This window comes from Pygocentrus nattereri, chromosome 15 (genome assembly GCF_015220715.1).
Source record: "Pygocentrus nattereri isolate fPygNat1 chromosome 15, fPygNat1.pri, whole genome shotgun sequence".
In the NCBI taxonomy this organism is placed as follows: Eukaryota; Metazoa; Chordata; class Actinopteri; order Characiformes; family Serrasalmidae; genus Pygocentrus; species Pygocentrus nattereri.
Genome location: NC_051225.1, coordinates 6486756 through 6626755, shown reverse-complemented (window position 1 = coordinate 6626755; position 140000 = coordinate 6486756). Strand labels below are relative to the sequence as shown.

General features: G+C 40.2%; 6 protein-coding genes and 2 long non-coding RNA genes across 16 annotated transcripts in view; 4 read left to right on the top strand and 4 right to left on the bottom strand.

Annotated features, from left to right (window-relative positions):
• Positions 1–31523: 31523 nt before the first annotated feature.
• On the bottom strand, positions 31524–33643 carry LOC119265276. Its single transcript, XR_005131552.1, has 3 exons — positions 33585–33643; positions 32666–32997; positions 31524–31582 (listed from the first exon to the last, which is right to left on the bottom strand). It is a non-coding gene; the product is annotated as an uncharacterized LOC119265276 (long non-coding RNA).
• Positions 33644–33741: 98 nt separating this feature from the next.
• s1pr1 (sphingosine-1-phosphate receptor 1) lies at positions 33742–35914 on the top strand. Its single transcript, XM_017701261.2, has one exon. The coding sequence runs from the start codon at positions 33805–33807 to the stop codon at positions 34909–34911; it is 1107 nt and encodes a 368-aa protein (XP_017556750.1). The 5' UTR covers positions 33742–33804; the 3' UTR covers positions 34912–35914.
• Positions 35915–40097: 4183 nt separating this feature from the next.
• Positions 40098–48227, top strand: zbtb37 (zinc finger and BTB domain containing 37). Of its 2 annotated transcripts, none has more exons than XM_017701232.2 (4): positions 40098–40867; positions 41565–42561; positions 43075–43174; positions 47700–48227. In XM_017701232.2, exons 2-4 carry the CDS (start codon positions 41594–41596, stop codon positions 48225–48227), a joined length of 1596 nt encoding a protein of 531 aa, XP_017556721.1. In that variant the 5' UTR covers positions 40098–40867; positions 41565–41593. The 2 variants fall into 2 exon arrangements, with proteins under 2 accessions (XP_017556721.1, XP_037401107.1); XM_037545210.1 differs by having other exon boundaries at positions 41539–42561.
• A 7515-nt stretch (positions 48228–55742) lies between these two features.
• On the bottom strand, positions 55743–70749 carry serpinc1 (serpin peptidase inhibitor, clade C (antithrombin), member 1). The gene is made up of 8 exons (XM_017701260.2): positions 70593–70749; positions 65758–66135; positions 63733–63948; positions 63512–63649; positions 58953–59171; positions 57678–57852; positions 57518–57582; positions 55743–56087 (listed from the first exon to the last, which is right to left on the bottom strand). Exons 2-8 carry the CDS (start codon positions 66127–66129, stop codon positions 55908–55910), a joined length of 1365 nt encoding a protein of 454 aa, XP_017556749.1. The 5' UTR covers positions 66130–66135; positions 70593–70749; the 3' UTR covers positions 55743–55907.
• Positions 70750–79011: 8262 nt separating this feature from the next.
• On the bottom strand, positions 79012–102806 carry rc3h1a (ring finger and CCCH-type domains 1a). 4 transcript variants are annotated; one of them, XM_037545631.1, is made up of 20 exons: positions 102705–102806; positions 94414–94853; positions 92008–92128; positions 91334–91573; positions 90482–90657; positions 89968–90168; positions 89269–89401; positions 88168–88286; positions 87811–87923; positions 87438–87725; positions 86958–87163; positions 86448–86827; positions 85581–85754; positions 85161–85316; positions 84555–84756; positions 83980–84070; positions 83396–83486; positions 82962–83123; positions 82684–82787; positions 79012–81344 (listed from the first exon to the last, which is right to left on the bottom strand). In XM_037545631.1, exons 2-20 carry the CDS (start codon positions 94642–94644, stop codon positions 81182–81184), a joined length of 3351 nt encoding a protein of 1116 aa, XP_037401528.1. In that variant the 5' UTR covers positions 94645–94853; positions 102705–102806; the 3' UTR covers positions 79012–81181. The 4 variants fall into 4 exon arrangements, with proteins under 4 accessions (XP_037401528.1, XP_037401531.1, XP_037401530.1 ...); XM_037545634.1 differs by having other exon boundaries at positions 84555–84753; XM_037545633.1 differs by having other exon boundaries at positions 85161–85313.
• Positions 102807–106894: 4088 nt separating this feature from the next.
• On the bottom strand, positions 106895–122223 carry stil (STIL centriolar assembly protein). Its single transcript, XM_017701258.1, has 17 exons — positions 121912–122223; positions 121154–121240; positions 120925–121032; positions 120718–120833; positions 120448–120629; positions 118869–119122; positions 118617–118700; positions 116747–116833; positions 116294–116441; positions 115913–116022; positions 115564–115690; positions 113815–114879; positions 113029–113170; positions 111839–112043; positions 111394–111541; positions 108956–109230; positions 106895–108099 (listed from the first exon to the last, which is right to left on the bottom strand). Exons 2-17 carry the CDS (start codon positions 121237–121239, stop codon positions 107370–107372), a joined length of 3867 nt encoding a protein of 1288 aa, XP_017556747.1. The 5' UTR covers position 121240; positions 121912–122223; the 3' UTR covers positions 106895–107369.
• LOC119265222 lies at positions 107859–112485 on the top strand. The gene is made up of 3 exons (XR_005131492.1): positions 107859–107966; positions 108970–109155; positions 112128–112485. It is a non-coding gene; the product is annotated as an uncharacterized LOC119265222 (long non-coding RNA).
• A 1229-nt stretch (positions 122224–123452) lies between the features above and the next one.
• The window catches only part of eps15l1a (epidermal growth factor receptor pathway substrate 15-like 1a), a 48034-nt gene continuing 31486 nt past the window's right edge, over positions 123453–140000 (top strand). For 4 of the 5 annotated variants that reach the window (XM_017701254.2, XM_017701255.2, XM_017701253.2 and 1 more), the window contains exons 1-15: positions 123453–123527; positions 125685–125726; positions 127632–127721; positions 127891–127938; positions 128282–128377; positions 128497–128559; positions 129016–129141; positions 129269–129328; positions 130071–130313; positions 132072–132229; positions 133405–133555; positions 134919–134981; positions 136721–136806; positions 139484–139516; positions 139676–139748. In XM_017701254.2, the coding sequence (XP_017556743.1) occupies positions 123501–123527; positions 125685–125726; positions 127632–127721; positions 127891–127938; positions 128282–128377; positions 128497–128559; positions 129016–129141; positions 129269–129328; positions 130071–130313; positions 132072–132229; positions 133405–133555; positions 134919–134981; positions 136721–136806; positions 139484–139516; positions 139676–139748 (1359 nt within the window). In that variant the 5' untranslated portion in view covers positions 123453–123500. The remainder of the gene's footprint in view (positions 123528–125684; positions 125727–127631; positions 127722–127890; positions 127939–128281; positions 128378–128496; positions 128560–129015; positions 129142–129268; positions 129329–130070; positions 130314–132071; positions 132230–133404; positions 133556–134918; positions 134982–136720; positions 136807–139483; positions 139517–139675; positions 139749–140000) is intronic. The other variant, XM_017701256.2, reaches the window with a different exon arrangement.

The following is a 140000-nucleotide window of genomic DNA, read 5'->3' as shown; positions in this document are numbered from 1 at the left end:
TTTGCGCTTGTAAAAGAGAATTTTAATCTCAGTGACCCTGATAAAAGAAAGGTATCATAAAATTAAAAAATTAAATAAAAATTCACATGAAACCAAACCACTCTGAAAGACTTTGTATGAATCACAATGATAGCCAGAAATTTTGAAAAATAAAATGGTGCAATTCCCTTAACTTACAGTCAACTTACAGGCCTCTTGGGTCCATCTACATCACAGTCAATACAATAAAAACACGTTTCTTATTCTCTTCATTATAATTATTTGGTTTTAACACTGAGGCCACTCGCCTCAAGTGGTGACGGACTATAGTAATATTCTGGAAGCAGTGGGCCGCACAGGCTGTAGTGAGTTACTGCAATAAATCAAAAGAATGACACACTGTAAAGCATTCAGTGGTGCTCGTGGCATGTATGTTCTTTGTGTCTGGTTACTGTAGTTATTTAGGTTAGTGCTGATGGAGGAGAAATAAAGCAATGGGCAGAATTATCTTCTTTTGCCCAGGGCAGTGTCTGGAATGGCTGCTCTATTACTGTAATGGAAGCTGACGCTGTCTTCTCCCACCAACCCCTCCTCTCCACACACACACACACACACACACACACACACACACAGACACACACACACATACACACAGCTGATTGCTCCTTCAGCTGCCACAAGCTCACCATGTCTACCAACTTTGCACACAGACAAAAGAAATCTCACTGAAGGAGGATTCCCCCACACTGTTACACTAACACAGACAGATTTGTTTTGTCTAGAATGATTGTTTTGTCTTTAATGGTTACTGATCTGCTTCCTTTGATGAAGTCTATAGAAATACACTCTACACTCCTTGTTTACTTTATTAGAAACCCCTCCCTTAGAGCTCCATCTTGCTGGGGCACATTTAGAGCCAGTAGGCCATCTTGACAGCTGAGTACTGGTTAAGCTGCTGCAGGCTGAGTGGCTTGTGTCAAAATGTGCTGCTTTTGCAGCTTAAGTCCTATTCAAGCTGGATTAGTTTCACCTAGGGAGGTAACAAGTTCTGTGATCTGACCATCAATCGCTGGTGTTACACCATATTCATAGAACTGTGGCCGTAAAATATGTTTGGAATTAAGCTCTCCCTTCTGCATATATGATAATAGGAGATGTTAATGGATATATTAAGATTATTTAGTTTTGGGGTGAAAGAAATTGATTTTTGAAAAATGTATCCGCCTGAATTCCCACTCCAAATGGAGAATGACCCACATACTGCGTGCATTGATGCTTTGAGCTATTTTGGACTATTTGGGGTAATTTAAGGAAATTACACAGGTCCTTTATCCTGTACGATTTGGCCAGTCAAATCACACACGAGTTACATTACCGGGCCAGCTTAAGTTTTCGTATTATAACTTTGGGCAGTGCACTGTACTTTACAAAGTACATCAAGCTAGTTAGCAATAGCTTCTGGCTAGCATAAGTCACTAAGTATAAACAAAGCCTATCAAATTCAAACTACACAGAAAAAGTTCTGCTTTCTTTTTAAAATATGAAAAAATCACTGGCATACAAAAAGAGAGAGACTGCTTCATGTGAGGAAGCTGAAACAGCTGTAAAAAGGCCTATGCTACAAATACAGCATGTTAATTTCTCTGTTATATCAGTGCTTTGGCTAGCACAATTCCACTTATTAGTCTCCCTATTTGTCTCACGATAATTAAAAAATCTAAAATACGGCTGTTGTAGCTTAGTGTTTGATCACTGTGATACACTACAGTAACATTTTGGTATCACTTCTGCAGTATTTACACGGAAGTGAGCTTTACCCTGCTAAGAGCTAACGCTTAACTAGAAGGAAGTTCTCATAAATCACTCTGGATTAAAAGTGTATGTCAAAATAATAAATGTAAGCATAAACATACATATGAATAATGGGAAAATCTTGGAGAAGTTTCAGCGGAAAGGGGAATTCCACCATTATTCGAAATTTCTACATACTTAAATAGTTAAGACGTAAACAAAGTCATTCAGATTGGCTTGATGTGAAATGTTCCGATCTAAAGAAGCTTACAGTCAGAACTGTTCACAGTGGTGGTGATAGGAATCAGATATCTGAAGAGTTTAACTGGTCTAAAAGCTCCCTCGCTGAAAGGTGTTGCATAAAATGGTCATGAACAATGTGACATTGTTTTATGACACTTTTGAGAAGGTTTTAGCCTAATATATATATATATATATATATATATATATATATATATATATATATATATATATATAAAAAATATACATATACTTGAATATACTTTCATGGTAGGAAGGTGCATGTGGCATAGCGTAAGGCAAAATAGTCCCCAAATAAGATGTATTTTTTAGATTTACTGCTATTTCACAATTGCCAGTATTACATATTAAATCTCAGACGATACGTGTAGGTTCACAATAAATAAAGTGGCAATGTTTGCACTGTAGACATTGTGACTGAAAAGTTTTAGAGGGCCCCCAACACTCCAACAATCACACGTAATATATAAAAGTAATCTAATAATTAAAAACAAAGACCTGGAAAGAGAGATTAAACAATATTTGAAGTTAATGTTCATTTCCACATTAAGCAATGCTGGACATTTGCTTACATTTTGCTGTACCTAATGCTTGTGTCTTCACTGGACTGTTGCAAGTATTTGACCTAACTTAAGGCTTGTGGTCCCTGAGTCCCCTGGCAATAAGAGGCCCCTGGGCACTGGCCGCACTGGCCCCACTGGCCCAGTCAGTGATCATTCCCTGCCACCACTGTAAAGAAATCAGAGTTGATAAGTTTGTCTACAAAGTACCACGTCAAACCACTTGGAAAGATTTTGTTTCTATCTGAGCCATTTAATTTTGCTGACATTAAAATAAACTGGTGGATTCTCCTCAGTGTGAGCAGGGACTGTACACTGTTGTGCTAGGAGAAAGATCAGCCTGTGAGAAAATGTTACTGTATCTGCTATTTATAAACATCAGAAACTAGTGGTTTGGTTTTGTGCTGCTTTGACAGTTTCACAGATAAAATCAAAGGAATTTCACATATGAGGGAGCTAAAAGTAAAAAAAAAGCTTTTTAATTTATTGCTTAATTATGTATATACACTATATTGCTGAAAGTATTAGCTTCTCTGGAAGCTTGTCTTTTGTCCTTTTTCTCCTGCTGTTGTTGTGAAACTTCAGGGCAGTTCAGGAGAATCTGCGTGTCTGTACAGATTAGCCTTCTTCTTGTTTGTTTTGCACACTGTAGGCTTGAGGGGTTAATAATCGTCCCAGCAGACAGGGGCCATCCCGACCTGATGGTCTGATAGAAGATGACAGTAGGAAAGGAGCAGACAACCCAAACATTTTCATTTAAAATAAACCTCAAAAACACTGCCACTGTAATGCAATTTAGTGCAATGTTTTACATCATCATAGGTCTGTGTCTACATCTTTGATCTTTACAGTGTTTGATCTTCATTCAGTTGTAGCTCACATGGAAGATCCTGATCAGGATCTAAATTGTTTGAGCAGTCCAGGTGTTTATTTGTTGTTTTGCCAGATTGGACTGATTAAGAAATGTAATATTAAAAAAAAAAAAAAAAAAAAAAAATATATATATATATATATATATATATATATATATATATATATATAGTGAAAATGCTTCTGTTCCTGAAATGATATTATCAGCATTACAATTTGAGTTAGAGTAGATCTGCTTCTGACTGTAAATATACCCCTCAATGTACATTTGCTGTCTGTCCCAATATGTAATCCAATACAGCCTGTGCAAAAGTTGGCACATTTTAAATTTCTAAGTAATAAACTGTGGCATGCAGTCTACAGAAAAATGCCTTTTTTACTCTATGGATACCTAGATATCTTCTATTCACTTAGAAAATCAACAAAACTTGTAATTTAACAAGGACAGTTCAAACTTGCAGATATATTTACTGTCAGGGTTGGGTCTTTCTTCTCTAATGATGAAGAAGGTCAGTGAAGGTCTGCTGTATACAGTAATGTCATGACTACATATGATATCTATTGCAGGCTGATTTGTAGATATGTTGCCTGCCCTGATGGAGAGTGAGGGTCAATAGTAAGCTGGTTTTACCCCAACAGTGGATTATGCCAGCAGTTTGTTGAATCAACACTGGACTGCAGCCGAAGTAGTGGACAGACAGAATGTGTCTCCGCTCACAGGCGATTTCTTTAAAACCCCAAACATGCTGCAGGAGTGAATAAAAATAGGTTTCCGTGTGCACTCACGGAATTTCATTTACATAAATTCTCCTTAAAATGTTCCTGTTTTTACCCAAAACAATGAGAATCAGACATTAGTGTATAAAATGTAGCCTCAGGATCATTCTTAGTGAGGCCGGTGGGACTAGGTTAAGCTTAAATGAAGGGTAAGAATCTATTATAGGGTCATCGTCAATGCCACATTTACAGTAGTATGCAAAAGTATGAGGGCCAGTCAAGTTCTTCAACACCAAACTCACCCAACCATGTCTTTATGGACCTTGCTTTGTGCACTGGAGCTCAGTCACAAATCTGGAAGCATACAATTGTCCAAAATGTCTTGGTTTGCTGAAGAATTGAGATTTCCCTTCACTGGAACTAAGAGGTCTAGACTAACCCCTGAAAAACAACCCCATATCATTATCCCTCCTCCACCAAACTTTACAGTTGGCACAATGCAGTCAGACAAGCAGTTCTCCTGGCATTCGCCAGATCCAGGCTCATCCATCAGTCTTCCAGATAGAGTCTTCCACAGAATACGTTTCCACTACTCCAGAGTCCAGTGGCGGCAGGAAAATTAAAACAGAAGAACACCACACTACTTCTCAAAAAATTAAAATGACTGGTTTTAATATAAAACAATGCTTCAGACAAATTTGTGAAATGATTGTAATATGTTGCCCCTGAGTGACTTCAAATAATTAGTAGAAATATGTAAAACAAAGAAATATTAGCTGTGTACATAATGATGAACAGAGCTGTACAAACCTGTATAACAGAAAGTATTAATAAAATGAGCCTTCAGAATTCATCATATTTCAAATGGGAAGATCAAAACTTGATGTAAACAACTTGACAAAGAAGTAAAAAGTACAATTATATATATATATATATATATATATATATATATATATATATATATATATACCTCAGAATCCTTGGAATCTTAAATAAAAGGCCCACTGTTGAGCTTCTAGATTATAATATTCATGTCTACTTTCTGTAAGTTATTATTGTATATAATACAACAAAAATGATTACTATTACAAATAATTCCAAACTTTTGAATGATTATGTACTGATTTGTATTCATCACACCGTGTGCAAGACAAATCTAAAAAATTATTGTTCATTCTGTGACTCTAGTTTGATATACTTCATTTTAGGATGATAAGGATATATGTTACAGAATAAAACTGTCCTGCATGTTTTAGATATGCTAATGAATGCTTTTTAGCCTATCTGAGTAAATTAGCATGCACAATTGAATCTGATTTTAGGCAGAAAATAACATCGACATAGTGACCGCCTATATAAATAAAACAAATGAAAAACTACTGAAAGTTAAAGTGTTAAACTAATTACTGTGTTGTATGTATTAAAAAGTATTAAACTTTCCATCCATGGTGGATCTCTGGACCATTCAGCGCTCAACTTTATCAGAACAGCTCACTAGAGGAATGTCCAGCACAGGAAGCAGATGCAAGGCACATCTTGACCTCCTGACCTTTGTTATCTGATCCACAGTGAGTTGCTCTGATCTGTAAGCACCCATCCGACCGCAGGCGTTTCTCAGGACCCTTGTTCTGTCACAACAAACACTGTGGTGGACCACCTTCAACCAAGCCGAAACAATGGGGTAAAAATAATTCACTACCTAAATAATATCTGCTTAATGGCAGTGTGGGGTCAGAAACTGAGCTCTCATTAATGAGGTAGAGGGGTGGCTGACAAACAGATAGGCTACAGTTTGTAACTGCACACCTACAGCGCTGTGCAAAAGTCAGAGACCGCCCTTCATTTATTGAAATTCCAGTCAAAACAGAAAATAATACATTTTTCAACAATAATTCATTTTCAACAATTATTCATTGGACTGACCACCCTAGTCCAGACCTCAACATGACTGAATGTGTTTGGGATTACTTGGGTTGTGAAAAACAGAAAGTGCAAGCAACTTCTAAGACTGAACGTTGGAAGTGTGGCTTCAGATTTCTTTGACAAACTGACAGCAAGTCTCCTGAAGACAAATGAATCAGTAATAAAGGTAAAGACTGGATACATTAAATATAGAGAAAATATGTTTAGTTCAGATCGAGATGTCTGACTAATGTTCTGTTAAATATAAGTTTGTTTGTTTTTCTGACTCTGGAAAATATATAATTAGTACCTAATGAGTGAAAATTTAATACATGAAGGGTGGGCTCTCACTTCTGAGCAATATTGTACATAGTGGACTGAGGGAAGGATTGTTTTGTTGTTAAAAGCATGATAAATAAACATGTTTACGTATTATTCTGCTATCACTCATTATACGTTTTTGGTATCACTTTAACTGGAGTGGTCGTTCATAGACGATAAATAAAGTCTTAACAGAGTATCAGTAACATGTCAACAACATATCAGTGAAGTAGCAGTACTGAAGCTTTTAAATATCTTGTAGATGCTCTGTTGATACATTACTTACATTAAATTGATGTACTATGTACATGTGATATGTAATATGTTACTTCCATTACACAAAACCTAACCTTACCAACTTCACCCAAAACCTAATCCTGACCCTGGCCCAAGTCCGAACCCTAACCCTCATGTTTTTGACATGTTTCTGAGAGTCCGTTGAGTGTTTCTTTAATCTAAAAAGTTTCACCCAAAATAAAGTGTCACTACTTTTCTCCATCAGTATGTTTGTTTATCTGCACTCTTTAAAATGGAGTGGAGATTGAAAGCCTCTACAAACCATTAAGACCATTTCAAATGATCAGGCTCATCCTGTATAGATGTAGAGTAAGTGCTCAGTAGTGTATCCTCATCTTTGAGTGTCTACACTCTGCACAAGTATATCAATAACTCAGTGTAAGCATCTACACCAGTGGTTTATAACATGCGTCCTATAGTACAGGATTGAACCAAGAATCATGGAACTCAAATTTCTGTGCAAATAAATGGTTAAGATGTTAATGAAGTCCTTTGGAGTGGTTTGATATCAAATGCTGTTCTGAGAAACTTACAGAGTCAGAATTGTTTACAGTGGTAGTGATAGGAATCAGATGTCTGAAGAGTTAAGTGCCTCTAAAAGCTACATCACGGATTAAATAAAATGGTTATAAATGCATTGCTTGATGCCTGATACATTGTTGTAGATCTGAGATGTTTGTGCTGAAAGCATATATTGCAAAAATCAATTCATGGCTGAGGAGTACATGCAGGGCCTTTAATAGAATCCAAAGAAAACTTTACCATCATCAACATTACACATATAAATTCAGAAGACACGTGTAGGCTCTGGTAGTTCTGGATAGTAAATAAAATAACTATATTTGTGCTGCAGACATGGTGACCCCTGGTTCCTATCACCACCACTGTAAAGAGATCAGAGCCTGTGAGTTTCTCTACAGTGAACCATTTCACACAAATCAAAATGCAACTCATTCATTTTCAGGGTGAGAAAAAAAGCAGAAGGCATACATTTCACAGAAAGTCACACAAAAACACCAACAACTAAATACAATGTCAAATGTTTTGCTCTTGAATGTGTTCACTCTTTGCCTTTATTACAGCTTCCAGACTCCCTTTTAAGTTTTTCAGAGAAATCTGCAGACACCTCCAAAGTTCAGTCTTAGAAGTTGGTTGAATTCTCTGCTTCCCACAATCCCAGTGGATTCAGTGATGTTGAGGCCTGGACTCTGGGATGGTCAGTCCAATGTTCAGCTTCTTTGTTTGATGTGTCCGTCTCCTTTTCTCAGTGAGGCTCTTCTTGATCAGCTACACATCCTTTCAGATCCACAGCACTGAGTGGTCTTCTCACAGTGGAAGGGTGGACAGAAACACTTGTGGATGTTTTCAGATCTGAAGCAGCTTGATTTTCTCCCCTCTCTGTTTATCTGATTTGGCCTGTTTTCTATTTTCACTGTATTACTTAATCATTTCCAGTCTTGGAAACTATCGTTTTTTCACCTTTGGCTTTCCCTTTCCTTAAGTGGATTATGTTCTATCTCACCTTCTCGGAAATTTCTCCTTGACAATTAATAACTTGCTCTTAACGGGTGTTTGACTGGAAGTAAATAAACGAGGTGGTTTCTGATTTTAGCTCTGTATATGTGACAGTGAGAATGCTTTATCTGGGTATGAATGCACACACGGCTACACACACAGAAGCACACACACGTCACTCTCTCCGTATTCAAGCTGGCTTGCGACCCTTAGGGTCATTAGCACATTCTTTTTACTGGGGATTTCACACAGCTTGAAGTTTTTCCTTCCTTTTTCATTCTTTCACAGGCTCTCTTTCCCAGCAGCGGCCTGGCAGCGTCTGGACGGGGATACCATGCTGGCCGAGAGCTCCGGAGCTGCTCTGTTCCAGGGTTTCCCCCCCTAGTCTCTCTCTCCCTCTCTCTCTCTCCCTCTCTCTTTCTCTCTCTCTCTCTCTCTCTCTCTCTCTAACTCTCCCTCACCCTTCACATCTCTACCTCGCTCTCTCATTCTTCCTGATGATCACCAGAAATGCACTGCACTATCTTTGCTTTCGTTTCTCCCCACTGCTACACCTCTTCTTGGAAATCGATTGAATGTTTGGACTGCTAAAATTTTGAGTATTCAAGACATCTTGTTTTTTTTTTGCATTTTAACTAATAAAGAATATTTCTTTAAGTACATTAACACAGGCTACTTATTACACCTACATTTGCTACAGAGCTCTATTACACTATATATAGAGGCATTAGTGTAGATGTGCAAAAGCCAGAGATTTATTTCCAGTCAAAATGGCCAACAAGTACAAATTATTGATATTTTAAAGATATTTTTAAAGAGATTAAATATTAGATAGTTCCCTTGCATGAAGACAGGAAAACTAATGTACAAATATTTTAACTTTTTATGTGCCCCTCCTGGACATATCCCGTATAAATAAAAGTACTCATATTAACATATTAAATTTTATGACCTTGCATTAGTCCACAACTTAGTAAGGCATGGGAATGAGATAATTAAGCCGTAGACACAACTTAATAAGATGTGGGAATGAAATCATGCTTTATAATGCTGTGGTCAAGGCTTTCGTATCTCATTCCCGCACCTTGCTAAGTTGCAGCCATGCATTAGTATCTCATTCCCATGTTTTACTAAGTCGTGGCCACAACTCAATTATCTTGTTCTCATGTCTTACTAAGTCCTGACCACGAATTACCTTTATTTGTAGGGTACGTCACCAGCAGGGCTTTGTAGGAATTTCCAAAACTGAATTAAAAATTTTTTTTTAAAAGCTACAGAGAAAATGGGACTCCAAACAACCACCTGGAAGACCTGGTAAACAACAAAACTGACCCCCTCAGATAAACAGCACTGAAAGCTTTCATTTTTGAGAGATGGAAACAATGGACTGACCACCCCAAAGTGTTGACCTCAATGACATTAAATGTGTTTGTGATCACTTAGATTGTGAGAAGCAGAAAATGAAACTTCTGAACTTTGTGGAAAAACATCCCTGCAGATTTGAATGGAAGCAGTAACAAAGGCCAAAGATAAATAGAAAAAATAAATACTGAAAATTAGGTATTATATTTAGTTGCTTCTGCTTAATTTTACATATTTTTTTCCTGACACTGGAAAACAAATAATTAGTACTTAATGCCCATTTTGACTAAAAGTTAAATTAACAATGGAAGGTCTTTTTTATTTTCCTTATAAGAACAAAAGGCACAAATAAAATATGATAAGATCTCTTCCGCAGGGCCAAATGACTAGACTTACATCCCCTAATTGTTTCCCCTTTCACCGTTCAGCCCCTGCGACTCCTTGTTTGGTTACATGTAAGTTCGAGCCGGGCCTGGGCTTTTGTTTTTATTATTAGATAGGTGAAGGCCAAGGATAGGTGCAGGACAGAATTCCGCAGTATTCTTTTCAGGATTCATTCGCACGTAGCAGTATAGACTGTGAATGTAAATAAATAGACTGCATGCTTCAATGCCACTATTGTCCTTAAGTTTCTTTCATGTTTCCGAATGAAGTGTCGCCCATTCATACTTGCCTGTGCACACAATAGAAACTGTGAGTCATCATCCCTAAATGACATAGTGCTTTTCTGAAGTGGCGTTTTTGGCGTCGTGATTGGTCAAAATGACATCATCAGAGGAGCATTGATATGAGATTGGAAAAGGCGTTCATGCCTTCCAGCTGAGAGTGACACGATATCTGCCATAACAACATACTGCTCTCTCTATCTATCTCTCTATCTCTCTTTTCCTTTTAGCCACTGCTTTTCCAGATCTCACGCCCTCACCACCCCCTGCACATGAGGCCTCCAGGAAATGGTCATTTGGAGACGTAATTACACCCGGAACGCTCTTCCTCTCCAAGCTCCATGTATCCAAGGCCACAACGGCCAGTCTTACTCAGCCACAACACATCACTTCTGTTTTGAATGTTAATGTTTGATCGTCTGAAACGCACATACCACGTATTCCTCACAGAGGAAATGAGGCAGTCATCATTTCTGAAATACTCCAACCATGACTCAAACATGTTATAGAAGCATGCTGGGATATACCATAGCCTTAAGCCCTTAAGGTTTAGGGGCAAGTTCCCTCGACCCAGATTAAGCCTAAGCATAGACTGAATGGGGGTTCTGATAGTAAAACACAATGTCCACGAAGCCCTAGGACTTGAGATCCACTTAACCCAGATGTAATCAATCATCCAAGACATTTTTGGGGTCCAAATATTTCTTTTTTTAGTTTAGCACTGGCGCTACAAGGCTAATGCTGCTAAAAACACTAGAAATCAGTAGTCACCCAAATCTTTTGCATAAATAATCCTCCACATTCCCCAAAAATTGAACCCAAGTCTTCATTAAAGTCACACAGTCTTATTGACGTGGGTTAGCACTCAGAAGGTCTTGTGAAATTGGAAGCATGTAGCTGCAGCATTAAGCTACAGATAGAAGTATTGTTCTTTTTTTATAGCTCACAGTAAGTGTCATGAACTGCACTGACAAGTCTGCGCAGCCTTAATGAAGACCTAGATGTGGTTTGAGAGGGTTGAAATAAGTGGGATGTATTTACAGAAAAGATTTGAGTGACAATTAACTTCTACTTTTGTTAGCAATGTTAGCCTCTTCGCTCCAGCGCTATCAAGCTGATGGTCCATCATGGTCTGATGATGACTGACTAGAGTAAGTGGAATTGTCTGTATTGTCAGTTCATTTTTGCCTAATAATAACTTTAAAGCTTACTTATTTGGTGACAATTATCAAGTGACCCATCAAAGCTTCACCCACAAACCTATTCCTTCCTAGGAACTGTTGCTAGGTTGGACAAGCTTTAGAGAATGTGGGCAAAGACTCCATACAGCCTAATGAGAATTGTAGTGCTCCAACTTTAAATTTAGAGAGTTTTATCATTTTGCAGTGATATTTATTTTGCTTGCATAATCCGTGGATGGCGACAGTGTCAGCCAGATGAAGAGATTTTGTCCTTTATTTGAGATAATGCTAGCCTCGTTGCAGATTCACAATTTCACAAATAGCTTTAATGAGCTACAGTAACATTGTCCAGTTCATAGCATTTGAAACTCCAAGTTTTAAACATTAAACTAATGTACTTACAATTTCTTATTAGGTTTAATGTGATTTTCACAAGCATGCTATAAAGCTTGTGCAGCTTCCCAACAGTTGCTACAAAAGGCAACATTTTTCTGGGTTGAGCCTGGTCAGGTCAGTTATTCCACAACTCCTACACATTATTCAGTGACTAATATGCAACCTATGTAGTCTCTGCAGTGAAGAATTGAAGTCTGAACCTGCTGACAGGTCTTTAGCATTGAAGGGGTTAAAGAACGGCCGGTAAATGTCCCCAGGTCTCCTGTGGGTTCCTGCTCATATACCCTCCGGACAGCTCATTAGCAAACGGCCCAGCATGGTTCAGAGGGAGCAGGGAGGCTCCTCCTGTTGGGTGCGCTCTGTCTGCTCCATTGGCCCGCTGCACTTCACTGAAGTTCCCATTTACATTCCCTTAGCATGCTTGACTGGCTCCTTTAATATGCCGCCCGGGTCCAGGCCGCTCTTCGCCCTTCAACCCCCCCCCCATGAGCCCCTTCTCCAGCGCTATCATCACTAACAGCCCGTCATCAACCACCCACACCCTCAAAGCCTCCGAAACTCTCAGAACACACACACACACACACACAGGCTGACACACTGGAGGGTCCTGAACTCCAGTCTTCGTCTGTCTGCTTCTCACATTTCCCTCTTTCTCGTCTTTTTCCTCATCCTTGTTCCTCCTCCCTGGAGAGCGTGTATTAATAGACTCAGTGGCATTTGGATGCAACATCTGCTAGAATAATCATGTAAATATTTTAAAATGAAATAAAAACTACCTGAATTTTTATTCCTGGGGTATCTCGGTAGATCCAGCCAAGCTCTCCTATTGGTTAGTACATTTTACAGTTTTCAGTTTCCATGATATTTACCAACATAATTTAGTAGTGACAGAGGAATCAACCAATCACTTTTTGATTTGCAAAACACAGGACCATTGTCACTCTAGGCCTTCTGGAAGTTCTAGATACTGTGAGTATGAGTCACAGTCTAATCAAGTGTCCGTAAGTGGTTAGAAATGGAAAACAGCAGCAGCTCCTTTTCAGAACTTTATATTTAAAGAGTCACTGTATAACTGCTACATACAAGGTCAAGTATATCGTCACTGTCAGAAAAAAACATTGTGTCTTCATTTTGTAGTTTTTCATTTTTAAACCTATTTTAAAAGTACCAGGTGTCCTTTACACTATGTAAAACCATGATGAATGGACCAGTAGAAATAGTCTAAAAAGACTTGTTACTTATTGTCTTGTTACAGTCACGTACATTGGAAGTTAAGCATGTTACTTTTTGTTTAGGAAGTAATGAAACTTTAATATTTCTGTTACAAGCTTCAAATATCTGTGTATTCTATTCTGTGTAATCTAGAACAGCCAAAACACGTGCAAAAGCATTAGATAGCACTAAAATGAGACATTCCAGTTTTTTTTTCACATTTTTGTCATTTATTTCTAACAGTTATGGTTCAGCACTGTTATTATTATTTTTTTATTATTATTGTTGCTGTTGTTGTTGTTGGTTACAAATGCACGTGCTCATTTCTGGACAAAATACTGTGTGCATTGTTGTTATTGTCTGTATAACACTAAAAGTGATTGTTTTGTAATGAATTGTAATGGAATTGAGTTGCTCTGAGGTCAGAATATATGTTGTTCTATCACCAGCAAATGTACTATCCCCAGTTTAACAGATCCAATAACATTAATGAAAGCAGCTTCACTTCAAGGTCATTTGTGATAAACATACTGACCTTTTGTCTCATGTGAGGAGTTAATGTGGACAGTGGAGGCCACCTTGCATCGTACCCTCGGCCTTCTCCCTGCTAAAGACTGGCTGATTTAATTTGCCTATTGTTGATTATTCTGTGATTTTTCATTTAAATGCATAATGAATCCAAATGCCGCTGCAAGGAGCTGCCTGTCGGAGATAAAGGACTAATTACACAGCCGAGACCAGGAGGATTCAGCATTCCCAGGCACTGAAATCAAGGGTTTTACTTGAACGATGCTGTCACAGCATTGTAATTTTTCAAATATGTCACTGATTTACAGAAGCCACGAACAGAAAAAAGGGAAGAATTAGTGGTCAAACTGATTTTTACAGTGGAACAGGCCTGAATCCTTTATATCATAAGGTCATTGAGTTTGTTGGCAGACAGTTAGTGGGCGATAGATTCCCCCATACTCTCCCCACAGAGCTGACCTCGAGCGCCTTTCAGTAAACGATTTCAGCTCTTTGCATGTTAGACCCCCTAGCACTGGACTGGAGTGAGACATTGATGCTTGCATGGATGATTTATGTCTATTAACACAGAGCATATGTGGTTCTTTGGAGTTTGCTGACATTTTTAGCTCATAGCGAAGATCGAGATGATTGGAAACACAGCCTGTGTTGTGTTTGGCCTTTCATATTTTAATAAGGCCCTTTTAATAAGGCCCCCTTCAAAACAAATGTCAGAAATATGCAAATCGCTACATTCATGCATAAACATGATTGGGTTTAGGAAGTGGCATCTAATTAATTAACCAGACATTTATCAAAACATATCTCACTTGTTATTAATGGCCTTGAGGTTGTATTTCTGTATGTGTTTATGGCTGGATTTGCTTAGTTTTATTTATTCACTACATTGAACATGCATTATGTATTGCTGGTCTCAGTCAGTATGCCATTAATACTGAAGTCATTGATGCTTTGGGCAAGGACAGGCACCAACAGTGGTTTTATATACCAGCTGGGATGACAAACCGGACTGGTATTTCCACACACTCCCATTGTCTTGGGCCTGACATCAGCTGCCAGCCAGTCCTTCATAACATTGAGGTTCTTTCCTGCACTGGAACATTTGCACCCGCCGCCCACTCTTCAGGAGTGGGCGTCTGCGCTGGGACGCCATTCAATTTGGAACAGCAGGCCTCGTCATGTCTAACACCTGAGCCAATGCTAAAATAGGGCAATACTTTATCATTTTATATTCATTCATTTTGTCAGATTGACCATGAAATCACGGTCGAGCCGACTTTTTTCTGGAAGCATCTCAAGAGACTGGTCACCACATCCTCAGCTTAGTTTCCAACCCTTCCTATGATGTGTCAGTTCAGGGATGTGTCTGGCATGTGAACCCCCTTCCTCCAGAGGGGATGCCATGGGACAGGAGAGTTTCGGCATAAATCAGTTCATGGGCACAAGCCAGACTGTTGTGGCACTGTCTGTCTGGATAGCGTGTACCAAGAGACCAACCATAAGGATCTGGGCTGGAAAATAAGACACAAGCCTTCCGCAAGATAGTCATCCCTTCCATGAGTAATAAGAGTTCATGGACAATCACTTGTTTACGTCGTCCAGTCATGGGAAACACTTCATTAGTGGAGCTCAAGCTTTCACTAAACATTATGAGGAAAAATCTTTTGGTTTTAAACAGTGAGTAAAGCAGCGGCTGTGGTTTGGGAAGCTCCAACTGATTGTGAACTCTTGGTTCCCTGACATAGAACTCTTACATGGTGAGGGGCGGCAGTTCTAAAACTGGGTGCTGTGGCCCCCAGGGTGGCTGCAGATGTGCACTAAAAAACTTTATAACTTCTATCTCTACTTAGCAAATTTCAGTTATGTCAGTTTATTGAACATGCTTTGGCTGTATCTAAAAAAGAGGTACTTGTTTCAAATGGCAGATATTATTATACGTTAATAAAATTTAAAATTACGAGTCATCTGTATTGTGAGCAGTTTCATGTCAAGTCAACTGCAGAGAATGCTAACAAAATAGACAAGGTTACGGTACAACAAGGCCCTCGTTTCTTAAGCAAAATTATTGACCAGGGGACAGGGCACTTTCTATCCACAAAGGGGGCCTTACAGGGCAGAAAAAGAGCTGCATGCAGCTCCGGAGCCGATTGTTGCTGACCCCTGTCCTAGAACCACACATTTAAGCCAACAACTTCTATTGTTAAGAGTGGTAATGTGGGTAGACAAGAACATGCTTGGGCCCCTGCCTTACAGTTTTCATTAAGTCTGAAACGAAACAGGGTGACTTTGGGGTGCTGGAGGTGAGACAGGAGAGTAGGTAGCACTATAATATGTGGGAAACTTTTGAGAAAATGTAGCCTTGATGCAGAGACTGGGTGATTATCAAGGCGATAAATCTGCAAGAGGAAATCAGACAATTGGTGGAGCACAGCATGTTCAAGGATCCCTTAAAAACATGCTTGGTTTAGGGTCTTACTGTGAGGGTCTTTTAGTTTCTAGATGGTTCTTGGTTTTTGAAGTTTTATGTTGAATTATGCAGGTTGTTTAAAAATCTAAAAGGTTCTCATTTGCAAAATAAGTTCTTCAAAGAACCATTGAAAGATTCTTTAAGACTGTGGCATGGAGGAAATGAGGGGGAAAGCAACGCCCTTGGTCATCTGGACTCTTACCAGTTTCCAAGCTGTTCCTTTCTGTGTTGTTTTTCATCCTGACAAAATGCTGTACAGCATGAACGTATGTAGTTTGACTGTAGATGGATATAAAATGTATAGTTAGACCGGAGAGGACAAAACAGACCAAAGATACCTGGGAATGTCATTTCAAATCTAAGAAAGTGATGTGATTGGTTTCTGTGAATATGTAATTGCTCCACCTGGGTTTACATATTCTCATGTTACATGATTCATATGCAGCTTCTGAATGAGGTTCTGTGCAGGTACGTTTTTCATTCATGAAGGTACAAACAATGTAAATGTTCCCTCAAAAGCACAACAGTGGTTTTAAGACCCAGTTGTGAACCTTAAATAAATTTTTCCAGATGAAAAGTTCTGGAGATGAGACGGGGTGTGTGGAGTTAATACAACTTAAAAAAATATAATTTCAGTGGATTATGCTACAGTTATGTTCTCTGAATAAAGGTACTGAGATGTACCCTTGAGGGTACCACCCCAGTGACAAAAGGGGCACTGCCCCAGTGACAGTTTACTGCATTATTTCTGTATGTGCAGATGTGTTTTCAACTATACAAGAGAGCAGTATATGGACTGGAGGACCCAGGAATGCATGTTCAGGTGCCCTGTGTGGGTGCATGTGTTCATATGTGTGGTTGGTGTAATGTAGTGGGTAACACCTCTGCATTCTACACTGTAGACTAGGATTCAATCCCCCACCAGGGCAAGCACCCTACACTATATCAATAAGAGTCCTTGGGCAAGACACCTAACACAACCTTGGCCTACCTGTGTAAAATCATCAAAAATTGTAAGTTGCTCTGTATAAGAGCGTCTACCACATGCCATAAATGTAAAATATGTCTATATGCCTTTGCCATGGTGTACCATGTATGTTATTCCATTTCTAAGGACACTCATACATTCAAAATAAGTATGCATTTTACTTTGAGGGTCTTAATGCTGTGTGTGTAGACAGTGGACCTACAGAAAGGTGTTAAAGAAACACTAAAGTGGAGCCCTTTGTATTCACCCACAACCCAAGCCACAGTATTAAATCATTGGCCACAGCAACTGGGGGAGATTTAGAATGGGAGGAATGGAGGAGAAGAAAAAGGAGGGAGAAGAGTGTTAAGAGGGGGGTTGTTTCCTCCAACAAAAGCCTCGTTCCTCTCAGCGCTGCTCCGTCTTTTCACAACTCTACATAGCTCACCTCGCTCCATGGAGACCGGCCTTTGGACAGATTCTCTGAGAATGGCCAGCCCCAGCCTGCGCTTCAGGAGCTTGGAAAAGGTGCCCGGTATGATGTGTACATCTCTAACTCACTTAAATTAGTAATCTTTAGGAAATGGTTCAATTACATTTCACCAGAATTAGCTTCATCTTGATTATTGTGATGCGATTCGGTGAGGGCATATTTGGTTTTTCAGAAATGGGGGCACTACAAAGGCCAGCATAATATGGTAATTAATGGTATTAAATTATTAAAAGCACAGTAAGTGCATTTACATGCACTTAATAATTGGATAACTACAGAAAATCAGATGTTGTCAGTAATCTGATCAACGCATTTAAATGCACTTGAGTAATCAGACAATGGGAAAACTCTTGGTCTATATGAGTCAGACAGTAATTGAATTTATGCTTTGCAACTGGCCAAAAAACTCACAAAAGAAGACATGATGTAAACATAATATAAAACTCAAACTTTGTGCTGTGGCTTTTTAAAAAACATTGCGCCACTTTACCTGAAAATATGAACATACATCATCGAGAAGATGAAGAATATTTAAATCCTTAATTTTGTCAGGCATGTATTTGGTTTTAGCGCTGCTCTAAAAGTGTTTTGCTGTCATCTTGCAGCAGCGTAGCTTGGTTATTTCCATTATCGCGGTCTGTCTCGCACACGTGCAGGCTGAGAAATATGAAATATGAGTCCACCTGCACTGAGAAATCTGATTACTGAGCTAAAATCCAGCTCTCTTTATCGTTTTTCTAGACCTTACTCTAATCTAAGAATCAGAGTATGCTGTTAACATGACCATTTGAATAACCAGATAGCTGATCAGATTATTGAATGCATGTAAACGCATTCACTGTTAATACATAGTACTAGTTTGATCCTTTAAAGTATCCATAGTAGTGCCTACTGAAGCCCAGCTGCTGCTATGACAGAATCGCCAACTGTAGCCCTATCATTCAAACTTTTAAATGCCTTTGAAAGCGACACCTTCGGCAGACTATGCTGGACAGTGCTTGTGGGAGAGCTTTGGATAAATAAGCAGCAAACAAACAAAAGCAAGAGCAAAGTGGAAAACTCCAGTTCGCTTGAGATCCTGCACTGTGCCAAGAATCCATGAGCTGTATGAATGAGAATGAGAGTATATAGCACCAAAAATGGCTCTTTTACTGTTACGATGTCAAACCTGTAACGATAGAATAACCCTTTTCAAAAATGTTCTACATAGAACCATGTAAAACACACTTTACATCAGTCTGAAGAACCTTTTAATGATGCAAAAAACCCTTTAATCATGCAAAGGGTTCTTTGAGTGTTCATGGTTCTACATAAAGCCATTTTCTTTTCTAAAGAACCCCTGAAGAACCATCTTTTTTAAGTGTATAGAGTAAACAGTAACGTCATTACAGCAGAGATGAAAACAGCTCCTTCTTTCTAGCCTATGCACTCTAAATGTTTCTAACAGCCCGTCCATTTACACAAATAAGGACTTGTGGCACATTTTGTCATTACATGACGTAAAAAATGTTGGATTGATGAAAGTAATTTGAAGATTAGTATACCCACTTATACAGGTGCACTGCTGTGCTTATAAAATGCTCTGCTGCTTAATTGGGAATAAAAAAATCAATCTTTAGGGTCAAATTTGAGCAAATAATGCAATTATTTTCAGTGTGATTAGTTTCAGTGCTCCATATGCCAGTGGGGTAAATTGAATTTTATCAGTTTTTACACCATGTTGCACCTGGGCAGCAAGAGCAGAGCTGATTAGCTGGGGGGGCATTGATTGAAAAGAATATACCAAGTTATGAATCATGAATGTATCAATGCATTTTTACAACACCAGTACCTAGAGTGAAGCTTTGCATTTTTCCCCTGGTCCAGAGGCCTTTATTCAAGTCCTGATCCAAATAATTTCCAGAAATGCCCTAAATTCTTGCCTGACAACTCTGTAAATGAACAGTTTTTGCCATAGCCCAACATTTCCTCCTGGTTAAGGTTTTCTCCCAAACTGACTGACTCACACATTAACGTCTGCGTTAAACATGAACCTCCACTTGGGCCGCTGCTTCCCCTTTTTGTCCTCTCCATTCATGACCCATTAGTCCACTCTGTTTGCTCTCCATTATTGTCAAGCATTAGCAGCTGACACAATGAATTAAATGAGTCAGCTGTTTCAACATCCATTGTGAGATTCATTTACAGAGATTCCCATTTGATCACTATCAAACAGCTCTGTGGATTTTAATATTGGCTCTCTGTCCCGCCACCAGCATGGACCACACTTGATAAACAGGCAATATTTGGTCCTCAGGATTCAGCTCAATGTAGAAAATCTCTCAATCCTGGTTGCACATGTAGCTTAGTCTGGCTGGGCCACTCCAACACATGCATTGTTCATGCATGTTTCTTTATATTTTGTAATGAAAAGAAAAAAATTGAGTATTGAGTTTTTGTCCATAAGCTTCAGAAATGAACAGTGGATCTTTCAGTGTCATTACAGATTAATAAACCAAGTGTCAAAATAAGCAAACAGATTTTCTTTCTGGCCAATTTCTCTCTGATGATTCATCAGATGAGATGATTCATGTGTAATCAGGGTGTGGAAAAAAAGACCAAGCAATAGCAATGTTAGCTGATTAATATAACAGACCATATATATATATTTATATTGCTGCTATCGGAACAAAACCTCGTATCTCCATTTTTGTTGTTTTCCACTTTTTGACAGAATTTGAAAATACCTGTTACCCTTTATATTGTGTGTAAATTTCATCATGAATGGACCAAAAGAAACAGCTCAAAATGACTTGTAAAAATTCTGGTTCCATTGACTTACATTAAAAGTAAAGTATATTTTTTCCTTCTTCTGTAAAGTTGCCATTTTGGAGATATGAGGTTTTCTTTAGACAACAGTGATATATAGACATATACATACATCTCGGAACAAAACCTTGTATTTCCAAAGCGGTAACTTTACAGGAGAAAGAAAAAACTTTTTTCTTTTAATGTAAATCAATGGAACCAGACCTTTTCCACATCGTTTTGGCCATTTCTTTTAGTCCATTCTTCCTGAAATTTATACATAATGTAAAGGGCACTAGGCATTTTCAAACTATGAAAAACAACTAAAATGGAGATACAAGAGTTTCCAACAGCAGCAAAATATATTTATATATATATATATATATATATATATATATATATATATATATATATATTTGTTTATGTGAATATGTATATATATGAAAAATTGCCTAAAATAGCAACTTACTTGTACAGTAAATCTTTGCACATGAACACTGCTATTGGAATAAATACAGTAGTAGTAACATAAGTAGTGCTTTTATGTATCTCAATGCATTTGTTTAACCCTTTCCTAACCTCCTTTTGTGGCAGCCCAATATTTTTGTAATCATCACTTAATACCTGATTTGGCTTATCAGTAATTTCAACTAAATCAAGACCGCTGGTGATGGAATTTAAGGTATCTATATATTGGCTGGGAATGTCGAATATTAATTTGGAACCGAACTTTGTTCTTCAGATTAGCTCATAAAACGTCCAGTACTTTTTTGAAAACTTTGTTACCTTTTACTGCATTTATTTATTTGAATGAATTTATTCTAACTGTATTATTCTAACTGGTATTTTTACAAGTACAAACACACTTATTGCCAAGATAAGATTTTTTTAAATAACAACTTTTGTTTGCACAGTACTGTATATATATGTATAATCATCATAGCATACTTGTATTTAAAAGAGTCAAATTCCTCACAAACAAAATGAAAAATCGCCCAATCAAGATTGATTTTCTTTATGGTGTTTAGGTAAATACAGTTGAGCTAACTGTCCCATTGGCTAGAACATCAGGAGCTGATCTGAAGGTCTAACATAATTATGAAGTGTTTTTTTCCAATGGGTATGACGTGTGTGACAGAAGGATAGCAGCAAAAGTGAAAGGGAAGGTTTACAAGACAGTAGTGCGTCCTGCTATGATGGTTTGGAGACTGTGGCTCTGTCTAAAAGACAGGAGGCTGAGCTGGAGGTGGCGGAGATGAAGATGCTGAGATTTTCGTTGGGAGTGACAAGGCTGGACAAGATTAGAAATGAGCAGATCAGAGGGACAGTGAAGGTGGAGCAGTTTGGAGATAAAGCCAGAGAAGCCAGGTTGAGATGGTTTGGACATGTGTTGAGGAGGAATAGTGGATATATTGGGCAAAGAATGTTGGAGATGGAGCTGCCGGGCAGAAGGAGAAGAGGTAGACCTCAGAGAAGGTTTATGGATGTAGTGAAGGTGGACATGGAGATGGTTGGTGTGAAAGTAGAGGAGGCAGTGGATAGGGCAAGATGGAGGCAGATGATCCGCTGTGGCGACCCTTAAAGGGAGCAGCCGAAAGAAGAAGAAGGAGAGGGTGTGACCAATTTCTTGAGTAAACACTTCACTCTAGGTCTTCTGAAACTTCTAAACAGGTCACTGACTGTGAGTATGAGCGGTAGCCTGACCAGTGTGTGAAAACAGCAGCAGTAGCTTTATACCAGGATTCTTGTAAAATCAAATAAATGTGGGTTGCCATTAGCTTAGCGCTAACATGCTGCTAGAATTGCATAAGGGCGCTGGCGGAAGTTAGCGTTTTGACATTTGTGGCCTGTACTGAAGGTCTAGCTCTACACAAGAAATGTTAATGTAGAGAATTTGAAATATGCATGAAAACGTTCCGTTTCTATTTTCCAAGTAGAAAAATTCCGTTTATTTGAGTAATACTGACAGCTTCATATCAAACCTTTAACCTTTATTGCTGACCTTTTGTAAATTCCCTAGATTCGAGGTGCAAGCATCCAGTGTTCAGTCTCCAGTTCCGCAAATCTTTCTTTCTTGCTCGCTTCATTTCTTTCTTTCTTTCTGTGCAAAAATTGGGGCCCAACTGTTCCACACATAATGCTCAAGTCTGACTTTGTGTGTATGTGGTCAGTTTTGCCTGCGTTTAAAACACAAAGTCCACTATTGTTCAGAAATCTGCAAAGCCTCTTTAACAAACGGTCAGTGCGAAGCTTACACAGAGCCGAATCACGTCTCGCTGGGATTTAGGCGGGACTACAAAGGGCAGGGGGTGACCTGCTGGGCCAAAGTCTTCCCCACTCTCACTCTGAGTCATTCACTTACATTTGTCACCATGTTAACCACGGTGACACATAACTGAGTAATGTGCTGTACAATACCAGCAGCGGAGCTGAATCAGAAACTGTGTCACGGTATAAATGAAGCTTTAACATCCCACATCATCCTGAATGTACATTCAACTTTAAATGAATGAAGAGTTTGGTCTGGAAGGACTGACCTGAGAGTAAGGATTTGAAGAGTGAGAGTGACCCACATTAGGGGCAGATTAACCAACATTGTGCACCTTCACAAACCCTAATTTGGCATCAAAACGCAGCTGTTATGATTAATCAAGCAGGCATACTGGTTCTTTAGCACTGATAACAACATTAAAGTGGCAGTTGCTGCTTTTCTGCAGTTTTTGGGTTATTGTGTTGCATTTATGGGAGTTTCTCTCTCAAGGTACAAAAACACTGGGATGAGATTATTATAATGGAGCACCTCCTTTCTTCTGTTGCACACTGCTATTTCCAAATACTTTGGGTATATTTGAAAAAATTAAACATTGAAACTCTTTGGCTCTGTAATCCCTGCAAGACTAAAGCTACTCTTTACTTAGTTATCCATGTACGCTGTGGCTTTCGTGTTTGTTCATCTGAAATGTTGCAGCCGTTCGTTGTTGTACTGCATTTAGCTGAGAGGTTAACCTCAAAACCAACCAGTTCTCAAACAACCTGAGTGTGCTCTTTGAAATAAAACAGTGATTTTACAAAATCACGTGGCTTCCGAATGCACTCGCACAGAGGTCCAGGTCATCCCACCAACAGAGGACAAATGTGTATCAATTTTTGTTGTTCAAATTAATTATCTATCATATTGGAATATCTTTGTCATTACTTTGACATATTAAGGCAAAAGTTTGAGAAAGTATTTAATTCAACCTAATGAGCCACAGTTTGAACCCGAAACCTTTATTTTTGGCAGAAATTGGTTTTTCATACAAAAAGCATATGAAACAAACATGTGCTTATGCAGTTTTTCACTGGTCATATGTTGATTAAGGAGTCTCATTTCCATTGACATTCTTCGTAGATTACCTGCCGAACTGGCGGCCCCTACTAGCCCAAAGTGTCTGTAGACTGTAGACCGTGTGTTTAGCACCAGCACCTCTTTTAGTAAATCTGCACCTTAGAGTTTCTCTAAAGATCTCCTAAATGGTAACTTTTAAGAATAGGAAAACTTTTGTGAAACAAAACTTGGAAAAGTTGTTTTTTATCTGTAAAATATTTCACAGCTGATGTCATTAATGGGCATAAACATAAACTGTAGTTTACAAGGTTCTGATATGACAGTGACATCAGTGGGGAGCATAATTTCGCAGACAACAGGTTTTACTCAAGCTTGTGGCCTTCAGCTTGTACTGAAATGGAAATGTTTAGGTCATACTGCATGGAAGTTGCCTCACTGTAATTAGGCCTAAGTGAGGGATTTGGAATTTGCTCTCATAAGGCTGGCTTGGGAACCTTGTCAAAGGTTTTGGGAAAACAATTCCTTCTGGCAGGGGGAGAGTGGAATTCCTGGGCATCCAACAGCTGGCCATGTGCTGCTGATTAGTGCGCAGGAATTTAACACAGCAAGTGAAACAAAGAGCATGTGGTAGCCTCAGCATGTGAGATAACGTGTAAAGTTCAAGCTTACATGGTCACTTGTGTATTTCTGTTGTGAGTTGTAATGGATAACATGGCCTGTTAGAAGCAGCTCGAACTTCTGTCCAGAAAGCTAAAGCAGACTTTATTGATTATTGATGTGGACAGTTTAAATCTCTAAATGACTAAAATGCATTGGCAGCATTGCAATACACTATTAGACTATAATTCAATGTTATTAGACTGTGAGACTGCAGCATTACAGTACGCTATTGGACTGTAATTCAATATGTTATTAGACTGGATGACTACAGTATTACAGTACGCTATTAGACTGTAATTCAATATGTTATTAGACTGTATGACTACAGTATTACAGTACGCTATTAGACTGTAATTCAATATGTTATTAGACTGTATGACTACAGTATTACAGTACGCTATTAGACTGTAATTCAATATGTTATTAGACTGTGAGACTGCAGCATTACAGTACGCTATTAGACTGTAATTCAATATGTTATTAGACTGGATGACTACAGTATTACAGTACGCTATTAGACTGTAATTCAATATGTTATTAGACTGTATGACTACAGTATTACAGTACGCTATTAGACTGTAATTCAATATGTTATTAGACCGGATGACTACAGTATTACAGTACGCTATTAGACTGTAATTCAATGTTATTAGACTGGATGACTACAGTATTACAGTACGCTATTAGACTGTAATTCAATGTTATTAGACTGGATGACTACAGTATTACAGTACGCTATTAGACTGTAATTCAATATGTAATTAGACTGTATGACTACAGTATTATAGTACGCTATTAGACTGTAAGTCAATATGTTATTAGACTGGATGACTACAGTATTATAGTACGCTATTAGATTGTAATTCAATGTAATTAGACTGTGAGACTGCAGCATTACAGTACGCTATTAGACTGTAATTCAATGTTATTAGACTGTATGACTACAGTATTACAGTACACTATTAGACTGTAATTCAATATGTAATTAGACTGGATGACTACAGTATTATAGTACGCTATTAGACTGTAATTCAATGTTATTAGACTGTATGACTACAGTATTACAGTACGCTATTAGACTGTAATTCAATATGTAATTAGACTGGATGACTACAGTATTATAGTACGCTATTAGACTGTAATTCAATGTTATTAGACTGGATGACTACAGTATTACAGTACAGTATTAGACTGTAATTCAATATGTAATTAGACTGGATGACTACAGTATTATAGTACGCTATTAGACTGTAATTCAATGTTATTAGACTGGATGACTACAGTATTATAGTACGCTATTAGACTGTAATTCAATGTTATTAGACTGGATGACTACAGTATTATAGTACGCTATTAGACTGTAATTCAATGTTATTAGACTGTATGACTACAGTATTACAGTACGCTATTAGACTGTAATTCAATATGTAATTAGACTGGATGACTACAGTATTATAGTACGCTATTAGACTGTAATTCAATGTTATTAGACTGGATGACTACAGTATTATAGTACGCTATTAGACTGTAATTCAATATGTAATTAGACTGTATGACTACAGTATTACAGTACGCTATTAGACTGTAATTCAATGTTATTAGACTGGATGACTACAGTATTACAGTACGCTATTAGACTGTAATTCAATATGTTATTAGACTGTATGACTACAGTATTACAGTACGCTATTAGACTGTAAGTCAATATGTTATTAGACTGTATGACTACAGTATTACAGTACACTATTAGACTGTAATTCAATATGTTATTAGACTGTATGACTACAGTATTATAGTACAGTATTAGACTGTAATTCAATATGTTATTAGACTGTATGACTACAGTATTATAGTACACTATTAGACTGTAATTCAATATGTTATTAGACTGGATGACTATAGTATTATAGTACGCTATTAGATTGTAATTCAATGTTATTAGACTGGATGACTACAGTATTATAGTACACTATTAGACTGTAATTCAATATGTTATTAGACTGGATGACTATAGTATTATAGTACGCTATTAGATTGTAATTCAATGTTATTAGACTGGATGACTACAGTATTATAGTACACTATTAGACTGTAATTCAATATGTTATTAGACCGGATGACTATAGTATTATTGTACGCTATTAGACTGTAATTCAATATGTTATTAGACTGGATGACTACAGTATTACAGTACATTATTAGACTGTAATTCAATGTTATTAGACTGTATGACTATAGTATTATAGTACACTATTAGACTGTAATTCAATATGTTATTAGACTATATGACTACAGTACTACAGTACATTATTAGACTGTAATTCACTGTTAGTATAGTGTGAGACTGCAGTATTACAGTACACTATTAGACTGTAATTCAATATGTAATTAGACTGTATGACTTCAGTATTACAGTACACTATAAGACAGTATGTGCAAAGGAGGAGAGGGAGGACAGAGTGCCCTTTTTTTTGGGCATCAGGGGAGGAGGTGAGCACAGTTTGGATGATTCTTATCTGCTATCTGAAGTTTCCTTCTCCTTGGTTGACCTACTGGTGACCTAATGCCTGCAGAGCTCCAGAGACTGTTTATTTGTGCTAATCGAAATATCAAACAAATACGGCTTGCTTAATTCATGGTGTGCTCACACGATCAGATGTGTTCAGTTATCAAATACATCTGGGGGAGTCAATGCCTCCCTCTTTTAAACATACCTCACTTTCTCACTCACTTGTAGTCAGTTAAAGTCCACCTTTACGATGCAGCCCAGCGTAAAAGCCCCATGTGGCCTCGTTAAGGAGGCAGTATATGACGTGTGTGAATGCTGTTTGAGTTTCAGTTCTGACTTCTCCATTCATTTGTTGTAGCTTTCCTGAGATCATATTCCTCAGGAATGTTTTATGAGGCCCAGTCAGCGCTGTGAGTAAATGTTCGGGGCATTTTTACAGCCTGCGTCTGCATCTGAGAAGGTGCTGGATCTCTGTACCTCCCTCTCTTCCTCTGCGTCTAGCAAGAAAGCTGCACCTGAACTTACCAGACATGCAGTTACTTTCGCCAGACATGCAGGTTTCACTTCAATGGGACATTAAGTGCAAACTTTCCACCAGGGTAGTAATCTAAGGGACGACGGGGGCATGCATCCCGACGATTTAAAGGGTCCATATGCTACATTTTCCCCTAGAGGCCCGCTCGTAACGTTTTTGTGGTTTTAGGTACCAAATGCAGTGATAAATCATTTACAAGACCATTTTCCACCCTCTTTTCATCCCTTAGAATGAAATAGGCTGTTTTTGTTACTGTGTCTTTAAGACTGAGATACGATAAATGAGTCCTGATTGGCTGCCTGGTATTTTGCATCATTCTGAAACAGTCCCTAGAGCTTCAATATGCCTGGGTGGAGCTAATCTGCTGTATGATGAAAATGTATTTGTGGTAACACTTTCTATGCATGTCATGTTTGTAAGCATCTATAAACACATTTATAACATGTTATAATGCATTCATAAGGCTTACATTTTACACTTTATAGCCATGTTTATTATACATAATGAATTGGTAATATAATACATTATAAGTAGTGTTAATAACATGTTATGCTGTCAGTGCCAAAGAAGTCAATCTCAGCTTGGAGAGCGTAAAGTAAAGACAAATACAAAGTTTATCTTTATTTTTTAGGGCTCTTCTGGGCTTCAGTCCTGAGTATTCAGATGCTCCAAGCAGGCTGTCCAGCCTAGAATCACTGCTACAATGTGCTTTTCAAGTACAAAAAACCTACTGATGGTATTACTAGTTTAAAATCTGACATTTGAAGCCTGTAATGTGCTTTATTGTGCATGCTTTAGTGTTTGAGTAAATTCTTCAGTAAATACTTCAAGTTGAAGCCTCACTCTTAACACTGGAGGAGGCTTTAGTACAGTACACGTCATTTTACTTAGAGTGAGCAAATACAACTTATGAAAGCTTATAATTTGTTATGAATAGTACTTATAATGCATTCAACAATTCATAATGCATAATCAGCATGCTTATAACGTGCAATTCATTTTTATTAATATTTATAGCCATAGTTATGAATGTCTTATGAATGCATTATAACATGTGAATGTCCATGACTGCCCCAAAAGAAACAGAGGAGTTTCCTGACCGGGAATCAAACCCAGGCCACAGCGGTGAGAGCACCGAATCCTATCCACTAGACCACCAATTCCTTCAGCATTCTTAAAGCTGCACTATGTCATTTTTGTTGTTAAAGAAATTAACTAAGTCAGGGGAACAGGCTAAAACATGAAGTCCATGCTGCTGCAAGTCACCCAGTAAAGCTTGAAATAGTCATTTAAAAGTCATTAGAATTGGCTCAGAGTTTTTCAGACCACCTCATATTTCTTCACACTCACAGGCTTATAAAGAAGGTCCAGCTTAATCTTCAGATCTCAAATACAAAATTAACTTTACACTGACTCATATCTGCAAAACAGTTCTCTTTTATTTCAATCACCAGATTCATCCCCTCAGGGAAGAGGGTCCGAAGCACAGCCCAGGCTACAAATGTTCTTCTACATGAAAGAGGGAGGTCCCAAATCCCTAAATCTTGCATACACAGTTAGAAATAAAGGTTCTGTGCAGGTACATTTTTCATTTATCAAGGTACAAACAATGTAAATGTACCCTCAAAGGTACAGCAGTGGTTTTAAGGTCTAGTTGTGAACCTTAAATAAGTTTTCCCAGGTGAAAAGATTAAATTTTACCTTTTCATAACCAAATGTTTAAAAACAGAAAAGTAGAATAAAAGTCCTGGAGGTGAGACGGGGTGTGGAGTCAGTACAACTTAGAACATATCATTTCAGTGATTTATGGTTCAGTTATGTTCCCTGACTATAGGTACTGAGATGTACCACTGAGGGTCCCACCCCAGTGATAAGAGGGGCACTGCCCCAGAGATCGCTTAGTTCCTTTATTTCTGAATTTGTGTGTAGTTTTAAACTTAGGCATTGATTGATTTTCATTCTTGCATAAACACAATATTATGATTGTACTGAGCAGTAGCCCCAAAACAGGATTTCACCTGGGACCCCCAAAACGGCCCTGTTCCAGGTGGATGCACTGTATGTGCTGTCACATTTTTCCACTTTGAACTCCAGGACAGGGCAGCACTGTAATTTTAGCACTGAATGATTTATGCTGGGGTCTCATGCAACACCCCCACCTCCTGAACCCTGCATGTTTCTGTACTAGTCCCCTTTAATGGATGCAGATTGTGTGAGTGCTGGTCAGGGACGCAGCGCTGACAGGAAACACATGCCATGTGGAGGGAAGAGGAAAGCATGTTCAGAGAGAGAGAGAGCATGTGGGATGGAAGCTGCGATGAGAACAAATCTCTCTGGCCACATACTTCACACGCGCTTGTTTAGTGTCTGTACTTTCCAGGGACGTGAACAAGCACACGAGTTGATGCTGTCAGTGCATGCAGAGGGCAGCCCCCCACCGTCTCTAGACAGGCCTACCATCCGGCCTTCTCTCAGACATGCGAACCAGCCGTGTAGGTAAAAGCAGGGGGTCTTTATAAAAAACCCACGTCTCAGTTTACACTCTCACTCTTTCCTGCTCTCCCCATTTTCAGCCTGGGTGTTTTCGCCTCCTTAATCTCCTCCGTCAGCAGGGGGTTATGCCCCCCCAAACCTCAAAAAAATAGCTCAGCTGCTTGGGGTCTCACACGGGAGTCCAGAGCTGTGACCCATGACCTCGCTGACCTTGACCTCGGGCCAGAACAATCCTGAAATGTGCTGCTTCCAGAAGAAACCATTTTCAGGGTCAGGTTGGGTTTGTTATTCAGGTTTTTTTGCCGTGGCTGTGACTCTTTAAAAGTCCAGTTTTTCTGTATTTTATTTTTTCCCTTATAAGATGCAGTCATGTGCAAAAGTTTGGGAGCCCCTGAATTTAGTATGTTTTTGGGGGGCAAAATTATGGCAACCCTGAGTGAGAAGCGGCTTAGAAGATGGATGGATGGATGGTACCAAAAAAAAGCCATTACTCATTTCTACATGATCATTTTTCCAACCTTTCTTTATCCCTTCGAATTAAACAGTTACCGTGCCTTTAAGAATGAAACGTCAGTAAGCTGTGATTGGCTGTCCTGTATTGAGCCTGGTTCAGAAAGCAGTCCGGCTTCAAACACCCCATATAACTTCAGTGTGAATGGGTGGAGCTAAACTGCTGTAGAGTAGGAAGAGGATATATGTAAATGGGATGGTTTTTGTGACATCACAAACAATGAATATAATACAGGTTGTTTTTGCAGCTTAGTTTGCATATATGGACTGTATGAACTGAGAAATTAACTGTACATTTTGAAACTATGTTAACACGCTATATTAAACCTTATATGTTATTATATGAATATTCAGTTTTACTTGATTTGGGCCCTTTAAACTTCAGGCTTTTCACAGCCTGTTTGTTTCCCATGCAGGCCTGTGCTGATTTTCCTATCAGCCTGCTGTTATGAATGAGAGGAGGATGAAGGGAGAGAATGTGGCTGGATAAAAGTGGGGAGTGTCAGTAATAAACAATGAACAGTAACGTAAGAGGCACTAAATTAAGAAACCACATACTTCTCCTCACTTAAAGATGCTTTAGATCAGCATGGGTGGAGGAAACCCACCCGTTCGTTACACACAACCCACAATCTACCACAGAGCATAATTTAAAGTAAAGAGACAAAGGCAGAGGCTCTGGTTTATTTTTAAGTGATGTACAATGTTGAGAAAAGTCAGAGAATATCCTCATTTATTTCAGTTCCTGTTAAAATGGCCATTTCATTTTTTCAGAGAATGTGTTTGAGAAGATTAGATGTAAAATAATCAGTTTTCATAAGGAAGAGCAAGTCAAAAGTTTCCAAACTGGACATAAAATGATTAGAGAGGACTGCAAAGAACCGTGCATGACCTGGTAGACACCAAAACTGTCCCCATCAGATAAACAGCACTTCATCTTCAAGCTTTCATCTTTGAGAGAGCGGAGAAAATGAAGCTGCTTCAGATCTGAAAACATCCACAGGTGTTTCTGTCCATCCTTCCACTGTGAGAAGACGACTCGGTGCTGTGGGTCTGAAAGGGTGTGTAGATGATCAAGAAGAACCTCACTGAGAAAAGGAGACGGACACATCAAACAAAGACACTGAACAATGGACAGACCACCCCAGAGTCCAGTTTTTTTTTTCCAGAGTTTTTAAGGCTCTAAATGACATTAAAGCACCACTTACATCACAGAGTTTCTGCCTGTTTATGTTCCAGCAGGTTAGATCTGGAGATACTGACCTTCTGCAACCACCTTCCATAAAATGCAGAAAACATGGAGAGGCTCAGTTATTCTGCTTCTAAACTGTGGAGCTCAATTCACGTTTTATTAGACAGTCAAGCTCAGTGCTCACTTTTAAGAAGCATCTAAAATGTAAAATGTAAAGTACTTTGAGCTGCTGGCATTAAAAGTGCTATTTCCCTCTGGGATCAATAAAGGATTCTGATTCTGATTATATAATTTAAGATTATTGTCATTATTATTATTATATTACTTTTTGACTGGAAATTAAATAAATGAAAGGGGTCTCTGGCTTAATAATCCTTGATTATGAGCAAAACTAATCACTAGACCCCTTCAAGTCAACCATGAAGATGGGCCTCGCAGTATTTATCCCTGACGCAGCAATGAGCACCCAACCCCCAGCCCACCCCCCCTTACCAAATACCCCCATGCTCCTGCCTCTGGGAGTCACAGTGCCATATCTCTCCACCAGGGCTTCCCCTGGGGTGGAGGAGCAGTGGGGACTGGAGCGGCTGGCCATCAGAATTGATTAATGTGCAGAAAAAACTGGAGCAGAGGGATGGGGTGGGGGTGGGTGGTCTGGCTGTGCTGACCTACCTCAGGTCTCAGAGCTTGGGGCATGGGGTCCTGCCACAGCTGGTGCATTCTCAAGGAACAATGGGATCATCATTACTAACTATTATTATTGTCGTTATTATTATAATTATTATTATTATTAATAATAGTAGTAATGGTAGTAGTAGTTGTTGTATACAATACTAAATGACAGTGTCAACAATAGTATCATAGCATTAATAGCCGGTGATATTGATCCTATGATTTCTTACTCTGGGAAGCACCAGCTGTGAGATGACCTCATTATTAATAACAATAGTTATTATAAATTGCTATATTATTAATGGAATGAATAATTAACAATATTTCATATAACATGGTTGTTATTATATGCTTATTATGTAATAATAACAACAATACAAAATTACTATTGTTATGAGTAGCAGTCATTAAAATTGTTTTGATGTTGTTGGCTGTTGTTGATGAAAAAGGATGAAAAATAATGTAAAAAAATGATAACCTTAAACAAAAACATACACATTAGCCTATGTTTAATCCCCACTCAAGCTTCGGCATTTCTTCAGGAATCTAAAGTGGTCCGTGCTGTCATCTCCTTCAGCCCAACTGGAATAATGAGGTTGTGATGATAGCAAAGGGGGGCGTTCCTGTCGCCCAATGGTGGGCGGAGCTGCTCTGTGCCGGTGGTCGGGGCTCTGGAGATCTGACTTGGTAGTTCAGTACGAGACACGAAGCTCAGGGTGTAGAGAAGCTGCTGCATCTGGAGAACCGGGTTTAAGGGCTTTTTCCCACAGTGTGGAGGTAAGAACTCTTCTGGAACTCCATAATGGCATATTTACAATCTTTAGACACTGTAGGGGAGATGATTCAGATTTAGATCAGAGGCGCTTAACAAGTAGTACAAGGGAAAAGTGAATGCGCCTCTTTGGGTGTCCGGCTTTGCTTTTGACTAGGACTTTCACTCACCTGCCCGTGATGAAGTAGTGAGTTTGGGTGAGACTGAGCAGTTTCAGACTCTGACACATCAGTGTGTTGGGATTTATATAGATGTTTTACGGCAAATCTTTTACTAGTTTAAGTGGCAAATTGCATGCAGGCAGGTTAGCGGAGCAGCATACAGCACATATCATTAGTCTCACCCTAAATCAATGAACCCTAACCTTAACAACATGTAATTATACTTTTGACTTCTGTAATATGAAGAAGATTTTGGGATATAGCTCATGTCAAGCAGCTGCTTCGACATTTCCAGTAGCCAAATTCTTGTTGGACAACTTAAACTATAACAAATTTTTATTTTCCTCCTCAATTAAGCATAGTCCACCAATGTTTCAACACCGTAATAAAGAATAAAGAAGATTTTCAGTGCGCCTCTAATCTGCTTTCATTTAAACGTAATGTCATGATATTTATGTGATGTTATTTCTTGTTTACTCACTTGTTTGTTTGTTCCTTTCAGTCTTTTCACAATGTCGTCCCTGGACTTGCTGATATTCTTCCACACTGAGGATTTTTACCTTACCTAGGAGTCTGTACATGACATCACGCCAAAAAAGAATTGGAGTCTAAGCTGCCTTGGTCCACCAGTGCCCCTCAGTGGACTAAAGGGTGGACTGCACAGGTTGTGGATCGTAAAACCATTCAGGCACAGCGGGACCATGGCTGACTCAAAGGAGTTGGACCTGATAGCCAAGCACTACAACTTCACAGGGAAATTCCGCAAAACGGACAAGGAGTCTGGGCTCAAGGCCGACTCTGTGGTGTTCATCATCGTATGTTGCTTCATCATCATGGAGAACGTGCTGGTTCTCCTCACCATTTGGAAGACCAAGAAGTTCCACAAGCCCATGTACTACTTCATTGGGAACTTGGCCCTGTCAGACTTGCTGGCGGGCGTGGTGTACACTGCCAACATCTTGCTCTCAGGAGCCAACACATACAGACTGAGCCCGACGCAGTGGTTTTTCCGGGAGGGCAGCATGTTCGTGGCCCTGGCCGCTTCAGTCTTCAGCTTGTTGGCCATCGCCATCGAGCGTCATCTCACCATGCTGAAGATGAAGCTCCACAACAATGGGAACACGTGGCGCGTCTTCATGCTGATCAGCACGGTGTGGTTCATTGCCGCTATTTTGGGCGGACTGCCTGTCATGGGCTGGAACTGCATCGAGAGCATGAAGAACTGCTCCACTGTGCTGCCACTCTACCACAAGACCTACATCCTCTTCTGCACCACCGTCTTCAGTGTCATCCTCATGGCCATCGTGGTGCTCTATGCTCGTATCTACACCTTGGTGCGCACACGCAGCCGCAAGCTGGTCTTCCGCAAGGTCTCCAATGGCCGCAGTGCTAACAAGAGCTCGGAAAAGTCCATGGCCCTGCTCAAGACCGTCATCATTGTGCTGAGCTGCTTCATCGCCTGCTGGGCACCACTCTTCATCCTCCTGCTTTTGGACGTGGCCTGTGAGATCCGCACCTGCCACATCCTCTATAAGGCTGAGTGGTTCCTGGCCCTGGCTGTCCTCAACTCAGCTATGAACCCGCTCATCTACACACTCACCAGCAACGAGATGCGCCGTGCCTTCATCAAGATGCTGCTGTGCAGCAAGGTGTGCAGCCAGCCTTCCGGCAAGTTCTCCAGGCCCATCATGGGGGCAGAGTTCAGCCGTAGCAAGTCGGACAACTCCTCGCACCCCAACAAGGACGAGCCCGAATACTCACCCAGGGAGACCATTGTGTCCTCGGGGAACATCACCTCCTCTTCTTAAATTGAGGATGTCCAGTTTGAGTCCTGGAGGCTCCGTTCACATTACAAGCATATCGATCCAGATTTTTTTGCTTTGCCTGCTTCTGATCTGGGCGTTCTCATTACAGACTCATGGCCATGCATTGAATATGCATGTTGGACCACATATAAAAGTGGTTAAGATCTGATGTTTGTGTTCACACTACCCAAAAAAAATAACACATTTAGGCAAAAAAACTGATTTGCGCCATTGCAATGTGAACACATCCTTAGCCCTGCGCAATTTGGTGATCCCTGTCAAAACACATCTAATCACTAAACTGTGCTGGACTCCTGGCCTCCAGAACCAGAATTAGACACCCTGTCTTAAAGGGACTGTACATTTCTCCCCGTCCTATGTAGTGAATGTGTATGTGAAGTGTGGATATTTGTCTGGTAGCACGTACAGTGTGTGTACGGGTGGGTTGGATTAGTGCTTGAACTGTTTCTACGCCTTTTATCTTGTGTGAAAATGCCACCGGAAAAGGGCTAAACTGGGAGAAACTGAGATTGAATGAAAAAAATCCAGGAGCCCTTGTGTGAACTGGAAAGTGCTGCTCGTTTTTAAGACTCTTTTTTTTTGCCACTTCTGAAGGACGTCCAGCACTGAACCTCCGTCTTCCTCCGATTCCACAGCGAAAAATAGGGAAGCACTTAACAAACTGCGTAAACTTGATTAATCAGTATTACCCATCGTCCTGTTTTTTCTTTCATGTTGTGCGGAAAACGAAACGAAACCTTGTTCCAGTCCGAGGAACATTTAGAATAGCACTTGTTGTAAAAGTGCTCTTTGAGAGCCATCATAGGCCTTACTGACTCTTCTGATAATGGATTGATTAAAAAAATAGTTTGTTATGCTCATTTGTACCATTTCATGGAAATTAAATTAAAGAAATACAGTAAAAAAAAAAAAAGAAAAAAAAAAGGTACTTGTGTTTCTTTGGCTTAACACGGTGGTCTTAGTGAGATTTATTCAACCCCTGTTTGAGAATGTATTCTGGCCATTTGTTCGATCTCACTTGTACATCAGGTAAACAGTTGTTGTAGACATTCAGTGTACTTGTACAGTAGTTGCCAGTATTAATTTATCTTTGAAAACATGACGTGGACGAGGGTTAGAGGACAATGTATTGTCTATAATTCATGCTCTTATTGTGTTTCTTACCATTATTCTAATAGATCTCAGTACATTGTGTGCTGTAGCTGATGCATGTGGTCTGTTCTTGTCGTCTCCCAACGGAGGCGGCTTTTGCCTTTGCAATGTAACATGGTTCAAATCTATGGAAGTAAGCTGTGGCGGTGGGTCATGCATTATGAATAGATGCAGGGAAAGTGAACCTGAAAACAGAGCCCTTTCTTTCTAATGTCTCCATCGTCGGCCTCCCTGTCAACACAGCGTCTGTGGACCTTAGATGTGGTTCTAAATGTATTGTTTTCAGGAATATGGATCCATTGAGGCCAGCCATGAGCCCATTTTGTCCCTGTTGTTCGTTTTTGCACATTGTAACACCTGTGGTTTAGTTTGTCAATAAATATTTGCTGTAAAAACAAGGCTTTCGAGACTTACTGAAGCAGAACTCTGTGCATGTCCTTATACATAGACACAGCTGTATTTTGTGAAAAACTGGACAACCTGGTCAACCTGGTTTGTTGATTTTTGAAGTGGAAATACTTTAACACATCCTCAAAAGAGAACACACTGAAATGTGATATTTTTCTGCAAATTTTAGTGGATGATTTCTATTTATTTGATGAGTTAAAAAAAAAAAAAAAATATATATATATATATATATATATATATATATATATATGTATATATTATATATGATACCTTAAAGTATTAAATGTGCCATAACTTTTGCACAGGCCACATTTTATGTTTTGGCTTTTCTCAATATGTTAAAATTCTGTAAATAAACAGCAATTCTGCATTAAAATGTGCCAAAGTGTGTATCTGTAGGGGATGTGTTCAGTTACTTTCACTTATAAAACCAACAAAACAGGTCATTTGACTGGGGCACCAAAAATTTTGCATATGTAAATTTGCCTATGTAAATTTCAAGAATCAGCATTATGTGAATATATTTTAAGTGACATCTTCTTTGTGACACATTCTTTGAAATGCATATACAAATATATCTCCCTTTAATATATGAAGCACTTTAGTTCATCAGTTTGCTATGAGCTAAAACGGTTAACATCATCATAGAATAAATACATTGATAACTGAATATATCAGTCTAGACTGAAGGGAAACAACTGGTGCACTACAGTGCTGTACAATAGAACAGCAAGACCACCACCACACCAAAGAAAAATGCTTTACAGTATATGGAATGGACCACATTTGTGCTCAGAGACCGCCATCTGCTGGTTACTGTCTGAAACACAGTTCACACTCCAACATGATAAAACAGGAGCAAATCCATTTCAGTTTGTGATTAACGTGCATTATATGGTTTACCAATTTACTATTAAATGCTTTGCACTTTCCATTGTTACATTTATTACATTTAATTTTTTTTTTATCTCTGCAATTCATATACACTTACTGAGCAGTCACTTTATTAGGTACACCTACCTTGTTTCTACACTTGTCCATTTCATCAGCTCCACTTACTGTATAGCTGCACTCTGTAGTTCTACAGTTACAGACTGTAGTCCATCTGTTAATCTGCATACTCTGTTAGCCCCCTTTTGTCCTGTTCTTCAGTGGTCAGGACCCCCATGGACCCTCACAGAGCAGGTACTATTTGGGTGTTGGTTCACTCTCAGCACTGCAGTAACACTGATGTGGTGGTGTGTTAGTGTGTGCTGTGCTGGTCTGACTGGATCAGACACAGCAGTGCTGCTGGAGTTTTTAAACACTGTGTCCACTCACTGTCCACTCTATTAGACACCCCTACCTTGTCAGTCCACCTTGTAGGTGTAAAGTCAGAGACGACAGCTCATCTGCTGCTGCACAGTTTGTGTTGGTCATCCTCTAGTCCTTCATCAGTGGTCACAGGACGCTGTTGGTTTGATATTTGTGGTTCTCAATCCATCAGCGAGGTGTTTAAACACTCCAGCAGCACTGCTGTGTCTGATCCACTCAGACCAGCACAACACACATTAACACACCACCACCATGTCAGTGTTACTGCAGTACTGAGAATAATCCACCCATACAAATAAAATCTGCTCTGTGGTGGTCCTGTGGGGGTCCTGACCACTGAGGAACAGTGTAAAAAAGGGCTAACAAAGCAAGCAGAGAAACCGCTGGACTACAGACCAGCAGCTGGATCAGCAGGTGTCTGCAAACATTTGGATGGTGCAGATCTAACTGAATTAACCTAACCTGGTTTTAGTTGTATCAGAGTGAGGCCTGACTGACTGCCAGCAGGGCGACTGTACCAGAATTTGAGTGAACTCTAAGCTTGATTTCCAGGTAAGAGTATCACCTGGACAGGCTAATCCAAGCATCCTCCAGTTTGGAGAACTGGAGAGCACTTTACATACATAGCACTCGTTTTTTGCTGCGGAGCTGAATAACGTCCGAGACGTGCTGAGGCAGGGCTTACTGCCTTCTCCAGTCATGCGCGGCCTCATTCTCACAGGAAAACTACAAGCTATCTAATCCAGACATCACCGCACACTCAGCTGAGTTTGTCGAGATAATCTCTTATCCAAATACTCCACAAAAACCACAAGTGAAGACTGTTCAAATATGCTTGTAAACAATTCACAGAACAAATAAAGCGTTTAAAGTAAAATAACCTAAAATAACGAATGCAGATCTTCTATCTAACATCAATCATTGCATTGAAATGACCTTTTCTAAGTTCAGCAAAGTCTTGTTTGTGAATGGAAAGGAAAGAAAAAGGGAAATTAGGAACAATGGAGAACAGAAAACACACACAAGGATGAACAAACCCATACTGAACAGAGCGAAGCACGCCAGACATACAGCCAGCCAACTTTATTCATAGATAGGCTTTAATGATGTTTGTGCCCTTTATGTACCAAAATAGTCATCATTCATTTGTACATGATCATTTTTCAGCCTCTCTTTATTCCTTTCTTACTGTGCCTTTAAGACTAATATATGTAAATGAGCTCCATTCTGATTGGTCTCCCCTCTATTAGGCTTCATTCAAAAAGCAGTCCAGGCTGACATGTTTTCTTATAACTTCAGCATGAATGGGCAGAGTGACTGTAAATGTGTTGATTTTATGACATCACAAAAACAATACAAAATGAGCTGTTTTTGCAGCTTAGTTTCCTTATATGGTCAGCAAGGAGTGGAGTGAATAGTACATTTTGAAACTTTAATAACGTGTATGTACTATATCAAACTATTTATGCCAAAAAAGAAAAAGAAATTCAGTTTTGCACTATAAAGGCCCTTTAAAGTAGTTACATTAACTAACTAGAAGGGCTGCCTGAATACTTTTGGACAGAGTGCTGCTTTTTTGAGCTTGCCTTTTTAAGAAAATAAAAACAGCCTAAATATGACATAAATCTAGGGTCTAAGTATGAAAGCCCATTTCAACCACTGGAAAAAATATGTAGTGATTTAGTAAGTCATAATAACGAGAAAGTTATGAGTTTGTATGTCATAATTATGACTTAGCATCTCATAATTATGACTTAGTATCTTATAATAATGAAATTCAATCTCATAATTATGACTTAGTATCTCATAATGACTTAGTATCTCATAATAATGAAATTCAATCTCATAATTATGACTTAGCAGCTCATAATTATGACTTTATATCTCATAATTATGACTTATATTCACATAATTATAAGCTTTTCTCACTATTATGAGGTTATTATAAGATTATTATAAGATATTAAGACGTAATTATAAGAATTTTTATTATGACTTCCTGAATCCATATATATTTTTCCCAGAGGTAGAAACGGCCTTCCAAGCACAAGCCTATCATGAAGCAAGAAAATTCATTACCTTTCAACCACCTTCCTAAAAAGGCCCACATGAACCTTTAACAATGTCGAACTGACTCAGCAATAAAGATGCAAAGCTCCTACCAAACGCTGACTTTGGCATTTGGGCTGCTGCATTCAGAGCCTATTTCATGTTGTAGCTTTGAATGAGGAGCAGATTTAAGTACAGTTTTCAGTACTTTTATACACACCAAATGCTCACGGTAAACGGGCTAAATGTGGGCTAATGTGTGTGTATGAAATGCCTAAATCTCCAAATTTCGTCAAAGTGACAAAAACATAAAAATGGACTAAAGCTTTATGAACAAAAATGCAACCAAACTACACCCCCACCTTTGCACTTACTGTGGCCTTCGTGCGAAGCATCATGGGAATATGAGTCTTTACATGTCAGCCTTTCCGTTCATATCTGCGTGTGAGGCGGTGTGGAGAAACTACATTTCCCAGAACATATTTTCTGTCACCGTCGGCTCGTTTCACATATGGGGGGGAAAGGCGAGAGACAGAGAGAAATGGAGAAATGGGGAAGAAACAAACAGGGGGCGATGAAGTAAAATGTTAAGCGGTTAAAAGGCAGGGGAGAAGCGCTTAAGTCCTTCTGTACGTGCTGAAAAAGGGGGACGAAAACGAGCTCCGTCGTGTCCGTACGTGTGGAACTTAGTGTGGAACGGGCGAGGCGCCTCCCTGTAGCCGGGTTGCTTGTACGAAGCTCCGGCTAAACGCCGCGCTGCACCGCGCTGTCTTGACCGACCTGGGGGCCACGAGCTTCGGCCACAGTTGTTCGGCGCAGTCGGTCATTAGCATGGCCCCGCTTCTTTTTCGGAGTGGCCTGATAACATTTAGCGTTCACGTTAAATCTATGCAAAGGGATAAAGGCAACTTTAGCCGCCAATTAATCTCGTAACTTACCCTGTTTTTGGAGGGCGAAGTCCAGATAGTAGCCATAAACAAAAAGTGCCGAAAAATTGTGTTTGAGATTAAACAAGGTAAGTAGTAGACTTAAATAAGCTGCTTGTGTAATATATTTCCTTTACTATGGCATAACTTGGCTTTAAAAGCTTAAAGACAAAGGCAAAATCATGTAATGATGACTTTTTGAACTTTACACGTGTTGTTACTCTTATTATTTATTATAACGATGTAATTCCATGTAATGTCAGCGCTATAATGATTTCTCTCCATGGCTGTTTTCCAGTGTGGTCCACCTGCTCTGCAGTTTTGTGTTTTCTCGTGTGAAATACCTGATTTTAGCTCGATTAGATCACTAGCCGATGATTTGACAAGGAAAAAAGACCAAATTGTCTTTTTGGTGGGCTACAGCAGTGGTCCTCAGTCCTGATCCTGCTGCGGCCCTGCATATTTTGGTGTATAAAGCCCTTTACAAGCGCTTCCTGAGATGAAGTGAGTGAGTTTGAGCAGAAAAAGCTCTGAAGGACCAGTTTCCTTGACCCAGATTAATCCTAACCCTGGCCTAAAAAGAGTTTACAGTATTGATTTATTACTGCCTTTGCACTTTAGTCCAAAACTAGGCTTAATCCAAGTTTGAGAAAATTGGCCCCTGAAATGTGCGGGGCAAGGGTACTCCCAGACTTCAAATGACTGATTTACACTATGTTTACAGTACCGACTGGTATACACTGCTTTAATTTGATTGCAGCCTCACAAAGTATTCTCCTGCATCAGCTTTTAGCAGCACCCAGAAGGCAGTCCGCATGGAGCGAGCAGGCAGTATCCAGCTGGACATTCCCGACTTCAGCAACTCCGTTCTCTCTCACCTGAATCAGTTGCGCATGCAAGGCCGCCTGTGCGACATCGTGGTCAATGTGCAGGGCCAGAGCTTCCGTGCTCATAAAGTGGTCCTGGCTGCCAGCTCCCCTTACTTCAGGGACCACATGTCACTTAGCGAGATGAGCACGGTGTCGCTGTCTGTGATCCGGAACCCGTCCGTGTTCGAGCAGCTCCTGTCTTTCTGCTACACCGGCCGCTTGTGTCTGCAGCTGGCTGACATCATTAGCTACCTGACGGCGGCCAGCTTCCTCCAGATGCAGCACATCATTGATCGCTGCACGCAGATTTTAGAGGGCATCCACTTTAAGATAAGCTTGGCTGATGTGGAAGAGGAGCTGACAGGCTCTCAGGCCCACAGGAGTGCCAGCCGGACCATCGAGTCTGAAAGGGGCGGAGCTACGCTTGGAGGCTCCCGCTCACTCAGTCCCAGGCACAGTGGCTCTAGGGTGATCACCACCCACAGTGCTGCCGGAGGGGTTCTAGACATCCGAGACATCAGGGAGGTCCGTGAGGTGAGTCCGTCTGGAGAATCCATGAGCCCACAGGTGGTGGAGCACAGTGGCCTGGGCGCCGAGGCCTCGGTGGGGAAGGAGCCCATACTGCGCATTAACCGGGCGGGCCAGTGGTATGTGGAGACGGGACCTGAAGTAGAGAGGGGCGGCGAGGAGGCAGTGCGCGTTGTGGAAGGTCTGCGCATCAAGACGGAGCGGATGGAGGAGTGGATTGGGGCGGAGACTCAGGCTTCGGCAGAGGAGGGCAGCGGGGCGGAAGAGGGGCCCACCATGATGATTGACACCTCAGGACGCAGCACACTGGTGCAGGAGGGCTTTGTCACCGGGGCTTCCAGAGCCAAGAGCTCCCAGCCCTCCAGCAGCTTCAGCGAGTCTGAGAGGTGAGTTGTTGGAATGCTTTAGGCTATTGGCTCCCAATTCTGGTCCTGGGGGAACCCCTTCCCTGCATATAAAGCACCTAATCCAATTCATCAGCTAAATACCATGACCTTTGTGTGTTGAAATGCGTGTTTTGGAGAATGTGCACAGCGGGGGGTTCTTCTTTAGAATCCACAATTTTAGGCTACATTCACATTCCAGACTGGTTTTTGCTCAGATAAAGTGTGTCTGGCCTGATCTTTCTGCCTTATAATTTACATTTTAATTTACTTGCTTCTGTCCACACCTGCACTGGATGATGACCACAAAATACAGTAAAATAAACACACATGAAATTGTCTGTCCGTTCTCAAAGTCCAGTCTAGTACATGTTTTTGTGTTCACACACAAAACTATTAACTATTGCTATGCAAGAGTACGTTAATGGGGAGATCATGGCTATATCTGGCTTCTGTTTGAGCCGTATTGTGTGGGTATATGAAAGGTATGATAGCGGCGGTCTGTGTGTCTTGCAGGTTTAGCCCAACAGGCAGCGTGGTGGTGATGGCCGAAAGACCTAGGGCCAAAAGTGAGTCTCCAGGAAGAGTGGACGACCAGAGACATCCCACTTCTCAGGTACAGAAACATAGTCATGAGCTCTATAGCTCAAAAACGGTTATCATGCTGTTCTGATAACTGGGTCACAATACATGTATTAAACAAGCACAAATTTCATAGTCCTTATTAATCTTGGACCATAATGTAAATATAGATGTTTGTAGAATTATCTCAGTAAATGGTATCATTGTGATTAAATTTCAGTTATAAAGTGCTTCTTATGATCACTTCAGAGCCATAGCTTATAGCTGGGGTCATCATTCATACCCACACAGGGCTGGTTTGGGTGCATGTTTTCATTCTAAACAAGCAGGAGCTCATTTGAGTCTGCTCTTTAAATCAGTTAGTTTCAGTCTTTGAACCGTTGCACCTGCTTTGCTGGAATGAAAACCTGTAGCCACATGCATAATTTTCATTTTCCCTGACAGTAACATAATTCCCATGTAATTACCAGCTGGCATGTAACACTTAACATTCAATGTTTGTTTGGTTAATAACCAGAAAATTGCAAAACTGGTCCAGTGAGTTCTCATCAACATTCGTGACACTTAAGCCGGGGTTACACAATATGACTTTACCCTGATTTTAGCCCCAATTCTCAGTCTGGCTGAGTCTGTGCAAGCTAGCTGTAGTCTGCAGGTTTGTAGGTCAGTCAGAGTAGACAGTTGGAGAGAGAATCGAGCCATGTGTGAGGGGCGCAGACTCCCGATTTTTGGCCTTCCGATCACGTTTCAGATCGGTTGTGTTTGTCAAACGTTTTTTTTCTACCCGACTCTGATTGTAATCTAGTGTAAACTGAACAACGACTCAATCTAAAGGGACTCCTGCAGCCAATGAAAACTTAGACCATGAAAGAAGAAAATACAACAATTAAACAAACAAAAAAGGCGAAGTCACTCCTGTCAAGAGTTCAAGGCATGAGTACAGTCGAGTTGTACATAATTGTAAAAAAAAATCATGTTTTTACCTGCTTCCTCTTTACTGTGTCAGTGCAAACAGTAGCAGTCGCGAGCCACTTCATGTTTGTTTATTTGCGTCTCCTAGTAACGGGCCAATGAGTGAGTTTGCACAAGTTGTGTTCGGTTCAGCACCGTCTTAAAAGTTAAGTAGTGTGTGATTCCTAATTGTTTAGTGTTTGAATTGTTTAGTGTGGGATGCCCAGTCTTTTTATAATCTGTTAAGACTTTAAAAGTCATGTAGTGTACCTACAGCTTTATCTCTGTTGGCTCATTAGCTCATCTGAAGAGGCAGCCTCCATTACTCATTCAACACAAAAACCTTCCTACATCATTTTCACGTCCCTGGTTTTTACAAGAAACTGGCAAAAACCTTTTAAACATTTTCCTGAATACCAGTAGCTTCACAGGAAAAGTCATTTTGTAGTAGTGCTAAAGCTCGTGGAAACATGAGCGATTTGACAAATAAACGCTGCAGTAAAAAGTTTTAGGAGCCTTGGCCATGTTACTTTTTGGACATATGCCAGGTTTCCTCACATAAGCCAGTACATGTTGTGGATTATTAGTGGATTTTGAAGCGTTGTTCTTTCTGTGAAGGCCTCTGCTACAGTATTAATAACTAAGCTCCTACACATCCTGGAAGTTTTGGGATTAAATTTGGGATAAAATGGAAGATGTTGAGCCATTAAGCCACTAAGATTGCCTATTTCAACATATTCTTTCTTGCGTACTTTGGCATATTTTGGCTGCGCATGCTTAGTTTGAGCATTTAGTCTTACTAATTGTAAACTGTAGTGCTACAGTGTCACATGTGGACAGTAGAATAAAGCTACCTTAGTTTACACACACCAGTTTCTTGCATGTCACATTCAATTCTTTTATTTTAGTAGAACTGTGATCCGACGATTATTGATTAACATTAAGGCCAAACATTTGTTAAGGATGTCTGAAGTTGTGTGTCATTTTAAGATGAGCAACAGCTGTCCTGTGCATCAGTCATGGAAATTGTCTTGGAATTTGTCCTGGAAAGTTATTTCCTACAAAGAGTGGGAAACCTGAGTAAGTATAGCTGCGACTCATGACTGGAGCTTTAAGCAGAAAACAGATTAGGTTCTTTTGTACTACATTTCCATGCAAACTATGTACATGAATAGTGAATAAAATAAATAAAAGCAAAACATGTTGATGCCAATGCACATCTGTGCAGAGCACGCTGGATTGGCTTGATTCAGTTCGAAACCTTGTGTTCACCTCTCGCAGGGCTGATGTTGATAAGCTCTTGCTGAGACCCTTTTGCATAATGCAGAAGGCAATCTGAAATTTGCTCAGCAAACAAGCATTTTAATGCATATGGTACAGTTTATGGTTATCTGCATATTGTATGCACATACATTTCCCACCATGTAGGGTGTCTTAGTTTTGCACTACAACATAGAAGTGAATGGAAGCTTATACCTCACCAATCATCAGCATGCTAACTGCATGCCCAGCTCACGCTTGCCTCACACTGTGTCGCATAGATAAGTAACCAAATATAGATTAAATAGCACAGTGATGTCTGCAAAAATGTACAAAAGTACAGGCACAATTTAGACTGCAGCTTTCGCCTGGGTAATAGGTGTGAGCTGATTGATTGGTATTGAGAATCACTGAAAGGTTGCACTGGTTGCGATTGCCGATCAAGGTGGACAGTTTAATTGCTTGAAAATGTACCGTTTAAGGATAAAGTAAACCAGTTTTGCCTTGTAACCTGTGCTTTCTTTTAATGCATAGCTCATGTCCTTTATTCAACCTGATATTTTGTCTGACTTCAGAATACAACGAGCAGAAAAAATTTAGCATTGTCTTGCTTGTTAAGCAGACTTTTGTTGTAGCCACACACACACAGAACATCTTCCCTTACGAAACATGAACGTGAGTTGAAATTGGATGTTTTTGATTACATCAAGGTTGAAAACAAAAAAGACAAATTTAGTACAGCTCAGCTTAATAGCTTAATAACAACTAGTCTACAGTAACAGTCACCTTTAGGCTAGTCTCAGCCTCAGATGCTCTAACCACACAGAAACAGTCTCTGATGTCTTTTGCGCACAAAATGGGTCACAAGTACTGGGTTTTCTCAGATGCATTCTTTATTGCCTATATCAGGGGTTTGGCTCTGGAGCTGCTTGCAGCTCTGTTTCTTCCCTGTTGTGGCTCCACAGAAGAATTAGAGTTTTCGGTAAAATTAAAATAGTCCGGCTTTGCAGTAAAATAAAGCTCTGCTGTTCTAACACAGTTTTTAACAGTAAATGTTCTTAAACGCTGGAGTTAAAGTAGCCTATAACTGCTCATTAACCAACCTTGACCCTGAAGATCGGCACACAGACTGCTGGTCACCATAGCAACAGAGACAACACCTAGCATCTCACCTAGGAGACGAACTGAGAGATTTGTATTTATAATCACTCCAGCTGGTTTTCTGATACGTTTAATCTGCAATGAAAAAACTGTCAAACACTAAACGTCAAGGAGCTGAAGTCAGTTACACGTTCACCAGCTTCTTGTTCGAATTTTTCCGTTCCAGTTTAAAAGGAGCAGCTTTTACAATTTGGCGCCTCATTTAAGGAGAAACTGTAAAATTTGAATGAGAAGCTGGTGAATGAGAAGCTGGTGAATGAGAAGCTGGTGAATGAGAAGCTGACATTAGCCTCGTGAAAAGTTGAATATTGAGAGACATTTTACAAGAAACTGTTCTTCTTTTGCGGAAAAGTTTCCTGCTAGAGATGCGATAAATGCAGCTATAGCTGAGCTAAAGCTTGAAGCAGAGCGAAGTACGTCTGTGTTTTCGTTTTTCAGCCTATGTTAGTACATTAGAACATACTGAGACAAATTTACAGCCAAGATGGTAAAATGGCCATAAAATGTTGTGGCTCCCGAAGTGGTTAGAGTTTTGTTGAAAGGACAAAATGGCACTTCTTAATATTTGGGTTGCTGACCCCTGGTCTGTACTCAAGTCCATGTATACACACTTACTTAGTCTTTATCATTAAAATGGCCTTCTCCTGAGAAGATGATTTGCAAATCCTTTTCAACCTATATTCAATTGAATACACTACAAAGACAAGATATTTAATGTTCAAACGGATAAACTTTATTGTTTTTTGCAAATATTCACTCAATTTGAATTTGATGCCTGCAACACGTTCCAAAGAAGTTGGGACAGGGGCGTGTTTACCACTGTGTTACATCACCTTGTGGGACTACCTGTAGGCTAAGTTTACACATTACTGTTTAGCTTTTGAACATCGGGAGAACAAGGCTTAGTAAAAGAGCAGAAACAAGCAAGGACATCTTTCTCCAGCGTAGTAAGGCTTCTCTGTACTTCACCAGCAATGCTGAAAGGGTTATTGGTGGATAGTGCTGAGGATATCAATCAAGTGAGTTCTAAATCTGTACGAGAGTTTGGAGTAGCCCCTTAATGAATATTCATTCATTAGACATGTAAAGTCTTGTACATTTTTTTTCCCCACCAAACTGCCAAGGTGTGGCTTTAATGGCAGCAACCGAAGGTTATTCTCTTGTTTATTCTCCTTTCTCTTCTACAGGGAGAGGAGCCTGCTGTGTTCGACATGGGCGGCTATGAGGAGTACCTGCGGGAACAGGTGGGTGACCGCTGGTTCCGTTACAATCCGCGCCTCACCTGTATCTACTGCTGCAAGTCCTTCAACCAGAAGGGCAGCCTGGACCGTCACATGCGTCTGCATATGGGCATCACGCCCTTCGTGTGCCGCATGTGCGGGAAGAAGTACACGCGTAAAGACCAGCTGGAGTACCACATCCGCAAGCACACAGGCAACAAGCCCTTCCACTGCCACGTTTGTGGGAAAAGCTTCCCCTTCCAGGCCATCCTGAACCAGCACTTCCGCAAGAATCATCCGGGCTGCACTCCGCAGGAGGTGTCCCACAGCGCCTCACCAGAGACCACCACCGTCACGTCCCGCGGCGGCCAGAATGAGGATGAGTCGCCCATCCAGGAGGATGCCGAAGGCAACGGGGCAGGAGGCAGAGGGGGCGGAGCTTCGTCCTTCGGCGAAGGGGTCCAGCCATCTGTTTCTACCACTGGGCCCGACTGAAGGGGCTCAGTGGAGGTGGGGGGAGCGGGTTGGGGTGGGGTGGGGGCTGGTAGTGATGATGGGCACGGAGATTAAAACGGGAAGTTTTCCCCGCGTCCCGCCGTTCGCACTGAGCATGTGCAGAGGGCATCGAGTGGCTCTCTGACTGCTTGGAAAGCTGCTGTCAGTAAATACAATAATGGATGTAACAAAACAAAAAATGGGGAGAGGGGGGTTCAGCTGAATCTGACTCACTACCTACACAAACGGTGGGTCTTATCATATTTTTTTTCTTTTTGTTTTTTCTTTCAACTCTAGAAAACGAGACAACAAAACAAATGCAAAGACCAGTTTGCTAGAAAAACTAGAGAATACTAGTGTTCTTTAGGTATTTATGAAATATCTGCGCTTTAAACCGCATCTACCTTCACCGTACAAACTGAACCGTAAACGTCAACAAAAATGAAGATAAGCCACACTCCAACAACCTCACACACCACTGGATGCAGTGATTTCTGTTTGTTTCTGTTTTTGCCTTTCCTGTCTTTTATATGTTAGGTTTTTTTTTTATATTTTTTGTACAACTGAACAGTGAAGCTTCAGAATTCAGGACAAAAAAAAAAACGATGTTGTAGTTATGATTTGGTCAAATTGTGTTAAAATTGCCAAACTTCTCTGTGCCAGATGGTGATTATGGAAAAAAAGAGGATACTCCAGTCCTCGGTCACTTTGCCTTGAGACAATCTTAATAAATTAGCCTGGGGTTTGACGCTGCTACTGCTCCCCAGCTCTAGCTAGGCTAGAAAAACGGGTTCTGTTCTGTGTTAGGGCCCCCTCAGGTCTGATCTCGCGTCAGATTCCTAATTTGTTTATTGTGCCAACTTGGCTTGTCATAAAATTCTTATGTTTGCGATTAGTGCATAGGCCGAATAAAGACATCATTAGCCGTTGTACTGTTCAGGTTAACGTAATTAGCAGTCGCATTAAGTGATATTAACTTTCTCAGTGGTTAGACTGATATTGCCATGTGGAAAGAAAAGGACAAAAAAGATAGCAATGATTGCTTGTTTGTTTGTTTGTTTATTTGTAATCTTCCCTGTTATGGCCTTTTTTTCTTTTTTCATTTTTGTACATTTCCAGACTCCAAAAACCAGCTGCTGAATGTTAATACAGTAATATAGAAAACAGGAAAGTCTTCAACCTCAGATAAGCTACAGTACCACTCAGTTACCTCTCACTCATCACTACGCAATACAGATCTGTTACATGCAGATTGGTGGATGCACTCAGCTCAATTTCATAATGTTTTTATTTTTCCTCCTTTTTTGTATGTTTTACCTTTTTTTTTTTCTTCTTTTTTTTTCTCTCTTCCTTTTTTAATAAGTGAACTGTCTCTCTGACCTGCTCTGTTGCTCTGACTGGTTTGTTAGAGCTGAAGGGAGCAGGTCGTTTTTAGTGGGTTTTTAGCCTTTAGCCTTTGTTTTGTTCTGTTGCGGCACGTCAAAGAAAATCGGAGTCGGAGCCGAACAAAAAGCAGGACACGCGCCGCACTCGTCCGTGCTATGCTGCGTGTGCGTGGGACGGATAGGGAAGTTTTATTTGCGGAAATGCCACGGAATGACTGTGAGTTTTAGGATTTCCCATTATCAGAGAGGAGAGCACTTTAAACACGGGGTCCGGCGGGTTTTTCCCCCACTCGACTCAAGAACAGATGTTTCCAGCTGGTGCTATGATTTAACGGATTTAATGACAGGAGCTCTCGGGAACCAAAGGAAATGTATCATAGATGCTATACCTCTGACACTAGGTGGAAGACGAGGATTTAAAAAAAGAGATTACATCCGACACTTCTAAAGAGTGGGCGGGCGGGCGGGGGGGTTTGTTTTCTTTAAAATATCTACTATATATCACTTATGCATATATAGACAAATTTGTATCTGTAAAAAAAAAAAATGAAATAAGATGCAGTGTCTAAGATGATGGAGGAGAAAAAATAACGTTGTTAGGCTGTTATGGAGGATGGGTTTTGGTTGGTTTTGTTTTTTATTTTTTTATTTTTTTTTTAGGCTGTGAATCACACACGGTTGTGACCATTTGTTTCCCTAAGGAACGAGAAGAGAAACAGCTACTGATATTTACAATGGAACGCACCTCTTATGAATACAGGTCAGGACTTCTCAGACTTTTACCTTTTTTTTTTCTTTTTTTTGGTTTGTTTCTTGGCTTGCGTGAACACAGGTCAACACCTTTTACAAATATCAGGAACTTTGTGTTCACTCTGGATGTTTACCTTCGTTTCCATACCAGGCCGTTCGACGTGAGCCGTAGAGCTTGCGGTTAACTTCACTTCACAAGTGCAGCAAATTAAAACACACAAAAAATAAGAGAAAAACACGAACATCTCCTCGACTCAGTGTAAATACCTATGCCTCAGAAGTGGTAGCAACAAAAAAAACTGTCATTGCAGCATCAGTGTATATTAACTGAAGCCAGGTCAATGTAAAAGCATGCTGGTGTTGCAGGTTCGTTTTTACTCCAGTGCGACCTCATGAGAACAGCCAAGATAGATTAAGACTTTATTCCCATCATAATCATGACGGAGTATGAAACAATATTATGAAAACTATGAAATACATTTTTTTTTTTTTGTCTTTTTAAAAGGTGAAGGGCATAGGCCTGTTTGATATTGGCCAATAGTAAGGTGATGGTGATGGAATATCTATATTAAATATATATGTATTTGCTTTTATTTTACTGTTCAGTACAATGCGAAAGCAAGGGATCTGTGTCCGATATTAAGCATTCCAAGTATGTTACGGAATTTACAAAAGAAAAAATGTATGATTTGGAGTTCAGGGCTAACAAATACGTCCCGTACATTAACGCTTTGTGCATATCTGTTCTAGGGGTGGGCAGTATGGAAAATATAATGTGATATATTGTGATTCTCAGAATTCAAAAGGCATTTTTTGATGAGATAAATATAAGAATAAGATACAATACAGTGAGCTACAGCTTAGTACTATGTTGTATTAAAGGATTACTTGATGATTTAAATGAATAACCAATTATCCGCTGACTGGCAATTACTGTGAGTTGCAGACACGCTAAATTGAGTTCATCTCATTTTCAGTTAAAAGCAGTTCCTATTTGAACAGGCAGGTTCACAGTAAATCCTTTTAAATGTGCATAAGTGGGCAAGAGGCAATTGGGTTCTGCGAGTCAGACCTACTAAAACATGAAAGCTAAAATTGGTTGTGGTCAGGAGCGCTTCCTTTCGAGAGGACAGTAGCACAGCTGCAACAGTGCACCATATCAGAAGCAAAGTGAAAAGACTGAACTGTTGTTCTCTGAGAGAACGTGAGGTGAACTTGGCGTAGCATGTATGTTGGTTTTCCCCCTGGGCTGAAATTGAGTGGTAGATATAGTGATAAATAGAAGTTTAGGATAACTTTCAGTATCTGATCATAATATCACTGCTGTCTGAACAAAACTTCATATCTCCAAAATAATCACTTTAAAGGAGAAGGAAAAAACCTACTTTACTTTTAATGTCGGTCAATGGAACCAGACATCCAAGTCGTTTTGGATCGTTTCTTTTGGTCCATTCATTATGAAACGCACACACAACGTAAAGGACAACAGGCGTTTTTCGAACTATGACAAAAACTGACAAATGCGAGGTTTTGTAATATATTCCAGTCACCTGGGGTTCTCAGACTTTTGCAGTATAATCAAGAACACATGGTTGTCAGCCCTTCGGTTCTGAGTTCTTATGTTAGGTATGTTTAATACGACTTCATATACACGCCTATGCCTGACCCTGCCTATCAGTACAAGGTTCAACAGTCCATGCAAGGAACAAGTTTAATGTCTTGGTCCTTTAATCCAGAGCACAGCTTTGCATATATCAGAAACATAGTGTTTTATGGCCTCAAGCAAAGCTCAGTCAGTCAGACTTTAAATCTGGAAGTTTCCGTCTTATAACTGATATTTTGAGTTGCGTTCTTAATTTTAGGCTTTTTAGGTTAAAAGCCAGCTAGTGAGGGTGGGTTATTGGTCCAAAGAATTTACCAAGATGTGCATCCCTAGTTGTACTGTTATATCCCTAGTTCAAGATATTTTCTAGATACATGATATGCATCATAATATTCAGGATTTTTGAGGTTTGATAAGTTGAAATAGACAAAAGAGAAGCCATTAGATTTATAGTAAAAACATACTATAAAAACTACGATTACGATGCTTTTTATGCCGTGTTTTGCATTCTGCGCTCCACTAAATCCAAATACACCAGACTAATAATGCTGTCTTTGTAATGAAACATACAGTTCAGTGGCCTCCACAACCTGCCCGGAGAGGTCATTTATCACCTTAACGACAAATCATCCTATTGCTCACCCCTAGTCGGTCCTGATCGCTGACTGGTCAACAGAACCTTGTCCCAGTTACCCAAAAGCACTGATCGTCTTAACCGTTACTTTTCAAAGTGACATTTGCTCGAATAACGATCCTGCAGCGCTTTTGGGGAAACTGCCCTTCCTGGTTATCTTTCTGCCTTTTTTGAATGCTTTTAAAGCTTTAATAACGTAGAATAAATGTGTTATGATGTAAATAATAGTACTATTGAAAGTTTCTAATAATCAATATAGCTACTGCGGATAAACGGCATTGACTGAACAAGCGTTCTGTATTAGTGTACCACAGTGTTATACACCCCACGTAGTTTCTACGGTCAGATTTTACAAAGCGAACTGTTTGAAATTACTTTCAAAGTGTTTCACCTCATGTTCCAGCTCATGTGTAGATAAGCTGTGGAGCTGAACTGACACTATAATATTCTGTTTACTAGCAATTTTGAAATGTTGCCAAGTTTCTAAATAGAACCTCAAAGGGGAATTCCACCAATTTTGCTCAATTTCAGCATTTTTTTAGTAAATGAGATCAGAGAGATGAGATGAGATTCAGAGTGGTTTGATGTGAAACGGTTCATTGTAGAAAACACTACAGTTGGGTTGATGGGAACCAGGGCTCGCAATGACACACATACAGTGTTATTTACTCCCCAAAACCACCAGTGAACTTACATGTGTTCTCAGCTTTTATATGTATTTTAATAGTATTAATTTTGGAAAAAAGTGTTCTATAGGGATACTTTTGCTATACAACACCCAGTATGTACCCCTTCACCATAAATGGATTAAAAAAAAAAAAAAAATCCAGTTCTCCAAACTATAATAAAGTCTCGGACATCAGGCACTCTGCAGTTGTCTGGTTTCCATCAACACCACAGTGAAGAATCCTGACTGTTTCTCTAGAATGGAGCATTTCACATGAAACCACTGAATGGCTGTGTACATCTGTTTACATCTACAACAGGGGTGTCAAACTCAACCAGTAAAAGGCCGCATTAAAAAATCTCATCAAATCTGTGGGCCAGAGAAAAAAAGTTTTTATTAAATTTTTTTAATTGATGCTGTGCTACATCCCTGAACTGGCCATTGTTTGTTCAAAATATGCAAAAATGTCATCAGTAAAATAGACACTTGTAGAAGACCTTGAAACATTACATGGACGTTTGAAATATTCATAAATATAAATGTCTTTTAAACCCATTGGCTTGAACTAGACACCTGGCATCCTTTCTTTGCTGCATGTTCATTAAGACTTGGGCTCAATTTCTGAGCTGATGTTAAGTGTTTATATTGGCTGAACTGCAGCTGAAATGCATTTTGGTCATATGACTGGTATGGAACTGCGCAGTATCGTGTAGAACTGAGGTGGTAACCGCTGTCCCATGGACTTGGGGTAGCAGAGTCGGAGCACGTTATGCTGCAGTGCATGCTGGGGGCTGTAGTGCCGCACATTGCGAAACAGGCTAATATTAATAGAAAATTTTATATATGTTTACAGGCCGTATAGGATTGTGTGATGGGCCTGATCCTGTGTTTCGCACGTGGGATCTCGGCCATTTAAATATGCAGAAATTTAGAAAGATTGGTGGAATTTCAAGACATTTAAAGGCGTAAGAAATCAAAGTGTCCTTTAATGGTGAATAATTGTAAGTCAGTGATGCTTTTGGAAAATGTGGTGAAATGTTTTAATACTCCTCACTCACAACTTACCACACTTACCTCAGTAACTCAGTCTTTTTCGTCACAGTAAGCTTGTGAAGAGTTTTCAGTTGCATGTCTCTAGTTAGTTTTTTTTTTTTTTGTTTGTTTTTGTTTTTTTTGTTGTTTTTTGGTTTGTTTGTTTTTTTGGGAACACTGAATGACAGTACTGAGCCATATCTTCAGATTTGTTCAGTCTTGTCTCATCAAAGTCCCTCTGGAGCAGAATATTTTGTACAGGGAACATACTAGAAAAGTCTAATGCAAACCTTTTTGTAATCATCGTTTGATTTGAATTAGCAAACAAATGTGTGACTGCAACTTTTTTTTTTTATCCGGTTTCATTATATTTTGCCTCAGAAAGTCTTTGAACAAGAAAATGAAAAAAATATACACTCAGAAAAGTAGAAATGTTACTTGTTAATTTGCATGTCTTTGTCATTTTGTGATGGCCAAACATGAATCTGTTTATTAGAATGTTTGTCATCTAAATTTGCACCGATAAATGCCAAAATAATGACCTTTATCATTTGTCTTGCTATATTGTTTATGTCCAAAAAGCAATATAGTGTATAAAGTTATTTCCCTGTGTGTCTTATGAGATGTTGAACCCTTTTTTTAAACATACATGAAATTTTTACCTCTTTGAATAGGTATTTTACTCTGGATTAAGTCCCCAACTATACCTAGTGCATTAAAAATCAATTACCCGTATATTTAATTTGTTAGACATTTATTGAAATAACCAGAATATTAATTGTTAAAATCTCCCAAAGTAATATAATGTAAGAGAAGTATCGCAAATCAGTTTTCTATTTTTTTTTAAACTCCCTTTTAAAATGGTACAAAGATACGTGTGATTATTAGCAATTTATAATGTGAATGGTTCTTTTCACAACCACTGTTTCTTTTTTTTCCTCACTAGCAGACAGGTTTGAGTCCATTCTCCTAAAAGGAAATAAAGCACTTTAAGTGTCAACTGTGAAGGATTTGTTACAATGTTCTATAAATGTCTAATTATAAAAAAGCCCATATTGTGTGATACTGCTAAACCCAAATTTCTAATATGGAAAATAAACCTGTTTTAATCCTATTGTGTCTAAATTAGTGCATCTGTTGCCTGATTTATTTTTATTTATTTATTTATTTTTATCATGTACAGTCATATACAAAAAAATTTAAATATTTTAGTGCACAATTTCTATTTATTTGCCAAAATTTTATATAAAATGTGCCATGACTTTGCACAGGCAACTTTTTCCAAAATATGCTAACTTCACCAAATAAATGGTAATTGTGCATGAAAATGTGCACAAGTGTGTTCTGATGATGTGTTCACTTAGTTTTACTTTAACAAAATGTCATTTGACCTGAACGCTTGTAGGCGTAAGCACTTTGAGCAGCAGGGTCACTGGCTTTGATGTGCAGTAAATGGCCATTTTTGTGAACGTTTTTATTTATTTGTAATGAATAATGAAAAAAGAGCACCATCATGTTGTCTGATGGATGAAAATGAAAAACTTCATCAGATGTTGCTCCACGCTCTGCTGTTCCTCCACTCGGTCCCGAGCGTAAGGAACCAGCTGCTTTAGCCGCTTTTGCAGGGGTTGGAGACGCGGCCGGCGAAGATGAGGGTGTTAATGCTGGACTCTCGGATGAAGAGCAGGAACGGCCGATTGGCGATGAAATTCTCGCGGTTCAGGTTGAGGGAGCGTCCGAGGGCCACTACAGCCGTGGCAGCCGCTGCCTCGCTGCCCTCCTCGTTCACCTGTAACATCAGCCGAGCTCCCGTTACACGCCAGTACTGATTCACTGACCATAGCAAAGCTGCCTGAGTTGCACCGTCTGTACTGACGTAGAAACTTTTTACTCATATTATTTAAAACCAACTATGCAGCCAAACTGTTCAAACTATCTGGTGAAACTTTTATCAACTGAATTTGGGTTAGGATTAGGTTTATGACGTTGCGTCTAATCTGTAGATAATACAGGACATCATTTTGCTAAGTTTCCCTGTGAAAACCTCTCTGCCTGAAACGCACTTAAAACACCTTCCCATTGGCTCCTGTGATGTGTAGAAGCTTGTTTCTGCCAGGTAGAAGTCGTCCTGGCTGTTTCTGGCTGTTTCTGGCAGCAGTATGCCCCAATTTTTTCTTGAATTTTTCATGATACAGCAATTTTTTCTCAAACGTCTGACTCGCAATAATTACTTATTTTCTTAATTTTTACAATATTGATGTATTTTTTTTTATTTTTAATGTCTTACAACAGTTACTTTACTTTTCTTATAACCCTGACCTCTGTTACAATAATGATTTCTTTTCTTGAATTTTGGGTGTGTTACAATACTTACTTTTCTTGAAATTACAATTTTTTTTTCTTTGTCACAATATTGACATTTTACAGAAATTCTGACTTATTACAATAGACATTTTCTTGAATTTTTTGATGTATTACAATAATTATGTTGAAATGCCATGTTACAGTAATGACTTTAATTCTGACCTATGTTACAATCATTTTATTTTTTAATTTTGACTTATGTTGCAATATTTTGACATTTTCTTGAAGTTTTGACGTATTACGATGACTTATTTTCTTGAAATTTTGACTTATGTTACAATAATGATTTATTTATTTGAGATTCTGACATTTAGATTCTGGCTTATGTTGAATAAGACAGTAAATCATTATTTTCACATAAGTGGAAAAACAAGAAAATAAGCCATTATTGAGATGACCAGTAAAAAATCTGGACTTTTTGTAGTGCCAAAAACAGAGAGAGGGGAAAAAATCGTTTTCCTCGTTTATTTTCCTCCTACCTGGTGGAATCCATATTCATGATGTGCTTTAAGTCTGTTTTGTGTTCTTTTCCTTTCTGGGCCAAAATAACTGGCAGTGGTCAACAACTGTATGCTGCAAATGTAGCTTCTAGAGATTAGGTTGGAAAACACGGTGTTCTTTTTCAGGCCGAATGAAAACACACATTGTGTGATTATGGTAGACAGTAGACGGTCAGTCAGTGACAAAAACAGCTGACTATAAAATACAGGACTAGATTCATGGTCTGGGTTTGAAGATCTCTGCTTTAACTTTAGGGTTAGAGTTGAACTTAGCGAAACGTCTATAAAACTTCTACAGTCGATCATGAGAAAAGGGGCTTAGCACTTTTCTACTCAGGATGAAAGAGAAACTTACTTCAAGGAAAGCCTTGTGGTAGGCATCAGAAATGTAAATGCCGTCGTTGATATCCTCCACCATGCCTGAAAAACAGTGCAGACGGTGACACGTCACTGAACATTGTTTTCATTGAACCATAGCTGCATATCAGCTTCTGAAGACATGAATGGAGGTCTACCTGGCAGTCTGGCGTGCTCTGCACTGAAAAGATCCTCTAGGCCCATAGCCTGCAGCTTCTCTTTGAGGCTGAAGCTGTCCTCGATGCGGAAACGGGGGATCTGCACAGCCACTGTTGTTTCAGCCATGGTGGTCAACCAACCAGTGAGTTTCTTAAGGGTTAGACTTGTTGCCACCTTTATTAAGTAGTTATAAAATAAGTTAGAAATACATCGACAGAAGAAAACACTATTGTACTTTACATTAGAGACGTCATTTTGAGTTCTCAGTCTCAGTTAATGGGACGTTATGCAGTGCAAATTTGCACTGGCGCTGCTCTAATTCAACAATAAGGGTGGTTGATATGCTAATTACTTAAATTTGAGATATTGGCGAAAACACAAAACGTGAAAGAAACAGAAATTTCTTATTTAAAAAAGTCAATTTTCCTCACCATTAAAGTTTCAAAACCCTGTTCATTCACCTCTATACAATCTGTATATGAAAACTAAACTATAAAAATTTGAATTTGAAGTCTCAAAGGCCAGCACATTTACACGCATCATCTCCAAAATAGTAGCTTTACAGGAGAGGGCAAAAACGTTCTTTACTTTTCAATGCAAGTTAATGGAAAATGTTTTTATTCTAAGCAATTTTGGACCATTTCTGTTGGTCTAATCATGAAATTTTCACACAATGTAAAGGAAAGCTGCTGAGCTCAATTGATGCAGAAAAGTCGAAACTGCAAATAATGGAGATCTATTTTTTATTGGACAGCGACGGTATTTGCCTTATCAACCTACAGCATTTTAGCCCTACCCATTCCCACTGAAGTTATAAAGAGTGTCTCAACCCAGAGTACTTTTACAATACAGGGCAGCCAATCAGAAAATAAGTCATTTACATATCGCAGCCTTAAAAAGCACAGTAACAAAACAGCCTGTTTAATTCCAAGGGAAAAGAGAGGTTGGAAAATGGTCATGTAAAAATGCCTTATGACTGGTCATAATGACATAAACTGTCATTAACATTATTAAAAAAGGAAAAAGATAAATAAAATGCAAACTAAGGAAATGGGCTGACTCAAGTAATCTTATTTATGTGGTTTCTGGCACTGTATGATACTCTGTTATGTGAAAAAATGGGCAAATTTGCAGAACGCTAATGGCTACATTAGCCTTGCAGCTTCATGAAACTAATCAGTGTAATGTAGGGAGCTAATTACTCCAGTCAGAAGTGTTAGTGTAGTGCTGTGGATGTGGATGTGACTGGGATCTACTGAGTTTTAAAATCATACCTCAGACAGCTTTGTGTCTTTATTGGGCAACACCAGCACCATGGAAATCCCCCCTCCATTGTAGGGCAGCTCAAGCACCTTCACTTTGTCCTCTGGGAACTTTCCGTACATGTATTTGGCCTCCTTGTACATCATGTGCACAGGGCACTTGTGTGACTCACTGACGTGGAATTGTGATGAAACAACATCATCTTTGTCAAACTTATTTTTCCACTGGCCCTGCAATGCAGAGGAGCAGAAAACCTGCTTACTCACAACAGACTCAGAGCACCTGCTCACTGGCTTGTGTTATATACGGAGGCCCATTTCTGCCAAGCAGAAAAAGGTGATGCCTCCCTGCTTCTGGCAGGAATATGTCATGATTTTACTTATGTATAAAAGTGGACTTTTATATCTAAAAATTACAACTTTTTTCTCTAATTCTGATTTATGCCAGATACACAGATACAGATTAAATAACAGGTTGTTAGGACATGATTTTGCAAGGAAAACGCAAATAAGCATGATATAAGCCAATCCAGGCATATTTAAATGGATGGAGTCTCTGCTGTATGATGTCCAATCCAATTCTGAACTTTTGTTATATTTTTGTGCTGTATTTACACCCTACACACTAGTGCAGAGGCATAACCTGTGGCAGTGAGGCGCTTTTAGAAGTTAACAAAGCACTTTAAATGTCTGCAACTTACCTTTTGCCCCATTTTTGGCAAACCCAAAGTAAAAGGAGCACTGTTTCCCCATTCTTTGGGCTACAGTCTTGATCTTGGTCTCATTTGAAAGGTAACACACAAGTTTTTCCCCCCAGTAGAATTCAGTATGAGTTACTCAGAGTAACAGAGGCTAGTATGGAGGAGTTTATTTCTCCCTGACTCATAGATCTCTAAACTGATCTCTGACTCTTGCCATGTTATCAGGACCACGTGTTTTGGATGGTGATGTCTCTGTGGATAAATTGCTGGATGATTTGAAGGTGAGGACCCACAGATTTGCTAGTGTTTTCTCAAGAGGTGCTTATGTTGCCAATGAGATGATTGTAATTGCTGTAAATGATGGATGGTTTGTGAGAATTAAGGCCTGAGATTTCAAGCTTTCTAACAATTTACTGTATCGCTGTATTGCTGGATGATTCGATGCTTAAAAATGATGTATAAAAAGACACATGAACACTTAGATGGAATTGTGTTGGAACTACAATGACCTTCATACACTCTATTGCCAACAGTATTCAGTCACCCATCCAAATCATTGAATTCAGGTGTTCCAATCACTTAAATGGCCACAGGTGTATAAAGCCGAGCCCCTAGGCCTGCAGACTGCTTCTACAGACATTAGTGAAAGAATGGGTCGCTCTCAGGAGCTCAGTGAATTCCAGCGTGGTACCGTGATCGGACGCCACCTGTGCAACAAGTCCAGTTGTGAAATTTTCCTCACTACTAAATATTCCACAGTTAACTGTCAGTGGGATTATAAAGTGGAAGTGATTGGGAACGACAGCAACTCAGCCATGAAGTGGTCGGCCACGTTAAATGACAGAGCGGGATCAGCAGATGCTGATATGTATACTGCACAGAGGTCACCAGCTTTCTGCAGAGTCAATCACTACAGACCTCCAAACTTCATGGGCCTTCAGATTAACTCAAGAACAGCGTAGAGAGCTTCATGGAATGGGTTTCCCAGGCCGAGCAGCAGCATCCAAGGCTTACATCACCAAGCGCAATGCAAAGCGTGGAATGCAGTGGTGTAAAGTGCTGCCACTGGACTCTAGAGCAGTGGAGACGTGTTCTCTGGAGTGACCAATCACGCTTCTCCGTCTGGCAATCCGATGGACGAGTCTGGGTTTGGCGGTTGCCAGGAGAACAGTACTTGTCTGATTGCATAGTGCCGAGTGTAAAGTTTGGTGGAGGGGGGATTATGGTGTGGGGTTGTTTTTCAGGAGTTGGGCTCGGCCCCTTAGTTCCAGTGAAAGGAGCTCTTAATGCTTCAGCACCAAGAGATTTTGGACAATTTCATGCTCCCAACATAGTGAGAACAGTGACTTGACTGGCCTGCACAGAGTCCTGACCTCAATCCGATAGAACACCTTTGGGATGAATTAGAGCGGAGACTGTGAGCCAGGCCTTCTCGTCCAACATCAGTGTCTGACCTCACAAATGCTCTTCTGGAAGAACGGTCAAAAATTCCCATAAACACACTCCTAACCCTCGTGGAAAGCCTTCCCAGGAGAGTTGAAGCTGTTATAGCTGCAAAAGTGGGTCGACATCGTATTAAACCCTATGGATTAAGAATTGGATGTCACTCTACTTTACATGCGTGTGAAGGCAGACGAGCGAATACTTCTGACAATATAGTGTATCTGCAATGCCACTGTTTTAACTGTGTTAAAGTCAGTAAATCATACCTCAGTTCCCGTCCATATCATGATAGATTTCTAAGTGAAATGCAGCGCTTTCTCTTGATGAGAGGTGGAGGTGAAACATGATATTTCTGGTTAATATTACTTTACTCCCAGTCCACTGGTGCACAGTGATGTAATAAAAAAAAGGCGGGGCAAAAGTCACTACATTTTGATGCAAGATTATGCAGAAGAAAGAGTTTAGTCTTTTGAATCATATATGATGAATCATGCTTATTATGACCATAGATATTAACCAACATGCAAAAAAGTCCAATTTCAAGTTAACTTTTAAACATGATTAAACTAGCCATGGTGCACCGTTATTAAGCTTCTAATAAAGCTTCTTAATCTATTTTTTTACTTGAGATTTTCATTGGGAGTGACAAGGATGGACAGGATTAGAAATGAGCAGATCAGAGGGACAGTGAAGGTGGAGCAGTTTGGAGATAAAGCCAGAGAGGCCAGGTTGAGATGGTTTGGACATGTGTTGAGGAGGAATAGTGGATATATTGGGCAAAGAATGTTGGAGATGGAGCTGCCGGGTAGAAGGAGAAGAGGTAGACCTCAGAGAAGGTTTATGGATGTAGTTAAGATGGACATGGAGATGGTTGGTGTGAAAGTAGAGGAGGCAGTGGATAGGGCAAGATGGAGACAGACGATCCGCTGTGGCGACCCCTAAAGGGAGCAGCCGAAAGAAGAAGAAGAATCTATTTTTTTACTGAATTGGTATTAGTATCAGTCAATACTCAACTCAAAGTACTGTAATTGGACTGGGGGAAACACTGGATCAGGAAATCCCTAAGTAATAATAATAATTATAAAAATCACCATTTATGTCACATGACAGAGACAAGCAACAGAGTAAACAAAACAATATAAACAAAATCAACAAAAGGAGACACCTTACTGTAACGTTACAGGGGAACACAAGACACCTCAGTATATGATTTCAGACACAGAAGGAACTGTAAGAGCACAGAGTGAAGAGGTGTGTTTTGGTTTTAAATGCTGACCCAGATAGCACACAGACATGGGCCACTTCTGGCCCACAGCTGGCACTGGCAAACTGCAAGTGAGCCAAAAGTGGCCACATTATAACATGCTTATCTGACCCACGTGTCTTAAAACAGATCTGGCACAGGTTATTTTGGCAAATGTAACATTTTTAGGTTAACTGAAATAAAATTAGTCCAACACAATCTGCCCCAATACTATGAGCACCTCTAACTAAATAACCTGGCTTGCAGTGAAATTCGAATGTGTTTTAAAAGAATTTGTCGCTGAATTAAAATGTTGTGTTTACTGAACACCAGATAGCAAATTAACATTCTGGCACCCGGACAAAGTTGTTGTTGTCGTTTCATATAGGTTTGTGTGCCAGATGAAAAAAGTGCTGTGAAAAAGTGTTTCTTCTATTTTTTGCTCATCTGCCACATTTAAATGTTTCAGGTCATCCAACTAAACGTAATATGAGAAAAAGATACAATTCAGCTTTTAAATGATCCGTCCTTTTATTGAAGATAAAGATGTATTCACAACCTATATTACCCATGTGAAAAAGTAATTGCTCCCCTAAACCTACTAGCTGGTTGTGCCACCCTTGACAGTAACCAGTGAAATCAAACGCTTGTGATAACTTGTGATGAGTCTTTTACATCACTGTGGAGAAATTCTGGTCCCCTCATGTTTGCAAATTTTTTTTAATGTGGCTACTTTGAAGGGTTTCTGAGCAAGAACTGCCCGTTTAATATCCTGCCCCAGCATCTCAATGGGATTGAGATCCCAGGACTTAGACTCTGCCATTTCAAAACCTTTTTGAGCCGTTCAGAACTGAATGCTTTGGATCATTGTTCTGCTGCTGAATGCCTTACTTACCTGATTAGTTCATGTCTCTGGTCAGCACAATTTATCACATCATATAAATTAAAAGACAAAATATATAAAATTGTTCATTTATTAGTATTCTTCAAAAGGTGATGACTTTAGCCCCGCCCTGAGCTTTGATGTAACCGTGCATCAGCAGGTGGAGAAAAATAATATTAATTAAAGACTCTCCCTGATACCACATACACATCATGGTGCAGAAACAAAAATGCATTTATGATTTTCCACGTTTTCGTTAATGGTGACGTTCAGAACCTCTTTACCTCACAGACTTGCCTACCTTAAAGTAGATGGTGTTGACCAAGACCAGTACAGCAGTGGAGTCTATCGAGCCCTGTGGCAGGGTGTTGTTTATTTTGCCTTTTGTCTTCTCAGAGATCCACTCGTTGATCGTCTGCCTCGAAAGTTCAGGTTTCTCCTGAAGGAAGTGACCAAGACAGATTCATGCGGGGAAAGATGTTTGATTTCAGTTATGATTTATGGAATTTTTAAGAGTATGACCTTGAAATTGAGGGGCATCAGCTTGGCTCCGTAGACCAGCTCACTGATGTTCTGGAAGTTCTCCCTGAAAGTCAGAGATTTCTCTCCGAACAAACGGTTGGCCGAGACCAGTTCTACGGTGTTGTGCTTTTTGCGGTAGAGGCGACAGTTCAGCTTAGCGAAGAAGAAGTGAACCTGGTCTGAGGTCTTCTCCTTAATTGTGTCAAACTCAAACACCTACAAGTGGAAATCAGAGGCTAAAACTCAGCTTTGTTTCTCGTAGAGAAAAATCAAGTTAATACAAATTTCTCTGTAACCCAAATGTAGCCAGGACATGTTTGGTGTCCTTTGCTTGTTTAGTCTGGAGCTACAAGTCTAATGTAGCTGCCTAGTCATGGAAACCAATTAGCACTGTGTAACCTACATGCCTAAATCATCATAAACTTGCCTTAAAACTTATATATGTAATTTTAAATTAGCCTTGCTAACATGGTTTTTGACATTGCACGCTAATGTAGTTAGTTAATGAGTTCAGTCAGGGGTGTGAGAGAAAACAAAAGTGCAAAACATTGAGTCTTAAAGGGAAATTCCACACAAAATTAGCTTGTTAAGATTAAACAGTCAGTGTGTTTTGTTGTGAAATGCTCTGTTCTGGAGAAACTCTGCGACTCAGATTTGGTCACAGTGGTGGTGATAGGAACCAGACGTCTGAAGAGTTTAACGCCTTTAAAAGCTCCCTCACAGAAAACTATGGTAATTGGTATGGGATAATACCCATGGAAAACTATGGGTATGAATATGTTGCCTGATGCGTGGCATCGTTTTCAATTTGCAATAATGTTTTGGCCTAAAATGTATTTTTAAAGCCCCTTCATGGTGGAGAGGAATATGCAGGGGAAAAAATCCTTTACATTCTTAAATCCTTTACATTTATCACCATTTTACCATCACCAACATTGTATGATGTACGGTTTGGAGACTGTGGCTCTGTCTAAAAGACAGGAGGCTGAGCTGGAGGTGGCGGAGATGAAGATGCTGAGATTTTCGTTGGGAGTGAAAAGGATGGACAAGATTAGAAATGAGCAGATCAGAGGGACAGTGAAGGTGGAGCAGTTTGGAGATAAAGCCAGAGAGGCCAGGTTGAGATGGTTTGGACATGTGTTGAGGAGGAATAGTGGATATATTGGGCAAAGAATGTTGGAGATGGAGCTGCCGGGTAGAAGGAGAAGAGGTAGACCTCAGAGAAGGTTTATGGATATCGTGAAGGTGGACATGGAGATGGTTGGTGTAAAAGTAGAGGAGGCAGTGGATAGGGCAAGATGGAGGCAGATGATCCACTGTGGCGACCCCTAAAGGGAGCAGCCGAAAGAAGAAGAAAGATAAAAGACATGCTGATTTTGGATAGTAACTGAAGTGGCAATATTGGTGTTGTAACCCCTAGTTCCTGTCACCACCACTGTAAAGAAACCTGAGTCTGTACGTTTCTCCACAATGAAGCTTTTCACATCAAACCACTGACTTTTTCATATCTTGATGACTGAATTCCAATTTAAGTCATTTCAAGTAAGTAAAATGCAAAATGTAAAAATGGACAAATTTGCATAATAATAATTGGTAGTCGGGCAGAAACAAATGACACCTTGGGGCAGTCGTGCGATGTTAGGGAAACTGCCTTGGTTCAATCCTCTGAGTCGACAGTCTGTGACTGAGGTGCCCTTGAGCACCTAACCACCAACTGCGCCCCGGCCGCTGGGGATAGGGCTGCCCACGTGTGCTCACAGCCCCCTAGTGTGTGTCTTCACTAGTGCGTATGTGGTGTTTCACTGCACAGATGGGTTAGATTGTGGAGGTGAAATTTCACCATTGTTGGACTAGTTAGGGTCCCAATGTAAATAATCTAATCTAATAAATTTCCATTATTTGTTATCTAGATTAAAACAACAGTCAAAACTAAAAAAGTGAATTTTGGGCACCAAACAAATGTGTAAATGTGTTGCTACACTGTCATTTTAAGAACTTTGTAAGTTAATCATTTTCTCTACTTACTTTCATGATCTGCTCCAGTGTGGTATTGCAAGCCCCCAGCTTTGTCATGGCAAAAGCTGTGGAGATGCTGAGGGGAGACATGAAGATGTTTTCCTCATCAGATTTGCCCTTAGAAAGCTGCTTGAAGAGGGACAAGGCGAAGCGGCCATTGGCATTGGACAGTTCCCATACTCGGGGGTTGGTGGACTCGGGGATCTTCTCGGGGGGCTGTTCAGTCTGTGATGCTACATCATCATGTACGTTTGGGTTGCGATAGACACACGTGGGCTGCAGGGGCAGGTCCTTGGGCTTGGCACTGCAGATGTCTGAAGTGGCATGAACTGAGCAGATGAAGAAGATCCACAGAGCTCCTAAAAAGGCCAACAGCTTCATTCTGATCTAGTGGGAAGAGTTTTGAAGATGTTCTTTACATATTTAATGAGAACCGCTTCAGGAGATCAAAATGTAGTGTCAGAAACCAGGAACATTTCCTAGCAGCTTAACAACTTGCTTTGTTCTAAAATCCAGTTCAAATTTGTAGATTGTATTAATTAATACAATCAATTCATTATTAATGTGCTGTGTCACTAAACAGTGCAGTGTGCTGTGAGTGGACTGTTATGCTGCTCACAAGGACCGTTGAATGTTACCGACATATGAATTACGACTCCTGTTTAAACTGAGGGGCTGGCGACTTATTTTCTTAACCGCTGAATGTTACTGATAAATGAATTAAGACTCCTGTTCTGTTTACACTGTGAGGGGCTGGCGACTTATTTTCTTAACCGCTGAATGTTACTGATAAATGAATTAAGACTCCTGTTCTGTTTAAACTGTGAGGGGCTGGCGACTTATTTTCTTAACAGGCTAAAAGAAAACAGACTAAACACACTTAGTAGCTAAAATGCTTCCTGAGTGAGACATATTTACGGTTAAAACAAGGAAAAAAATGAGGCACTACACTAGTTTGATTTGTACTATCTGAAAACACGATTCAGTATTTGCTAAAAGCTCAATTTTAATGTGCCTTTTTTACTTTTTTAGACATAGGTGAGCCAAAATGCTGGTTAGCAGGCTAGCCTGAACTGAAACCAAGTGTGGAACTTAATGTGTGGAGCCGTTAGCTTGATGCTAACACGACGCAGGGAATCACACTGAGGTGCCAACGAAAGGAGCCTTATAACTGTAGTATTAATGTAGTCGGCAAATACAGAGACTACTTATAAGGCGAAGGTTGCTGTGTTAACACACTGCTGTGTTATATGTGTATCATTATATGACATAAAATATAAAATGTTCATGAAGTTACTGCACAAGGGCAAGCGATTGGAAGGTCCCTTCCTCCACAGTTGCTTAGCAACAGTAGGTAGCATATTCTAAAGCAGGGGCGTCAAACTCAACCAAATCAAAAAGATTTAACAATCTCAATAAATCCATGGGCCAAAGAATAATATAATAACATGTTGCTATAATTTGATATATTCAAAACGGTCACTGTTTAAATACACACAATATTTATATATACACACTCGTTACGCTGCACTGCCTGCTGGGGTTTGTAGTGCAGCCCACTAACTACATCCTAATATTAATAGAATATCTAGAAATTCGCGAACAGGATAGGATTACGAATAGGATTAGGATTGTGTGTGACGTGTGACTAAAGGAACTAACCTAGCTACATTTATCCGCCTGGTTTCTCACGTGACCACCATGTTTCAAGATTGTGGCCCATTTAAATGTTCTTGAGGCATTTCTGGGACAATGTGCAGTTTGTGGCTGTGAGTACAACCAAGTGACGATAAGTATAAAAAGGCATACCTGGCTTCATAATGACACCCTGAAAAAGCTCAGTAGTTAAAGAGTTCAAATCTGAGCTCAGGTCAAAGCAGTTGATGAACTGCCAGGTTACTGCAGGCTCACTTTAACTGGATTACACGTTATGTCCTCTTTATAAGTGGCAGAGAGGTGGACGAAGTACACAAATCATGTACTTGAGTTAAAGTAGAGACACCCCAAGGTAAAATATTACTCCAGTAAACGTAGAAGTCCTTACTCTAGACCTCCACTTGAGTAAAAGTACTAAAGTATTTGCCTTCAAATGTACTTAAGTATAAAGTAAAAGTACTAAAAGAGTAATTCTGGCTCTGATCTGGTCCTGTTATCATTTTTATAACCAGACTGGCTTCATGAACTCATTTCAGGTGAAAGTCCTCCAGCGTCTCTCTTGGTAAACCAGTCTTTTAATAGAACGTCATTAATTAGTGACGCTGACGTCTATTAAAATGATCAGAAGCACAAAACACTGAAGGTAAACAGTTTCCATCAGGGAGAACCGAGTGGCTCTGAAATCACTTTTTACACACAAGCAAAGTTTCAGTTTCAGATTTATTTACAACTTAGTTCCAAGTTTAAGTTGAATAAAAACTGGCTTTAAACTCAGGATCACAGATGAGCTCCTTTACTATGTTGATCTGTAGGCGTCTGTTCATAAACATAAACCAGCCCAAACTCATTTACTATAAAATGAAATGGTGTTTGTAGAAATTCAGAAAAAAGCTGCGTCAGTCTCGACTGCATATGTGGACATATTTCTATATTGTGCTCTATTTACACAAAGTTAGGTTAGTTCATCATTTATGTTGAACAGACTCTCCCAAAGTTTTACGCCGCTGCGCTGACGTTGAACCGCGTGCTGCACTGGGTCGGTATGACCAACAGGTCAAAACCAGCTCTAAACAAAGTGACCGCTGGGCCCTGATTGGTGCTCTGGCTTTGCGCTTCTCATGTTTTGACCTGTTTTTATTCACACAGACACCAAAAGGAACGACAGATTTCTCAAAGTGTAGGAGGAAAATGTCAGATATTAGATAATAGACTCTGAAATGTAGTGGAGTGAAAGGAAAAAGTCGCCCAAAATGGAAAAACTTAAGTACAGATACACGAAAAAAACTACTTAAGTACAGAAACTAATTACATTTACTTAGTTACTGTCCACCACTGATACGTGGACATATTCTGCCTGACACACTGACCAATGTGACAACAATAAAACAGACTTCAGGTTTAAGCCTTTAAATAAAGCATTACTGTTGTCTGTTAGCTGCACGTTGAATCTAAAACTATCTGTATTTAGACTGACCTAAAAATCCCATATAGCGCTGAGCTAACGGCTACCATGATGAACTGACGAGGAGCACTAGGTTATGGAAGCTCTGCTTTAAAAACACAGATTTCTACATCAGACATCGTGTTTAATGGCCTTGCCTTACGGCTGCCTCTACCCGAGTCTCGGTGTAAACACAGTTAAACGGCGGACTTCAGTGTGAATAACTGGTTAAATAAGGGCTATGAAGCGATCAGGTTCAGGCTTCTGTTCACAGACTGAGCAAAACACGGGCTCACAAGCATTCCCAACAATAAATATCACCAATATTGTTGTTGCTTCACTCATTTCTATAATGTTAGGAGGCTATAAGCTTTAACGGACTGCCGGAGCCGCTTTATCAGCAGCCTGAGCTCTTCCTCAGTTTAACACCACCGCTAAACACCAGAGGGCGCCCGCGAACGAGTCCTCAGTGAATGGGGGTGAATGAAGCTAAACAGTTCAAAGTGAAAGGTTAAATAGTTTCTGATCCCTCGCCCTGAACTTTCCTTTCATTTAAAAAAGCAGAAGTTTGTATTTCACTAAAAAAAGCGAAGCAAAGCAAAGAAAACGCACCTGTATGTTTCCTTTTTCTAGCAGCAGGACGCTAACCCCGCTGCTGCCGCGTGCTGATTGGTTGGTTGTTCGTGCTCCCTGACGTCACGGACGTACATGAGACGTGCGTTTTAATCTCGAGTTTAAAAGCGTTTTAAAACACAACAGCGCTGTTGGGATGTTTTATGCTGCTCTGTGTTTAGGAAGCGAATGTATTCATGTATTCTTGCATAATGTTCAAGAATTTATAAAGTACGATTTTGCGCAAACGCTCCATTGATTCTGAAGTCGCTCGGGAGCGCCCTCTAGCGTTTGAGAAACACTGACGACATTACAGAGCGGTATCTTCTCTACAAGCCCTCTGAATTAATTAATTAATCAGAATCAAGCTTTATGGGCCAGGTAGGCTACGCATACGAGGAATTTGGTTTTGGTTACAGGAGTTCACAGACATTCACGTGTAGGGAATAAGATCAAATAAATACAAAATAAAGTAAAATAAAAATCTGCATTCCTACTCACTCAGACACACACACACACACACACACACACACACACACAGTCATACCTGTAAACCTTACATTGATACTGTCTGTCTACACTTTGCCAAGACGCTCTGTCTATAGCTCACCCAAAGGATCGTGGGGTGCATGAATAAGGTGGACTGGTGTAACTGTATACTGTGATTGGTATCAATTAAAACTTTAGGGGAAAAAAAAGTTTTAATTCACAATTTTATAAAACACTATGCGACTTCACCTCATGCCAAGAACTCCTTACCTGAGATATCACAATTACTGCATGGCCTCTACTGGTTTATAACAGCTCCCACAGTGGCTCAACCAATCAGATTTTATCTTCAAAATCATAATCACATTTGACCTGCTTTAACATTAACGTCATGTGTGGTAAAGTCAGTGAAAAGGAAAGAAAGCATCTGTGGAGTTTAAAGAAACTGACACAGCATGAGAGCAGCAGCCAGTAAACATAAGAGCGTCAGTAAGAAGAAAAAAAGCCAATAATCCAAAGTCAAAATAATCAATATTGATCTCTGGAAAACGAATTTCTCCAGCTGCTAGAGATACTGGAGCCGTGCCTCTGTAAAGCTGAAAAGAGCTGCTTGAATAAAACTAAACTGAAATGAAATTCCTCTTACCTCTTGTGGCCTTAAATCCTTTTTAGAAGGTAGGGCAGCGTTGTGCACTGTAAAACGGGCGAGTGGACACTGCTCTGCAGACCAGGTCAGTGCCCCACCGAGCACTGCAGCAGAGCGATTTACTCAGCTCAACCTTTGAGCTATTGACCAGTTTGGTCTCGCTAGTCCACTCCTGAAGAGATTCACTCTGTCTAATAATGTGTAAACAACCCGATGTGAAGTCACGCTAGAAAATAGAGACCCTGCAGACAGACGATGAATGAAAAACAACAGAAAAAGACAGCGTCCATGATTTTTATCATAGACTAGAATAGCTAGAACCAAGATCTAAAGAAGAAGTAGGAAGCTGAGGAAGCTGACCAAGCTCTCTGTCACTGGATGAAACTAATTGAGCATCTAGCTGACTGTCTGATGACTTGGTGTGACCAGAAGTCTTTATTTTTTCGCTATTTTTACTTCTGCTCAAGTTTACATTCGTTAAAGGGGACCACCAATATTTTCCAGCACAGTTTCATTGTCAAGGTTTACACAAAGTCAGGCAGAGTGGTTTGTTGTGAAATGGTTCAGCCTGATGAATCAGACTTTCTTTACGGTGGTGGGGATGGGAACCAGGGGGCACGGTGTAAAGTACTGTCCAAAACCACCCGTTTGTACTTATTCATAAATGTAATGTTAATAATGGTAAAATCCTTGTAAAATTGGAATAAATGCCATCTCTTTGGGAACTATTTTGCCTTACAACTCCCTGCATGTACCTGTCCACCCTGAACAGATTAGAATGCATAATGCATTTGAGGCCAAAGCTTTAGACGTCTGGTTCCCATCACCACCACTGAGAACAATTCTGAAAGCATTTCCACTCTGAATGACTTGGTTTACATCTTAAAGGTGACATTATGCTGAATTTTTGAAAACGTGTGGATTCCACCTCGAGTCTACTTATTTATCAACTCTATTTCAGTCCTTTAACTTAACATTTCATTTGTTTTTTGGGGGGTTGGGGGGGTTAATTCCATTCTGTTGTGTTTTGCTTTCACATCTCTCATTTTAGAGCTTTAGCGTTTTCTTTTAGACCACAACAGTCCAAAAAGAGAAGAGCCTCCAGAGTCGGACAAAACTTCAGCTCCTGTACTGAGAGAGGCTGGATGTACTAAGAAGTTCGGCTGCAGTTCTAAAGTTTGTTTAGAACGGTTTGTTTACTTCTCGTTGAGTCAATATTTAATTGAAGAACGATCTTATTGGAGGATGGGTTTGGGTTCCTCCCACCGGTTCTGTCGCTGACGTCAGCAAAGGCAAACAAAAACTACAGGTTGACAGATTTTGGCTGAACCTTAAATGGGTCCCTACTCCCTCCATTTGTAGTGCACTTTGTAGGTCACAAAACAGCTTCTACACACCAATAGTGCATCATAGACTCCCTAACATCTAGAGCACTATTTGGATGCAATCATGATTTTCATGATTATGAAGTGCACTAAATAGGGAGTAAGGAGCCATTTGAGATTTAAAATAAATCCAGTGTTTCTGGCGGCAGAAATCAAAATATTGACTTATTTTCTGGTAACATTTACTTATAGCTGCATTATGTACGATTTCTTTGTTAAAATTGAAGGTAGCATTACTGAGTCAGGAGGAAAAAAACGCTGAAATCAGAGAATTTGTGGAAAGGAGAACTGGCACTCAGTAACGTTCTCCGAATTTGTCACTAGATGCTGCTCGAGATGATCTTTAATTTGAGAAAATTAGCAGTAATAACAGCCAATCAGCACTCAGTAGCAGTAATACTGTGTTTTTATATATTCTTTGACACATTGTTGGCACAGAGAACTGATCCATTTTTTCTCCTCTACCTGGCAGGAAAGGGCTTCCACATTTGTTTTTCACCATCTTTCATGTCATACTCACGTTTAGACATCCAACTCTGTGAAAAAGGAAGTGAAATACCGTGACTGGCTTTTTGTGTTTTCTGGAACATCCTGTTCTGAGAGGCTAGAACCACAGCTCTGCCAAAATACAGACTGTTCCTCTTTTGTTACCTGGCTTATTGCATTTCTTTTTAAAGGACAGATCAGTTCTCTTGTCTGTGAACTTTCGCCCTGGATGGGGCACTGCTCTACGTAGCAGCATCACAAACTAGCTATGTGAACACAAACATGCTGCCAGCAACAGAAAGGCTTTATAGTGGATCCTGGATTGTTACCATGTCTGGGAGTTGAGCATGTTGACTTAAGTCTTCAGTAAGTGAGACAGGTCAGTTTCTGTAATGGGGAAATACTTGAAATGTGTCTCTAATTTGTCTTCAAACATTGTGAAACAAATTAGGTATATGAGCATGTTAAGTTTTAAAGTCTGCTTCATGGCTATTGACCACAATACGTTTCCACTGCGCATCAGTCCGTCTCTGATGATCTTTAGCCCAAAGAAGTCGGCGGCGTTTCTGGATGCTGTTGAGATGTTGTTTGTTTCTGTATAAAAGTCTCGTAGACTTGAATTTTGTTTACCGATATGGGTTTTCCAAGCCCAGGTGGGAACATTCATTGCAGAAACATTTCTGTTTTTTAAGGCTGTGCCGTCTAAAAGATTGAAGGTCACGGGCATTCAATGTTGGTCAATGGTGGACAGTAACTAAGTAAATGTAATTCGTTACTGTACTTAAGTAGTTTTTTCATGTATCTGTACTTAAGTTTTTCCACTTTGGGTGACTTTTTACCTTCACTCCACTACATTTCAGAGTCTAATATCTGACTTTTTCCTCCACTACATTTTGAGAAATCTGTCGTTCCTTTTAGTTTTTGTGTGTATAAAAATGTGACGTGTCAAAACAAAAGAACCACAAAGCATCATACCGACTCAGTGCAGCACACGGTTCAACGTCAGAACAGCAGCGTAAAGATTTGGGAGCACATACGTCGACCTACATGATGAACTAACCTAACTTTGTATAAATAGAGCACAATATAGAAATATGTCCACACATGCAGTCGTGACTGAATTCATACAAACACTTTCATTTTATAGTAAATTAGTTTGGGCTAGTTTATGTTTATGAACAGAGGCCTACAGATCATCATAGTAAAGGAAAACTTATGTGAGCCTGAGTTTAAAGCCAGTTTTTATTCAACTTAAACTTGGAACTAAGTTGTAAATAAATCTGAAACTGAAACTTTGCTTGTGTGTAAAAAGTGATTTCAGAGCCACTCGGTTCTCCCTGATGGGAACTGTTTACCTTCAGTGTTTTGTGCTTCTGATCATTTTAATAGACGTCAGCGTCACTAATTAATGACGTTCTATTAAAAGACTGGTTTACCAAGAGAGACGCTGGAGGACTTTCAACTGAAATGAGTTCATGAAGCCAGTCTGGTTATAAAAACGATAGCAGGACATCAGAGCCAGAATTACTCTTTTAGTACTTTTACTTTATACTTAAGTACATTTGAAGGTAAATACTTTAGTACTTTTACTCAAGTGGAGGTCTAGAGTAAGGACTTCTACTTTACTGGAGGAATATTTTACCTTGGGTATCTCTACTTTAACTCAAGTACATGATTTGTGTACTTCGTCCACCTCTGACGTTGGTTTTCGGCCTTGCCCTTTACGCACACATTTCTCCAGATTCTCTGAAACTTTCAGCAGATGTTACGGATTGTCAGTGGTGAGATTCCTACATCCCTTACAATCATGCATTGAGAAACATTGGGCCTCTTTCAGCAATATTATAAAAAAAATTGTAAAAAATTCAATAGCTCTTTTTTGTTTTCAATACTTGTGAAACAGTTTACACACCATTGGTTTCTTGTTTTGTCATTCTTTGGAAATGAGTTTGTTTCAATTGATGGTTTTAGACAGGAACAACCCTTATAAGAGACTCCTGATTACTCAAATCTCAGCAAACACGATTAAACAATAGCTTTGTCATTAGGTCATGTCCCACACTAGCCCATTTCATTTAAACCCACCTTCCCATTTCAAACATGACAGATGTCTTCAGAAAAAGCTAAAGGATACATTTGGGGGTGGTTTCCTGGAAATGAATGAAGGCTAATCTTAAGACTAGACTGGAGTAAATCCTTTTTAGTTCAGGTTCAGGCTTAATTTGGGAACTGGTCCCTAAGAATGCACTGTGGTGGGAAAAAGAAAAAGAAAACCACAGTGGTGTACAATATCATTTAATCACAATCCCTGCCAGTACAGAATCATTGTTAAACATTAAGTTACACTTTTTAAATAATTCACGTTTTCTTGGTTGATCTAATTCAAACATCCAGTCAGTTACCCTCCTTCTTTCTTTCCTTCCTTCCCTCCCTCCCTCCCTCCCTCCCTCCAAAGGAAAAAAAGCAATTGTATTATACAAAAATGCAATCCAAAATTTCACACAGTGAATTCTTTAACATAAAAAAAAGTTCCAACAGCTAAATCCACATTTGGAGAAATAGTCCTAAACATTCCTTAATGGAGTATAATACAGTATATAATAATAATAATAAAAAAAACCCTTATACTGTTACTCATGTTGCAGTTAGTTGTGTACCTTAATTTAAGCAATCTTATGCGCTAACTTGGGAGTAATCATCAAAAGCAATTACATTTCCCCAAGATCAAAATTCACAATTAAAATATCAATAATAAAAACAATGCAATAACAGACCCACACCACAAAAACAAACCAACAGGTGAATGGAAGCAACAAGCATGTTCAGCGTGAACAACAAAAAAAGGAAAACCAAAACAAAACACTCCCATCGGGACTCGATCATCCATTTCAACACACCGTCCTACAACTATAACCTAAATACGCCTGCGTGGGTGTGCAAACTGCTTCCTTCTACTACTACTAAAACTACTTCATACGGTCCATTCCGAAAGGCATGGTCAGCGAGGAGTCATTCCTGACCCAAGTGTGCACTCTAATACTCATCTGTCCAACTGGACTCCCTGCCACCACCCACTGCTTTCCTCTCTCTTCTGTTTTCTATACATTAGTAGTTTGAAACATCAGTTATTAAAAATCTGCAAAATGTCCAAAATCAAAACTTGACATAAATGAGATTAACATTTACACTTCTGTCAACATCCATGATCAACATTTACATTTCTATATTTGGAAAAGAAAGAAAAAAAAAAAAAAGGACCTCCAATGAGAGACACTTTAGGCTTTTTCACTTGCGGCTGAATATAAATAAGACATTGACACACTGAGCAAAAAGAATAGGTAAACGATTTGGTTCCCTTTTTACATTTAAGACAATCCTGACAAACGTCTTCAGAATTGAACTGGCGAGATGTAATTCAGTGAGGTCTCTGAATGGTTCATTAAGGAAACAATGTGGTAGTGACAGGAACCAGCGGTCACAATGTCTACAGTGCAAAGATGGTCATTTTATTTACTAATCAAAAATGTCCAGTGAACCAACATATGAGTATATATGCCGATGTTGGTAAAATAGCAGTTTAAAAAAAAAAAAAAGTCTCAACACTGCATCTGCCTCTCTGTAATGAACGAGGCAGGTGATTTGTTTTTAAACTACAAACTGCCACGGGCAGAGTATTAAACATTTTGGGTAATAGCTTTCTTCAGACGTCTGGTTCCTATCTCCACCACTGTGAACAACTGATTCGGCAAGTTTCTCAAAAACAGAGCATTTCAAATCAAACCACTCTGAACAACTGTTTACATCTTAACCATCTAATTAAGCAGAACATTTTTTAAAAATTGGTGGAATTCCCCTTAAAATACGTTTCCCCCACTGGCTGATGGGAGGATGTATGTGGATGTTGCTTTGCAACAATAGGTACAACACCTAATCGTTATTTGACTGATGAATGCAATAATTCAGTACAGAGCCCTTCGAAGTGAAAGACTAGTCTTATCACCGCGTTTCATGTAAAGAAACAAATTCAAAATAGTCGAGGAAGGAAGAGGAAAAGAAAAGAAAAAACAAAACAAAAGTAACACACACACCACCCATGGATGTGGTCTTACCCAAAAGGGACCCTCTAAACAACAAAAACGTGTATGGTATAATGTTTTTAAGGAAACCAGAACCAGGACTGAAGGCTTGTTTAAACAGGGTAAACCCCCTTTTATGTTCACCCATCAACTGCTAGAAACATCATTAAACAAGGTCCATAAACCTTGTATTAACAATCACTATGTTAAGAAGTGGAAAAAAAAGAGAGAAAATATAAAATGTTGCACCTCAAATCAGATAAACTTCTGCAATCACTGACCAGTCAACAGTCAATACCACTGAACGTGCTGAAGTGCCCATATTTCATCCGCATTACGAGACACGGGAACTCTGTGTATAAATACATCGTCTTTTCACATGTGCTCTGCGTAAGAAAGGGTACTGCGCACTCAGTTATCGAATGGTTGACTTAAAGGGGAATTTCACCAACTTTCAAAATTCCTGCATAACTCAGTTTTTGAGGTGTAAACAGATACTCGAAGTACTTGAACGTTTTGGTGACAGGAACCAGGGATTATGATACCTACAGTATAATAATCCTGAGAAACTAACTGGGGGGTATTTTGCTTGCATGTGTCAAAATAATCTATCAAAATGTTAAAATGTCTTAGGGAGCAACTATTTCAGATAAATTTGGGAGGGAGTACTAAATGCTTCAAACCTCTGGTTCCTATCACCTCCTGTCAACACAACTCAAACACTTTACATATTAAATATATACCTACGCAGAAAATTTAAAAACAGGTGGAATTCCCATTTAAAGAACTTTATATATAGCCTGTTGAAAGGCATCAAAACTGGGAAACACCCAAAGAAACACCTAATTTCAGAGTACACTAGTTACAAATGGCCTACAAAGCTCTGAATCTTGGTCACAGAGAATAAGCTGAACATGAATGATTTTGCTAAGACATTCACACACAATTAATATTCACCATGCTCTGGAGCCTGAGAAAGTCCATAATAATCAAACTGGCTAATGATGCAACTAAAGGCCCAAGGCACGGGGTGGTCTCCCCTCAAGTACTGAAGAAACTTTTACTTTTTTCCACTACATGGCAAACGTGCTGATCTGGTGGTTCTTAAGAAGCTATTCTGCCGCAGCAATAAAGCCAAACCTCAACGGCTGTGAAATTTGTACAACTTTCATCTCCACCACTGTATCTCTATGTATCTGAGGCGATCAGGTGCAATCTTCACGACTGCTCAAATGTCAAAAGCTCTTACGCAAGCGATAGTAACAGTTAAATAAAACGTGCACCCAACAGGTGCATTAAGGATGCAGCAGAATGTCTCGAGAGACCATTAAACAGCGGCCAATAAAACTGCAAAAAGAAATGAGCACAAATACAAAAGGTGAAAAACTGGGTTGAATCGTCTGTCTAATCTTAATAAGGACCCAACTGTGAGCGATCAAGTGATCACATGAAGAAAGTCCATTAATATGGAGCAGCTGATGCTACACAACCTTCACTGCCACTGTTTATATCTATAAAGAGAAAAAAAGTCCTTTTTACTTGTGGCAGTGTTGCTCATGGAACAGTAGGGGCTACATTCAAAATGATTCAGAATTCAGAGCCTGATACCACAACTCACCTCAGACAAGTAAACTGATTTAGATTTAACAGCTTTAGGTGTTCGTGCCTTCAATTTCAAGCACTGTGCGCAGTTATCAACACTCACCACAGGTTAATCCAACAGGTTGCTTTGCCGTAAACTACTGACATCACCATTGATCTTTCACTACAGTCCTTAAAGACCTGGTTCACCAAAATAAAACTATCATTTATGTAATTAATTCTTCCTTTACTCTAGAATAACAAGGCTGGATTTGATCTTGGGTGGAATGTGGGTAGTAACAGACTTGTGGGAACAAAATAAAAATTACATTTCTAACCCAATTCAATGCCTCATGAAGGCAGAGCTCAAAGTAGGAGGCAATCATGTGCTGGTCAACATGGTCAGATGAACAAGCCCGTTGTAAGACCATGGCTATAACATTAGTTAAATATGTAATTAATATGAACACATTTACCACAGTTTAAAATAAACCTCCATTTTTTGTTTTCTAAACACTATTTGTACACACAAGCTGTTCTTCACATTGTGTGGAAATTTCACAATGAATAGACCATTAGAAATAGTTGAAAATGACTTGGAAAAATATATTTTACATTTACTTCCATTATAACTGTTTTTCCCCTCACCTGAAAAGGTACAATTCTAAAGATACAAGGTTTTATTCTGACAACTACTACATTATTATATCGCTGGTGTCGAGACAAAACCTTGAATCTCCAAAATGGTAACTGGAAAAATTTACTTTCAATGCAAGTCAAAGAAACCAGCCTCCATTCATCGTGAAATTTAATCACAACATAAAGAACAGCAGGTATCTTCTAATTATGTCAAAATCTGAAAACTCAGAGATCCAATGTTTTGTTCTGACAGCAGTGATCCTGAGAATAAACAATGTTTTTGAATTTCTCAACTATTTTAAACAACAAAAAAAAAGTCATGGCAAGAAAAAAAGAAACACTCAAGATTCCACTAAAGAAGAAAACTTTAAATGAACTCCTACAAGGGGGAACATTTTCTAAAACTGATTTTTTGGTAAACCATTTCTTTTTAAGTGATGAATGTCAGAGTATAGTAAAAACAAATGCTGTTGTCATATAGTATCCAAAAGACAGAATGTACTGTACATAATTCACTTTCTGTTGAATGTTCATCAATGCTACAAAATCCACCTGCAATACTCAAAGTCTTTACTACAATGTCATACTTTGGAAGGAAACGTCACATTAGTAGTTAGAGTTCTAAGTTGTAGCCCTGCTGTTTAGATTGTGACACCACCTGTCCCTTCACAACATGTTCCACAGAGTCAGTGTTTGTACAACGAATGAATGGTGGACTAAGGATAGGCAGTTTAAGGGAAACTCCTCAAACCACATATTCTTAATCTCATATTCTCAATCTCAGACTCCCTGCTTAGCACATTTTCATGGATTGCTTGACCCAACACACCTGAATAAACTCACCAGCAAGCCACAAGGACAGCCTCTGAGCCTGTACAAGGTGCATTAGACCCAAATCCCCACTGTGGCCTCTCTGGAGAAATGATTAACTTGCCAATCAAAATGTTCCAGCAACTTCACAGAAGTTAAAAACAACAACAAAGTCCAAAAACAAAAAAACAAAGTCCTTTTCAGTTTGATCAGAGGTGATTAGAACAGTCGTCTCAGACTATGTGCAATTTTATAGAGCAATCTGTGTCCTAACCTGTGTAAAAACAAGTAAACCGTTTCAGAGGGGCAGGAGAAAAAGGCCACACCAGAGCAGCACCTTAAACGTAATGTTGGACCAACATTATCATTTTTGCTGAAAGATCTGTATGTAGATCTGTACGTAGATCAAGGATTTCACTGATGAAGTGAAAAGAGAATGTATAAACATTCATAAAATAGAATGTGTCCTTATATTTTGTCTCTTAGACTGTTTTTCCATCCTCAGGATGAAGCATGTACATATCACTGTTAAAGCTGATCACAAATTAAAGCTGAGAAGTATATTAGTGTACGTTTTAAAAAAAAAAAAAAAACCCACACAACAGGAAAAATTAGGCTACAAAAGGTGACTGGTCTTCCAGCTTTCTCCATAAGGACCTGTTTCTAAACACCTTTGAACAAAAATGACAAGTTTTGGACGCTCAGCCCCTGCAGTACAAAAGTACGACTAAATTACACCAAAATAAAATGGGTCCAGGCGAATTTGGCTACATTTCTCCAGGTAGGCCAACACAGCAGGTATAGCAACCAAATATCCTAATGATTAGTCACTACTCATACTAAGAGGTGCAATATGTTAGTGAATGTTTGAAGAAGCTACATTTCCAAACTCTATAGTACTAAACTAACTGAAAGATTATTCACAACAACTGTCTCGGTTTGTCTAAAAAAAAAAAAAACCTGGGGTATGAGTTGCTATTTTGAACAAGCGTTTTGTGCATTAGTTACACACAATTAACATCTGGAATAGGTAGCATTGAAGTAACATCACCTTGTACAAAGAGAGGAAGAATCACATGCAACTCTGCAACTCTGAACCAATGTTTCTCAGATACCCTGGCTTCCAAGGCAATAAGAGAAATAGTCTGACATTGAAAAAAAAAAATCATTCACAGAACAAAAAAAGTAAAATAAGTGAAGTGGCAGATACTGCTCATTTCTATATTAAAAAATGTAGGTCTGACTCTGCAAGTCTCTCTTGTTAAAGGTACTCCATATTAACTGATTCTGATAGTGGTCATTTTCAAATCCAGATTTGCCTACATAGCCCTTATCATGCAAAATATGGAATGTACAACATTCCAATACTGTGTCGGCAGCAAAAAGAAGTCATCCAGTAAGAGTAGGAGCATGCTGGATGGTGGGAGCATGAAAGGGTAATGTACTGTGGCTTTGCTGAGTGAATGGGAGAGAAGACAGGCTACCAAAAGTCTGCGTACAATGGGTGGAAGTGGTGATACCAAGGAGCGAGCAAGATAAACACAGACTAAGAAGGAGAAGAGGTGGACAAAACAATTCTTGGGCAGAAGGTAGCTGAAGACAAAGAGAATGGCTAGGAACATGTATGAACCACCCCATTCTTGGACAGGTCTGGGCTGCTGGCCACCAGATCAGACGACAGGCTGAGTGAGGAAGTCTTGCTGGTCAGGGAGGACATGCTACTGCTGCCCAAACCGCAGTCCTGCATCACCGAACTCGAACCATTTGAGTCCTCACTAAAAACACAAAGAAATCAGAGTAGTGGTGGAATTAAGACAGTATTTATCACTATAAAAGATAAATTACATCATTAATAAGCTTTTCTGACAATATCATACACAGTAGGGGTGGGCATCTTCACCTCACGATCCAATTACGATTCAGAGGGCTGCAATGCGATTATAAAACGATTATCGAGGCATCTTGATGCACCTTTTTTTCCTACTGTTTGAGGACTTGGTAGTTTAAAAGCAAAGTATTTGTAAATGATCCATAATGCATTTACTTCCATCCCATTTGATTTATTATTAAAAGATATCGGATGTGGCAAGTGAACTGGAAGGCCCTGCTTTTGTTTGGGGCACATTAAACATTGCTGACAATCATCTGCGATAAAATGCGCTGTTAGGGTGATCTAGATCCTGTGGTAATGGATGTCAACGCAGCACGTTACAGCCGTCCTACTCATTTAATTTAGTGATTTTATAACTTTGGTTTCGGTCTCTTAAAAGACGCTGAATCTCAGCTCCAAAGTGGGCAACATAGCGCGAAACAGACGCGCAGACTGCAGGTCACAGCAACAAAATCTCGCCGAGCTAGTAGCGAACAAAAAGGCAAAGAGATTTAAGACGAACATTTGGAGACAAATGGACTGGTTCGCATTTCTAAGCAGCGCAGTTCGTTTCCTGGAACATTAAATCTGCAAACACTAAAATGTTGTGAAAATGAAGTCGATTCTCTTTTGAATTTCCCTGTTCCACCTTAAATGGTGCAACGGTTACATTCAGCACCTCAGTCAGAATTTAAGGCAGAACGGAAAAATTTGAACGAGAAGCTGGCGAATGAGAATTTTTGGTATGTGCTGCCACAGACTGTCCGGGCGGTGCACTTACCCGCTTCAAAGTTCCGCCTGTTATGTTCAGTCAACATTACGTTATAAACTGAATATTTAGAAAATCGTTTTTTGACATTTATGAATCGATTCAGAATCGTTCACGTCCGCATCGCGATGGATCTAAGAATCAAGTTTTTCCCGCCCCCTAATGGACAGTGTAAACTTATTAAACCTATCAGAAATGCTAAATATCATGATGTATACTGTGTGAAGAAAACTGTGATATTACCCAGTCCTAACTCTGTGTATAAGAGACGATTGGCATTCTTTGCTAAGAAGTCATTATCAACATGAACGTGATTTTTGCACACAAGCTGTCCAGACAATTGAATTCAGAGTTCTTCTAATTTTTCATCTTAACACTGATAAGTTCATCTTTAGCTAAGCATTTCGAAAAGGCTAGAAGTAAAATTTGTGAAGCAAATTATCTTCAATGACAAAAAAATTCCAGGAGCATCTACCTGAGGGCTAGTCGGTGCTCCTCTCGTTGCAAACTGCGGTCACTCTGGCCATTTTCACTGGCAGCAACCAGCTTGTACTTCATGCCAGGGGCTACATGACCCTCCTGCAGAACAAACATCAGATAAATAACAGCTCGGCTCCTTCAACACTAACCACACAAACAGGTTGGTGTGAAGAGTCTGTTCCAGACGGTCTCTCTTGATTCACACTGGTTCAGCCCTTGCAAAGTCTCATCCACAGACATAATTCAAGGTACTGTTACTGTATGTTTGCTCACTCTGGCCATCTCTCGCGTCCTCATGCCAATCTCTCGCTCCACCTGGTGTAGCTCCAGGCTCAGCTGCTCGCTAGACACTCCAGCTGTTGACCACTCCACTGGAGTGGGCTGACCAGCAGCTAAGCCAGGCTCCCTCTGCAAAGCCACCACATTGCTGGAGTTCTGTGACAGATTTAAGGTGTTAAAACCAACATTAGTGTAGATTACGCAAAAGACAATGTTTTTTCCTTTCAATTTTTAGCAGTTTGCCACTATACCTTCAGTTACCCACCCAGAAAAAAAACACTCCAGTCAGTACTGGCAGCACATTTTTTATTTCATGACCTTGGAATTCACATCTTTTTTCCAGAGAAATATTGCTATGAGCAGCATGCTGGGTACCTAATAGAACTAAACATGAAAAACAGGTAAAGAGAAAAAGAACATGAGCTTACCTCCATGGACCGGGTCTGCTGGGTGATCTGTTTATTGACCTGTTGAAGCTCCATCCTCAGCTGTTCCCTATCTGGACCAGCAGGGGGCAGACTGAATGACAGAGACGAGACTAAATCAGTTATCGACTTAGTAACTAAAAGCCTTTAAAGAAAATGCAGCAGTCTTGATTCATTTTAGGCTCCTGTCACAATGTATGACATTTCCTACAACTCCAACAGATCCCACCCCAGAACTGCTGGCTTTCAAAATTTAGTCTTAATCCTAATTCAACACTGCTGGCTCTAATATTAAGGTGTACCTGAACACAATATGCCATTAAAAAAAAAAAAAAAAGAAGCTTCAAGTAAACCTAGGCAATTGACTCCAATAGTAACACAACAAGGGAACACAGTAAGCTCCAGTCACAGTAAATGACATTGACTAAAATTTCACCCTAATGTTTGGGTGATTCTCAAGTATTGTAGACCATCAGTACACTAAAGTAACCTTTTCCAATATTTCACTGCTATTCATTAATCTAGCTCTTTGAAGCAACGCTTCAAAGTATTGTGAAAGTGGATGTATGATGCAAAAGGAGCCTCACCGCTCACTGAAGTGTCCCTGAGATGGCGTGGTCTGATGCTGCACATAGGAGGCTTCACTCCACCCTCCCTGATTTCCATAGCTATAATCAACTAAACAAAACAGAAGCGTACCATTGAAACAAAATCATAATGAATCAAACCAAAATCAAATTGATTTGTATAGCGCTTTTTACAACTGATGTCATCACAAAGCAGCTTCACAGAATTCCAGAAAAGAAAAGTTGTAACAAGAATGTAAAACCCCCAGGTAAGCAAGCCAGGGGCGACAGTGGCAAGGAAAAACTCCCTCAGATCTGAGGAAGAAACCTTGGGAGGAACCAAGGCTCACAAGGGGGGACCCATTCTCCTCTGGTCAGACTCCCTACAAATGATTATACTACTAATACTAATGGCAGTAGTATTAGTAGTAGTAATAGCTAGGAGTCTATGAAGCACATAAATAAGTAACATTAAAATCTATAATGTTCCTCAAAATTGGACTCATGCTAAGCGATGACTTTTATTCCATGTTAATCACATGTTCAGCTGAACAACCCTTTAATTTAAGGTCTACGGCTGTGTGACTGCATGTTACCTGCAGTGGCAGCGTGTTTGGCTTGGGGGCCTGGCACCAGACCAGCAGGCTGATAGCCCGATTTGGATGTGCGCGAGATGGCTCCAAAGCGCGAAACAGTGGGCAGTGATCCAAACGGAATGATGGGGTCATCGTCTTTGACCTCAGGTGCTCTGCGCTGCAGCTCTAGGGCAGGATCTCTCAGGCCCTTGTCTACATTCTGCTGAGGGGAAGAGTAGCCTCCGTTATAAAGATACACCCTCTATATACACAAATTACTCGCTTATTTGTTACACAGGAACCACATAAGGATAACACAGCTTACAATTTGGTGCGTTATAAAAAACAGTTATATCCTGTTATTGTCCATAAAAGATTTTTATTCAGTCAAAAATGAGAATAAACCACAAACAGCTACCTCTTAATTGAATATGACCTTTGGTCTGTCAACATGGTAGAGAGAACAAACTGAACAAGGCAAACAACTATAACCTTTTGCCTTGCGCTCCCATTCAAGTTTGTATCAAAGGAAAGCCCTTGAAATTCACTTTGAGAGCATCAGAGATTTAAAATAAATTTTTAAAAAAGCTTAATAAATTTAACATTTTTTGCAGAATCCCAACTCACCATTTCCATGTAGCCTGTGACCAGGGCCTCTTTGGATTTCATATCCTTGGCACCAATGTAGGGGACAAAAGTGTCACATGACCACGGAGAGAATTGAGCAGCGCAGTCTGGCTCCCTGAAGTTCTCAAAAGCAGGAGAATTCTCTTCCATGTACTGCTGAGCATTCACAGCAACACAGTTTAGTGCATCTAGCCATTTCCACCATACAACATACAAAAACTTCGATCACATGAAGAAGATAAAGCTGGGGTGCCAAACCTGCCCCACACCATCTATTGCATTTAATACCAACACTGGTTTAATACACCCGATGAGAATATTTTCAGCTGAATTGCTGAGCATCTTTTTAAAAAAACGTATCAATTAACAATGTCTTTTTTATAAGCTCCTTGAATGATGTGCCAGATGCTTTGTGCTTACATGGTTTTGTCCCCTGACGTCTTGGGTATAGCTGGGATCATAAGGATGGGCCAGGTTTGGAGAGGAGGCAAAGGGAGGAGGGGAGACAACTTTACGCTCCTCCAGCTGTGCCATGATCTCTTTTCTTCGCCGGTGCAGGTAATCCAGGGTGGTCTGCGGCCGAGAGTAAGCACTCTGAATACAGAGACACCCGTGTCAGTTGCTTAGCAGAGAAAAGAGGTAGCTAGAGACAATGGTTACTTTTGTTTAGATCTATTTCAGAGATCTAGCTTACTAAAAAATGCTCTGACTGACAAAAACTACAGGTTTGACTGCACTATTAATCTATACATTTACTGTAATCACTGCAATTTGACACAAAATGTGAGTAGTGTCACATTAAAAACCTCCTATCAAAAACAATTATAAAATTACAAATTACAAAAACTGCAATTTAATTAAAATTCAACATTTCATATACAGTGCTGCAGTAAATCCATCTAATTAACTAATTATGCTTTTTTCATGAAAAATAAAGCAGGTCAGTGTTTTTCAAGAACTGATGAGATCCATGACATGCTCCATGAAAGGCATACTGTGCACCACAATTATCAACTTATAACCCAAAAATCATCATCATCATACTGAACACTAACTAGCACCCAAACTGTTTTAGCTTTTTTTTTCTCTCTGCTGTAACACATCTATCTTTAAGGTAGGACCAGTTACCCTAGAAATTGAATCCGAGGTGATAAAAAAAAAAAAAAAAAAAAAAAACACCACAAAAATGAACAGTGACTGGAATCAAATGTTAACCTGTCCAAAAAAAAAAAAATCATGCTTGACGGCTCATGGACTTCAGTCTAGAGCCAATTAAGGATGCCTTACCCTGCCATAAGACCTATTCTGACTGTGGTGGCTGTACATCTCAGGCCCATATCTGTCCCGCGATGAGTCTGGGAGGTAGGAGGACGCTCCTGCTGTTTGGGGCTGCGGTGGTGGGGGCACATCTATAGGCACTGGACTCCTGTGCCCCAGCTCATCCCGTGCATAAGACTGCTGTGGAGGGTGGCCTCCATAAGCTTGGTGGCGACGGCCATCATGGTGTGGGGGGTAGCCATATCGAGGGTCAGAAGGTGGGGTGGGGTACTGGCGTTCTGCAGCATAGGAAAGAGGATAGGTGTCTGGATAGGGTGACAAGCCTGGGTCGGCAGGGGGGCCGGGGTTGCGGACGTAGCGAGGCATGTGTTGGTAAGCATAGGTGTTCCCTGCAGCAACAGGAAAAGAATCTTAATTATGCCACTAACAATAAAATAACAATAAAACAACTTTGCAAAAGAGAAAGAGAGAACATTGTAAAAAAATATATATAAAATGATTATGTTAATGCTGGTTTACCTGTAGGATACTGTGAGGATTCGTACTGGGAGGCAGACGGATGCGGTCTTGATTCAGAGTAATAACCCTCAGGCTGATGTGGAGGGTACTGAGGTATCTGTTGAATTCTGGAGACAGCAGAAATGTGTTTATGACTAGCCAGACTCTCTCTCGTCACTCTAGGGTGAGGAGGCGCAGGCATCACCACCTTAGGCATGGGGTCCAGCCTGTTCAAAACAAATGCATCAATCAGTCAATCATCGAAAACAAAATAAAAAGCCTTTACTGGGGCAATCTTCCATTCTCTATGTTAAAATAAAAAATTAATTACTATGCTCCCCATAGGTATTCAGCTGGTGATTCATGATTCTCATTAAACAAATTAGAATGCATTACATTAATATAACTGATATAATTGCATATTAATTACACTGCAACTGCAGGCACAATGTATTACCTCAATAGACCATTTAATTTATAAAAAAAAAAAAAAACACTCACGAGTCTGGAGGTGATCCTGGGGCACTGAGGCTACCCGTGTCTGGCTTTCCCAGCTTGCATGCTGGGTCGTACAATGGATCCGAACCCCTGGAGACCAGGAGCCCCGTTCCAGGGCCAACTGGTATGATGCCATTGGTGACAATGCCAGGTTTGTGGGGCAGTCCCTCCACAACCAAGCCCTCGTCAGAAAGAAGGCTTGGGGGGCAAACAACATCCATTTCATTCAGCTGTGTCAGCGACTGACTCAGGGGTTTCCTAGTGGGAAGTCGCTTGTTCATCTTGCGATACCTAATATTAGATGAGGACATCAGAAACATGCCATTCTGACAGAAGCTGTATATAAACAAGTACTGAGCAAAGAAGAGTAGCTCACTTCTCCAGCTCTTCTTGGGAATGGGCAAATGTGCAGCTCGCTCCCCTGGGACAGCCTCCTTTCTGTTTCATGTCTCGACACATGAAGGTCTTATACTTGCTGTGCTGAGGTGCCTGTCACAGAAGAGACATGAGTGTAGAACAGAGGGCTTGCAGAGCTGAAGTACAACCATAATGTAAAACCTAGATATAGCATATGAATATTAGAGGTAGATGGACTACATTTAACGTTAAAAAAACCCTCTTCAGAGCAGTATATCCAAGAGCATAGCCAGGCATATTTTTCAGTTCAGATGTGTGTTTTCAATCTGGATTATTTTAGGCTGTGTTGCTCAAAGAGCATGGATGAAGCACAGACCTGCTGTGGGTCTCCTCCCTTCTTGCTGTAGTTCTGGATGAAGTCCACTAGGCCATGTACCACAGTCTTTACAGCTACTAGTCCTTTGTCAAGCTGCTCCCATGTTGGTGCAGGAGCATCTAGCATGGACAAAAGGTGGACAGATTAAATTCAAAATCACTTTTGTTTTTATGGAACAGAAAATCATAAAGAAACAACGTTCCATACCAAGGGAGCAGCACAGGAATCCCCCTTTTTGTTTCTTAATAACCTTTGGTTATCAAGCTGACCTGTTTTTCCACACTCACAATCTCATGTCTTACTAGCCACTAACCACTATCACTAACTGTGATGAACTTCTGAACCACATTTGTTGCAAAAGCCATTTTAAACAAGATGTGACTTCCTCATCATAAATGCCCAACAGCAGTTTCATTTCTGAATCATGTACTAAATAACACTCCCACAGTATTTTTCTCACATGAAATCTGGAAACTGTAATATAACAAAAGCACAGTCACAGAAATGTTACAATTTGCCAGCAATGCAGTCACACTGCTATGCAGGAAGGGTCCATTTTTCCACTTCTCTAGAGTGATATTCCACTAGAATAGTAGAAAATACACTTGATCATACTCCACTAGAATAATAAAAAAATAGAAAATAGAAAAAAAGAATGATGTAAAGCCTGACTTTAAAAACAAAATAAGCCGATACATTACTCAAATTTCCCAGTCGGCTGCATCAGCCTTACTGGGATTTCAACACTGGCTTGTGTTCACACTTCACCCCTTCTTGTTTAATTACCCTTAAATTGGAAATGGGCTACTAAGACAATAAAGCGAAACATCAGATGAAATGCCACATCTAGAGTGAACCCTAGACCCTTTGTTAGCTCTCTTGGGAATGATGCACACCCACCCCGTTGGCCAAAAAACAAATGAGCAGCCAATTATCCAGTTATTGTTCTACTGTTAAATCTATAAAAATGACCCCCGAAACTGGCATTCAGCACTCTAGCCTCCGCTGTCGTTTTAGGTCATATCCAATATGCTGGTGCCTACAGTCAAAACAATGTTTGAAGGTCTGTCATCAAATGTGAGCATATATGTGGACAAAGACCTGGGCTGGGGTCGATGTCAGCCAACAGCTCTAGATGTGGTCGGAGGCGGTTGAGGTTGGCTGGGTCTCCTGTTCTCTGCAGAGCAATGGTGAGCTCCTGCACACTCTGAGCAAAGGATGCTGGGGTCTGCAACTGAGAGGAAAAATAAGGAAGTAAACAAACAACCTCATGATCACCAAAGCAATAGTGTGCTATTAAAAATACTTTGCTACACAGAGTATGACTGACATACTACTTAAAATATTAATACAAGATATGACTATTAGTTCTCTCCAAAAAAGAACATTTTAAAAATGGTATACACAATCAGTAGCTGGATTCAGGTTTTAACACTTCTCTGTAACATATCCAATGCTGGTATTGGCCAGACATGTATAGTGTCAAAACTCTGGCTGATGGGCAACTACAAAAAAATCTCTGGCACCATCTAGTGAAATGTTAACATTGGTGGTATTTATACAGCTATGCACTACAGAGAGAGAACTTCTACAGCCCAGAGAGCAAATACATAAGCAGGGAGAGATGCAATGTTACAGGGACAAGGAGGAGAGTGTCTCCAACAAGTACATTTTTCCCTAAGAAGTCAACTATCAACTGATAATAATACAAGAGCTGCTACGTTCTTCCACTATACATTTGTGAGCTATCCTCATTGCGGATAAGCCGCAAAATCAGACGTGACTTAAGATCCCTCACACCTTATCTATGATGGACTGCATATGGGACTTGTGGGACTGGTCCCCATACAGTAAAGAGGACCACTGGTCAGGGGCAATGCGCAGGCCTCCCTCCATGGCAATCTGGACAATCTGAGAATCATGCTCCCTCCGCAAAGCCTCGTATGTGCGGAACTCCTCCTTCAGCTGCATCAGGGACGAGTCCTCATCTCGCTTCGTCACCTGAAGAAAACAAAAGAGAAACAACTGTTTAGAAAAGAAAAAAAAAAAAAAAACTACTTACTGATGTTTTTCATTTTGCTCTCAGGACATGGAAACAGAGGCTCTAAAATATCACACAGCCAAAAAAAAAAATTTAATTTTGGGGCATTTCATGCAGCAAAAAATAACATGTTTATCAGGGCTTTCCTCAGTTTGGATTAATGCTCTGTATAAATTTCATATGCTCCTTAGTTTTGTGTCCCTTCACAAACCAAACCAAAGACAGTAAATGTGAATCATCACCAACAGTATTTCACTGAAAAAGGAGACTTACCTTAAAACAGGAGGCCCTGTACAGCAGCTGCACCACATGCCCTATGCTGGTTTTAGAGGCCTGAGGGAAGCGGGGCTCCAGCCTCTGAACCACAAACAGAACCAGAACCTTGCGGGAAAGGGCTGAGCCATCCTCCAATGCTAGCAGGACAAGTTTCAGAGCTTCTTCCTGCATGGCTGTGAGGGAAAAAAGAAAAAATATTATTTACTTATTTGTATACTGCTCTTCACAACTGATATTGCGTAGGCTGCTTTCCATAGTTCTGGGTGGAGTATCTCTTGTGGCAAACCAAGTTTACAAAGGGAGGAAAATAGAGTTTAAACGAACCACTCAACCAAGCCATTTAGTGTTCCATCAATATCTCTGAAATGTTGCAGTCAATTATTTAATGATCTGGTAAAAGCAAATTTAGAACCCATCGACTTTTCCTCACCCTTTTATTTTTATTTATTTAAAATTATTAATATAATTTATAACCATACCTTGGTGACAGCTTAAGTATAATAAATCCCTGCTTCTCACTGGGCTTAAACACAGCCCAATACTTAAGACTTTGACAACTACAAAAACCTTTAGAACATTTACTGTCTTTAGATTTAATGACACTTTGCACTGGACTTCCAGGCAACAGCATGATTGTTTAAAGAATCACACAATTACTTTTATTTCTTTTACTACAAGTTTTCCAATTTAGAAAATCCAATTAACGTTGGAAGACTTCAGAAATTTCTACAGTGGTCAGTGTTTTAGCTCAAGGTTAAAGTGAAGATGAGTGTTAATGAATGGTGAGTAAAAGGTCTGGGTTGAGAAAGTGATGAAATCATTTAATATTTAACATGAACAAAACACTACCAGGGCCGAGGAACTGGCAGCCTCGAGCACGAACGGCAGCCCATAGATTTGAAGAGAGCTGCTGGGCGTTTTGGTGCTGCAGAATGAGCTCTGTGACCGTCCGTTCGCCCAGAGAGCGAGCAGCACGCATGGCCCGGATACGACCCTCCTCCTCCACCAGCTGGCAGTGCACTAGGGTCACCAGCTTCCTCTGCATGGGCCGGCTGAGAAGGCTCTGGGTCACACTGCCCAGCCCCACACCTGAGAGATGAGAAACAGATCCTTGAAGGATAGAAGCATGATTGAGGTAATATTGTTGTAGTTTTCTGTAGACTTTGTTTGTAGACTTCTTGTGCCATTGTTTAAAATCATTGACAAACAGGAATATATATAATTTTAATTACTCTTGATTTAAGATAGACCACTTATGAAAATAAATGATCAATAGTTGTAGCCCTAGAGAGTAAAAATATGCACAGATGAATCCATGCTTCTAACCTACTGCATAAACAGCAGAGCCAATGTGGTACATGCATTACAGGGCGCGATTCTTGAGCACTGTCTTTTGAGAAATTAACGGATGCTAAGAACTTCTCTTTGGAACAAATTTCGATTGAAATTCTGAAAAGTTTTAGAAAGGAAGCCACTAGTTATTTCTGATGTTATCTAAACATTATCCAGGAAGGCTTTAGGACCTCTGGTGTTGCTGAGGGGTTTGAGGTAGAGAGCCAGGTCCTCCACACAGGTGCGTGCTTCATCATAATGCTTGGTGTCCTCTGCTCCTCTCACTAAGGTGACAGGCTGGGACTTGGGAACCTACAGAAGGAAATATCACATTATTTTCCACCAGATGGCTGACATGCTGCACCCCGAGTAGCTTTTTGCATAGCACACAAAGTAAGAGCATCCATTAGCATTTTGATGCACTTGAATGATTCATGTTTATCATACTGCATGGTATTTAAAGGTTAAATGCTTTGGGGAAATAGTGTGTGTCAGTGTTAAGGTATTTAAATATATGAAAAAAAATATAGGGGAAAATAAAACATCCGTTTTTATTAGTTATATTAAGTATCAAATGAAGCAAAGAAATATCATCAGTAATAATGTTATTAGAGCTATTAGAGCTGCACTGATACAATATCAGAATTGGTACTGGCTCACTGTCATATAGGCAATGCACACTACTGAGGCAATTTCTGATGTGTGTGTTGCCAGTATTTCAAGAAGTAGAGGATGATATACTGTTTGAAACACTTATTAAGGTGTTAGTTCATCCTCTGATTCCTTGAGACCACCAGTGGTTCCAAAATGCACTTAGTCATATCCTTCATAACTTTAATTTTTCATAAGCTACATTCAAAAGCTGGGTATCATATGAGGCTGTAACCTCTTTGCAGTCAAATAAATGATGTAATTTTAAACCCTTATAATAAAAAGAAGCTCACGATTATTTTCTGCTGAAGGTCGACCCATTTTTCCACAAATCTGGGCTATAAACTATAAACAGATGGGGTCTTCAGTGATCAACTCTAAAAATTATTTTTATAAAATAAAGAGCGTCTAACATTTTTGGCTTTGAGCAGTAAACTGTAAGCACATAGCAATGTGTATGAGCATAACATTTTCTGTTCATTTGAGGGGAGCTTTTAAAAAAATTAAATAAAAAAAACTGCATTCATTTCATGCAGTTACTGAATAAAATGCCTTATGATTTGGTCACGGAAATTCAGATGGACAAACCAAAATACACCCTGGAGAATAAGAGGTTAATCTATGTGGCACAAATAAGTCAGATAATGCAACATACATATAGTGTATAAAAGATGTCAAGGGGAGCCCCTTTAACTCCATAATACCCCAACATGTATAATTTTGTAATGATAGATACAGTACATTTGTTACAGAACACTGCTTTTAAGAAAATTCAATAAAGTGGAACTGTATGAATATCAATTAACAGGCTCCTACTGAGTTATTAGGCTGGAACGATACGTGAGGATGGGGTATCGGTATTGTAAAAGGAAAAGTGGTATAGGTACATTCCTATTATGCAAAATATGTAAAACTTTAATTGGTACCGCAAGGTCTGTTACAGCCAGAAATTGAAAATTTGTTCATATTAATAACAATGTTGACTTAGCACGCCGTCCTTTCTAGCCACTTCCACAACAGTGAGTGAGTCATTCAGGGAAGCATGTGCATTTGGTGCATAATGAACATCTAATAGTACCTTGGTGACTCAGCATGTGCAAAGGAGCGCACACAAAGTTTTCACTCTTTTTTTTTTTTTTCCCTCTCTCAAACACACACACACACACACACACACACACACACACACACACACACACACACACACACACACACACACACACACACACACACACTTTAATCCAACCAGACTGGAACAACCACCAGCTCTTCTTTTAGAAATCTGATGCCCAAAAAGCTACTGAATACAACTTTACCGTAACCCCCTCCCTTTCTCCATGCCCCTCTTTTGTTGTAGTGCTGCACTTCCATGTCCCTCTGCTTCAGGAAGAGCACATGTACACTACAAGTCTGTCTGTGATGAACAACGGCCACCAAAACATGTGGTTGTGTTGATGTGTTGACTGCAAGCTATGAAAAAGCAACCGAAACTTCACATTCTGATCGTTATCGCAGGGATGACTAAAACAAAACACAATCGCTTAACTTAGAGCCGAAGTGCTTCTGTTTCCTTGTGCCAGCCCTTTGAGGGAAACATAAGGGCAAAAGAGCACCAACACAAAAAGACAAACATCCACATACAGAGATTTACACACAGAAATGAAGCAGACAAAAATAAAGATGACGTGAATTAGTTTGTACAGCCGTTGACTTTGTCACGTTCTTATTTAGCTGTTTAAAAGCGCGTCTTCATTTCAGTTTTTATTTTCATAAACTGAGCGTTATCTTACACCCAAAAATGGAAGGTTTGGAGCCAGTTTTCCCCCTTGTTTGAAATCTACAGAATCTATGAGGCAACCCCCCCCTCAAAAAAAAAAGTCAGGAATAAACTGGGTTTGTTTCTATTGTCCATTCAAACAGTGGTTGAATGAAGCCCAGCAGTGACTCACCTGACCACAGACCAGCTGCAGCAGGGCAGTGTTGACTGGTAGCAGCTCGATGTCTGTGCTGATGGTGGTCTGGTCGAAGGGGCAGGCCTTGCGGTGCAGCTTGTTCAGACACATCTTGCAAACTGTGTGGCCGCAGCCCAAGCTGATAGGCTTGCGCACATTCTCCTCGAACGTTTGCGTGCAGATGGGACACAAAAGAAACTCCGTCCATTGTGGCGCTTGTACGGGCATCGTAACAAAAGTGGGTCTCTAATGCACTGGTCGCCCAGGTCTTCTTCTGGATCTGCACCTTCTGTAGTTGGGTGATATATTTTTTTAAAAACAAGGAGGCCAAACGTCCTATAGATTCCACGGGAATCAAAAACACTCTCCTGAACTTCCAGATTTTCAAATATCTTCAGGCATTGTGAACTCTTAGCATATGGTGCTGAACACATAACCTGAAAGAAACAGAAGACAAGGAAAATTCAGCTTTTTAATATATCCAGTGACTAATACTGATTTCAACACAACTGGCAATGAATGCATGACAGCTAATCTCAAAGGAATTCAATTCTTTTTTTTTTTCTTTTGTTTCCCTTTAAAATAGTGCATAATTAAATGGTTAAAATGCAAACAAAACCATTCAGAATTCTGCTGTGAAATCTCCGACTGGATATATAATTGGATATATTTGTGTCGTAGACACTAATCTCTGGTTTCTATAACCGTCACTGTAAAGAAATCAGAGAAAGTTTCTCAAGAGTAAACGATTCCATATCAAACAACTCTGAACTTCTGTTTTCTCATGTCAACAACCGAACTAGGCAGTTTCTAGCCAATTCATTTAGCTGGAAATACGGACGCATGGTATCAGCATCATGTGTGCCAATACTGATGATATTATATATATATATATATATATACACACACACCCACACACACACACCCACACACACGTCATATATTTATGTAATCCAGGTGGCTCAATCAGAGCATGTGAGCAGAACGGAGGAGGAGAAATTTCCGCCTCTCATTCAACGCGTTCAGCTGTTCTGCTCTGGATTTCCTATGTCCTGCTCTTGCTCCTCGCCAAAATGTCAGACCCAGAGGATTTTGTAAAACTATGATGGATGGACCTCACTTGGACCCATCTAAGGGGGTTCCGGGGCATGGTTTGTGCTCTAAATAATTTTGTGCTTTAGCAATTTATTGCAACACACTGGGTGCATGAGTATGAATGGTGATGACACATAAAAATGTCATACATATAAAAATTTATTTTTAAAAAATAAAATACTGAATAAAGAATATACAGAATAATATACATAATTTAAGCCAGAACGGATCTATAAAGTCAAGGGCACAATCATGACGTTTAAAAACAGCAGCAGTAACTTCAGCTTGAATAGTTACTGCTATTTTAGCTCTGAGGTAAAATTAGTTAACACCACAAATAGCCTAGTGTTACACTAAGAGCCACCGTGCTTTTCACAGGCTGAAAATAGTTATGATTTCAGAGCATGTGCATGTCAAAATCTTGTGTGTTTGACACAGCGGCGGTGTTGTAACAATCTCCTACCCATCCAGTGGTCCTACAGAGCCTGCGCATTTCAATGGAAAGGCACAGAAAGTGTTTAAATGTTTTGTGTCTTCAATGTTAATCCAGTACAGACTCAGCTTAATATTACTACTTATGATTTAAACGAGGCTAAAGTCAGCTTCTTACTTGCCAGCTTCTTTGAATTTCCAAAATCTCTCAATTCACATTGCCACTTGGGCCTCATGTGATTTAGGCTATTAAATATACTACCTACAGTAAAAAACCACAAATCCAACAGCAAACTGCTTTAAAGCAGCTAAAAGGGAGTCAGTTGTGAGAGGAAACCAACACCACAAAATAAAATGTTGCTTATTACGAGAAGTGTGAAGACATTTTCACTTCATTATGAAACTGTGGCAAATTAGACTATGGCAGGCCACCACAGTCTAATTAAGGGAAATACTGTCAGGTTTACATATTTTAGAAAATATAAAATGCAATTTCATAATTTAATTTTAGTCAAAAATAGACCTATAAAATCAAGGCCACAAACATTAAGCTTAAACCAGCAGCAGTAACTTCAGCTTGATTAGTTAACATTACAAACAGCTCAACTTTCACCGTGAAAGTGCCGACTTGCTCTTCAGACCCTGAAAATATTTGGCACAGCATGTGCCTACATGTAGCAAGCTATTATGAAACATATTTTACATCTTGAGCATATGGCTGCTAATAATGATAAAGGCTTGAGGAATAGAGAGGTAGTGGAGCGATTGTGGGACAAGAGAACATCTTAAAAGCCACTCAATTCCTACATTTTACACATGTTTATGTATCAGCTTCAGTACATGTACTCACGAAATTTGTGCATTGAGCCTCCCATGAGCAGTTTAAAAAATTAACACCACATATCTAGGTGTGGGTGATATGGCAAAAATACCATATTACTTTATGATTACATTCTCAATACACGATATGCATTCCAATATTTTGTTTTTCTGAGACTTCATAAGTTTAAGAACCAGTAGAGCCACAAAATGAATACTAAAACCTGTAAATATAACGATTCAACATCTCATGTCCTGCACTAAAACCAGTTAAACAGAACCGATTATTCTCTCTTTACAATAAAACATGCAATTGGACAGTGCTCTAAAACCTGATGCCATCCACAGCATTCCACGAAAAGCCACGTTTTATGTAATGTGACAAATTTTAAATCACAATAACAATCATATTGCGTACCTCTACACTTCTCTTTTCAGACCACCAGTTAGCTTGCTTACTAGGCCTCTAGATAGAACCTTCACTGTAAGAGCTGCAGGTTTTACCTTTCATCTACAAAAACATTTCAAAGCAAACTAATTCAGGGGATTTCGAATGACTAATGAAACTGTGCAAGTTAGCATAGTATGACCTCTTCCATCAGACAATACGGAGACAGGCAAGATACTATTTCAGTTTGCACACACTGAATCATCAGTCGAACATAAGAGGCTTGAGCTTTGGTGCATTAGGCACAGTACAACAATAACAGCTTCCACAGAACAGAACCACAAGTGAAAAAAGTCAAGTGTTTCTGTAAACGTTCTCTACATAGTTTACATTCAAGCAAGCATTTTATGCACAAATTCTGGGAAGTAAAACCAAAACAGGAGCAGCTGGGCATGTAAAGTAGTATTATTGAGCGAAGTGAAAGCAAACTACCAACAACAAAACTGCAATAGGTGGTCAGTTACCTTCACAGAAGATCCTTCAGCACAATCCAACTCGTCAATCTGTACTGTGTACGACCGTCAGAGTCCCACAGGCTGTTTTATAGCACGCCTCCAGAATGAAGCAGTTTGCTTAAGGCATATCTTTAGCCTAACATTTCTCTAAATGGTCACACGCATACATTCAAATGAACTCTGGTTATCTCTTTATGCTTCTGCGACTGCTGCTTACCAGAGAAGTGAGGTACTTCCTCCTGTGGGTCACCACAACAAATTGACACACCTCCTACTCACCTGACCTTAGACTGAGTTTCGCAGTGAAGGACTTCCCTATGACTAAAATTAGGTCCTCTGGGAGACATGAGAGCCCTTCCTACAGTTTTTATTAGTGGGCTGGACCTTTGGGAAGTCTACCATAGACACAAATGAAAAACACCAGGAAACTGTCTAGGTTTGATGTACACAGACAGAACCGGGCTAATGTGTAAGCAGGGGTATTTACCGTAACCTCTCACGAGGCAAGAGCGCGAACTCAGAAAATGCGGTGCAACAGTGACGGGGAAATATGACTGAAAGCAATACTGAGAGGAAATGGAAACTTGGGGGGGGGAAGAAAAAAAAAAAAAAAAAAAAAAAAAACCTGGGTTGCGTTTCAAATCCATGCCAAAATAAAGTTGTTATGAGTAAGCGCTTGCCACTGGGAATGATGTGATTCACACCGATGTCACTCATCTTCGTGCTTCAAAATTCAAAACAGCATTTTCAGTAACCTCTGTAAGGATGGAAAGCACTATTATGATCACCAATCTTAAAAAAAAAATCTCATTCACTTCAAGACAAAAAGGTGGGGGAAACACCTAGCAGAACATTTAGAACTTTCAGATTCCTTTAAGGCAAGACGTTACAGGCGAAACTGCCTGATTTTTTTCATATTTTTGCATAGATTGCACCCGTCCTCCCCAAAACGTTTAACAAAAATGTTAAAACGTCAACAATAATATATTCATTTCAGCTTGCTTTGTCAGTTTGTGTCCACTCATGTCTCACCACTTTCACCAAAGTTAGCAACTTCAGTGAAGGCGAAGCTGTGCCACATGTCATGTCACATCAGTGAAAAGCTTGTGTCCTGTATCATCTAACTAGAATAAACAGATGTCCATTTCCTTTGTGCTAACATTCCCACAAACAGGGCATGTTTTCTCACTTTGTAATGAAGTTCTGTTCCCACTCTTAAAATGGTCTTCTTTACATTCTGGACCACAAATCGCAGTTTCTAGAATATGTGCATTCAGAAAACATGCTCATTTCATCCTAATGCACTGCTCAAGGCTGGATTTATGCTAGACAGTTTGCTACAAAGTGACCGGAAAAACCTTTCATAATAACAGTTTGTGGCGTTTTCTTAATTAAACAAGAAATTTCAAACATGTGTTCTTTAAAATCCTCTCTCTAGAGAGGGTCTTCACAATTAATTCTACCATCTAAAAGCTAGATTTCTGCTAAACATGCAATTAATTGTAGATTTAAACACAACATCTGAGTATCAACATGTACTTTTTAACAAAATGTGCAGAGATATGTAATAATATCATTAAGAAATTGGCAAAGACAAATATTCTTGTAAAAAAAAAGAAAAAAAAAGACCCTATTCTCTGGTCGTGTCTCACCTGAGGGAAAAAAACTGAACAGAACAGGAAGCCTTGAAAACCTATTCAATGTCAGTAGCTATTAAACCAATAGGGTTGTTGAGGAATCAAGAGATTTGGCAAAACATCTTGTAAGCTGTGTTTAAAAAAAACAAAACAAAACAAAAACAAACAAACAAAAAAGTACTGCTGTTTATGCCAGAGGCAATCCAACCCCATCATGCAACAATCTGATGGTACCAGGAATCACCGCAGAGGCAGCTGTTAGAATTGGCACTCCCCTCTTTTGGTGCACCACTAGCACTTGGCGTGACTTTTGTTTGCTTGGAAGCAGCACCAGTTTGCACAAGGCCATCCTGATTATGCTATTTTCATCCATCTTCAATGATTTTCATCGAGTTTCTCTGTTGCCACAAGCATAATTTGTACAGATCTTGTCTGTAAAAGACAAACAAAATATTCCTGCCTCAACAAGTGTTCTTTCTTGTCCACGCAAAGACAAAAAATAAGCAATTCGCCAAATTCCTTACATCATTCAGAACATACTTCACGCCATCCTGCCATCTCAGTGTTTGTTATGCCTAAGCCTTCATGTTTTCAGTGCCCAAAGAAACATTTAGTGACTGAGCATATAAATAAATACACATCCCTACTGATTGAGCTATTAGAGCTTACTTCCCTCTTGTCTGAGGTCCTCAAACTACACAAAAATTTGGCAGAAGGTTCTAATGAGCCTAAACAGATCCTAATTTTAAAGCCTTTGTACAAATGTACAAAAACAGCAACAAGAAAGGAGCTACATCAATTTCTTACAGCCATGACAAAGTGGTTACTGTTCAAATTATTGAAAAAAAGGGCAGCAGGACAAGATTATCGTTAGGACGATTTGCTGGACAACCGCATGAAAGAAGTACTGTTCAGGTCTCTACTTGCACGGCTCGCCATGCAAATCATACATAAGCTAACGCTGTGGGCTTTTCTTGTTCATCTCCCAAATGAGAAAAGACAGGAACAAAGCCAGCATCGCCGTGGGCTTATGACTAAAGAGGAATTCGATTTTTTTTTAATTTCAGCATAATTTAATCATAATTTGAGTCATCTGAAGTGCAATGCAGTGTTCTAGAGAAACTTAAGCATCAGAATTGATCACAATTGTGATGACAAGATCCAGTCCAAAGCAATTAAAGTCTCTAGGAGCTACCTTACACAAAGTTATTACACAACGTGTTTACAGAAGTGCATTAACAAATTTCATCAACAACAATACATATGAAATACATCAGGTTCACTGGTTATTTTGGACAATTAACAAAAGGCTGTATGCGTTCTAGACGTTGCAACTCCCATCATGAGGTCCCATCACCACCACTGTAAGCAATAATCTGACATAGTACAACAATGCGTCAACAACTGCATCATACTCTGACTTTGTGTACACCTCAATAACTAAACTAAGCAAGAATTTTGAACAATCTGAAATTTTACCCTTTAAACTCATGTAAGCCTTCACTTGCTCATTCTATCTTATTAAACAGAATTAAAATACCGAGGTAGCAGCTGCATGAGAAACAATGTGGCCCAGCTGGGCTTCCCGAACTGCATGTTATGGACGACTTTTTTGGCAATTCATGTCGATACTGTAAATATAGTCACCAAATCTAAAGACAAGCCATCCTGATAGTCATACGTAAATTAGAAACATAACAAATTTATGTTATAAAAAATACATATATAATCTACTTGCTTTACGCAATTATTGTCTTATGGAATCTCTTAATAGACGACATGGGTTCAGTTACTGCGTTCATCCAGAAACACAGGCAGTTCACGCATCTACACATCAGTAGCAAAAGCCATACAGAACACATATATTAAATTCTACACATAAACACTGTTCTCCAAGGGTTCTTCACTACAGACAACTGTGCTACTTGGAACCATGGGTTCTATATAGAACAACCCTTTTGTTGCCATGTAGAATCCATTTCAACAAGATTCAACACAAAACCACATAAAACACATTCTCCATCAATCTGAACAACCATTATACCACGCAAAGAACCATAGGCATGAAGTGGTTGGATACAGAACCAATGTCTATATTAAAGAACCCTTGAAGAACCATCCTTTTTTTAAAGTCTACATTGCATAACATTGTGAGACTGACCGTGACTTGGTTCTACGTTGCACTGCTGGACTCAGATTTCAAAACCACGATGGCATATCGTTATTTTTAGTATTGGTGAAGAGAGAAAAATCAATCACAAAACTAACAGAAATCAACCTAAATTTGCGACAACACTGGTCAGCAAGTAGCGCTGCTACAAGCTCTATAATCGAAAGATGTTAGCCAACATTACCACTTCACAGTTAGACTGAAATCGGTTTCTTATTCGAGGTTTCAAACACAGCTGCCACTCCATTTCAGGTGAAATGGGAAATTTAAATGTGAAGCTAACGTTAATGAACAAGAAGCCAACTCCACAGTCGTACGTGAACTGATACTAACCAAACTAACGTTACTCATTTGCCTGTATTCTTGTATCAAACCCTTCGTTTACTTATTTACATCTGGCCGACGTTAAGTAGAAAATAACGTTAACTAACACCGCAGACGGAACAAAGTACGGGGAGGAGGTATGTTAACGCTATTAGCTAGGTTAGCTAAGAAAGCTAAAGCGAAAACGCGAGTTAAGTATATTTCGCTAACATACGCCAAATATCCAAGTCTGGGGTGAAACATTATAAAAATGGTACATATAATAAACTACACATTACGTTAAATATACAAATACATACATAAACGCTTAGTAAGGTCAGACAGACCGCTAACGCCGGGGGCAATTTAGCCTTTTAGCTAGAATAGCTAACGCTAACAAGGCTGAAGCTGGCTTCTTTTTCGAGTTTCCCGTTCCACCTTAAACGGAACTGCAGTTCCACTCTGGCTGCCCAATAATAGGTGCTGGCTGCACCGCTGCAGCTTTTAAGGTGGAACGGGAAATTCGGGGGAAAAATGGGCCAGCTTCGTAAATAGCTAAACGCTAACATAGCTCGCTGGACGTATCACTGCAGTTAGCTAGGTTAGCAGTTTAGAGCGCTTTTAAATACAACAAAGGCGACTCTAAATAAAGCGCTAATACAAACTTGCATAAAGTTGTCTGAACGTATTTTCACCGCGCTTTGTAACGATTTCGAGCTCATTTACTTGCATTAAGGACTGTTAACGCTACCGCAGCCAAAGCGCAGTTTACCAACAGCTAACGGTTGTTCTGCTAGCCGTAGCTAAGCTAGCTTCTTTGTAGCTACGGGGCAAGAAAAGAAGTGAGGCTGTTAATCAACTGCCGATTAGCTTATTCGGTGCGTTTTCATCCCCGGAGGTGGGGAGGCAAATATTTAGCTTTTACTTACAGTTCTTCAGCGATTTATGGCGAAATACAACAGTATAACCTCGGTCACCATCTTGGCAGGGGTGTGTTTGCTTCTCTGAGCGGCTACAAACTAGGCGGTGCGCATGCGCAGACTTGAGTAATAAGATAATGAAAGGATCAGCTGATAGTTTTAATTTATAAGATCCAACTACCTCCTTGTATCTACTCTCATTGTCCATTTGATCAGCTCCGCGTACCATAAAGGAGCACTTTGTAGTTCTACAGTTACAAGCTGTAGTCCATCTGTTTGTCTGATACTTTGTTACCCCCTTTTGCCCTGTTCTTCAGTGGTCAGGACCCCCACAGGACCACCACAGAGCAGGTATTATTAGGATGGTGGATCATTCCCAACTGATGAAGGACTAGAGGATGACAAACTGTGCAGCACCAGGTGAGCTACTGTCTCTGACTTCATCTATAATGTGGACCAACAAGGAAGAGGTGTCTAATAGAGTGGACATTGAGTGAATAACAGCGGCAGGGTTAAGATGTAACAAAAAACGAGTGTAGGGAATACTTATTCAGAATACAGGAATTAGGTATCTGTATTCAGTCCAAGTTACATTTTGTAAAGGCATTTTACAAATTCTAAAGGTATTCTTCTAAAAATTTAGAATACCTATCCGCAAAATTTAAAAACATTTACCACCTTTAAAGGAAGTGCCACAAATAAATGTACTTCTGCTGCTGGATCTAAGCCCGGATAAATGGTGAGGGTTGCGTCAGGAAGGGCATCCGGCGTAAAACTTGTGCCAAAACTATCATGCGGATCACAAATATGATTGCCATACCAGATCGGTCGAGGCCCGGGTTAACAACGACCGCCTCCGGTACTGTTGACCAGCAGGGTGCCGGTGGAAATTGGACTACTGTAGGTTGAAGACCATCAAAGAGGAGAGGAGGAAGGCGGTTAGAAGGCAGCGAGAGAGAAGGAAAGGCAGGAGTGTGGAGGTTAGAGTAGGGACTCTGAACATAGGGACAATGACTGGTAAAGGCAGAGAGCTTGCAGACAGGATGGAGAGAAGGAAGGTAGATATTCTGTGTGTCCAGGAGACCAGATGGAAAGGAAGCAAGGCCAGGAACATTGGAGGTGGATTCATACTGTTCTATCATGGTGTAGAGAGGAAGAGAAATGGAGTAGGGATAATCCTAAAGGAACTGCTTGTGAAAAGTGTTCTGGATGTAAAGAGCATGTCAGACAGGATTATGAGCCTGAAGTTGGAGGTTGATGGTGTAATTTTGAATGTGGTCAGTTCATATGCACCACAGGTTGGTTGTCAGTTAGAGGAGAAGAGGAATTTTGGAGTAAGATTGATGAAGTGGTAGATGGTGTCCCTAGAGAGGAGAGATTAGTGATTGGTGCAGACTTCAATGGAGATGTTGGTGAAGGGAACAGAGGGGATGAAGAGGTGCTGGGTATGTATGGTGTGAAAGACAGAAATGCGGGTGGTCAGATGGTTGTAGATTTTGCAAAGAGAATGTAAATGGCTGTGGTGAACACGTATTTTCAGAAGAGGGAAGAACACATACAAGAGTGGAGGGAGGTGCATACAGGTGGATTATATCCTTAGCAGGAGATGCCACCTAAAGGAGATTGGAGATTGTAAAGTGGTACCAGGGGAAAGTGTAAGAAAATTGGGATAACCAGAGAGATGAAGGAAGTAGGCAGGGGTACTGTGAGGCTAGTCGCATTGCAAAACGAATGGTGTCAAAGGCAAAGGCTCAGGCCTATGATGAGCTGTATGAGAGGCTGGACAGTAAAGAAGGAGTAAAGGACTTGTATCGTTTGGCTAAACAGAGAGATAGAGCTGGAAAGGATGTACAGCAGGTTAGGCTGATAAAGGATAGAGAGGGAAATGTACTAGTGAGTGAATAGAGAGTGTTGAGTAGATGGAAGGAGCACTTTGAAGAAATAATGAATGAGGAAAACGAGAGAGGAGGACAATGGGGGGAGAGATAGTGGATCAGGAAGTGCAGAGAATAAATAAGGTGGAAGTGAGGGCAGCTTTAAAAAGGATAAAGAATGGAAAGGCAGTTGGTCCAGATGACATACCTGTGGAGGTATGGAGATGTTTAGGAGAGAAGGCAGTGGACTTTTTAACCCGGTTGTTTAACAAAATCCTGGAGAGTGAGAGGATGCCTGATGAGTGGAGAAGCAGTGTACTGGTCGCCATTTTTAAGAACAAGGGTGATGCGCAGAGCTGCAGTAACTACAGAGGTATAAAGTTGATGAGCCACACCATGAAGGTATGGGAAAGAGTTGTTGAAGCAAGGCTAAGGCGAGAGGTTCAGATCAGTGAGCAGCAGTTTGGTTTCATGCCCCGAAAGAGCACCACAGATGGAATTTTTGCATTGAGAGTGTTGGTAGAGAAGTACAGAGAAGGTCAGAAGGAGCTACATTGTGCATATGATAGGGTGCCAAGACAGGAACTGTGGTACTGTATGAGGAAGTCAGGTGTAGCTGAAAAGTATGTTAGGGTGGTGCAGGACATGTATGTTTGAGCCCCTTCTTGTTTGCAATGGTGATGGAAAGGTTAACAGATGAGGTCAGGCAGGAGGCTCCATGGACCATGATGTTTGCAGATGACATTGTAATCTGTGGTGAGAGTAGAGAGCAGGTGGAAGAGAATCTGGAGAGGTGGAGGTTTGCACTGGAGAGGAGAGGAATGAAGATCAGTAGAGACAAGACGGAATACATGTGTGTGAATGAGAGGAAGGCAGGTGGAAAGGTGAAGATGCAAGGAGTAGAGGTCGTAAAGGTGGATGACTTCAAATATCTTGGGTCAACCATCCAGAGCAGTGGACAGTGTAGAAAAGATGTGAAGAAGAGGGTGGAGATGGGTGTCAGGGCTGATGTGTGACAGAAGGATAGCAGCAAGAGTGAAAGGGAAGGTTTACAAGACAGTAGTGCGTCCTGCTATGATGTATGGTTTGGAGACTGTGGCTCTGTCTAAAAGACAGGAGGCTGAGCTGGAGGTGGTGGAGATGAAGATGCTGAGATTTTTGTTGGGAGTGACGAGGATGGACAGGATTAGAAATGAGCAGATCAGAAGGACAGTGAAGGTGGAGCAGTTTGGAGATAAAGCCAGAGAGGCCAGGTTGAGATGGTTTGGACATGTGTTGAGGAGGAATAGTGGATATATTGGGCAAAGAATGTTGGAGATGGAGCTGCCAGGTAGAAGGAGAAGAGGTAGACCTCAGAGAAGGTTTATGGATGTAGTGAAGGTGCACATTGGAGATGGTTGGTGTAAAAGTAAAGGAGGCAGTTGATAGGGCAAGATGGAGGCAGATGATCTGCTGTGGCGACCCCTAAAGGGAGCAGCCGAAAGAAGAAGAAGAAAGGAAGTGCAACAAATATGTTTATTAACTATTTTAAGCAGATGGCATGTAAAGACCAATTCCAAAGAAGAACTCAAAAAATTACTTCTTTGCAAATACTGAAGTTCCTGCAAAAAGCAGGCTAGTTATTAATGTCTTCCTGAGCTCTGCTAAAGCCTGAGTAGACTGATAAATCAACACAGTGAGCCAGTCAGTAATCCCAGCATTAGTAAAGTCCTTTGAGGGATGATGGAACTTAAGTCTCGTGAGTAGTGGACATGTTCACCAATGTTAAGCTCAGTATCGGTGTTGTACTAGATTTGAGCTGGTGTTTTGTTGCAAGTTACTTCATTAACCAAAATCCAAAATAGTGTTTCGATTTTTGTAACTTCATTTACATATGCAAATTTTTCATTAAACAATGATAAGAGCAGGGCACCCCTACTTTAAATTAAAATGTAAACATTCCCTAAATACTTTTGCAAAATGTTGTCTATTTTCATTATCCTCTATATTAGTAGCAATGCTAGCTATCTGAATTGCCCAATGGTTTTGGGTAATATAATATGCATAATTGTAGTGAGACAACACTGATGGACAAAGCACACAAAAAGGACACATTATCATGGATTCTGTCACACTGATGTGACTGAGGGAGATAAATGTTCATGTTGTGCCCTGTTAAATAATATTTGAAGCATTAATGCCCCCTTTAAATTTACCCAAACTCCTGGGAAAGCACACATCTGCATAACCTTCAGCAACCCTATTTTGAAACCTCAATATAGCAAATTACAAAAATTTTCCAATGAAATCACAAGATTATGCAGATAAACTCATATACAACAAAAACACTGGCCAAGGAATTTAATGGAATTGGAAAAAACATTTAAAAACATTGACATACAGTTCTGCATTTACAAGCAAATGTAAAGACCAACTTAAACCAACCTTTAAAAAGAGAAAAGAAAATGCAGTGAATCAGTCAAACTAGAAGAGGACAATTTAATTTACACCTACATAACACACATTAAGACTTCGCCTATGGGCACACATACATTCAACGCTTTCAAATAGGGCCAAAGCACAGCTTCATAATATCAACACAAGATATAAAGGCAAAACGATTCCTGTACATTTCATGTTTGTAAAATCTGTTATCATTTCAAAGACAGAAGTGAATGAAATAAGTAACCATGTATGACACCTGACAAGATAAAAATAATGAGGAATAGATGGTTTTAGATCAAGTAATAATAAAAAAAAAAAAAAATTCCTGCTACGTGGCTCAATTTGCATATCTTCAGTCGCTTGGCCTTGTTTTCATTTAAAAGAGTTTAGGGAGCTGCCGTAACCTGCTGAGGTCCAGAAAATTTCCAACGGACCCCTGAGTCTCCGGGAGTGATGGCCTCTGGCTGTCTGGCAAAGAAGATCGGCGCTGAGGAAGGAGTTTTGGACCGTTTTCCTTGTCTGGGTTTGTGTTACCATGAGTCAGAAGCTGCATTTTGGGACGCAAGTCTTGTATTAACAGGTTTTGAGAGTTTTGAGGAGCAACATGTTTAAGAGTAATAGGTTCAGGCTGCTTGTTAGTTATGGTTTTTAGGATAAATTCAGGCATGCTTTCCCTCTCTTGTAAAACATTTTCCGAATTGTTAAGCTTCAGGGAGCACCCTAGAGCGGAGTCTGTCTGTATCCTCTGCATTTGAGTCCTCTCTCCTTCATCTTCCTCTTCACTGCTGTTTCCAGCTTCAATCAGTCCATACCTCTTCATGTACATGCAAGTGGCTAACGACATGTTGCTGGGGGACAATATGCTCAGGCCTACGCTACTCTTGTCCAAAGGAGTCTTTCCAAAAAGCACAGCACCAGGGTTTGATCTTGCCTGACCTCCGAGGGAGAGTCGGGACAGCTGAGTGTCACTCAGGTACTTCAGGGCGATGGCATTGGCCTCCAAGCTCAGATCCGCTCCACCGCTCAGCCCCCATATGCTGGTGCCGACTGGCTCAGAAAGAGCCAGCCTCGGAATTACTGCGTCAGGGTTTATACAAGCCAGGGTGCTGGACAAAAGAGAAGACTGTTAAAAGGAGAATTCCTCTAATATTTCAAAATTTCTGCAATGTAAACTCATTTGGAGTGATCTGATGCAAAAAAAGTTTGTCTGCGAGAGACTGTTTAGCCACTTAACTGTCAAAGTAAAAAGTAACATTTGATGCTGTATGAAGAAATTACTAGGAATATAGGCCCTTTATATAGGCCATATAAATGCTATAGCAGATGGAAATTGTAAATGTTACAAATATTCTACACAGGTACTTGTGAATTTAAACAGTTTAGAGGGCGTGAATGCAAGGTTTACTGACTATGGAGGCTGACAGATTTAACACTGCACATTTTATTGGTTTTCTAGGTGACAACAAGTTAACACCACATCCTCTACAGAGAACATACATAAATGCTTTTTTTGCTAATTTTAGTGCATAATTTTTTATTTCAATACATTCTGGGGAAAAAAACAAAAACAAACCACAAACAAGTTAAACGTTAAATTTTACACATTCCGCATTTTGTTTAAATTTTTCCCCTAATATGTTAAATCAAGCAACCAAACAGTAACTGTACCTTAAAACATGCAGAAGTGTGTCTCTGTAGAGGATGTGGTAACATATTTTTACTTAGAAAAATTAACAAAACCTCATTTGATCATGAGCACCAAAACTTTTGCATACACCTATAAGATCCCATTGATTGTTTCCTACATTAGTCTCACATTTCAGAAGCAAACTTAAGATCTCAAACTTGTTTTGGCTGACTACTCCTTACCCTAAATGTTGTCAAATTGCATAAATTATATATATTTTTTGCTATCTATAAAACTGTCTGTATGTAAAGAGACCCAAAACATGCTTTATTTACCTGGTGCTCTCCAGTGTGGTGCGACTCGCCTTTCCTGAGCGAGAGTCCAGCTCGACAGTCACTCCAAGGTGGTGAAGCTGTTTTACTGTGGCACTGAACACCTGATCCTGCCCTGAAACTACAGCTCTCTGCGGTGGGCTCTGTTCCTTCTGTATGGGTTCGTTTGGAGGTGAACGCCTGGGTGACAGATTGTGCCTGAGGTGAGGACTACGCACATCTCTTTCCACCATTATGTCTTCATGCACAGCATCCTGGAGACGACTATTCACTTGACCCTGCAAAATGCATAGAACATTGTGGAGCCAACTTTTAGAGAAATTAATACAACGCCAATTCCAATGAAGTTGGAACGTTGTGTAAAACAAATAAAAACAATGATTTGCAAATCCTTTTCAACCTATATTGAATTGAATACACTACAAAGACGAGATATTTCAAAGACAAGATGTTCAAACGGATAAAATTTGTTTTTGCAAATATTCACTCACTTCGAATTTGATGCCTGCAACACGTTCCAAAGAAGTTGGGACAGGGGCAACAAAAGACTGGGAAAGTTGAGGAATGCTCAAAAAAACACCTGGTTGGAACTTTCTTCAGGTGAACATGTTAATTGGAAACAGGTGAGTGTCATGATTGGGTATAAAGGGAGCATCCCTGAAAGGTTCAGTCGTTCACAAGCAAGGATGGGGTGATGTTCACCACTTTGTGAACAACTGCGTGAGCAAATAGTCCAACAGTTTAAGAACAATGTTTCTCAACATGCAATTGCAAGGAATTTAGGGATTTCATCATCTACAGTCCATAATATCATCAAAAGGTTCAGAGAATCTGTAGAAATCTCTGCAAGTAAGTGGCAAGGCAGAAAACCAACATTGAATGCCCGTGACCTTCAATCCCTCAGGCCGCGCTGCATTAAAAACCCACATCATTCTGTAACGGATATTCCCACATGGGCTCAGGAACACTTCAGGAAACCACGGTCAGTGAACACAGTTCTACAAGTGCAAGTTCGAGCTCCCGAGGCCCGAGCTCATCTGAGATGGACTGATGCAAAGTGGAAAAGTGTCCTGTGGTCTGACGAGTCCACATATCACATTGTTTTTGGAAATCATGGACGTCGTGTTCTCTGGGCCAAAGAGGAAAAGCACTGTCCGGATTGTTATCAGCGCAAAGTTCAATAGCCAGCATCTCTGATGGTGTGGGGGTGTGTTAGTGCCCATGGCAGGGGTAACTTTCACATCTTTGAAGGCACCATTAATGCTGAAAGGTACATACAGGTTTTGAAGCAACATATGTTGCCATCCAAGCAACGTCTTTTTCAGGGACGTCCTGCTTATTTCAGCAAGACAATGCCAAGCCACGTTCTGCATGTGTTACAACAGCGTGGCTTCGTAGTGAAAGAGTAAAACCTACAAAGCTTCAACAATTAGTGTCCTCAGTTCCCAAACGCTTATTGAGTGTTGTTAAAAGGAAAGGTGATGTAACACAGTGGTAAACACGCCCCTGTCCCAACTTCTTTGGAACGTGTTGCAGGCATCAAATTCAAAATGAGTAAATATTTACAAAAACAATAAAATTTATCCGTTTGAACATTTAATATCTTGTCTTTGTAGTGTATTCAATTGAATATAGGCTGAAAAGGATTTGCAAATAATCATATTCTGTTTATGTTTTACACAACGTCCCAACTTCATTGGAATTGGGGTTGTATCTGCAGATATATTTCTGGAAAATAAATGGAAATTTTAATGATTTCTCAAAATGTCTACATAATTAAACTGTTCAGATCTAAAAACGTTTTTGTGGTTTGGTGTGAAATGCATCATTCTAGAGAAATGTACAGAGTCAGAATTGTTCATAGTGGTGGTGTTAGAAACTAGGCATTTGAAGAGTTTAAGAACTCCCTCCCAGAAAGTTATCACATGAAGTCTTTATAAATATACTGCCTCTTGCCTGAGACTTTCTTTTTTGCCAAGGTTTTGGCCTAAAACAAATTTCTTAAAATTTACTATTTGCAGAGAGGTACATACAGACTATTCTAATGCAAAACAGTCCCCAAAGAAACCTTTTATTTTTTCAGATTTACGACTGATTTACCATAATCAAGATTACATATAAAACTCATTAGACATGTATAGGTTCACTGGCTGTTTTGAATAGTCAATAAAACAGCTATATTTGCATTGTAGATATTGCAACATCTGGTTTCTATCACCACCACTGTGAAGAAAATAGGTCAGTAGGTTTCTCTACAATTAACCATTTCACATCAGACAACTCAATTATATTACTTACTAAACACTGAATAATGCAGAACTTTTCAAAGATTGGTGGAATTCCACCTTGTCTGAAGCTTTTTCTAGAACTGCTTTTTGAGCTGTACCATTTTTACAGATAGCACTTGCAAAAGCACACTCAAGAAGAGAGAATGATCTTACCAGTAACTCCTGATAAAATCTCTGATCATGTATTTCTCCGTCTTCTGAGATGTACTCTCTCTTTGGAGACTGAGAGCAGTAATACATGCTAGCACTCTCCCCCAACACAGGACTTTGAAAAGAAGGCATTCCTACATTTGATGGTGTGCTGGATAAAAAGCAAAATCACTGTTAGTGCCAACAGTTTACTAAAGGTCTGAATACTTTGCAATATCACTGTAATGAAGTGTCATCTTTAAGAACACATGATTCAGTCTGTGGGTTGTAAAATTAATGCATATGAACCTCGTAAATTATACTGTAGACGGGCCCAGATTTTCATTCCCCACTCAATAATAACCTCAGAATTTTGCATTGCTTCCATGCATTGTGAAGTAAATAACAATCCTTAGAATGTGGAAATAGTTACAAGGCCATTTAAAGGGTTAAAAATCCCATATCATACTTGTCTTGTGGTGATCTTGTGGAATGCGGAGGTGTTCCAGGGTCCTCTTCTTCTCTACTATGATGGACTTCTTCAGAACAAAGTCTTGAGGATACTGTGCTATCGCAACTGCCACTAGTCTGTCTCTGATGCTCAGAGTGACCATCAAGAGACTGGCCATCAAGTGTGGAGTCTTGACCAGGATCACTCCAAAACAAACTGGCACCTACAAAAATACAAAAAAAATGTTAAAATTGTTACATCATGTGTCTGGATGTTTCCGTTTCTCTCTCCATCTGGGTGTTTTCAGGTGGCCGTTGTTGCATGGCTGACGTCCCGTTTTTCCAGGCACGTGATTGGCTGTTCCGGTTGGCGCAGGCTATAAAAGACCTGGAGCACGATGGAGCGTTTTTCCCCCTCCCCTGGCTGCCCGCCAGCCGACAGACCAGTTATTGTTGGTGGCTTGCTGGCCTACAGGTACATGTGGGCCAGTGAAGATACTTTTGTAATTTTGTTTCTTTCTTTTTTAGAAAGGAAACGTAAGGGTGGCCTGCCCTTTTTTTGACCTGTTGGACTTGTTTATTGGTAGTGTAGTGACGGTAGTCAAGTCAAGTCTAATTTATTTTTCATAGCGCTTTTTACAACTGATGTCACAAAGCAGCTTCACAGAATTCCAGTAAAGATAAAGTTTTAACAAGAATATTAAAAAAAAACCCAGGTGAGCAAGCCAGGGGCAACAGTGGCAAGGAAATACTCCCTCAGAAGTGTTTGTCATTTTATTTCCCTTTTTTAAATCAGTTTAGTTAATTTTTTATTTTTACTAGGCTCTTTTATTTGCCATTTTTGCCCTTAGGCCTCCGTGAAGTCATGTTTCCTAGCATCAGTTGCATGTTGAAAATAAATTTTGATGACTGGATGAAAGTGCAAAGCATCAAATAAATTGCCAAATCCGTATTTTATTTTTCTTTGTTCTGGTTTGCCGTCTGAGCGGGCAGTCTTGCTTTCTCTTTGTGCCTTAGCCCCAGGAGACGCAACACAAAATACAGATTAATCATTTTGATGATAGTAATCGTATCTGTATAACGATCATTTGAATGATTTTTGTTTACATAGCGTTCTCCCATGCTCAAGAACACATTCAACAGAACATAGAGGGCATACATTAAATCAGAATGCGATGCAAGTAATGATTCAAAACTCTTTATCAGCACCTGTTCCTACTGCAATGCTGACACACGTCTTTTTGGGCTCGGAAAAAGCTGATGTTTGAATGGACTGCTCCAGGTGATGTTCCTCTGCTGATGCTCGTGATGGCTCAGACACCTTACTCTGGGCATCAAGAAGTTTCTGGATCTGAGAAACAAAAATTAAATATTTAAGAATCTCAGTGCAACTGATATTTTTGTATTATATTGTTGCATTGCACTGTGTTGCAAAAACAGCTTTTGGACATACTCTGATTATATGTGTTTAGTCTTTTATGAACCACCAACTGGCTCATGTTTAGCTCATCAATTTAATTAAAAGAAATAATTCAGAAAAAGAACTTAACTTCACACAACCCCCCCTTGAAGGATTGCCCACATGCCTGGAGAATGTAAAATACTAAGTAGTAAGACAAAAATTTGTTTTGTTGGTTTTGCGCAGTCTGTAGGTCTCTGTCTGTCTCTGTCTGTCTGTCTGTCTCTGTCTGATTTTAATAAAAAATGACTACAGAAGGGTTTTATGATGAAAGGTTCATGTTGAACACTGGCAGCTGATGGCCAATATATGTTAGGTATGAAATTTGCTTCTGTAATTGGGGCTCATGTGGTTGCTTATGTAGTTTGACACTGTACAACATACTTTTACTTTCAGAAACAGCCAGATGTACAGACTACCTACTACTACCAAGTACTACTAGCGACTACTTAGTGACTAAGATTTCCCCCTTCTTTGGGTTTTTTTTTTTTTTAAACAAAGTTATTGCTATTATAGTGCCCACATCTGACACAAACCTGAGCCTGCAGTTGCTTCAGTTGTCGGTCCTGTTCCATCAGCATCCTGTAGGCATCAGCAGGAAGAAGACCCTTACCACCCTCTAGTGGAGTAACTGCAGCAGAACTGGGCTGGCCAGTACAGCTTGACTGTGGTTGACAACACTGGGCCTTGCGGCCTGGCACTATCTGCTCCAAAGCTACACTGCTGGGGCTGAAATTGGGGACATGTGCCCCATGAGTTGGAGAGCAACGCTGGGCAACACTAGCATGGCAGACAGGGCTCTTAGTAGGGGACGCATGGTAGCCAAAAGACTGGTGCTGAGGAGATAGACAGTAGTCTGTATATGGGCTGCTCTCAGTAGAACAGTGGACGGGGTTGCCATGAGCCATGGGTACATGAGCAGGGTGAAGTGGAGTCCCTTGCCAGGTACTGCTTTGGTAAACAGGCATGTGGCCATGGTGGGCAGAGCAGCAGTTACAGGTGTTGATGGCAGGATTTGAAGCGGGCGTGCTGTGGAAGAGTCCATGTTGAGAAGGATGCAGAATGGAGGTTTGTTCGGAAATGATCAAAGCTTTTCTGGTGCTACAGTGGCTTGATGCTGGTGGTCCAGATGGTGAGGATGGATGAGAGTGGGGTTTATTCACAAAATCCTGCCCAGATCTCTGCTTGAACTGGTGGAATGAGCCATTTGGTGAGGAGCCGGCCTTGGGAGAACAAGTTGAAGAGGCAGAAGATGAGGCAGAGGACCCATTACTTGATCGTCGACCTGTGGATGGAATGGATTTCCTGCAAGATAAAGGCTTTGGTGTTTGGTGTCCTGACGTGGGCTGTAGTCTACTGGCCTTTGGCTGAGACAACACAGGTGTCAGTGGTCTCCTGATGGGAGGAGGTCCAGCCATACCACTCTGAGCTGGTGGACGTGGTCCAGGTTGCTGACTACTGTTTTTACAGCTTCTCTGCAGAGTGCTGGATTGGGTAGGATGAGGGACAGTGTGATCATATGAATCTACTATCTTTCCATCAAGAAAGCTGCCATCCGCTACCATGGAAAGTTCAGGAACTGAGGGCTGGACTTGTCTCGCCTGGGGGGAAAAAAAACAACTTAAGTCTTTCACCATGAATTCTTTGAGTAATTAAATAATTGAGAGATTTTAATGATTATTGAATAATAAGAGCTGATAAAATGGCAAAAAAAAACCCTTAACTGACCAATAGCAACCCATGCATACCCTTTAAAAGATTTCAAATTTTTTTTTAATACAAACTGCCTCATGACTTCCAATTCATAGAGAAGTTCAATTCTGATCAATAACCTGATCATGACAGCTTTAAAATAAATATCACTGGAAAGACTCCCCAAATATTTGGTTCTAATTCCCGTTAGGACGAAGCAATCGCAAAGGAGTACAGGGGTCAGGTGCCTACCTGATCGCTCTGATGTAGGGGCATCCCGGCTTGTATGAAGCTCCATATACTAGGGAGCTCATTGAACGTTGTTTTATTCAGATTGCTTCATCCTAGTGAGAGTTGTTACAGAATATTCGGGGCCTCATTCGAGTGAATCTCCCTGTATATAGCATGATACATAGCCTGCATCAGGAATGACCAACTGTGTTTCTTCCATTCTACAGCTCTGCAGAGAACAGCGTTTTGCCTCGTCTAATGCTCTGCAGTGCTGTGGCCCATGAGGACTGGAGTCTGATATGTGGTCTATATTACAAGCACTTTAAATTTAGATTCAACATAATGAAAAAAGCATCCACGACCTGTTGGCTGGCAGGATGAGGGTTGGGAGAAGGCCGAGGAGAAAGATCCTCATCTTCCACTCCTGAATCATGGTCACTGGCGGAGAGTTTATTCTGGGCAGCAGCTGATGACTCAGCTCTAGCGCTCCTGTTTAAAAGCAGAATCAGATTTATTCACTGGTTCATACCAAAAAAAGTTCTGAGTGGTTCTCAGTCCAAGTCCTGGCAACTAAACTTGCTTTGCATTTTGAATTAATCAGGTTTGTCAGCGCAACACTAAACACTAAAATGTGTAGCAGGAAACATTCTTCTAAGTTATATATGACTCTTCAACAACAGTTCTTATTATTTCAAACAAACATCACTGTACCTTGGTAGTACTGAACGAGACATCGCTTCTTTAAAGAGCTCAGCCTCCTGGCCCTGGTTCTCGGCACATAGCTCAAACAGCAGGGAACGTCCCTCTGATGGTTCCACGTTCTAACCACACAGACAGACAGAGAGACATGAGTCTTTAAAAGCATCATATACTCTCATACACCATCACAAGATTTGAGGACTTGAGCATCTACAAGTGCTGGTTCCATATCTGAATCGCAACACCTAATTTCACTAAGGAGTAGTCCCTGCAAGGGAGGAGAATCCACATTCTCCAATGGATTAATTAATCAAATATAATCATCTCTGTAAAAACTTTAAAACAGAGAAGGGAACCAAATGAGTCATATAGTCTCATGTACTGTTAACAGACCTTGTAAGCTGTGACTGATTCTGTCCTGGTAAGAAGCTGAAAGCTCATGTCCGTCAGCCTGTCGTGCAGCTTACACTGGTAGAATTCAGGTTCTCTGTGAGTGAGCGAGTAGAGAACCACCAAGAATGCGTTGCTCTCGGACATCACTCTGAAAAATAAGCAACAAGTCAGTACAACACACACAAAGTTCAAAATATAATTTTAAAACAAACATGCTTCCATCTGAAACTCTGCATGTTGTAATTACAAAGCACCAACATATTTAAACAAACAAACAAACAAACAAACAAACAAACAAACAAACAAAGCATGGCATTTATTGACAAATCAGTAAAAATGTGAGAATCTTTTTAAATTTAAGGCCTTCTTAGCTATATATTAATTAGCGTGTAGAAGAGGCTGAATGACTTTCTAGCCCTGCAGACAGGGTGAACAGATGGGTGCAGCACTAACCTGTCCTGGAGGGAGGAGCTGTACATGTACCTCAGACACCACGCCCACACCACCGGACTATGAATGTGTGTAACCCCACTGAGCCACCTGCCACAAAAGAGGACAGTAACTCCACCAACCTTCACTTACAATGCATTTAACTGTTATACAAATCCCAGGAGCCCTTTGGGTAAAGGTGTAATTAATGGAGGTTGAATTACAGCATGACTTAGAACCACCACACCACCACTAACCAAACGTTTAAACGGACAAAATCAAGACAAACAGCGAAAATTACTCGTGTAGGTAATACTAGCCTACAATACAGATAGAAACAATCATAGTTTGCTATGGCACCAGCTTATCTTCAATCAACGGTCTTGGGCAGAAAACAATAGAAGTAATGGTGCTACAGAGAACAATACTAGTCAAGATACAGCAAAGAAGTGCAGGGTTTCCACACACATACACTATGCTTGGATGCCACCCCAACTACACTGGCATCCACCCAAATATATTTTGCCCCATTTGAACAAATTCAAAGTTATTGTATACTATTATGTAAGGGCACATTTCACATAGACATAGGATAAAACTTTCCTCCTCCCAAAATCATTTATGCATTATTTAAATTCCCAATATATAAAAAAATAAATTAAAGATTTTTTTAAAATACTAGCGTTAAGTCACAGCCCCTGTGTTTACTGTAATCCAAGCTTCTCCGTTTTTTTTGTTTTCATAGCCGTTGCAGTCACACGTTATTAGTTAGTCGCACAATGTTGGCCCTCCCCACATTTCGTTTTGCCCTCCTAAGAGAGAACGACAGCGACCACCCAGCAGAGTGCAGAAGGAAACATTTAGTAACACTTAATATTCCTTAAAGTTGATGATGCTGAAGCTGGCCTATTTACATTTTCCCATTCCGCATTAAAATCATGCAACAGGTCCATTCTGGGCCTGAAGGTCGTTACACACCGCACACAACACAAAAAATGGGCAGAATATATAGGATTTTAAAAAGTACATAGGGAGAATTTATCAACTATCCCAAAAAAAAAAAAAAAAAAAAAAAAAAAAAAATCAAAACAAAAAGGCTGAATGTCATCAAGCGCAGTAACATCTCCTTTGCTCCTAACAGAATGAGCAAACAAGGTCACTGGCCTACTGCCCATTTTGGAAAAGTGATTGTAGCGTTAAAGTCACCACATTCAGAAACTGAAACGCTGAGTTCTTCCCCAGAGGCTATAATTTAATTTGAAGTCCAGTTTGTGGTTTCAGAGATTCTGATATTTGCAGCATTTGTGGAAAAGTTTTATTTACTGGAACACAGCTGCTCTGTTGCTTTGATTGTCGTCACTAACAGCTGACACTGTGTTTGGTCAGTGAGTTTCTGTCGTCGGCCAAACATCACAAAAATCGAACACAGGGCAAATAAAATAATGTTGGATGCTGTCAGTTATACATGATCAAATTAATTTAATGTTGTCCAAATAAATCATGTATAGTGTGTAAAAGGCAGAAAACATCTGAAAAAGAAGCTGCTTCATCAAAGCAAAGGCATTAAAAGGGAGGTTCCCCCTGTTTGACAGGATGGTATCATTACTTTTTTTTTCTTCATATTTGTTATAATTTTTCCTATTTCATATAATCTACAGGCCAGTACTGTTTTGTCTTTTTTGCTAATGTTTGTGATAATAACTGGTTAGCTTTACAGCACCAATTGTAGTGACAGTTTGCTAACAAAGAAAATTGTATTGAGCAAGTGTTTCAACAGTGCACAAGTCTCTAAGCTTGTCTTCAGTTTCAACAGGTGATTATCGTACTATATTCAGTTAAATCTTTCAATGACAAACATGTATGTCAAATACTGCTCAGGACTGAAGCTACTTACACTCCTACAAGGGGGAGCGCGTAGACTTTGGGGTCCGACTCCAGTATAAGGAGTAGTTTGCGGGTTTGGTCCATCGTCAGAAATCTAGACAGGCAGACAAATAAAACAAGCCTAATGAAACAACATCATCTACTACTACTACAACATATGTTACACACTAGTTACTAGTGTACATAGAAAACGTTGCATAACATTTGAAGTAGTTTTCCGGTTCTTAAAGTCAAACGTTCAGTTATTTTCAGTGGGCCTAACCCTCGTTTTCTCCCTGTGGTGTGCAGAGGCTGGGCCATGCTGGTGGGACTGCTCAGGTTCCTGGCCAGTGCAGTGGGGATAATGGGCACTGCTCGCACAGGAACAGCCTGCAGCGAGTCGGCGAGAGTCACGCCTGCCCAGTGCAGAATGAAGCTCAGCCTGTCCATGTTCTCCGTACAGCTGAGACGAGCCCGCAAGCTCAAAAGCTTGGACAGTTCAAGGGTTTCTCGACTGCTGCAGCAGTGCTGGAGCATCTGGGAAAGACACAGGACAGAGTTTAGTCACAAAAAAGTTATAGAAACAGTGAAAAGTATTGTAGTTCACTCTATAAACATGGATAAGTAACAAAAGGAACAGTGTTGGATTCAGAATTCAACACCCACAGAATTCAGAAGACTAATAAAGTCCATCTTTATACATAAAATTATAATTTTTTTTCTTTACACTTTTCACACACACACACACACACACACACACACACACACACACACACACACACACACACACACACACACACACGTGAGTACACCCCTCACATTTCTGCAAATATTTCATTTTTCTTTTCATGGGACGACACTATAGAGAATGAAACTTGGATATAACTTAAAGTGGTCAGTGTGCAGCTTGTATAGCAGTTCAGATTTACTGTCTTCTGAAAATAACTCAACAAACAGCCATTAATATCTAAACAGCTGCCAACACAAGTGAGTCCACCTCACAGTGAACCTGTCCAAATTGTGCCCAATTGTGTCGTTGTCCCTCCGTGGTGTCATGTGACTCGTTAGAGTTACAAGGTCCCAGGTGTGAATGTGGAGCAGGGCTGTTAAATTTGGTGTTTTGTGTACAATTCACTCATACTGGCCACTGGATATTCAACATGGCACCTCATGGCAAAGAACTCTCTGAGGATGTGAGAAATAGAATTGTTATCTACAAAAGACGGCCTAGGCTACAAGAAGTTATTGCTAACACCCTGAAACTGAGCTATAACACGGTGGCTAAGGTCATACAGTGATTTTCCAGGACAGGTACCACTCCGAACAGGCTTCACCAGGGTCGATCAAAGAAGTTTAGTCCCTGTGCTCAGCGTCATGTCCAGAGGTTGGCTTCAAAAAATAGGTGCATGAATGCTGCCAGCATTGCTGCAGAGGTTGAAGAAGTGGGAGGTCAGCCTGTCAGTGCTCAGACCATATGCCACACAATACATATTGGTGCATCCCCAGGTATAACAAGACACATTAAACACAAACCATTCACTCTTTTGATGTGAAAGAAGGACCATTTATAAAAACATCGACTGACTTAAGACTAACAGCTAGTGCCTTTCAGTGAGTAATTGCCTCTCCCTAAGGCAAGACTATTTCACAATCAGGACAGCTGTTACTGACAGGTTGTAGTAACCGCCAGGTTGAGAGCTGATTACTGCTGTAGTATCCAGTCATCCTAACAACAGGAGGGGAGAGCTTCACAAGCAGCTGCTCAATCCTCATCATGTGCTACTAACCTACAACTTAAAACAAGCTGAAGAAACTCAAACAGCACCAGTATCACTGAAAGACACAAGCTGCAGATCAGATACCTTAAATGAGATGTCAAAGTCATCTGCAGAGAACACAGTGCTGCCAGAAACATGTTGGGCTTCAAATAAGCAAGGCACTAGAATGTCCCCAGGGAGGAGGGCAGTTGGAGTCTTCCCAGAACAGCCAGGCTGCTCTCTGCCTGGATCAAATCGATCCAGGGTTAACGTCACTCCTTCTTCATCTACAGGGCCAAAAAAAGTTATTTACACATTAAAAATTTGGAAACGGCATGCAGCAGGTTTTAGACTGTTCATCTGAACTGTACTCACCACTGTCCACAGCTAATGTCCCAATAAAGAAACAAGCAAACTGCAGCATTTTACTTTGCCGAGCATGTCGGTGGGCCAAGCGTAGGGCTTTCTCAACGAGGAGCAGCCTGGGGCTTCTGAAACATGTTAAATCGCAACGTCTCAGAAAAGGAAAAAGTTCAAAAACCATGTAGTTTTATAGCAAGAAAATGTCAACCAAACTCTCACCTATATAATGAAAGGTGAAGGCTGACGAGATCTCCATTTGGAGTAGGATCCCAAAGGTGCCTTTTAGATTTAGGAAACGTCAGAGGACCCATGCCGCTTTCCGATTGCCTTTAGAACAAAAGCAGAGCATTAAAGTGAGATCTTTAGATGTTTGGTACTTTTTTTGACTAATTGCTAGATCTATAGTCAATGTCCCAAATATAGAAGACATGGAAAAAACTGCCTTTACCTGACGTTTTGTACCGTGTCTGGTCTGCACACAGCTTCAAACACGTGGGAGGGCAAGCCTCGCAGATTCACCTGAATGCCATTCATTCTTCATTATCGCATGTGTATCATAAAAAAAAGAAATATATTTAAAATACACCCATATAATTAAAATGACACTTTACTGTCTTGATTCTCACGCCTAAAACCCTCGTGAACCGGCATATGTGTAAGATACTGATTAACTAGTTAGGTACACGATTAGCGATTGTTCTAGGTGTTAGATTTTGTAAAACTAGATGTGGATGAACTGGCAAAATATGCATAATGCACTAAATACAATTACACACGACTAACAAGGCAGTAAATGTAATGAAACGTGGAAGCGTTTTTTAGCAACTGTTACTGAGCTGGTCTACGATATGCTTATAAAGCATCCTGTGACATGTTCTGATGCTATTTATCCCGATAACCATAAACTCTGTCACATTACCAAGCTCTATAGAGAACCGAGAGAACCAGTGGCAGGAAAAAAAGCCTTAAAAGCATGAGAAAAAACGAACAGCGTAGCTATCAAACACCCGAGCAGAGCTAACCTAGTTAACTAACTACATCTAAAACCACACAACCGAGCTGAAGTAGCATAGCAAGCAAGCTAGCTCGTTCGTTAACCTAGCTGGCAAAGCGGCCGAAAAGAGGCTCTGGCCAGACAAAGGCAGCCAGCTAGCGCATGGAAGTTGTGAATATATAGTGTGAACAACTTATAATTATGTATCCTACCTGCTACCGATCAGTTTTTGGCAACATTCGCGTGAAGCCGTGTCGGTTTCATCGCCGTTTCACCGGAACGTTCGACCAGCTGCTCCACCCAGAGATGCTAACAGGCTAAAATCAGCTCGAACCGAGCGGAGTGCTGCTTAAACCTCCAACACAGAGCGGTACGGGACGCGGCAAAGAGAAACCAGGTCTGACGAAATCCGTTAATGGTTCACTTCACTTGGCAGCAGCTTCGTATCCCGGCAGAGTTTTGTGAAACGTGTTGTCAGCGAAAACAAAACAAACGCGCTCCTGTTAAAGCGAACAGACTCGAAAATAAATTGTGGCGCTGTTTCTAAGTTCCAATGGCGGGGCGGCGCGGTTAACCAATAGCAGCACAGAAGCGCAGCGGCTCGACCAATCGGAGCGTGGCAGCGTAGCCTCGCCCACACAGAGAGCTTATTTGAATGGTGCTGCAGGTTCAGAGTGTAGTCAGATTTATATTTAACATACACGAATGAACTGATGACCTCTCTCTCTTCCCCTCCCTCTCTCCTTCCCCCTCTCCCCCCCCTCTCTCTCCCCCTCTCTCTCCCCCTCTCTCCCCCTCTCTCTCTCTCCCCCCCCTCTCTCCCCCTCTCTCACTCCCCCCTCTTATTCTCCCCCTCCTCTCTCTCTCTATCCATCTCTCCCCCTCCCTCTTTCTCTCTCCCTCTATCTCTCTCTATTCTATAAACATATATATTCAGCTCAGTTCAAGTTGCAGAGGTTATCTTATGGCACAAACCTGTGAGAGTATTTATAACCGTATGAAGTGCACATTTATAGATACATACTATATACAACACTATGGACATATTATAAATACTGTGAGAAAATATTGTAAAAGTAGGATGGAATAAAAGAATGCAGCATGTTCCAAAGTCCTTATGGCTAACTTTGTAAATTTGAAATAAATACAAATAAAAACCCTGCCCTCAATGTGAAACCTGTTTAGCCTACAAATTAGATATCCTACTTTCCTCATTGCCAATATGACATAAAAAACATACAGTATATTAATGAAACTATATTAAAAAAATCATAAGATTTTAAGGCTTGGCAATAAACCGATATTTTATCATCATTGTGATAATCTACATCAGAATATACAGACATGTGTATGTCTCACTACAAAGAGAGCATAATTAGTTTGATTTATTAATTAGTTTGATTTACTGCATGTCAATGTGTGAAACACTGAAAAAAGTCAGTGCTAATAGGTTTTATATAGATTTTTTTAAATGCCACGTTTGTTTGTCTGTTCCAGCTTATGAAGCTCAGAGTGGAAAGTAAACAATGTGGTACATATCATGTATCGAGAAAATGCCTTAAAATATCGTGATATCATATTTTTGCCATATCACCCACCTCTATCAGAACATGGTCGAAATCCAGCGAAGGGTTGTTTCATCTTCGGTTGAACTAAAAGTGGCGAAATGTTTTCGATGAATAGACCAGGTAATAATAATAATAATAATAACAATAATATTGTAGTGTCCTTGATGAAAAGCAAATCTGGCGCGCATGCGCAGTGCGGGGCGCCCCGATCCGTTCCCGGAGCAACAGGGAAAATGGCAGCGCTCACCACCCTCACTCAGGTAATAAACATTAAAACACCCACCTGCCATCACAAAAAGCGATTATCCGAGCGCACTGCTGTGGTAACGACGAACAGATCACTCACACCGATGCACTGCCGAAGGGGCATTTACTGAACGGCCCTTATTTATCAGAGCTAGCGAGGAGTTAGCCGGCCAGCTAACGGTCAACGTTAATCTAATGGAGATTATTTAGCGATGGTGCTAAACCGGAGCTCTGCGAATCGGAGGAAAAACTACAGTGGCGGCTTCTGTAAGTGTAAACACGATGTAACGACCGCAGCTCTTAAATGTTGTGGGCCAAGGCAGATCCCCAAATGACTGGTTGTTTATTGCTAGGATAAGAATCTAAGATAATGTGCAGTTCAGCCGTTAGCTAAGCTACTTATCGTAGCATTCCCAGTCAAACTGCGGGTCACAGAAAATGAATGTAACTTGGCGACTTCAGGTGGAGTGGATGAGAACGTATTGCCCAGCTTTTAAAAGCTAGAGTCATTTAGCTAAGTCATATTTACAGTATGTTGGAACTGTTTAGTTTGGAACCTAGCGGTGCAATCGCATGCTGTTTTCTGCGGAGCTAACGGGACCTATTAACCTACTGCCTCGTTTTCCTTCTTCTTCTGACAGGGTTGGTCAGTAGAAGCCACACGTTCAGGTTTTAGGGGTATTTCACAGTTCAGTAGCGATAGATTACTGATGTTATTGATAAACAAGGGTATTAACAGGGAGGTTGTCCCTCATTTGCAGCAGTATCCACCCCTCTGCTCTTCTGGGAAGATCCTACACTGCTGTAGATGTTTGTTCAGAGGGTTTCATTAAGGTCAGGTATTGATGTAAGATGATTAGCTCTAGCAGATGATTCTGCTCATCGCAAAGGTGGTGGTTGGAGAATGCAGATCTGCTCCGTAGCACAATCCTGGGGGGCTTTATACCCCACTAGCATATGCTTGGCGTTGGGCATGGTGACCTTAGTTTCATGTGCAGCTGATCCAAAGCATCCTATGCTACTGGTCAGTGCTTTACAATGGAGATTGTAGAGGTTGTGTGCGCAATTGGAAGCCTGTGTCAGCAGAAGCACATTAAAGTAGGAGAATTCGCTAAGTAGAAGGACTGTCTGTGTCCTTTGGGAAATGTGAGGTTGATGTCATGGCCATGTATTATGCCTAGTCCTTTTCCTTTCACAGGAGACTCTCCATTCAGTATGTTGTGCGGTCCTAGGATTATGCTTATTCCTTATCTGGGAAACTGACCGACAGTGTTTGTCATCCTTCACAAATGCTAAATCTGTTTCTGTTCGGCGTCTGAATGAAAAATATTCATGAAAATGTTGATGGGTGTCATGCTGTTAGTTTATGGAAATTATAGCAAAATTGACTGACTTGTATGCAACAAAGTAATAACAAAAGTTAGCCATGTTGTGGAAAAAAAAACTCTAGAGTTGTGTTGTCTTTTTCTGGTCGACGTCTTAGGCCATATGAGGAACTCTGGGCCTAAGCTGTTTTTTCAATGAAAAAAATTAATGCTGTTTTAGACAATAGCTGCTATCATGCCCTGTGGTACAGAAATGTTCCATGGTTGATGTGGTTTTTCCGTACATTCATGGACCTGAAATATTATTGACCCTAATAAGAGTAGCAACGTCACCAAAGACGGCAAGCTTTGTCAAATGTGGTGGGTAAGCTGCTTTGACAGTAGTAGCTGCAGTTTGAGAAGCTGGAATTGGTTTACAATAGTGTTGAAGTTTAGGAGCAGACTTACATTTAAGTGACGTCTTTTCAGCATGCTGGATTGTTAGCTTGCTTGTAGTGTGGCTGTAGTATTATTGATATTTCTGACTAGTAAATGAGCTCAGAATTCAGGTTATTCATTGACATTCGGAGGGAAATTGTACATGGGACAGAACTGTAAGCTTGGGAATATTTTTGCCACAGGGCACATTGGAGGCTTTTAGCTTTCTCACAGGGCTCACCTGTTTAGATCCAGAGCTCCTAATATGGCCAAAAAACATTAACAACAGAATTGTACGTGGCTTTAGAGGTCTTTTTTAACAGCTCAGTTGGTTTACAGAATTTTCATGTTGTTGCCTGGTTTATTTGAATGTAGTTAGATAAATTGCAGCAACGCTGTCACCTAATTCTACTTCTAACTTCTTTTCAGCTGTCGAGTGGGAATCCTGTGTATGAAAATTTTTATCGACAGGTAAGTGAAAACATCCATAAATACTTTACAGTCTCTTTTTTTGCTGCTTCCAAGGGTCTAAGTCTTTATACAGAGGGGGAGGAGTGAGGTTTAAGCCAATCCAGAGATTGAAAAACGGGAGTGTTTAATGTTTTCCCAGCTCTAACACAGCTGATTAGCTCCTGAAGGTCTTGATAATTAGCTGATAAACTGAATGGGGCATTACAATGGGGAGAAGGCAGACCTGTGCTCCAGGACTGTATCTGACTTGTGTTGTGTTAGTAAAATTATCGAGTCACTTCACTTGCAAGGGATGCTACCAAAACAACAGCATGAGTTAGAATGGAAAGCACAAGCAAAGTTTCATTCCTGTTGGTTGATTTCTCCTGGGTGCAACTGTATTTTTGAGTGTGTATGTGTGTATACACCTACACTATATTGCCAGAAGTATTCACTCGTCTGCCTTCACACGCATATGAACTAGAGTGACATCCCATTCTTAATCCACAGCGTGTAGTATGATGTTGGCCCACCCTTTGCAGCTATAACAGCTTCAGCTCTTCTGGGAAGGCTTTCCACTGGTTTTAGGAGTGTGTTTATTGGAATTTTTGATCATTCTCCCAGAAGCACATTTGTGAGGTCAGACACTGATGTTGGACGAGAAGGCCTGGCTCACAGTCTCCACTCTAATTCATCCCAAAGGTGTTCTGTCGGGTTGAGGTCAGGACTCTGTGCAGGCCAGTCAAGTTCTTCCACACCAAACTCATCCAGGTCTTTATGGACCTGCTTTGTGCACTGGTGTGCAGTCATGTTGGAACAGGAAGGGGCTGTCCCCAAACTGTTCCCACAAAGTTGGGAGCATGAAATTGTCCAAAATCTCTTTGTGCTGAAGCGTTAAGAGTTCCTTACACTGGAACTAAGGGGCTGAGCCCAACTCCTGAAAAACAACCCCACTCCATAACCCCCCCCCCCCCCCCCCCCCCCCCACCAAACTTTATGCTTGGCAAAATGCAGTCAGACAAACGTTCTCCTGGCAACCGCCAAACCCAGACTCGTCCATCGAATTGCCAGATGAAGAAGCGTGGTTAGTCACTCCAGAGAACTCGTCTCCACTGCTCTACAGTCCAGTGGCAGCACTTTACACCACTGCATTCCACGCTTTGCATTGCGCTTGGTGATGTAAGGCTTGGGTGCAGCTGCTTGGCCTTGGAAACCCATTCCATGAAGCTCTATACGCTGTTCTTGAGCTGATCTGAAGGCCACATGAAGTTTGGAGGTCTGTAGTGATTGACTCTGCAGAAAGTTGGCGACCTCTGCGCACTATGCCCCTCAGCATCCGCTGACCGCTCTGTCATTTTACATGGCCGACCACTTCGTGGCTGAGTTGCTGTCGTACCCAATCCACGTAGTTATAATACCACTGACAGTTGACTGTGGAATATTTAGTAGTGAGAAAATTTCACGACTGGAATTCACCACGCTGGAATTCACCACGCTGGAATTCACTGAGCTCCTGAGAGTGACCCATTCTTTCACTAATGTTTGTAGAAGCAGTCTGCAGGCCTAGGGGCTTGGTTTTATACACCTGTGGCCATGGAAGTGATTGGAACACCTGAATTTAATGATTTGGATGGGTGACTGAATACTTTTGGCAGTATAAGTGTAAGTGTGCAACATATATATATATATATATATATATATTATATTGTAGAGAGGCAAGAATAATATGTCAATATGTCTAATGTCACATTTTACAATACTCAAATCGTACTGTGATCAGTTCAGAGTGCAAAAGTGCATTGGAAAAAAGAATGCTGATATACTTCACATAACACCTCTACTGGATTTGTGTAATACAATTTTATTACCGTTTTATTAGACGTTTATTGGTTTGAGGATTGGTTACGGGATAGTTTATGTTATCAGGTGGATCCAGGAAACACAGGGAGAGTAGGACCCACAGAGGCTGCCTTATTCTTAAAGAAATCAGGACTACCTGACATCACTCTGGGAAAGGTGAGTATATGGGGAAATATGTCTAACCATGAACTCTGAATTTGCAAAATCATAAATGTGGTTATAGACATTGGGTCATTACTCTTCAATCTATTTATACCCCATTCTTTTTACCTCATGGTTTATTTTTGTTGTCCTTCAAATGCTTTGTTGGTCATTCCTCCCACAGATTTGGGATCTAGCTGATCCAGATGGAAAAGGTTTCTTGGACAAACAGGTAGAGTGGACTGCCTTTTTTTTTAAAAATATGTCAAGTTCAGCATTTCTTTCACGTGGCTCATTGATGTTTGAAATCTTGTTTCGCTGAAAAAGAAAACATTTTTTCCGTGTTGTTTCTTGACATTAAAACAAAAAAAGGAAAACAGAATTTCAGTCTCAAACCTGTTGGATCGGAATGTCAGTCAGATGTGAATGTAATTCATTATGTATCTAACTTTGTAATTCATCATGTATATTTCTAATTACATTAAACATTGCAGGAAGGCATGAGGCGTAACTCTCTGCGTTATTGACTTATCAGGCATCCTTGCTGATTTTTATCTTTGTGTTTATATCGACAGGGATTTTATGTTGCTCTGCGACTTGTGGCCTGTGCACAGAGCGGTCAGGATGTCTCTCTTGCAAATTTAAACCTCACTGTTCCCCCTCCTAAATTCGTAAGTGTTTAACATTGCAGTGTATAAAAGGTATAAATAGAAACAGAATGTGACTGTGTACAAATGACAGTAACTTTATCTGTAAAGAAATCAAACATAACAATGCTTTTGCATCACAGAAGGATCCTAGCAGCCCATCATTAACTGCTGCATCTTCAACTGACAGCCACTGGGCAGTTAGGGTAAGTACTTTAACAAAACTTGTATGCATTTATGTACAGTAAACAAGTAACAGGCCTTTGCGGCAATTTGAAGCATTTCCTAAAATAAATGAAATAAAACTACCGTTTGTTTGTAAAAATGCTTAATCATGTTTGTGTGTGTGAATATATATATATATATATATATATATATATATATATATATATATATATATATATATATATATATATATATACACACACATACACACACACACACACACACACACATTGGTGTATAGATAACATTGTACTGTACCAGGCAGTTTTAGCCTTCGACTCCCGCAGATGTCATACTGTTATAATTTGATTGGTTAGCAGTGCATATTTATTTGAAGATAATGCACCATATGGACCCTCTTGATTAACAGGCCCTTATCAGAGCCACCAGACGTTCATTTTTTTCTCTCTCAACTTTATTGTCTCTCTGGTTTTCAGCCTGAGGAGAAGAGCAAGTTTGATGGTATTTTTGAAAGCCTCGCACCGGTAAATGGACTGCTCTCTGGTGAAAAGGTCAAACCAGTTCTTATGAACTCAAAACTTCCTGTGGATGTTTTAGGAAAGGTAAACAGCATCTATTTTTAGCCACTTTATTGAAACGATTACATTAAATATTTTTCAACAGCTACTGTGTGTACATTATGTAAGTGAATGTAGTCTGAATAAAAGCAAATCTTCATCTTTTCACCAGGTTTGGGATCTAAGTGATATAGATAAAGACGGACATTTGGACAGGGATGAATTTGCAGTGGTGAGAAGAAAAAATGTTTTTAAACTTCCCATTGTTTGACTCATTTCTTGTATGTTTCTATTTGCGTTTCCATTTGACATGTCGTCATGTATCAGTCGAAGCAAATCAATCAACCTTTATTTGAACTCGGATTACATTAAGGGTGACCCTTATTTACAGTGTAGGTAAGCATTAGAACGGAGAACCGGGATTGAAAAGAGTAATAAACATTGAAATAAACAGGTAAAATATAGGAACATATCAGACCAGTAAAAACAGACAAAATGAAATGTAAACTAGTAAGCACTGCCATGTTTGAGTTAGGTAAAAAAAAAAATAGTTACTAAGAAATGCTGCAAACTAAGATCAAATAAAATAAAGGCTTAGTGGAGGTGGTTACAGATTAAAAGTTTAAAAGAGTTGAGTGACACTGGCAAGTGGAGCTTTAGAGTGTCCTGTAATAAAGTGTAATGTAGCTAAAAGCAGATTTTCCCAGTTCAGTAAAAGCTCTTGGCACCTGAAGGGTAATTCAGTCACTAGAGCAAGCGTAGAAGTAAGCACAGATGTGATATACGATTGCATGTGGCCAGTAAGTCCTTTATAAAAAACAAAACTCTGATGTTTCCTAATGTACAGCCAGAGAGGACCAACCTACTTTTCCATAGAGTAAGCAATAGCGAGTGTTGTAGACCCTTATTGTAGATCTCATTTGAAATTAATTAACTTTAATTAATTAACTTTTTTTTTTTTTTTTGTCCTCAAGGCTATGCACCTTGTGTACCGCGCCCTGGAGAAAGAGCCAGTTCCTTCTGTCCTGCCCTCCTCTCTCATTCCTCCATCCAAAAGGAAGAAATCTGCAGGCTCGTTGCCTGGAATGGCGCCTGTACTGCCAGGCAGCCCACCGCCACCTAAAGACAGTCTACGCTCCACACCCTCCCACGGCAGCATGAATTCTCTAAACAGTGCTGGAAGCCTCTCTCCAAAACACACTCTAAAGTCCACACAGGTATGCAGCTCTGAAACCTGTCTCCCAAAAACAGCCTCAGATAATCGCAGGGCATGGTACCAAACTTGGCTCTGAAAAGTGGACAAATATAAGTAAGCCATGTCTCAAAGTCGAGGATGCAGCAGAGGAAGGCACCATATCTCAGCTGTTATGTTATGTTGTGGCTCAGATGTTGTGTTAAAATGCAATGACGTACCTTTTTTAATGTATTTAAATGTAAAGTTATGCTTGCGTCAGTAGGCTATAATCTGTTGATCCATCCTGCTCAGAGCAGTCTTAGGTGTGCTTTTGTTTCCCGGCGCTAGGAAGGGCTCCATGATTCCGGTGGGTGGCTTTGTGTGTTGTATGAAGGAAAAATCCTGCTATGTGTATGTGCAGGTTCAGAGTTGCATTTTTATTCACTATGCAATTTTAATGATAACACATCCTATTAAACTTGTCCTTGTAGATGCAAAGCTCTGGCTAGTAACTCACTCATTCAATCACTGTTTGTCAGGCTGAAGATTGTCCACAAGGAGGTGGTATTAGCACTTTTGGTGCTTCATAATACAACCCTATTCAAAACGCTGTGCAAAATGTAAATAAAAACAGAATGCAATGATGGATGAAACATGTAAACCCTATATTGAAAATAGTACCAAAACATCGTATTAAATGTTGAAACTGAAATTGTGTCTATAGAAAGATATATGCTCATTTTGAGTTTGATGGCAGTAACTTGTTGGGATGGTGGGATGTTTACCACTGTGTTGCTCTCTGTAAGTGTTTGGGGAAAGTTTTGATTTGTCGGCACACATGATGCTTTTCAACTCTGCCTTAGTCCAACTTAAATGAGTTTGGGCCCAGAGAAAGTGGCAGCATTTCTGGATCCTGTTTATATGTGGTTTCTTCTTTGCATGCTAGAGTTTTAATTTGTGTTTGTGGATGCAGCAACAAGCTGTGTTCACAGACAGTGGTTTTCAGAAGAGTCTGTGCAGTGATTTCCACTACAAAATCATGTCTGTTTTTAATCCAGTGCTGCCTGAGGGCCCAAAGATCACAGTCAGCCTATATTGGTTTTCAAATTTGTCCCTTGCATACAGAGATTCCTTTGAATCTTTGAATGTTATTATGTAACATAGATGATGAAATCGCAGAGTTCTTTGTTATTGTACATTGAAAAATGTTATTCTTGAATTGTTGCACTTTTTGCCCTCGCAGTTTGTCGTGAACCCCTCCCCATCTCTACTTCCAATCATATTACTAACCTGTTTGGAATTAACCACCGGATGTTTTTTAGCATTACACAACTTTGTTAGTCTTTTGTTGCGCCTGTCCCAACTTTTTTGAAACGTGTTGATGGCATCAAATTAAAAATTGCCGTACGTTTTTCAGAAAACATCATTTCTCAGTTTCAGCATTTGATATGGTGTCTCTGTACTAATTTCAATTAAACAGATCATTGCGTTCTGTTTTTGTTTACATTTAGCATGGTGTCCTAACTTTTTTGGAAGTGGCGTTGTAGTAGGGCTGCAACCAATATTATTATCTGGTTTTATATCCTTGTATGTCTTTAGGTTATAATTCTAAGAAGCACTCTCGATTCTATTTGTTTAATGAATTGATGAATTGCTCTGCTCAGTTGGAATGAAAACCAGCAGTCACACTGGCCATTTGCACATAAGACTGCTCAGTAACAAGGTGTGGAACACACTGCTAAAAGTCCTTTAAATAATTACTGAGTTTTCTGCGTTTTCCTTTTAAACCTGTCAACATCAGCACTCTGTGAACTGGGTGGTGCCGGCAGCAGACAGGCAGCGCTACGATGACATCTTCCTGAAAACGGATGCCGACCTTGACGGCTTTGTCAGCGGTCAAGAAGTGAAAGAGATCTTCATGCAGTCTGGCCTTTCCCAGAACATCCTGGCACATATATGGTGAGTCATGGGATACTGTGGAAGAGCAGTCTTTTTTCAGTTGTTTTGATAAATTATTGTCTTTCATGCTCATTAATCTTCCACTTTCTGGATGTCTCACAGTATCACACAGTAGCATGGCCTTATTTGGGTGTTGCAAAGTTGTTTCAAATGCTCTTGACAACCATCTCACCTGAAACTCACCTTAAAGGTGCTACTATTCAATTTTACCAAATCGGTCACTCTCAGTACATATTCCCAACGTTATTGCACCAGTATTTTAGTTATTAACAGTGTGTCTGTGTGCTGATTCTTTAAGTTATGAGTCGTGGCACAGCTTGAGTTTGAGCTCTAGAAGAACCCTTTAATTTGTGTTCATTGTTTTTTTCCATGTGCCACTTATGTTACAGGTAAATGTGGCCCAAATCCGATTTTCTTCCAACATCAGATTTTTTTTTTGTTTGTTTGGCTATTCACAATATCTTTTAAATGTGGCCTTAAATGTGACATCAGTTTGAACACCTCATGGTCCTAAACTGACCCACGTGCGAAAAAGAAAAATGTTTCATGTTGCTTCACATGGCTCATCCAGAGGTAAACAATCATGACTGGCAACGAACCCCGGAGGGTTCAGTTTCACCTTCACCAGCATCACAGGAGCCATCATGAAGCTTCACTGACTGACAGCTGGGCTCATTGCCCAGAATGTGTTGGAGCTTGCTGTGAAAAGGGCGTGGTCACTTTCTTTGGTTTGTGTCCTTGGATTATTTAAACGTCGCTTTCAGGCTTTTAACTGTTCTCTGACACTGCAGCCTCGCTCTCCTACAGCCGTGTTCGCCCATTTCTTTTGAAATCTCTTTTTTGAAGTCTCAGCAGCACAAAATTATACAAATGTTGAGTTGGATTGACGTAACAGTCGCATGAATTCCGATCTGACTGTTCAGACCGAGTCATATTGCTGCAGATCGGATGTATCGGATTTCAGTACCACATACGAAAGCTTCTCAAATCGCAGTAGAAAGTGTCAGATTCAGTGTGTTTATCTGTTCACACTGACACACCGACACACATCTGTGTCACATGTGAAGGAAAACATCAGATTTGGGCCAATTTTACTTTTGGAGCTTTTTATTCAACAATATTTGCAATTGTAAAATACCTGTAGTCTATTCATGATTATTATGTTGTTCATACAGGGCTTTGGCGGACACCCGGCAGATGGGCAAGCTCACCCGAGAGCAGTTTGCTCTGGCCATGCATTTTATCCAGCAGAAAGTGAGCAAAGGCTTGGACCCTCCGCAGGCCCTGACCCCAGAAATGATCCCACCATCTGAGAGAGGCACCCCTGTGAGTAGTAGCATTATAAGACGTCCTGCATTTATAGTTAACTTCATTGGTTTGTATTAACAGCTCTTCAACCAATAAGCACAGCTCCTAAAACATTTTTTTGTGATTTACCAGTCGTGGGCTGGAGGTTAGGGATCTGGCCCTGTGACCGGAAGGTTGCCGGTTCGATCCCCAGGGCCGACAGTTCATGACTGATGTGTCCTTGAGCAAGACACCTAACCCCCAACTGCTCCCCGGGCGCCGTGGATAGGGCTGCCCACCGCTCCGGGCAAGTGTGCTCACTGCCCCCTAGTGTGTGTGTATTCACTAGTGTGTATGTGGTGTTTCACTTCACGGATGGGTTAAATGCGGAGGTGGAATTTCCCCAGTTGTGGGATCAAAAAAGTATCACTTTAACTTTAATTTGATAAAGGCATCATTATGTAAATTAATATAACTTTACAGCGTATTATGTACTATAAAGCTGCTTGTTAGTAGAGATGGCACTTCTTTCCTATACTGATATCGAAACCTTGAATATCAGCCAATATCTAATATGTCTTTTTTAAAAGCTGCTCATCTTGTTTAATTAAAGCACATCTCTTAAGATAAACACCTAAAAGTAGTTTGTGTTAAAACAACTCAAACTACTGTCCCACATGAAGAACTACGCAGCTAGCATGTGTGGGTGCAGGCTGCTTCAGGATGGATTTGTTACAGGTTTCGTGGAATTCATTATTTGTTCCTTCTGATATCTCATCCAGCATTTTCTGCTGATATTGGCCTGATTCCAATACCTGAAATCAGGTTGGTGCCATCTCTACTTTGAGATTATGCTGTAATACCTGTGTGTTAGCAGGGCTGTGGGAGTTTTGTCTGAGGTAAATAGTATTTTTTGTGCATAATTTGACCACACCAACTGTGTCAATTTAAACAGGCCACAAAAATGATCCAAAATAACTGTACTGGGGGAGGGGGGGGGGGGGGGGATTAAAATGCTTAAACTTCAATTTTGGCAGACAGTGTTTTAACATCTTATGAAGTGCATAAAAATGAGCTAATGGGTTAGTCTGGTGTGGTACAGTGGGGAGAATCCTACACTGTAGCTACACACTCCTGATCTAAGGTCCTAAAACGGATGTGTGTATAATAAGCCATATTGTTTACGTGGATTTTTCTCACTTTACATTTGACAGACACACTAATCCTATTGAACTTACAACTGAATCCTGTTACAGAGGCAGGTGAATGCAGCGCTTGGTGTCTTTGGGCAAGACTCTTATTGGATTAGCGTGTAGTTCTTGCCCTCTGCCACACAGTATTACCCACTACACTATAACAGCCACTGGTCCCACTTGGTGTTAAAATCTTTTTTTTCTTGCAGAATCTGTCGGGGTACATGACGCCTGTAGGGTCCGAGATGGCAGCCCTGACTGAGATGCGCAGAGTGAGTCCAGCTTCTGCTTTGCTCCTTCTGATTTCTCCATTTTTCTTGGCTTTTTGTTTTGCTGCATGTGCATAATGTCCTATTTTATTTGAAAGTCAGGCTTATTAACAGTTGATAATAGAATTAATGCTAGTTGCGATAAACGTTAGGGGTGGGAATCTTGAGGCACTTTGAACACAATCGATTTTATTGAGATTTGGGGAAGATGTAGCCTACATTGTGATTTTCTACCGTATTTGTTATGAGCAGGTGCTGTTAACTTAGTTGAAGTTGAATGTAGCCTAACTTTGTCCACATCTACTGTTTACTAAAATGTTGAATGTGAAAAAATGAACTACACTTTTGTTTGATCTTTTTGTTCTTTGTGTAACAAATTATATACAGTATATCGCTGCTGTTGAAACACAAGCTCACATATCCATTTTTGATGTTTCTCAGTTTTTGACATCATTTTAAACCACCTGTAGTCATTTATATTGTATGCAAACCAAAAGAAACAGCTCAACATGATTTGGAAAAATGTCTGGTTCCATTGACTTACATTCAAAGTGAAATATGTTTTTTCCGTCTCCTATAAAGTTAGTATTTTCGAGATACAGCATTTTGTTCCAACAGCAGCAATATATCATAAGAATGTTTTATAAAAAATGTTAGGTACTAATGAAATATTTCATTTAAATAAAAAAACTATGGCAGAAAGTTGGGCTGTACCAAAGTATCCTACTTTACAAGATTTATTTTACGTTAGGGGGCGCTCCGGTGTGGCTCAACCGTCTTAAGAGTGATGCCCAAGAGAGCACAACTGGCCTCGCTCTCTGGCCCCCCATCACTGGACCGCGATGCTAGTCTGCGCAGGCGTCTGTTAGTTGACACAACAGATCTGGCGGTTGACGTTTTCCTCTGAGCACGTTCAGCTGTCCAGTGATGGTGCGTGAGCGGCAGTTCGTAAAGATGCGGTGTTGCTTCACAGGTCTTGGAGGAAACCTCTGTTAGTCTTCACCCTCCTAGCATTGGTAGTATTGTGTGATTGGGGCAGTCCTAACTAGCGGGTGGAATTGGAGACGACTAAATTCGTTTAAAAAAAAGAAAGATTTATTTTATAGTAGGGGAAACGCAAAGCCTATATAAAATTTAATGTTTTGTGGTTTAACTCTTTCAGGTTTAAGTCTTTCAGGAGGCAGTTGTGATTCATCGAAGAATCGATTATGTTTCCCACCCCTAATAATCGTCAGTTGTTAAAATGCGAAACAAAACACTTTCTTCATTTGTTCTTCTCTTGCGTTTAGCACTAAATCTTAATTGCTAAATCTGCAAGAGCTCAAGAGCTGAACTCATTGAGAATGTATACAAGGGCAGTAATCTCACCAAACATTTTTCTTTTTCGTATTCAATGCTGCTGATGTGTCTCGCTTATATCAGGCAATAATGTACAAGTTATGGGTATGTAAAATTTGCACCTAAAAAAAAACTATGAGCAAATGCTTTTGGTGGCCTATTAGCAGAGATGTCCTGAAAAGCATTTGTGAGAGCCCAGTGGGTGCTGTGAATGGTGATGTGCCTTGCCTTCCCAGTGTGTGGAACGTGGGGGTGAAGCCCGAGCACCTTGTACGGTCTCTTCTCCTATCGTGGTGGCTTCTTGTGTGTTCTTCTGCCCTTCTGTTTGCGTGGCACTGTGGTGGTGTGTGCCTCAGGGAAGCAGTAAGGCTGAGCCGTTTGTGTGTATGTTTTACACTCTTCAGGACAGCTCCAGCTCCGTGGGGTCCGGTGAATTCACTGGAATCAAGGAACTGGATGATATCAGTCAGGAGATTGCTCAGCTGCAGAGGTATGTTTACATTATCTTCAGCTTTTTCTTATCTAGAGCCACGATTAGATTATAGCTGGCACAGTCACATGAAGTACACCGTCATTCCTTTAAGATTACGCAACTTTTGAGTTTTAAAAAGCCCTCACAGTGGTTTCAAGTTGCAAACCTGCTATAACTGTGAAGCAAACTTATTTTGACGTTAGTTCAAATTAGAAATAAACTAGTTCCACATAAATTTTCTATACAAGTAGTATCCTTAGAAGAATATTTATTGTGTAGTGTTATGAATAAAAAAAAGTTTGATCGCTGGTATAAAAGGGGGTTGGTTGATTTAGTCATTTATCTGTGTATTTTAGGCAGTACTAATATAATATTAACATGCATAATACCTGGGCGATGTAGTGATGTATCAACGCATCAACCATGATAGAAGTACAGTCATATGCGAAAGTTTGAACAAGCTAGTCATACATGTTTTGTTGATTTTCTAAGCGAAAAATAAGTAAAATACGCTATAAAGGAAACAAATGTAAATGTGACATTTTGCTGCAAATTTTACTCCATGGTTTCTATTTAATGTGTCGTTTAATGTGTGAGGAACTTAAAATGTCCAAGAACTTTTGCACAATGCAAAATTATATTCAAGTTCAGCAAATAAACAGTAATTGTACGTTAAAATGTGCAGAAGTGTGTTTTCTGCAGGGGCTGTGCTGACTTGGTTTTACTTAGGCTGGGCCTACACTACACGCTTTTTTGCCTGATTTTAAGCCCGAATTTGCCTCTTGTGACAGATTTTCACAATCTGAGGTCATTTTCCAGGTTGTGAGCTCAATCAGGATCAGGTGGCGGTGCGGATGATCTGGTAGTGTGAGAAAAGAAACGAGTGAATCTTTAGCCCCCTCATCAAGCTCTATAGTGATCAGAGACCCTCCATTTGATACTCACAACTCAAAACATTCACGAGTCCTGCAGTGTGAGAAGGTCAGAGATTTTCTCTGAGAAAAAGGCGGAGGGACATCTACGTACACCGCCTGAGCAGCAGAGTGGAGACGGAGGATCTGCAAGTAAAACACAGGCAGATAAGAGCCGATATCATGTTTATAATGTTGGATCCAGACGTCAAAGCACTCTCTTTAGAATTTCAGCGCAGCTGCCAGCTTGTAGTGAAATATTTCTCCGGCTCTGTCTGTATCAGCGTTTTTTCAACCCCATATTAAACCCTGGTTTTGTGTTGGGTTTCGCTGCTCATAGAAGCAGGTCCAGTAAGTTCAGCTTTATTTGTGCGATGTGATCTGAGCAGATCTAGGAGTTTGTTCTTTGTAGCTGAAACCTATGTGTGTTATACTCTCTCTACGCCCTGTCGTTTAGTGTGAGCTCACTCAGGACAAGAAATCTGTTAAGATTTTAAAAGTCGTGTAGTGAACGCCCAGCCTTGGGAAATCAACAGAACATGCCGTGTGGCCAGGGGCGCTCAAACGTCTACATGACCGTAAGCCTCTGATGATGCTTCACAACTGATTGTCACCAAGGTGGCAAAGAGAACTGATGGAGACCCAAAGAGGACAAATTTCTTTTTCAACATCTTGCTAAAGAATTAAAGAATTTGTATGTAATATTTTAGTAAAACAATGGATTCCTTTTTGGTTGGGTCTGAATAGGTTTTAACAATGCATGAAGCGTGCCCATGTCAGGTTTGACTGAAATGCCAATGCCTAATTTGTCCACTTGCTTATTTTGAATGTAATATTACAGTGAAATGCGGCAGATTGCCACCTCATGATAGGACATGATAAGTCACCATTATTTACATTTACAGCATTTGGCTGACGCTCTGATCCAGAGCGACTTACAATTTGATCATTTTTACACAGGAAGGCGAAGGTGGTGTTAGGAGTCTTGCCCAAGGACTCTTATTGGTATAGTGTAGGGTGTTTACCCAGGTGGGGATTGAACAGCGTAGAAGGCAGAGGTACAATGCCTGTAATATGTACCTAAGTCTTTCTAGATGTTAATACAAAGCATGAAACATACCAATCATACCAGGTGACCCTCCTACTGCACCTTAAGATGTTTTAGTTTGCTTCACATTAAAGCCGGAAATATGTGTTCATACGGTGGAGTGGGTGCTGTTTACTGTACAGAACTTGCAGTCATCGGAGACCCCTCCCCCTGACTGCGTCTGGTCCACTGTACGAAGTGGCCTTTTTGCAGTACTGAGACGTACAATACCTTTTGAGTAGACTCACAACGTTTGGCGGAGGATTCGTTTTCTTTAGCTGCTTAGTTGTTTGAAGTATCCTGCCAGCTTAAGTGTTTTTGTTTATGTCTGTCTGTTGTCTGTGAACATTAGGTTTGTCTGTCTTCGTGGTAAAAAAACGCCAGATCATGCCTCCTCCTGCCCTCTCACGTGTTTCCAGTTTATTGTTTAGTGTCCTCCTCAAGCCCACAGTGAGTGTGTCCCTTTCCTAACTGGTTGCTTTGTAGATGTTCGGAGATAAAAGAAAGCTGCCGCTAAAATGCGCACATGAAAGGCTAAAGGAAAGGTAAAGCAGCTCTCCTGCTCCTGGTGGTGGCTGAGTGTCTCCCTCTCACTGCCGAACGTAGCCTCATCTTCACCTCCTCTGCCCGCCTTCCTTTAACTTGTGTATTTTATGAAATCTTATGTTCTCATCACTTACTCTTCATGCTGCCACAGCACACTTGCTTTTACTCACTGGGACATGCTCAGGTAAAACTCTCTTTCAGCTCTTTTGGTTTTAGTTTCTGTGATGGTGTTTGTGTGGAGGAGGCTCCTTTGGACGATTGGATCTGCACTTTCTCTGCACTGGCTGATAAGGACTCTCTCCTGCTTTCTGTCTCTCTGTGCTGTCATGTCTGTGGTTATCAGGGAGAAATACACGCTGGAGCAAGACATTAGAGAAGCAGAGGAGGCCATCAGACACAAAACTACTGAAGTCCAGGTAAAAGAGCCTTATGCTAAGCATACACTAGAAGACTTTGAGAAGACTCCTGAAAGACTAAAGTCTGACGCGCTCTCGCACCTGAAGACAGTGTCACGGTTTTTGGTCACCGGCAATGATTTTGCAAAGACTAGGAATCTTGCGGTGTCACTATTTATAAGACTGCAATTTGTGGTACAGATGGGAAGACGCGCTGGCTGAGTATGTAAGGGTCTGCGGCTCAGAGCAGTTCGCTGTGGGACTGTACGCTCT

Bases quoted from the DNA above. Each gene is read 5' to 3' on its own strand.
- s1pr1 (XM_017701261.2), top strand. From the start codon at position 33,805: ATGGCTGACTCAAAGGAGTTGGACCTGATAGCCAAGCACTACAACTTC.
- rc3h1a (XM_037545631.1), bottom strand. From the start codon at position 94,644: ATGCCCGTACAAGCGCCACAATGGACGGAGTTTCTTTTGTGTCCCATC. The intron at 87,164-87,437 runs GTGAGTGTTTTT...TGTTTTGAACAG, and splicing joins CCAGGATCACCTCCAGACTC to GCTGGACCCCATGCCTAAGG. The intron at 84,757-85,160 runs GTGAGTTGGGAT...TCTTCCCCTCAG, and splicing joins TCACAGGCTACATGGAAATG to CAGAATGTAGACAAGGGCCT.
- serpinc1 (XM_017701260.2), bottom strand. From the start codon at position 66,129: ATGAAGCTGTTGGCCTTTTTAGGAGCTCTGTGGATCTTCTTCATCTGC. The intron at 59,172-63,511 runs GTAGGCAAGTCT...TCTGCATTGCAG, and splicing joins TCAACACCATCTACTTTAAG to GGCCAGTGGAAAAATAAGTT. The intron at 57,853-58,952 runs GTATGATTTTAA...TACTTAATAAAG, and splicing joins AAGACACAAAGCTGTCTGAG to GTGGCAACAAGTCTAACCCT.
- zbtb37 (XM_017701232.2), top strand. From the start codon at position 41,594: ATGGAGCGAGCAGGCAGTATCCAGCTGGACATTCCCGACTTCAGCAAC. The intron at 42,562-43,074 runs GTGAGTTGTTGG...TGTGTCTTGCAG, and splicing joins AGCTTCAGCGAGTCTGAGAG to GTTTAGCCCAACAGGCAGCG. The intron at 43,175-47,699 runs GTACAGAAACAT...TCTCTTCTACAG, and splicing joins AGAGACATCCCACTTCTCAG to GGAGAGGAGCCTGCTGTGTT.
- stil (XM_017701258.1), bottom strand. From the start codon at position 121,239: ATGAATGGCATTCAGGTGAATCTGCGAGGCTTGCCCTCCCACGTGTTT. The intron at 116,834-118,616 runs GTAAGTAGCTTC...CTTTTGTGGCAG, and splicing joins GCGCTCCCCCTTGTAGGAGT to GTGGCTCAGTGGGGTTACAC. The intron at 116,023-116,293 runs GTCTGTTAACAG...CTGTGTGGTTAG, and splicing joins AATCAGTCACAGCTTACAAG to AACGTGGAACCATCAGAGGG.